The following is a 144,179-nucleotide window of genomic DNA, read 5'->3' as shown; positions in this document are numbered from 1 at the left end:
GAGGGTGATAGGTTATGATAAATTCAATTTTTGTACCCAAACTAGAGAAAAGAGTCTTCCAAAATGAAGATGTAAACTTTACATCCTCATTGGAGTTTACCACTTTGGGTATCCCATGTAGCCTGAATATTTATTTCATAAATATATAAGAAATTTGAATAGATTTATAGGTGGATTTCACTGGTATAAAATGAAAGGCCTTGCTTAATTTGTCAACTACAACCATAATAGGGTCATGTTTCTTTTTGGTTCTGGGCAGACCTATAATAAAGTCCAACGTGATTGTTTCCCACTTCAATTAACGAATAGGCAAGGGGTGGTAACCCAGTGTGATGTTGATATTCCTCTTTCACTTGTTGACTAACTACCATTACAAATCATATGAATTTACAGTGGAAGGATGCTCCAGTCTAGTTCCTAGTGATGGAGGTAGCCTAATGTCACAATGGACATGCTTATTCATATAGGCAGTATCCTTTCAAAGTGATCCAATTTATGTTATAAGAGACACGGTCCCATTTCAATGCTAGCCAATCAATCAAACATATGTGAATGGCTTCTTTCCAAATCATTAATGAAACTACTAGTTGTATTCTTGTCTTCATGTCAGTATTTGTTGAGTTTCTTGATAGGTTTGGTTATATGTCTCAATTGACTAATAAGGCTGTATTGGGAGGAACTAAGTCCTCAATTCTAAGGGTGTGGGCTAGAATTGGGTCCAGCATCTCACAATGCCCTGAATCTCCCACAAGTTGTATCTATTATTTAATCCTTTGTGGAATTCCACTTATAGATCTACATCATTGATGAAACATTCCACTCATTTATATATAACAATACTTCCTACAAACCAAAAAACTATTGCCATGAAAACAAACATCAATACACCTAGATAGAATACCTCCATAACCCAAATATGTACATCGTAGAAATATAGAGGGAGTCAGGACTAAAATTTTCAATATGAGAGTATAAGCACATCTAACCTCCATCAAAACACTAGAAACTTGAGGTCCTTCTAAAACAAGGACAATCCAATGTTGATGGATGAACCTGTGTATTTTAGTCCATCCACTAGCACAATTGGCCCCATCACCAAAAAATAAACCCTGGACTAATCTAAAAAATTGTAAAAAACCTTAATGTGGATCAAGAAAATGAAAGAGCAAATGTCCACAGTTAATTAAGAATAAATCCAAGACTGGTGAATTATGGTAGGTCCTAACCCACATAGAGACTAACACAATGTTTATGACATCAATATATAGATAGTTAACTTCGTGATGTATAAACGATTGACATATCACTCTATGTAGAAGATGTCCTAGCACATTTCATTGTTTCTCTAGTGTGTACCATTTGACCAAGAGCACTATTTTTTGTACCCCCTAGCATTGTAATAACACAAGGAAATTTCTTTTAAAAGAGTCAAAGGGGTGCTTTGACTTGACAAGATTGGAATGATCCTAGACTCACGTTATACCAGGGAAACTTGCCCATATTAGAACATCATATAAGTAATTATAAAAGGTATTATTTCCCATATTAATGGTCATTTTATCCCCATTTTGAGCATGCAAAGCCACGGGTGCCATTCTTGAACCAGCGTAGCTACTACTACCCCCATCATCTTGTTCCATGTAATAAAAAATATTTTCAAAAATTTGCATAAATTCACATGTTCTTGCATGGCTAAGGGGTGTTAGGCCACCCATCCTTAATTATAATTAAGGTTGAATTAGTGGCAGGCACCTCCCAGTGCCTCACTCCATGATGTTTCTTCAACCCCAATGGGTGTTGATAGATCTGTATAACTCCTATGTATATTTGTATCTTAATTATTGATTTCAATCTCTACCATATTAAGGGGAGCCCTACCGAGGTAATATGGAATTAGGAATGTGACATGTAAGCAGATGGTGGAGATTTAAAATTCATTTGACAATTTTTTCTATCTACATCGTATTTATTCAATTTTTATTCTTTACACATAATCTATTATTATGAAGTTATACTCTCGTCACTGATTAGATGTTAATTTTATTATTTTAATATATTTGGAAGAAAGAGGGATGCATTACATTTATACAATGAAAACAACATTGATTGGATGATGGTGGGATTGAATGATGGAAAAAATCAATTTATGGTAACTTACCATTGCATGGTGTGACTACATTGGTCAATGAGCATGAACAGGGTAGTGTGTCCACGCATACTATTTAAGTTTTTTTTTAAATTATATTTGATTTATTTGGTGATTTTTTTTTCTTGATTTTCATAAATTATAGGTACAATTATTTTTATCAATTGAGAATGAATTTTTTTACATGTGTGACATTATGCAATTAAAACACTACGAGGCTATGTGGTGTAGTGGCCACAAATTCCACATCAAAATGTTGTATTAAAAGATGAAAATTTCTAGTATTAGGATTTTCGAAGTATTTCAAGTTAATAATGTTTCCTCTAGAGGCAATAGACATCTAGAAGTCTCTAAAATTAGATACAACTATTTGCAAGATATATTTGAGTGTGAGTTTAAATCCTTCAAAACATTTTTTTTCGACATCAAATGGTAAAATTTACAAATGAATGAATGTGATCTTGACAAAATTGTTGTTGAACATGCTAATGTATTTACCATGCTTAATAAAATGAATATTAAGTTTCCATGTGATGTTGGAAGCTCATATGGCTTCTTCACGCCAACCCTCCCTCACATCACTCTCAATTTCCAAGTACCCAATCTGTCTACTATAAATTAGAAATTAGGTGTAATCCTAAGGAATACAGCACACAATTTTAGACAACAAGGGTACACTTCACATTACAACATAAATTAAGATACAATACAATGTCTTATATATTCTAACTTATTACAACATTTCTTTCTAGTGCACCCTAGCCAAGACGATGTAGGTCCCTCCAAGTCGTAGCTAGAGCATTTACCATTCACAATTTCTGGCCAACAATATTGTACGATGATAAGGAATCTTGCTTAGCTACCCGAAGTGAATCAAACGATCCATTACAATCTAGAACCATAGAAACAAATGCATGGTTGGAACATTTTATTTCATAAAATAAGTTCTAAAGGATATTTATCAAAACTTACATGACACAATCTCCATTAGCATCAAATGTTGTGGTTTTTTCTAAGGATTTATCTTAGAAACCTTAGGTCTTGCAAGATGTCAATGTTAGTGCTACAATACTTCTCTTAATTTTATCTCACACAAACCCTAGTGCCCATAGTCTAGACAATTTTTAACCGTTGCATCACAAAAGAAAATGACTACAATATGATTAAAAAAAGAATACATGGATTATCTATTGACTAAGTTGCAAGAATGAGGACACTCTCCTCATTTTGTAACATAAGTGAGTTATGCCAAAAATAATATAAAATTGAACAAGTGCACAAAAACGTAATATAATATATTAGGGTTTATCCACATCAATGGTAATTTGTTAAAGATGTACAAGCATCATGTGGTGGTTGGAAGCCAACTCCAAAGTGTTGGGGTCTCCAAGCTAAGGCTCACATTTTAATTACACCTCATTACATGGTTTTGTGCTCTATAAAAAAGGCTGCAATCTTTAATGCTCCTCAGCATGTTTTAATTTAAAATAAACTTGTTGTATTACACTCTCCAAGAAAGAATTCCTCAATATAGCCACTCAACATCTTAGAATCTGACATGTTCTTGTGTGGTCCTAGGGTAAGTGTGTTTATTCCTAGTGCATGTTAAGATCCGATCATCGACATAATGCACGTAATGTAGATGATAATTCAACATATGATATCTTCCCAAATCTGGATTATTTTAGGGCCAAAAGACACCTCTACACATATACCAAAAAAATCATCCATCTATGGTAAGATATCTAAATTTTGAGCAACCAAAATAGTCTAGGCTATAACAAAGGGATTAACATTTCATGATTCACTCAACATAACATGAATTTTACCACTAAAATTCGGAGAATGACACAGAGGGAGAGTCATAGATAGAGGGAGAGAGTAGGAGAGAGAGGGGGACTGACCGAGGAGGATGGGGTAAGAGACTTTGTTTGAGAAACACGATACTCTTGGTAGGGATATATGTTATTATATTTTTTTATATACTTTGGTTTAATGTCATTTGATCTAGTTTATGTAAATTTATATACCTAGGGTAAGTGTCTTTATTCCTAGTGCATGTTAAGATCGATCATTGACATAATGCACGTAATGCAGATGATAATTCAACATATGATATCTTCCCAAATCTAGATTATTTTAGGGCCAAAAGACACCTCTAGACATATACCAAGAAAAATCATCCATCTATGGTAAGATATCTAAATTTTGAGCAACCAAAATAGTCTAGGCTATAACAAAGGGATTAAAATTTCATGATTCACTCAACATAGCATGAATTTTACCACTAAAATTCCGAGAATGACAGAGAGGGAGAGTCACAAATAGAGGGAGAGAGTAGGAGAGAGAGGGAGATTGAGCGAGGAGGATGGGATATTGTTTAATGATATTGATTTGCTTTCAATGAGTACATTTTTCACATTTAACATTTGTTTTGGAAAACATTTTTTTGGGACTTTATTTCCACCAAAAGGTTAGGGAACATACATCGTAATTTATTGTGCAGTTTAACCAACCTATATCTATCTTAATTCCATATCTAGCAAGTGGTGAGAGGGATCAAATATTTTGAGGCCAAAACTGCTTTTGTGAGTGCAAAAATTGAGGAAAGGTTTACAACTTGTATATTTTATCCCTCTCTTCACTTGATAGATTTGGATTTATGATGTATCTATGGTAGTTTTTATAGAATATGTATTATAAGTGAAGTATGAATGTTTTAAAAAAATGAATTTGTGTCTCCTAGAATTTAAAATTAACTTATATAACATTGAATATAATTGTAAATAACATATTATCATATAAATAATATCAATAATGTTAATAAATCAAAACAAATATTCCTCCTATTTCTATTTCCTAGGGCATTAAATGGTGAGAAAAATGCGAAAACTGTTATGAAATTTTAGATAAAATTGTCTATTTTTAAATAACCATTATCTTTATTTTTTTCAAATTATATTTTGTACAATATTCTAGACATTCAAATAGAAAGTAAATCATAAAAATTATAACTCAAATAACAACTTAATTAACCAAAAATATTTTCTTTACCTAACCTTAATCAAGGCATTGAAAATGTGAGAATTCAATTGTTCTAGAGAGGAGGAAAAAAATAAATTTTTATCCTTCGTATTATATTATTATGTACTAATATAAATACGTTTGAACAAAAAATTAATCCTCTAAAGAGTTGGTACCAATTAAATTATGGCCATATTTTGATTAAACTAGATTTATGACCAGTTTGAAGTAAGGGAGTGAGGAATGTGTTTCATTACCTAAAATATTCTCTACTTTGCATAATATAGACCAATATGCATGGTTTACTATTGTCATTAGTCTACAATTTTATGTAGGGCACATACATATATACGGTATACTTCTGCCTTTTGCAACTTTTACTATTGGCAGATAGATATCTTATGTTAACACATAGTTCATTGACAATTAGTTCAAATATCCCGAGTTTTCCAAAAGTTTTACACCCCTCATATAATTGTGTTTTGTATTATTCTTTGTGCAATCAATGATTCTAGTATCCATGAAAGTACTAGTTAACTAGTTACTAGCTTTCCATACAATAATTAACAACTTTTCTATATCTTAACAAGGACATTCTACCTTTTTAATCATAGTATATATTATTTATGTCCATGGCTATATTAATATGAAACTATACACATCAATGTTACAATTCATTGACTGAAACCATCACATATGTAGCTAAAGGCTACACAAAATATGTTTCACACAGGGACAAAAAAGGCCCCGTTGAGAGAATACTTACATCTAACATCTAATAACTTATCATCTCCCTTATACTGGGATGTAGAGTGCTACTCGGTACAATATGTATAGTTTAATATCTAATTATATTTATTGATATTATCTTTTCGCATGCTTTATAAAGAACAATTGAAAGGTTGTTGATCTCCTCTACTCTTATTGTTGCATTTATCCATAGTTCAGTAATTAACAACCACATAAATGAAACTAAAAATTAGTCTGTTATTATTTATGATACATCTTTATTAGTATATATCTTGTTTTAATAAGAGTGCAAGGGTGATTTTTTCCTTGTGTCATATTTGTCTAACCTTCCAAAAAAATATGTTTACTCTCCAACACTTTTTAAATAATTTTTTATTAAAAACATATTTAATTTATGAATTTATTAAAACTTTGCTATAATATAATTGTAGAAATTATGTTTAAATTATCATGTTTCCATTATAATTTATTTAAAATTTTGAATCCAAATTTATAGATTACCTTTAAGAGAACTATATATGAAGCCAAAATTTGTTTGCAAATATAAATTATATATTGAGTATGCAACCTTTTCTAAAGTTCTTATACCAATCTAAGTCTCATTTATATTCGATCAATCAATCCATATATATATATATATATATATATATATATATATATATATATATATATATATATATATATAATACTTGTAAAAAACTTATTATACTACAAAAAATTTCATGTAAAATATAATAGAAAACTTGTCATCATTTATTTTCTAATCATTCTCTAATATGATGACTTTTTGTAACAAATTTACCCCCTTTTTTGTGTCTCTATTCAATTCTTTGGTCATTAAAATTTACCACATGTATCATTCTTTACATAACAATTAAACTCTGTTGCAGAATATATATGTTTTTTTTTTATGAATCTAAGAATTTCAATTATATAAAAACATTACATTGGTTTATAGATTTTCAAAAAATCCTACCATCCTTTCTCATACCATATTTGTTGTCCAATAGGTAATTACCAAAAAGAAACATTATAACATAGGACCTTCAAGATCGATATGTAGTTAGTATTTATTACACATCATATGAATTTAATCTCATAGGGTAGTCTAGTCTAGAGCCTGGTGATCGAGGAGGCCTAATTTCATAGTGAGTGCGCTTCTCCATATGGGTCAGTCTTCCTTAAAAGTGATACAATTTATGTTGTAGGCACCATTTTCCCCTCTGCATGCTTGCCAAAAAGTCAAGCATTGACCATAGCTTTCTTTCCAAATCATTCACGGAAATAATAATTTTGTCCATGTCATCATGTGGGTCTTTGTTAAGTTTCTCTAAAAGTTGGGTAATATGTATCAATTGACTAATAATGTTCTATCTGGAGGAATTGACTCCTCGATGCCAACATATTTGGGTCCATGACCTCAACATGGCTTGAATCTCCCAAAAATTATCTTTCGTTATGACTCCTCTCTCCGAATACTATTCTTTATCTTCCTCATTGATGCTACATTATGCTCCAATATACATGAAAATACTTCCTACAAATTGAACAACCACATCCTCAACAACAAAAATAAATACACCTAGGAAAATACCCCTAGAACACAAAACTGCACCTTCTAGACATAAACAGGGGGTCAAGGTTAACATTCACAAGATGAGGACTTAAAAATGCCCTCTATAACTCTAGAGACACACTCCATCAAACCACCAAAAATTTGAGGTCCTTCCAGAATGAGGACAATCCAATGTCAATAGACCAACATGTGTATTCTAGTCCACCCGCTAATATAGTTGGCCCCAACACTAGAAAATAAACCAAGGAATAAACCAAAACCCCATAAAGCACTAGAATTTAGATCAAGAAAATTAAAGAACCATCGGGCATGTTTAATTAAGAAGAATAAGAAGACTTATAAACTATGATAGTTCCCAGTCCCCATAGAGACTAACACTGTTATGAAACCAGCTCACAAAAATATAGAAAAGATAGATCAATGCCTTATAATTCAGCCTCTTCGAGGGGGAAACCTCCTTTACATTACACAAGTGAATGATTCTTAGATGATACAAATGAAAAGACCTCCTTTCTATTTATAGGAGTCTAAGGGGTCATAATATAATCAGAGTCGACATAACAATAATAATGTAAGGGTACAATAATAACAACAGTGGGCTACTATGGGGCACAATAGTAACAATATGGGGACTACATGGGTATAGAAATATAATAAGGGGGTTGTACTAATAGAAATAAGGGGTTACACTAGTAGTATAGGGGCCTAACAAACAAAAATTTGATGACAACAATTCATAGATAGTGAACTCATAATAGTGGTGTATAAAGAAGTGACATACACCATTGTTTGAACCTATTAAACCATAGACATAATATTTAACCACCAGTCCACTAAACCAAACAAAAATTGAAAACATCCTCAACTATACATAAAGAGCCAAAGGCTCCCAAATACACAAGTTGAATTTGGAGACGACATTATATTCACAGTGACAACATGTAGATAATCCAATTTTAAATAGCTGCATTTAGTGTAGAATATGTTGTAGCACATCTAGTTGTTTCTCTAGTCTTCAACAAGCCACCAAGAGTATTATTTGTTCTACCACCTGGCATTTTAAAACCACAAGGTAATTTCTTGTAAAAAGGATAAATCTATGATTTGATTGGACAAGCTTGGAATCATCCTAGACTGACCCTGTACCAAGATAATTTGGTTTCCATAAAACCTCCTTGAAGTTCTTATAACAAGTAATATTTCACAAATTAATGCTTAGTTCATACACAATTGGAGCCCACAAAGCCAAAAGGGCCATGCTTGAGTCAATGTCGATGCTATCATTCACATCATCCTATTGCAAGTAATAATAATCAATCTCATGAATTAGCATACATTCACATGTGCTTAGATGGTTGGGGGTGTCATGCCACCAAAACCTAATTCTCATTGAGGCCGATGTCATTGCAAGAACATCCTTGATCATTTCTTCATGATGGTCTGTCAACTCAGGTTGAAGGTTATAGATGCTTATTAATTGCATATCTAATTTGTATCATAATTACTTATTTAAATACCCACCACCTAAAGGGGAGCACATACTGGGGAAGGGTAGAATGAGGAAGGTGACATTTACGAAGATGGTAGATATTTATAACACATTTGATATTTAGTTTTTATATACATCGTATTTATTCAATTATTAGTCTTTCCACATAATCCACTATTACGAAAATATACTTTCATAACCAATTATATGTGAATTGTTTTATTTTAATATAGAAGAGAGTGGTATACAATACATTTATACACTTAAAAAAACATTAATTCGATGAAGGTACAGATTGAACGATGGAAAAAATCTATTTATGGTAACTTATAATGGTATGATGTGTTGGAAATAATACTGAGAGGGGGGGTGAATCAGTATTATCACATCAATAAAACTTTTTCATTTCCATACTCAGATTCATATATGCTACTTCCACAACTTCTTATGATTCAGTTAGTTGATCCTTAATGAGTGCATTAGAACATTATCAACCATATTAACAGTAAACAGGTGCAGTAAAATAGAACAGATCATCACACATAAGTCACACACATGAACACCATGATATAAGGTGGAAACCCAATGTGGGAGAAAACCACCTGCTGCAAGTCATCTCAATCTTCTTCTTAATAAGAAAATCCTTTTACAATATCTATGTACTGGTGCAGTCTTATACCAGTACGTAGGCTTCTACCTGCAGAGAGCTACAACCCTCTCTCGTTCTCCAGTCTCTCCTGGAAGGGAGCTACCACCCCCTTAGCTCTTGTACTAGCTAAGATACTAGTACGTAGGCGCCGGCCTACAATCTTCTCTCCTCCAGGTACCACATTTCATGCATTTTCAGACTGGATACTCCTGAAGCACAACACATAATCTGAAAGGCCACGTTTCATCCAATTTTCATACTGGACCCATTAATATCATTGAAGCACATAATCAATCAATCTTCTGAATCACCCAAACACCAGATCAATACATATACAAGGATAATATATGTGTTAGCACCCAGATCTAGTACATCAGATCACATAAATATGAGTCATTATGATCCTGATCCAATATTAGTTCTCATCCATCAATACTGAAGCTAAACACAATCAACCAAACAGGATATGCAGAATACTGACACCTTTAAACTGTCATCAAAACCCATCAACAACCAGAACCACCTGTGACTTCAAATATCATAGCTCAAATTGTATATGCTACTACAATGAACCAAACCTGCATATATACACGCTTACACCAAAGCCAACCCACATACACATCTATAAATATTCAAACATGACTTGCAGCGATTTCAAACTTAAGTTATACCCAGTTCAGATCATTTTTCAATATACAGATCTAGAATAAGCATAATCAAATATATAGAGATAGTTCATTTCAAACCATTTGATCCCGATCTATCCTTAGATCTTTTTCTCCATCAACTGGTGAGATCCCTCTTTAGCTCAGATCCAGATCTGCACCATAACCCAATCACAGTATTCCAGATCTAGCACTTTATCAGATATTCAATGATTCATATGATGCTTTGCCAAATGATCTCCTTCCTCTTTTATAGTCTTAGGCCTTTCACAATACCACGGGCCAAAACCATAATAACACAATACCATGGACCCAATACTTGGGATCAACACTTTTGGATGCAATACCACGGACCAAAACCATAAGATCAAAAACTGTCGGACTAATACCATGAACCAATCATGAAAGTGCGTGAGATCAACACTTTTGGATGCAATACCACGGACCAAAACCATAGGATCAAAAATTGTCGGACTAATACCATGAACCAATCATGAAAGTGCGTGAACTTTTCTCTTGCAAGAAGGGAACTTTTATCTGCACGAAAGTGCGTAAACTTTTCTCTACATGAAATAAACTTTTCTCCGCATAAAGTGCGTGAACATTTCTCTACATGAAATAAACTCTTCTCTGCATAAAAGTGCGTGAACTTTTCTTTACATGGAATAAACTTTTCTCTGCATAAAAGTGCGTGAACTTTTATCTACATGGAATAAAATTTTCTCTGCATAAAAGTGCGTGAACTTTTCTCTACATGTAATAAACTTTTCTCTGCATAAAAGTGCGTGAACTTTTCTCTACATGGAATAAACTTTTCTCTGCATAAAAGTGCGCAAACTTTTCTCTACATGGAATAAACTTTTCTCTGCATAAAAGTGCGTGAACTTTTCTCTACATGAAGGAAGCTTTATTGCACTATAATTTATCAAATAAATTTGCTGCACTATAATTTATCATTTGTGTGATTTGCCATCAAGGACAACACTTGTCTCATAATGCCAACAATCTCCCCCTTTGAAATTGTCATACTGAGAATTTTCATCTGATATCTCTTTCGTAGATTCATCTAGATATATATAAGTGAGTTGATCTTCTATGAGTTGTTTGCCATCAAGTACAACACATGCATCATAATGCCAACATGATGTGGCTAGATTGGTCAATGAAGTTGAACGTGGGAGAGATACCAATATTACAATGAGGGAAATTATTTTAGAAAATGGTTTAAAAGATAAACATGTAAGCATATCCACCCATACTATTTAGATTTATTAAATATTATATTGATTTATATGTTGTTTTTTTGACTAATTTGCATAATTTTCATGTACAAATAATTTTATCAATTGAGAATACATTTTTTACATTTCACATAACAGAGTTGAAACACTATGAGGCTTTGTGGTGTAATGTCCTCAAATTTCACATTAAAACTTTAGATGAAAATATGAAACATTCTAATGGGGGGGGGGGGGGGGGGGTTGTATCATAATATGTCAGGTTACCTATATTTTCTCTAAAATTGAAAGTCATCCAAAAATCTCTAAAAATTGATACTATGGGTATTTGCAAGATACACTTTAGTGTGACTTTAAATCCTTCAAAATACTTTTTTTGGATGTCAAATGGTAAAATGTACAATTTAATGAATGTCATCTTGATAAAGTTGTTGTTGACCATGCTAATGGATTTACCATGGTTGATACATGGAATATTTAGCTTCCATGTGAAGGTGTAAGTTCATATGGCAACTTCCCCCCCTCTAGCTCACATCACTCTCAATTACCCAATACCTAATTTGTATACTATAAATCAAAACATAGATGCAATTCTTAGAAATACAACACCCAATTTTGGAGAGCAAGGGTACACTTCATATAACAACATAAATGAAGATACAATACAATTCCTTATACATTCTAAGTTAGTACAACATTTATTTCTAGTTCGACCTAGCATGGAAAATATAGTTTCTTCCAAATCCTAATTAGAACATTTACTATCTACAATTTATGGTGAAAATTGTTGTAGCCTATCAAGGCATCTCACTAATCTCTACTAGGTGCATTAAATGCACCACCTCAAGCTAGAATCATACCAATAATTTGATAGTTGGAATAGTTTCTTTCATCAGGGAAGACCTCAAGGTTATTGACCTAAACTTTAATGACACAAGATCCATTAGCATCAAGTTCTCTAGGTGTCTTCTAGGGATTCTTGTCATGGGCTTTACTTATTGCAACACATTAATTCTAGTAGTATAATACTTTTCTAAATGTTATCTCACATAAACCCTAATTCCCATAGTCCACTGAAGATTTAACACTTGCATCACAAAACACAAGGAATACAATATGATTACGTCAATAAGATATGGATGATCTAGTGAATAAGTTGTGAGAATGAGGATGTTCTCCTACCTTTATAGGATAGGTGACACAAGAGAGAAATAGAAAATGCACGTGAAAAACAACATAATATAAACTATTAGGGTATATCTACATCAAGCCTAGTTTAATGAAAATGTACAAGTGTCATGTGGTGGTATGAATACACCACCAAAGTGGTGTGGTCTATAAGATAAGGCTCCACATTTAAAGCACTCATGGAATGGTTTTGTGTGCTCTAAGAGATGGTCCAAGATTTAATGCTCCTCACGAAGCCACAATTCAAAACAAACTCCAAGTCTTGTACTCTCCAAGTGACAATCCATAAATACAACCACTTAGCCTCTTATGTTATGCCATGTGCTGGTGGTGGTCCTAAGGGGAAGTTCCTTTACTCCTAGTGCATGTTAATATCTCATCATATAAATCATGCACGCAATGTTAGATGATAATTCAATATCTAATATCTTCCCAAATATACATGATTTTAACGTTGATCACACCTCCTATACAAATATCTCAAGGGCACTCTTCCACCTATAGTGAGATCTATAAATAATGATAAACCAAAATAGTCTATCATCAGACAATTTGACTAAGGTTTCACCATTCATTCCACATAACATGAAGTGCACCACTAACATGGGGTAAACACTTTCATAGGGACACAAAATCTAACACTTCTTCTCGACGAGGAAAATATTTTCATCAAAAAGAGTATTCTCCCTCTAAATATCCATTGCACTTGCTTTCAAAACTTTTTAGCCACCATAGTTTTGAACTAAATCCATAGTCTCTTAAAAGGAACCATATCCCAAACACCACTACACATTAAGGGATCAAAATATACCAACTTTTAATAATTTTAACTCTCATTGATTGAATACTTGAATGCAATATCGTTATCTTATATCCTAGGAGGAATACTTAGCCTCATTGCTAATTTGGGTGGTATTACATGCTCATTCACGTCTTCAATGTTTAAATCAACAATATCTTCTTCTTGTAGGATGAAAACAAAGGGTCGAGATGTAATTTTAACTCAAATTTGCTTCTATGTGCCAAGAACTAACCCATATTTTACATCTAGATAACATTTTAGGACAAAACACTTGTCACTCCCTTAAGTAACTAAATAACATTCTTGTGACTTTGAGGATTATGCATCGTCATCAAAATTCACACATTGGTTTATTACAATCCTTTACTTTTCTTGAATGTAGGTCTTGTAAGTTTTAGAATTCACACTATATGCATCAAAAATATCATTGATACTCAAGGATTTCTACTTATCCTCTTTTCTATTGGAACATGAATATAAATTGGACATTGAAATACATAGAAATGTGATACATTTGGTTTAATACCAATGAATTTATCCTTTAATGTATTTTGTTTCCAAATTTTTCATGGACATCTATTCAAAATATAAATTATAATATTATATTCTTATGCCTAAGACACTTCGGAAAACCCATGTCATCGATCCTCGACTTAGTAGCCTCATAAATAGACTTGGTCTTTGTTTATACAAGTCAATTTTGTAATGGATTGAAAGCCATTATTAAATTTCTCTTCATCCTTGGATCCATACAAAAGGAGTCAAAGTTCAAAGTGTTTATTTGCGTCCTTTTTTTAAAATGTAGACAATATTCTATGCTATCTAATCTTCAACAATGGATATAAAACTATGTGAACTTATGTAATGCTTCATCCATTATCTTCATAAAGATAAACATATGCTATTTTTTTTCAAATTATCAATGAAAGTACAATAATACATGTTATTGTTCAGAGAATGAAAGAGGCATAAGTCCATACATATTATAATGGATTAACTTACATATATCCCTTGATATTTCTTATTTTCTCATTAATTTCAAATGTAGTTTTGACGTGCTTGATAAGTAGACTTGGATTGCATACATTTTGCATTCTGTGAAGGAGCTTCATTAGTCCTAATTTGTTTGTGAGATGGAGTTTCACTAATTCCTAAAAATAGAATAAGTTTGCAAATTCTTCCAAGACTGCCATGAACCATCAATATTATATCTCTAGGAAAATTCTCTATAACACAAATCCCTTGTGTAAAAAATCAAATTAGTGCGTGATGGCCCTTAGATTTAACTAAAATGGCATACGTGTAAGGAAATGTGGATTGATGCAAGGTTATATTTTGTAGATAATTGAAATATAATTAGTTTTTATATTCTGATTATGGATTTAGAATAATTTTTTTTTTAGAATTTGTTTAAATTTATAAATACATACATAAAAAATTGGAAAAATTCAACACTTAGAGGAAACCTTTTTTCAATTGTTAATCTCTAATTATAATACTTCTTGGATCCAACTTATTTCAAACTCAGAGACAATGGTTGAGAGGATATTTCAATAATATCAAACAAATCCCAGCCAACTCTAAAGTAAACCTTAATTCTAAGACATGTGCCATTGCAATGGAGGATGTCCTTTTTGAAAAGGAATGAATACATGTTAATGCTCACCAATGTAACTGAAAGTGTTAAAGTAATGTTGTTGTTTCCATTGAATATCTAAGAAAATTTCCATTATTTATATACTAAAGGCATAGATACAAGTAGAACTGCTTTCATACATGTGAATTTTTTGGAACACAACAAACCATTCACTTTACACAGATTAACTTACCGTGTTTGATAATAATCAAGATTAATAATAATCAATCACAAACAACCATATATAAAATTTTCTTAGATAATACACATGTCTAAGATGGATCCTCTCATAATGGCATTTCATTTTACATTATTAGAGCCATATTGGGTTACTGGTCCAATTTCATGTTTTCCTAACTTATCCATGAAGAATTAATATGAAAATTGTAAGGGAAATTAAATTAAAGCTAAAAATAAATAAAATTATCATAGTCTTAAAATAAATTCTTCTGAATTACGTTAGAGTAAAAAAATACAATAGGAAATTCAAAGCTATAAATACTTTAAGTTCTAATCAAATCTACTAAATAATCATGAAATGTTACGTGCATAAAAGATATCTATGAGTAAGGAAAATTAACAAAATAAAATATGCCATAGAAAATCAGAAAAAATAATTCTAAAATTGTCATGTTCCAAGTGTTTAAATTCCAAATGTTGCAATGTATTGAGTTAGTTATGTAATTGGATAAGACCAATATAGACAACACTTGTTGTAAGTGAGACTTGTGAATACTTTCAAGTGGCATATTGTTAAAAAAAAAAAAACTAATAATATATATAAGTATATTCATGTGAAGAAGGAGCGTCTTACCACTAAATAGGGTAAATGATATAAAAACTAAGGGTGAGATGTACCTATGTTAGTATTTATAATGTTAATTAGTTGAATTATGCTTTAAATGAGTTAACTAAAAGCTTGAATGATGACCATGATGTGAGAGGACTACTAAAAGAAATGATTAAATACTAGCATTTGCACCAGATGTTGTAAAGGAAACGCCATAATTCAGTAGCACATATGGAAGAAGAGCATAGATGAAAAGAATGTGATATGTTAGGTGATCTAACTATAGCCAAATTTGAATGAAAAACTAAATCTTAATGTTAAATGTAATACAATCAAACAATATACTCAAAGTAGAGGCATGCATGACTTCCTTCCCAAGTGCTCAATCCAAGAGCTTACTTTCATTAAAAATTGCATCCTAGACTGGACCTTTGTCTTCCACCTTTGTCTTCCATTGCCTCATCAAGACTAGACCCTTCACCCTTATATGGTAATGGTTCCAGATCAATTTTTTGTGCAATTATTCTCTAGCGGAGTTTCAATTTATACACGTCTCCATTAGCATAATCAAAGGCCTAGCTATTTTGATAAGGATATGTGGTGGCCCAAACTTCTTGTTCTACAATCAATCTTTATCAAGATGCATCCACAAATTATTCCCAAGAAATATTTTTCCCTGGGTACTTGAAAGAAAACCTCTGATGTTTGCAGATGATAGTATAAACACACAATGTGCCTAAAACATTCATCAAGCTCCAAGGGGAGAAGCCAAATATGTGTGTCGAGGGTGAATGGACCAATTTAATCCTTATTTATTCTTTACATCATAAAATACAATATCCTTGAGAGTGTAGTAAAAATCTGGTATAGGTAGCATAGGAAGTTGTTCACAAGGGGACATGGTCTTCCTTTCTTCCGTTTTTGAAAAGAACACAGGCCACTTACTGATATTATGTCCTTAATGAAGGGAAGTCTGGACTGAAATGGATGATTTGACAAGGATAAAGGACTGTGTACAAGGTGGTTATGTTGAAGAGTGTTTTAAAAAGTGGTAGCAAAACTCAGATCTCAAAGACCTCAAAGGCCTTCCTATAATAGTATTATCGGGAATCTTTAAAGGTAGAAATGTTGAAATATTTTAAAACAGAAGTATAACTCGTTTTCAATGTGCCTTCCAAGGTTAGTCAATATTCTCAAACTTCAAATCTTTTTCATCAACCCCTACATAGAAAAAGTTGATTCGTGCTCCTATGGACAAATCTGCAACACGGGGATTACTTTGATGGATGTAGTTAAGGTAACCCCAAAAAAGGGGAGCCAAAGGTGTTCTTTATCTCAAATTCTCAATAACTCTAATTGTATCAGATTTAAAATATATTTAGGTGAGGATCAAATAACTACACCAAGCTTACTTCCCTAACAATACTCTTAAAACTAATAGCCCACAATGGCATTTAAAAAATACAAGTGTTTGGTGACATGTTGTTGTTATATAGTGTACCCTAGATCATGTTCTACTAGGTTAGGGAACACATGGTAGTTCTGGGCACCTTCTATTAAAGAAGCATTACACAAATCCATGCAGCATTAAATTCCAAACAACAATAAATAGAGAGTAAGGGCACATCAAAAATCTTAGTATTCTATGAGTAAGGGCACATGCATGCATGTATGCACTGGCCATAAATAGAATAGGATAATTTTATTACTAGATTTTGGGTTAAAGATAGGGTGCTAAAGTTCGATGAGGAAGTTCTGTTTTATTTTTGCAGTATTTATAAATTCATTTTTTATTCGTTAGATAGAGTGTAGATCCAAATATCTAAGCAATATATCTATTTTTATGAACCCTAGCAGTCACTTATAAGAGGGAGTGAGAGTATGGATTTGCAATAGGGTTGGTTTTAGTTCTTACAGAAAATACTTTCTAGAAAATTTTCTAGCAGAATTTTATTCAACAGTATTGGAATAGTCGTAACAAGGGCTTTTGACGTTGATCTATGTGTTCCAATGTATGTATTCCAACTCTGTTTATAGATTATAGTGAGATTCAGATTGCAGTTTCGATTAGCCTTTAAATTTAGACAGTGTTAGTTTCCATTAGAAGAAGAGTTTGTTTACAATATGTTAGACAAATTCATAATGGTATGAAGAGATGTTTGTTGAAACCTTCTAAAAATCCTTCAATATATAGTAGGATTTCTACCTATGAAAGGGAGTTTTCAGGAGGCTGCAGGGGTCAGATGTTGTGATCCATGCTTGAGAAAATCACAGTGAAGTTGTGATTAGGTTGTCAGGTTCTTTGTTAGGATGCTGATCTATTTTAACTTTTATTTAGGCAATATTCCAATGCAGCAGAATGGGTATAGTCAATCACACATACAACGATAAGAAATTGAGAGGAGGTGAAGGGTAAAGAGCTATTACCCATTTCATTAAATAGGTCATGTTGCTTTTGGAAACTTTTTGGCTGTGACATCTACGCCAAAAAATAGTTCCCATTTTTAGCAGGCTATAGTAGAAGGAGACATTACTGGTGACAGAGACTATTGCAGGTATTGAGGAGGAGCATAATTTATCTCCCTAACACCCAAATTCTAAACAAATATGATTAAACAAACATGTTATACAACCCTCAAAACATCTACCTAAAAATCACTAGATTGTCTAGAATTCAATGGAGTGACATTTACGGAAGAATCTTGTAGATTAAAGTATATGAGGATGATTATTAATGTTTACCTATAATGATATTATAAAATTAATATAAACCCTCTATATGAGGATTGTTGGATTGTATTAAATTCAAATGGAAGTATGTTATTCAATGGATATCAAAGAAATAATAAAAGAGGAACTAAGAAGAGTTAAAAAGGGAAGAAATAGAAGTCGGGTTCTTGTAAGCAGGGAAACAAGGACTTAAGCCACATCAAGTGCTTCACTTGTCAAAAGTGTTGGAACTTTGCTTCCAATGTCATCAAAATAAGGGGAAGGGTAAGCAACAACGCTAGAAGCAACTTGAAAGGAGTGCAAGAGAATCAGCTCAAGTGGATGAGATTTCATCCAATCTTGAGATGCACTTCTCAAAGGTCTCATGCCTGTCACCTGACATCATGTCTGATGTTGACTGGTATTGGGATTGTGGAGTCTACAAACATACAACCTCTAACAAGAGTACCTTTAGAAGAACTTGGTAATGATGCCATGTATCTAGTTGCAAGAGTGGGACATTCAGTTCCCCCTTCACTGATCTCTAGTTCAAGAAAGGTGCAATCAGGAGAGTAGTGCTAAGGAACACTCCTCCTCACATCCAAAGAAGTTACAATACTAGTCACATTCTGAATCCAGTCCAACAAATATTTCCTAGCCTTGTAGGCCTGAAACCACTCTTGTTTATGCATGAATTCCAAACTCATTTTGTCATTTCCTCTGCATGGGTTTTCTGGTTTCTATCAATCAGCCCAAAATGGTATGCAACACTGGCATATGTTTGCACTTGAATTTCTGGGCCTGTCAGCCCATTTCCAATCAGAAGCCCACCAAGAAGGAATGGAATTTTTGAGCCACCATAATCGTGTGAACCCAATTATGCATTCTCCATTGATTTATTTTTAGATTTCATTAAAATACAATGACAAAAAGCAAGAACATACTTACCTACATATCTCTCACCTGCCACAAACAAAAGGCGGTTACTGAATTCTGGAACTAAGCTGTAAAACTCCTCCAAAGTGGTATAGATATGCTCTGCAACCTAGTTATGGTCGGTAGGGATGTCCTCATCCAATTATCTATTATGTTGTAGCCTGAACCCACTGGATTATCAATGAATAAAACATTGAATTTACGGTTCCATGGTGAGTCATTTTGATATAGTTTGAGGTCTTACGAGATTCTCCAGGGCCCCAATTCATAGAAATTACCATTCATGCTTGGGCAACGTCACCCCCTTGCATTCATAGAATTATGGGTGTCTCTGCAATGGGCATATTTGGCTCTATTGCCTCATAAAATGAGTAGAACAATCTTGCTTCGAAGGATGCCTTCACATTTAAATACCCAGGTCTCCATGGAAATGCTTCCTCTGGCTTCTGTCATCTCCAGATACTCGACCACACAACGAAGCTCGCATATTTGTAAGTTCTTTGCATTTGGTAGCACTCGTCTGAATGTTCTTTGCATTTGGCAGAAGGGAATCGGTCCTGCCCCTGCAACATAAACACTATCCTTCAGGAGGTTGTATGCATTTTTTCCCTAGCTGTGTCAAGTAACTATTTTCCTTTCCTAACTATTAATCCAAGGGCCCACACAATTTTAATAATTTAACATTCATCGTATGCTCTAGACAGGGAAACAATGGCAATTTAGGAAAATGATTTTAGAGGGGGAAACAGTGGCAATTTAGGAAATTGATTTAAGAGGGGAACCCTTATGGTGTAATTATAATATAAATTGATTACCTATTCATATTGAAAAATAAGTCTATGATTATGATTAGGATGTCTTTTTACAAATAACCATTAATTTCAAATATTTTTGGTTTAATTAATTATAATTTTGTAATAATTTTTAATTTATTATTAATTTAATCTAATAAAATAAAGTAATAATGTGATTATCAAAAATAATATAATAGAGTAATATTTATTGTTAAACTAATAAAATAACTTACTCTAAAAATAAATTAATTTTATTTAATATATTAAATATTGTAATTTTTTAAATATTATGTTGACTGAAAAGTGTTTCTATTGAAAGTATTTTTTGGCCACTTAGAAGGAACTTTAATATATGGTAATTTTAAATATTTTATTATTAATTTAATTTAACATTTTTATTATAATAAAAATTATAATCAACAATAACAATGATATAAGCTTATTAGTATATTAATTACATTTATTAATGTGCTTGTGTTAAGTTATTATATTATTGGCCATATATATATATATATTATATAATTATATATACTTTAGTGTTATTGTTTTTTCCTAGATACTATTAAATTCACAAATCTAGATCAATAATTTGCATAATAAACCAAGATTTAATATCTACGGTTATTTATTGTAAGTATTTTTTTGGGTCACTTACAAGGAACATTAATATATGTTAATTTTAAATATTTTATTTTTCATTTAATTTAACATTTTTATTATAATAAAAATTATAAATAACAATAACAATGATATAAACTTAATAGTATATTAACTACATTTATTAATGTGCTTGTGTTAAGTTATTATATTATTGGTTCCAGTTTTTTTTAATCATATATATATATATATATATATTTTTAGTGTTATTGTTTTTTTCCTGGATACTATTAATAGTTCACAAATCTAGTTTAATAATTTGCAGAGTAAACCAACATTTATTATCTATGGTTATTTTAAATAAGTTATAACAGTTTTCTTTAACTTTAGCAACTTGAAAAGTATAATTTATATGGCTTCCGTAATTATATTTTGATGCTTAGATGCTTATTATAATTGATGCCATATAATATCTACTCTAATTTGTGGATTGATGCAACAATAATGTTGCCTAAAAAATTTCTTTAAAAAACTATAGTAAGGGATAAAATCTAAATATTTTTTATTTTTATTTTTTATTTAGTGACTAATTTATTTTTATTTATATTGTTTTGGGAATAAACTTGGTTAAATTTGCTATCAAATGGAAAAGAAATATAACTAAATTTTGACTAAAATTCATTTAAAAGAATATCTTAAAACATAGTATGTACATAAAAATTAAAGAAAAAGAACACACATTAAAGGACCACTTGGTTTTTCAAATAAAAGTAATAATATAGGCACATAAAGAGCAGAAGAGAGCCAACTTATAATGCTGATGTTGTCTTTAACACCATCCCATATTATGTAAAATATTAAAGGCCAATTCAACAATTGTAGAACAATAATAAAAAATTTAAACCAATAACAAAATTCAACAACTGTAGGCAGCAATCAATCTATTCTTGGAGCACTTCCCATAGCTCTAATTGCAGAAAAAAAAATTGAGTTTAAATATATCACATTTATAAAAAATAAAAATGAATAAAATACTAACCATTTATTTAGTTTTGATAAATTATATTCCACTATATTGTGATTTCGGAAAGTACGATTTTGTGAAATGTTATAGCAATACATCTCACAAACCATGTTTCAAACTTCAACATATTCAAACACATTCTCTATCGAAGGCATGCCCCACAAGAGTAGTAAAGTGCGAGGCATACCAACGTCAATAATTTCGAAAGAAAGAGATGGTATTCGTTATGAGATACACGTGTTGGGTTTCGGAAAACAAAGTGAAACAGATTGAAATAAAAACGAAACAGGTATACATTGTGTTGTATTTTATGTTTGTAAATTAAGAAAGCTAGACGAAAACCTGTTGCGTAGAGAAATAATTTATTGACATTTCCCTCTATTGGTACTGCGAACTCTAAAAACAATGACACAGTAAAAAAGCCACGCACTCCAACTTTTCTCCCCTGATCTTGTAGCTGACAGCCACGGTACTATACAATGTTGTATTGCGGCCATCAAAATCCACAGAAAGCGCTTCTCCAGGGATCGAACTTGGGCAGATCGCCTCCATAAATCCAAGAGCATAATTCAACAATACCTTGACAAAATATACTTGTCCAGTTCTCCTCAAGCAGAGGAATAAGATAGAGCTTTAATCACACCATAAATTTATGGACGGGAACCGCGACAAGAAACCCTCTTCTCCTGTCTCACAAGAAAGTTCTCGACGTTCTCAGTCCTGCATTCCTTCAGTAAATAATAATAGAAAATAATCCACGAGGCTAGATCCACCCTAATTTAAATAATAAAATTGTATATAACTCTATTCCTCTTGAATTTTATCTTACACATTTTACAATAATTTTCAATTTCTTCTTTCCTTTCATTTTCTTTTATTTTCCATGAAAGGCTCCCCACAATCAGTAACCACCTTTGGCATCATATCAATTCAATCTCAATCGCCTTTTCCATTCGCATACACATTAGTTTGAAGAATGGTGGGCTCTCCGGATTTATTCTCCAGAAACTTAAAATCCAGCTCATCGTGGTTTGAGCCCTGTGACGAGAGCTGCAAGATACTATCATTTGTATCTAAATCAAACCAAAATTTTCCAAAAAATTATTTCATAAAATAGAATATGCCATGCAGATAGTCCCTTGAAAATGAAATCATTAGGTCCAGCTTAAACTTACCAGCACGCCAATACCCTCACCCATGACAAATCCATCACGATCTTTGTCCCACGCTCTTATGACAAATGGCCATCATGATCCCTCTGTGAAAGAGCCCATAGGGCAATAAATACACCCAATCCTTCCGTCACAATCGCAGCATCTGTGCCACTGGAAAGCATCTGCTTCACCTTGCGAATATGGTTTGCAGCTGCATATAGCCAATAATTGTCCGTTGCACATTCTCTCCAAAATACCAATTGCCAGCAACGCATATCCCATGTTTGTAGTTGTACAGGAAACGAAAAATGGCGTAATCATCATAAGTCACAGTAACCCCATAATCACAGATGGTCCATTAGTTGTGGTACTCTGTATTGTGGAAGTTTGTATCCAGATGCGGGAACTATTCTGTACCAAGCACCAAGCTCAATGGCAGTTCGAGTTGTGTGATAGAGAGACCCAGAGTGGTTCCCGTTAAAAAAATGACCAACGTGTAATATTTCAATTTCTTTTTTTTACATTTATTCAGAAAGTTAAGATGTGACCATTTTTATGGAGTGTTATTTATTTTTAAATAAAATAATACAATTTATTTTACATTTTATTATTAAAGATATTCCTAAATATGTTTTATGCTAAATAAAATAAAAAATTAAAATATACCATGTTGATATTATTAATATATTAATAATATAAATTAATAATTAATTATTATTATTATTATATTACTAAAAAGTAATAAATTATTATTGTATTACTAAAATATAATATTTAATATGTCTTAATCTGTAGTTTTTTAAAAGTTTATATTATATATGTTAGTATCTTAACTTTTTATTTTATTTGATAATTTAAATTTAAATTAAGTTTATACTTTTGAAGAAAAACCATTGAAATATAAATCCAAAACACTAAATACATAATTGTGTATAAATAAACTTAATATTAATTAAATAGACATTTAATTAATTATATATTTATTTTTAAAATAAAAACTCAAAACTAAGTCCAAACAATTTTTTGTAGGAAGACAAAACAAAAATTAAAAATAAAACAACAAGAATGAGAAAACGAAGAATTCCCAAAATTAAAAATAATAGCACAAAAATGAGAAAATGAAGAATTGCCAAAATGCAATGGGGGAGTTGTTATAAAACCATTTTAAAAAATTCACGAAAAAAATAGAAAATTTTGAAAACCTTCTAAAAACCACAAATAAAAATATTTTCAAATATATAATTTGTTTATTTTCTTGATATTTAATAAATTGAAATTCAAATTAATTCTAAAATTTATGAGAAAAAACATAAAAAAAACTAAATAAAAAAATATTCAATTAATAAATGCAATTTTTATTTCTTATATTTAATTTAAAATAAATATATATTTAATTAAAAAATATATAATAAAATATAAAAAAATAAAATAATTAAAAAAAAATCCGGAAAACAAAAGCGGAAAACAAAAGATCGACGAGCCAAGGAAAACAACAACACTATTCAAAAATCAAGAAAGCAGAAAAGTAAATGCGTCGTTATGATAAAGCTTTAGAATAAAACCAACAACACTAAAAGATCAAGAAAGCCACATGATAATCTTACCGTTATAATAAAGCAAAAAACTCGGAAAAACCAAGGTGAAAGGATTCTAGAAATCCAAACGGTAACCATAAAATCAAGAAAGCAAAAAAGTTGATCAGCTTTATCTTATAACAAAGCTAAAAGGATTTTGGGAACCGAAACGATAAGCACAAAAGCTGACGAGCTTGCCCTTATAACAAATAGGGAAAGGATTCCGAAAACCGGAAAAGCTCGCAGAGCCATTACATTAGAATGTGCAGAGCTCATAAAGCTCCATTCTTTGCGGCGGTGTTTATTTGACATTAATTGAAAACAGCCGTACTACAAATCTCATAATTAGAATGTGCAGAGCTCGTACAGCCATTACAGATCTCATACAGTTATCTGCCAGAGCGTCTGCATGTGTGTTTACATATTGATAAATCCATTGTAATGGCATCTCTGTGCATCTGTGTGTTCAGTATGCTCCTTGTCCATTATGTGCGGCGGCGTTTATTCCGCAAATCAATCGAAGACTTGAAAGTTAATTTCCTCGATGTGTTTCGATGATCTGTTTCGATCATATGTTGCTCAAGCGAATTTCGATGGATTTTCAATTCGGACTCAACTCAATTCCTTCAACCATCTTGTTAACGCCCAAATATGACGTTCTGGTGTTCAAATCTATGGTTCTTCTGTTCTCCAATTACAGGTAGTTAAATTGTTTTTACAAATTCAATAGCCATTTTCTTTTATAGTATTGAATTAAGTGTGTACATTACTAGTTTCACTGTAGTTTTGTTTAACGCTATCTAATATCTAATTTTATTATATTGAAACTCAAGAGTTGTTTAACAATGAACCAAAAAGTCGTTGTTGCTAGTTAAAGAAATTCTCGGATGGGAAATTTCCATTTCAAAAACTCACGTTTTCTAACTCCACTGCTTTCCGTCCTTGAAAACGACTCTCGGTCCATTATCTTCTCATTGGGGAAGTCGGGCGTGATGTTACACCACGCTGTTACACCAAGGACGAATTGGGCAAGTATTACTTTTTCTTTTTAACAGATAGAGTATCTATTTGCGCCTTGTTATTGCATTCATTAGATAGTTTCTCCATTATTATTTTTTGTTTTTTACAAATAGAGTATCTATTTGCGCCTTGTTACTGCATTTATTAAATAGTTTTTCCGTTAATAGTTTCAGTTTAGTTTTGTATAAATTGCTTACATACATCTTTCCATGTGCTAGCTTCCAAAAAGAAAAACAAATTATCAGATCATTTTGTTCCATAACTAATTTCCTTAACTATTATTTGTAAATTGGTAATTGAATCTCACATCTAAGAACCTTCTTTAATTGTAATTTTTTTATATAATTTTTTATTTATAATTATCCCTTCTACTTTCTACGTATTAGTTTTTTATTTAAGAGAACCGGAAAAAAAACGTGTTGAATTATTGTTTTATTTATTTAATGAGAAGTTATGTAGAATAATTATTTCTCGCATAAATATGTTGGAGGCTAACATGAGAGATTAACCTCTAATTGTTAGGGAAAGCTAATTGAGTAGTTATGCCTAAGGAGGCACAAAAAAAATAGAATAAGAAAAGAACTCCATGTTGTCTTTTTGGATTAAAATGAAATACCTAAAGTTAAATATGAAAAGTAAAGAGAATATAAACCTTGATAATATAGGGTGAGAGATAAATACCTTGTCATGGAATATGAATAAGATAGTTGGGAGATAAATATAGCATTTGGTTAATCCTTTCTAGTGGGAGAGAAACACTCATAAACCTAGGAAATGGTTTCTAGGGCGCTGCATAGGGTGTGTAGGATAGAACTCCAGAGATCTTTGATTTAGCTTACAGTTAGAGGAAGAGCTCAGGAGTATTGCATGTACAAGATAATTCAAGACGAACATGGAAGCTTCTAGTCTATTTCTAAAATAATTTCACATAAATACTTTTTCTTGAGGTAAGCATAGTTTTGAGATTAAATAAATATTCAACACATCATACTAGAAAAATAAGTTGTTATTATACTAACAATATGAATGGAGGTTGTAAAGCAATAGGAACGGTTAAAAATTTACGAAAAAACCTATGTAACACATGAGAATGGAAGCAAAGAAGAATCAGGTTGCCTTAAATTTAAAGAAAAAAGCATTATGTAAAAGAAAATTTGGGAAACGAAAAATGACCATAGAATATTTGTGTTCTTAATGCAGATAGAATTAGTAGCAAGAAGTGAAGTTTTATTTCAATGATGAAGGGATGTTTTAAAGGAAAAGAGTGGTATTATGTCTTTGAATATATTATTCAATTATAGTGAATGAATTAGATATTGTAAAGTGAATTTATCATTTTGAACTCAAGGTTAATCCTCAAGTCCTTGAAAGGAAACATATCTTCCTTAAGGTTTCTATATTTTCCTATTACAGGTAACCATAGACACATTGACTAAATAAAATTACAAAGACATAAATAGGTATGGATAGACTTTCGTAAAGTATTATTAGAATGTATGTATATGTACATAATATTTTGTTTCTAAAGAAAGAAATATTATATCTGTAGGTTGTGTATAAAAAGAGTTAAATATCACTAAGGTAAAGTTGAGAAAGTCGACATCTAAATTCGAAGATAAAAAATTATAGGTAACTAATAGGAAAAGGCCCAAAACTTATATCATTTAAATCTGAAATACAAATATTTTCTTTGTATATTAAGTAAGAGAGAATATAATCTATTAACTACAAATGTTGATTTCATATGAAAGAACCAAAAAGAATACAAAAGGATAATTCTTGATGATTAAAGTTTTAGAGTTAATGTGTAAACATGGGTAACTGAGCATGCCCATATTCCAAAGGAAGAGTTATAAAAATTTATGTATATTCACAGATACAAGTTTTGAAGAGTGAAATAATGAATCCTAGTGATAAACCTAACCATATCAGAGAAAACAAAGAGAAACGAAAGCACTTAATTTGAAATGAGAACAACTATGGAGACTAGGGTTTGAGGTTTTAACTTACAACTCCATTGGAAACACTTAAATATTCCTCCCCCTAGTAATGGTTGGAGTAACTATCGAAAAAGAATGAATCATGAAAGCCTCCTTCCATAAAGGCTCATATCAGTGCATAGAAAATTGATTAGAAATGCAATCAAAGTACCCATTAAAAAAAATTAACCATGAAATTAAATAATACAAAAAAGTGATTACTAGAAATCAAATTTCGACACTAGGAATAAGGGTATCAAAATCTTAATGCAAACCCTATTAAAAGAACTCCTCAATAATTTAATGGTAGAATGATGGACATTTTCTAAGTTGAAACAAGAATTACAAAGGAGTGGAGGCAATGGAGCAGAGCTCTAGGTCATCATCAGAGAAAATTGAGAATGAGACAAAGACGGGTAAGGTTGGCTAGGGTAGTTACCCTAATCTCCTTGTCATAAAATATATACTATCCAATATGAAGAAATAATGTTGATATCCAAATCGTACAAGATCCTCAAAGGATGTAGATCCACTATCTCAATAACCCTCCTCCAAATTGAAAGCCTCAAATAGCTAGACTCAACATGATATTAACCATTAATCAATAGATCCAACAAGTGGGATGTAAATATGAAATGTAAATATGGAAGCTTCAAAACCCGTGACATATATATTTATATGTGTTGAGCTATAGATAGACCACACATAATAAGAAAAATTCCAGAACAAAGTGTTACATAAATCAACTTTATATTATGTATTCTCTCATCAAGATGCTATGTCATATATTCACTCAAACTTTGATTAGGTGCTTGGCTAATTTCTCAAGTGTTTAAATTTCAAAGGTTGCAATGTATTGACTTAGTTGTGTAATTGGATAAGACCAATATAGACAACACTTGTTGTAAGTGAGACATGTGAATACTTTCAAGTGAGGTATTGTTAAAATAAAAAAACTAATAATATATATAAGTATATTCATGTGAAGAAGGAACATATTAGGACTAAATAGGGTAAATGATATAAAAACTAAGGGTGAGATGTACCTGTGTTAGTATTTATAATGTCAATTAATTAAATTATGTTTTAAATGAGTTAACTAAAAGCGTGAATGATAACTACGATTTGAGAGGAATGTTAAAAGAAAATATTAAATAAAATAAACAAAATGACCAATGTGTAATATTTCAATCTCTTTATTTGCTACAATTATTCTATGAGGAAAGTTGAGATGTGACACTTTTTCTTGGGTGTTATTTATTTTTAAAATAAAATAATAAAATGTATTTTACATTTTTTTATTAAAGATATTCCTAAATATGTCTTATATTAAATAAAATAAAGAAATTATAATATACAATATATCAATATTAATATTATTAATATAATAATAATATAAATTAACAATTAATTATTTTTAGTATTGTACTACTAAAAGATAATATTTAATATGTTTTAATGTGTAGTTTTTTAAATGTTTATAATATATATTTTAATATCTTAATTTTTTATTTTATTTCATAAATTTAAATTTAAATTAAGTTTATACTTTTCAAAAAACTCTTCTGAAATATAAATCCAAAACCAAAGATATTTTTTACGAAAACAAAACAAGATTTTAAAAACACAAAAATTTTAGAAAAACCACACATTCATAGACATTTTTCAAACATATATGTTGTCTATTTTCCTGATATTTAAGAAATCAAAATTCAAATTAATTCTAAAATTTATAAGAAAAAACATAAAAAAAAAAAAAAAAAAACTAAATAAAAAATGGTTTAATTAATAAACACAATTTTTAATTGTTATATTTATATTTAAAAAATATATATATTTAATTAAAAAAACATAACAAAAAAATACTTAAAACGAGTACAAAGGCTCCGAAAATCCGGAAAGCAAAAAATCGACGAGGGAACAAAAACAACAACACTAAAAAAATCAAGAAAGCAAAAAAATATAGTAGATGAGCGCGTCGTTATAATAAAGCTTTAGAATAAAACCAACACTAAAAAAAATCAATCAAGAATGCACAAAATCTGATAATGTTGCCGCTGCCGTTGTGATAAGGCAAAAATGGTCAGAAAAAACAATGTGAAAGGCTTCTAGAAACTGACACCGTAACTACAGAATCAAGAAAACACAAAATCTAATCAGCTTTCTATTATAACAAAGCTAAAAGGAAACCGAAACGATAATCACAAAATCAAGAAAGCACAAAAGCTGCGGAGCTTGCCCTTATAACAACTAGGGAAAGGAGCCGTTACATTAGAATGTGCGCAGCTGCCAGATCGCGACCACAATGGGTTCAACACATTTATGAAGGCCTTAAAGCATATTCATCTCTGTTCAGGATGCACCCTTTGTCCATTCTGTGCGGCGGTGTTTATTTGACATAAATCGAAAACAGCCATACTACAGATCTCATAATGTACCGCTCGTACAACCATTACAATGAGTTAAACGCATATATGAAGGCCTTAAAGCGTATGCATGTGTGCTTATATATTGATAAATCCATTGTAATGGCATCTCTGTGCATCTGTGTGTTCAGGATGCTCCTTGTCCATTTTGTGTGGCCGTGTTTATTCAGCCGATCAATCAAAAACTTGAGTTAAATTCTTTGATCTGTTTCCATAATATGTTACTCAAGCAGAAATTGGCCCTTCAATAAATCCACCATTTCAAAAACACGGTTAAGCGATTTTCGATGGATTTTCAACTCTGACTCAACTCAATTCCTTCCACCATCTTGTTAACGCCCAAATATGATGTTTTGTTGTTCAAATCTATGGTTGTTCTGTTATCCAATTAAACGTAGTAAATTGTTTTTACAAATTCAATAGGCATTTTCTTTTACTGAATTAAATGAAGTTTGTACATTATTAGTTTCAGTGTAGTTTTGTTCAACGCATCTCTGTCATAACTAGATTTCTAATTTTAAATCGGTTTTCCTTATCCCCACAAACATTTCTTCATTTGAATTCGTTTTCATCTATGCTAATTGCATTTCATCCGGTCATTCTTGAATTCATCGAGTCATTATTGATTACATTTCTACAGCCTTTCGATCTCGGCCTCCTATGTCACAACAACAATGAACCAAAAAGTCGTTGTTGCTCGTTAAAGAAATCCTGGGATGGTAAATTTCCATTTCAAAAACTTACGTTTTCTAACTCCATTGCTTTCGGTCGATGAAAACATCGCTCGGTCCATTATCTTCTCATTGGGCAAGTATGGCGTGCCCATGACATATATATTTATATGTTGTTGAGTGATATACCACATGTAACAAGAAAAATTCCACAAAGTTTTATATAAAGAAAATTTATATTATGTATTCTACCATGTCATACCTTCATTCAAAATGTCATTAGGTGCTTGTTTCATATGTGTTTCAATTTTTCATTAGGTGCTTGTCAAATTTCATATGTGTTTCAATTTTTCAAAGGTTGTAAAGTATCATCTTAGTTATGTGGTTTGATAAGAAATATATAGACAACATTTTTTGTAAGTGAGATAGGTGAATACTTTCGAGTGGGATATTGTTAAAAAAACAAAATAATATATATAAGTATATTCATGTGAAGAAGGAAAGTCTTAGGACTAAATATGGTAAATGATATAAAATCTAAATGTGAGGTGTACTTGTGTGATTATTTAAAATGTAAATTACTTAAAGTGTATTTTAAATGAGTTAATTAAAAGGGCGAATGGTAACAATGATTTGAGAGGATTTAAAAAAAAAAGGATAAAATAAATAAAAGCAAAAAAATTGACTAGTGTGAGATTTCAATCTCTTTATTTTTTCACATTTATTCTATGCGAAATGTTAGGTTATGACATTTTTATTGGGTGTTTGTTTATTTTTAAGTAAAATAATAACATCTATTTGACATTTTATTGTTAAAGATATTAGTAAATATGCTTTATGTCAAATAAAATTAAAAATTAAGATATAGAATATATCAATATTAAGATTATTAATATAATAATAATATAAATTAACAAATAATGATTATTATTATATTACTAAAAAATTATTTAATATGTTCTAATGTATAGTTTTTAAATATTTATAACATATATTTTAATATATTACATTTTTATTTTATTTGATAAATGTTAAATTACAAAAACAAAAACATTAAATGCATAAATGCTAATAAATAAAATTAAGGTTAATTAAATGGACATTTAAATAATTATATATTTATTATAAAATAAAGAAAATCTCAAACTAAAAAAATTAAAACTAAAAACAATAGTGAGAAAATGAAGAATGCCTAAAAGCCAATGGCAAAGTTGTTATAAAACCACTTAAACACTTCAGAATAAGAAAAAGAAAAATGAGAGGATTTTGAAACATTTATGAAGATAAAATAAAAATTAAAACTAAAAACTAAAAACAATAGTTAGAAAATGAAGAATGCCCAAAAGTCAATGGACGAGCTGTTATAAAATCAGTTTAAAACATCCGAAAAAGGAAAAGCACAGGATTTTCAAATCCTTCTAAGTAGTTCGGCATACAACCATTACAATAGCTTATGTGGGTTGAACACTTTTTTAAATTTTAAATCCTATAACATGTATTCGTCTATGTACTTAGATTTAGATGAAGCGGTTGAACACTTTTTTGAGGCCTATAACATGTATTTGTCTGTGAATTTAGATTTACATGAAACCTTTCTCTTGGGCTTCGATAATGCCCTACGACTGAAGCCTTTCTCCATTATTTGTGTGTTTATTTGGCCAAGGTATGGATTTATAAATCCACAATAAAGATTTGAAAGTAAAATTCCTTGGAATTTGCATGTGATTTTTAGTTCTTTTTGGCTATATATTCTTTTATTTGTTCCAATTGTTTATTATTTTGAGTAGTATTATTATAGGTGTTTCCGATTTTTTTGTTATATATTGTCTAGAAAATTTCCACATAATATTGTTAGGTTATGTTATAGAATGAGATTTTTGAGGTAGCATATCTCATCTTTGGTAATGGATTTTTATGGCCTAACTCTCATGTGTAGAGAAGTCAATTTTTTGTCAGACCAATTTACTCTAAGATTAAAATTTTCTTGCATTTGTGGAAGCTTTCAAATTTTTGCCATTTTTCTTTTGTAATTTATGGGAAAGGAGAAATAGGAGTTATACTTTGTTTCAATGGATTATTAAAAATTTTAAATAATAATGAAAAAATATTTGGGTTCCATTTGATTCATTTTTTTTTAACTTCTCTATTTTATTTCCATTACCCATTATTATTTATGATTTTATTTTCATAGCATGGATGAGTATCCTGGGCATTGTTTAGACTTTGGTTTAGGGAATATGTGCCCATTTGTTGTATAAACTAATTTTCTTGAGGTATGGCGATAGTTTAAACTTTATATTATTCTCAACTCTATGATTCTAATCTCATAACAGAACTCTCTCCGAGCATATTTTAATGCATGTCAATGTCAACTCCCTAAGGAATACTAGTCAACATGTTGTGATATATGTCCTTGAACAACTCATATTCTGTTAAACCCTTTTTCGTTAAATGATTTTTTTTTTTTTCCCAATTTCGTTGATTATGAAAAAATACATGTATTTAGATAACTTTGTTCGAGTGTTTAATATTGATGATGTTCAGCTATGGGTGCCAACCAACCTGTAATTTATTACTTCTATCATTTAACTTGGAGTATCACCTTTTAGTGTCTTTAAAAAAAATTGAATTATTATATTGTTGTTTACTTCCTCGTTATGATACATATATTCATTATTTCATATTAAACAAAATGGGATTCTTCTATTGTTGTTTAATTCATCATTATCATACATGTATTTTTTATTTCAGTTTAAGACACCTGTAGATTTCTCTCAAAGCCTATAATTTGTACATCTGTAAATTCTAGTAGAGGAATAGGCTGTAAAAATAAAACAATACTTCAGATTCATGAATGACTTGTTAGATATAGTCTATCCAGAGTCATGTTCTAAATTTTTTCTTCTTTTTAAGAATAGAAGGAAAAACAATTCTCTCAGCTTGATCTTTATCCCATATTCACAACCTGCATAAACAAATTGCATAAATTCTAAAAAAATACTTAGATACTTATATGTTTCCTTTCGTTTTGTTAGTTTTCTTTTCCTTAGAAGATCTCTCCATCAAACCACGAGTTTGGCTATGACGTCTAGAGCCTCCCATGACCTCTTCTTCTCCAGACACTTCTATACACTGGGTGTATTGAGTAACTCTAAAACCTCATGATTGTAGTCCAGTTTCGAGTTTTTACCTTTCTCGAGTTGTGTCCGAGGATCCCATTGGTTTGTTTAACCTAGCTCAAGGAGGTTCATTGGATTACTTGGAAGCTCTTTCCTTCTCAATCCTCTTCCTTTTCTCTCCTGATTCCTTTAGTCCCCAAGGCCTTCTCGAATATCTCCTCTTGGGGGAAAGGGTCATTATGAGGCTGATGTAACAAATTTTTTGTTTCTAGAAATATACTTATTTATTTCACATATCATTTATAAAGTCACTAGGCCAACTCGGCCATGATTTCCTTAATGCTTATGTTGGAACATAATATGGCAATCAAATATAAAAGTAAATCAATAATCAGTACAATAACATGTCCATGTCATTCAGGATGTTAGATCTTCCCCCTCTTATGAGGAAAACTGTCCCCAGTGTTCATTATAACTCCTAAAAATGAAGCAGGATAACCCTTACAAATAATGGCCTCGTCTTCCCAGGTAGTCTCCTCTCGACCAAAGTGCTTCCATTGCACTTTAACATGGGTGATGACTCATCTACATAATTTTATTTCTCTCTGATCGAGAATACAAAGAGGATCTACTAGGAATTCTCCTTCCGGTTCGACTTGTGCACCATGATGCATTATTATCAATTTATTTTGAAACTTGATACATACATATATACATATTCGTATGCACAAAAATTTAATTCACTACTTAAATTACTTGTACATTCTCCCAATGAATTATATGCTTAGAATAGTACACATAATTTTTTAGTAGAGAGACATGAAAGACTTTGTGAATCGAGATATGGCTTGGTAGCAAACGTTTGTATGCTACTGGCCCAATTTGTTCCAATATTTGAAAGGAACTGTAGTACTGAGGTGCTAATTTAGCACATCTTCTCCACTGTAGAGTGCTTTTCCTTGTCTTGATTCGTAAATATAAATGATCTCCTTCCTTAAACTCTTTGTAGATTATTTTCTTATCTATATAAGATTTTTACCTAAACTAAGAAGCCTTCAAATTATGACCAACCTTTTTAGCTATTTGCTCCATTTAAGTTATCATGTCGAGACCTAATACCAATTTGTTGACATGGTTGTGCTAGTCCATGGGTATCCTGCATTTCCTCCTGCACAATTCCTCAAGGGGGTTGATTCGTGAGGACTCATGGTATCCATTGTTATAATAAAATTCAATCAGATGGAGGTAATCCTCCCATTTACTTGTCTCCTGCATCATAAACATTCTTAACATATCTTCCAACACCTGGTTGGATCCCTCAGTTTGCCCATCCTTTTGAGGGTGATAGGCTATGGTAAATTGAATTTGTGTACCGAAACTAGAAAAGAGAGGGTTCCAAAATGTAGATGTAAACTTTACATCTTGATTAGAGATTACCACTTTGGGTATCCCATGTAGCCTAAATATTTATTTCATAAATATATAAGCAATTTGAATAGATTGATAGGTGGATTTCACCAGTAGAAAATGAGCGGTCTTGCTTAATTTGTCAACTACAACCATAATAGAGTCATGTTTCCTTTTGGTTCTAGGCAAACCTATAATAGAGTCCAACATGATTTTTTCCCACTTCCATTCATGAATAGGTAAGGGGTGTGGTAACCCAATGGGATGTTGATGTTATGCTTTCACTCGCTGACTAACTACCATTACAAATCATATGAATTTATAGTGGTAGGATGCTCTAGTCTAGTTCCTAGTGGTGGAGGCAGCCTAATGTCACAATTGACATGCTTATTCATATAGGCAGTATCCCTTCAAAGTGATCCAATTTATGTTATAAGAGCCATTGTCCCATTTTCATGCTAGCCAACCAATCAAACATATGTAAATGATTTCTTTCCAAATCATTAATGAAACTAATAGTTATATTATTTTCTTCCTGAGTGTCTTTGGTGAGTTTCTCGATAGGTTTGGTGATATGTGTCAATTGACTAATAATGTTGTGTTGGAACGAACTAAGTCCTCAATTCCAAAAATGTAGGTTAGAATGGGGTCCATGGTCTCACGATGCCTTGAATCTCCCACAATTTGTATTTCTTATTGAATCGTTTATGGAATTCCACTTCTAGATCGACTTCATTGATGAAACATTGCACTCCAATCTATATAACAATACTTCCTACAAACAAAAAAACTATTTACACGAAAACAAACATCAATACACCTAGATAGAAACCCCCATAAATGAAACATGTACATTGTAGAAATATACAGGGGGTCAGTGCTAAAATTTGCAACTTGAGAGGATAAGTACACCCAACCGTCTATCAAAAAAGAAAAAACTTGAGGTCCTTCTAAAACAAGGACAACCAATGCTGTTGGATGAACTTGTGTATTTTAGTCCCCCCCACTAGTACAATTGGTCCCATCACCAAAAAAATAAACCCTGGACTAATACAAAACCTCATAAACAACCTTAATGTGGATCAAGAAAATGAAAGAGCCAATCTCCACAGTTAATTAAGAATAAGGCCAAGACTAGTGAATTATGGTAGGTCCTAACCCACATAGCGAGTAACCTAATGTTGATGACATCAATACATAGATAATTAACTTCATGATGTATAAACCATTGACATACTGCTCTGTCTAGAAGGTGTCGTAGTACATTTCATTGTTTCTCTAGTGTGTACCATTTGACCAAGAGTGCTATTTTTTCTAACACATAACATTGTAAGACGACAAGGAAATTTCTATTAAAAGAGTCAAAGGGTTCCTTTGAATGAACAAGCTGGGAATGATCCTAGACTCACGTTATACTAGGGCACCATTCCCATCTTAAAACCTCATTGAAGTCATTATAGAAGGTATTATTTCCCATATTAATGCTCAGTTTATTGCGAGTTCGAGAATGCAAAGCCATGGGTTCCATGCTTGAAACAATGTAGCTACTACTACCCCCATCATCTTGTTCCATGTAATAAAAACTCCTTTCAACAATTAGCATAAATTCACATGTTCCTGCATGGCTGAGGGGTGTTAGGCCACCCATAACTAATTATAATTAAGGTGGAAATAGTGCTAGGCACCTCCCTGAGCCTCACTTCATGAGGTTTTTTCAACCCCAATGGGTGTTTATAGATGTGTATAACTTCCATGTATATTTGTATATTAATTACTGATTTAAATCTATGCCATCTTAAGGGTTTCCACTACTGAGGAAAGATGGAATTAGGAATGTGACATGTAAGCAGATGGTGGAGATTTAAAACACATTTGACAAATTTTTTTTATCTACATCGTACTTATGTCATTCTTACTCTTTTTACATAATCCATTATTATGAAGCTATACTCTGGTAACTCATTATATGTTAATTTTCTTATTTTAATATATTTGTATGAGAGAGGGATGCATTAGATTTATACATTGAGAAAAACATTGATTGGATTATGGCATGGATTGAATGATGGAAAAAATCAATTTATGGTAACTTTCATGGCGTGGTGTGATTACATTGGTCAATGAACATAAATAGGGTAGCATGTCCACACATACTATTTAAGTTATTTTTTAATATTATATTGATTTATATGGTGATTTTTTTTCTTAATTTGCATAAATTATAGGTATAATTATTTTTATCAATTGACAATGCATATTTTTACATGTGACATTATACAATTAAAAGACTACAAGGCTATGTGGTGTAATGGCCACAAATTCCACATCAAAATGTTGTATTGAAAGAAGAAAACTTCTAATATTAGAATATTTGAAGTATTTCAGGTTAATAATGTTTCCTATAGAAGTGATAGAAATGCAGAAGTCTCTCAAAATAGATACTACTATTTGCAAGATATATTTGAGTGTGAATTGAATTCCTTCAAAACATTTTCTTTTGACGTCAAATGGTAAAATTTACAAATGAATGAATGTGATCTTGACAAAATTGTTATTGAACACGCTAATGGATTTGCCATACTTAATACAATTATTATTAAGTTTGCATGTGATTTTGGAATCTCATATGGCTTCTTCGCCACAACCCTTGTTCTCATCGCTCTCAATTTCCGAGTACCCAATTTGTCTAGTACAAATTAGAAATTAGGTGTAATCCTTAGGAATACAACACACTATTTTAGACAACAACTGTACACTTCACATTACAACATAAATTAAGATACAATACACTATCTTAGACATTCTTACTTATTACAACATTTCTTTCTAGTGCACCCTAGAAAAGATGATGTAGCTCCTTCCAAGTTCTATCTAGACCATTTACAATGCACAATTTCTAGCCAACGATATTGCACGATGTCAAGGAATCTTGCTTAGCTATCCTAAGTGCTTCAAACACTCCATTACAACCTAGAATAATAGAAATAAATGCATGGTTGGAACATTTTATTTCATAAAGTAAAACCTAAAGGATATTTATCGAAACTTACATGACACAATCTCCATTAGCATCAAATGTTGTGGTTGTTTTCTAAGGATTTATCCCACAATCCTTAGGTCTTGGAACATGTCAATGTTAGTGGTGCAATACTTCTCTTAATTTTATCTTAGGCAAACCCTAGTGCCCATAGTCCAAGCAATTTTTAACCCTTGCATCAGAAAAGAAAAGGGACTACAATATGATTACAAAAACAAGACATGGATTATCTATTGACTAAGTTGCAAGAATGAGGACACTCTCCTCATTTTATAACATAGGCGAGTTATGCCAAAAATAATATAAAATGGACCAAGTGCAAAAAAATGTAATATAATCTATTAGGGCTTATCCAAATCAATGGTAATTAAATAAAGTTGTACAAGCATCATGTGGTTTTTTGAAGCCAACTCTAAAGTGGTGGGGTCTCCAAGCTAAGGCTCCACATTTCAATTACCCCTCACTACATGGTGTTGTGCTCTCTAATAAAGGTTGCAATCTTTAATGCTCCTCAACATGTTTTAATTTAAAACAAACTTCATGTATTACACTCTCCAAGAAAGAATCCCTCAATATAGGCACTCAACATCTTAGAATCTGACACGTGCTTGTGGTGGTCCTAGGGGTAAGTGTCTTTATTCCTAGTGCACATTCAGATCCCATCATTGACATAATGCAAATAATGTAGATGATAATTCAACATATGATACCTTCCCAAATCTAGATGATTTCAGGGCCAAAAGGCACCTCCACACATATACCAAGAAAAATCATCCATCTATAGTAAGATATCTAAATTTTGAGCAACCAAAATAGTCTAGGCTATAACAAAGGGATTAAGGTTTCATGATTCACTCAACATAACATGAATTTTACCACTAAAATTATGAGAATGAGAGAGAGGGAGAGTCACAGACAGAGGGAGAGAGTAGGAGAAAGAGGGAGAGTGAGAGAGGAGGAGGGGGTAAGAGACTTTATTTGAGAAACACATTACTCTTGGTAGATATATATGTTTAGTATATTTTTTTAATAATTAGGTTCAATGTCATTTGATCTAGTTTATGTAAATTTATGTAGTTGAATAAATATAAGTATTTGGTAGAGGAATGGTGTGACTAAGTTAATGAAGCTCTATGCCATTGATATACCTATACACCACGAAATGCCTATAGTGTGTTTCTTTGCTGAAAATTTTGTTTTTTTTTTTAAATTATGATTTTATTTCATTTACTTTCTAAAAATTTATCTCTATCAACACTTGTGAGTCTATGGAGTAATTTGTGGAGGAATATTTTCTTATTATTTTTTTCATGCTCAATGATATTTGAACAAACATATTTAGGCCTTCTTCTGTAAACAATTATTGAATATTTGATTTTGAATTATATTTATTAAAATATTTTAAAATGAATATATTACAAATATTTTTTAATTATATTGATTTGTTTTCAATGAGTACATTTTTCACATCTAACATTGGTTTTTGAAAACGTTTTTTTTGCACATTATTTCCACCAAAAATTTAGAGAACATACAAGGTAATTTATTGTGCACTTGAACCAACCTATATCTATCTTAATTCCATATCTATCAAGAGGTAAGAGGGATCAAATATTTTGAGGCCCGGACTGTTTTTGTGAGTGACAAACTTGAAGAAATGTTTACAACTTGTATATTTGATTCCTCTCTTCAATTTTAGTAGTTTTTATAGAATATGTATTATAATTGAAGTATGAATGTTTATAAAAAATGAATTTGTGTCTCCTAAAATTTAAAATTATCTGATATAAATTTGAATATAATTGTAAATCACATATTATCATATAAATAATATCAATAATGCTAACAAATCAGAACAAATATTCCTCCTATTTCTATTTCCTAGGGCATTAAATGGTGAGAAAAATGTGAAAACTGTTATGAAATTTTAGATAAAATTGTCTACTTTTAAATAACCATTATATTTACTGTTTTCAAATGATATTTTCTACAATATTCCATATTTTTCGATAGAAAGTAAATTATAAAAATTATAACTCAAATAAGAACTTAATTAACCAAACTATTTGACCTTATGTAATGCTTCATCCATTATCTTCATAAAGATAAATCTGTGTTATTTTTATTCAAATTATCAATGAAATTATTATAATACATGTTACCATTTAGAGAATGAAAAAGACATAAGTACATACATATTATAATGGATTAACTTAGTTTCGACATGCTTGATAAGTACACTTGGATTGCATACATTTTTCATTCTACAAAGGACCTTCATTACTCCTAATTTGTTTATGAGATGGAGTTTCACTAATATGAAATCTCTGATGATAATATATTATTTAAAGTATAAAAATAGAATAAGTTTGGAAATTATTCGAAGACTTCCATGAACCATCAATATAATTTGCCTAGTAAAATCCTCTGTAACACAAATCCCTCGTGTAGCAAAACAAATTAGCATGTGATGGCCCTTAGATTTAACTAAAGTTGCATAGTTGTAAGGAAATGTTGATCGATGCAAGGTTATATTTTGTAGATAATTGAAATATAATTAGTTTTTACATTATAGGAAATTATTTTTTAATTTATTAATCTCTAGTTATAATACTTGTTTGATCCAACTTATTGCAAACTCAGAGACAATGGTTGAGAGGATATTTCAATAATATCAAACAAATCCCAACCAACTCTCAAGTAAGCCTTAATTATAACATATGTGCCATTGCAATGGAGGATGTGCTTACTGAAAAGGAATGAAGAAATGCTAATTCTCACAAATGTAACTGAAATTGTTAAAGTAATTTTGTTGTTTCCATTGAATATTTAAGAACATTTCCATTATTTATATACTAAAGGCATAGATACAAGTAGAACTGCTTGCTTACATGTGAATTTTTTGGAACACAAGAAATCATTCAATTTACATAGATTAACTTACTATGTTTGATAACAATCAACATGAACAATAATCAATCACAAACAACCATTTATAAAATTTTCTTAAATAATACACATGTTTAAGATAGATCCTCTCATAATGGCACTTCATTTTACATTATTAGAGCCATATTGGGTACATGTAGTTACCTATAATGGCAAGATTCCCATAAGTATTACTTGTCCAATTTCAAGTTTTCCTAACTTATCCATTAATAATTAATATGAAAATTGTAAGGGAAACTAAATTAAAGAAAAAAATAAATAAAATTATCATATTCTTAAAATAAATTGTTCTCAACTACTTTAGAATAACAAAATACAATAGGAAATTCAAAGCTATAAATACCTTAATCTTCAATAAAATCTACTAAATAATCATGAAATGTTATTTGCATAAAAGATGTCTATTAGTAAGGAAAGTTAATAAAATAAAATATTCCATAGAAAAACAGAAAAAGAATTGTAAAATTATCATGTTGATGTGTGTAGCTCCCCTTTAGTGAGTACATAGAGGCCAACCATTATTTCAACTTTAAAAGTATTAATTATTTATTAAAATAAAAAGCACAAAGTTTTTCCTACATATTTAAAAAAAAATTAAAGTTTTTTTTCAATTTAACGTTAAGCTTGGGGTAGCTCAATTGGCAATGACTATGGAAATGAAGTCTTAGTGAACTAGAAGTCTTGGGTTCAAATCTTATGTTATCACCCCAATCAGGGTGAGAAGTTGGACATGATGAATATGTAGTCCTACCAAGCTTTGAGAAGAAAAATGTCAATTGCATACCCATGTCAAATTAAAAAAAAATAGTAAAGAGGAATGAGCATATCATGTTAGTATAAATGTCTTACATTCATCTTCCCATGTGCTAGCTTCCACAAAAAAAAGAGATAAATTATAGGGCCATTTTGTTTCATAATTAATTTCCTTAACTATAATTTTTATATAGGTGATTAAATCTCACATATAAGAACCCTCCTTAATGGTAATTTTTTTGTTATTAAATTTTTTATATAATTTTTTTATTTGTAATTATCCCTTCTAATTTTTAGGTATTAGTTTTTTATTTAAGAGAAATGGAAAAAAACATGTGTTGAATTATTGTTTACGAGAAGTTATGTCAGAATAATTAATTCTCTCATAAATATGTTGGAGGCTAACATGAGAGATTAACCTATAATTGTTAGAGAAAACTAATTGAGTAGTTATGGCTAAGGAGGAGAAAAAAAAATACAATAAGAAAAGAACTCCATGTTGTCTTTTTGGATAAAAATGAAATACCTAAAGTTATATATGAAAAGGAAAGAGAAGGTACACCTTGATAATATAGGGTGAGAGATAAATACCTTGTCGTGGAATATGAATAAGATAATTGGGAAATAAATATAGTATTTGGTTAATGGTTTCTAGTGGGAGAGAAACACTAGTAAACCTAGGAAATGTTTTCTAGGATGTTGCATATGTTGTTGCAATGACCCTCGTAAAACTTGTAATTATGAAAGTTACCATGGTAAGAAATTAGTGTGAACTGCTAATTACTATTGTTAAAAGATATTATTTTATTTATGAAATGGAAGATATTTTGGATAAATGTTGGCAGTCTCCTAAGGGAGGAGGGGAAAAAAGAAAAAGAAACAGTTATAAAACTGAAAAGGAAACTAACCCCTCAGCCAGGAAAAGTCCTGGGAGGGAAAATCCCTGGTCTGTGGTGACAGAGAGGGAGAGGAAAATCTGAGAAAAAGAGGAAAAAGAAAAGAGAAAGGGTTAAGTCTGGTGAGGACCAGATAACCCAAGCACTGAGGTGTTGGAGTCTTGTTGAGGGCTGCAGGCCTGCAAGACAGCTCGGGGGGAGAATCCAGTGAACTGATGGATCTCGTGGCTGGGTGGTTAAGAGAAAACATGTAAGGTGCAGGTGAACTTCTGAAGCATTAACTCTTGCAGCTGGTAGACCAGGTACGAGTTATTCACCATTATTCACCATTATTCACCAGATTTATATCTATGTATCAGTTTACTGGGTGTTCAAGAGGAAAATACAGTAAATCTAAGTCTCTGTTGTTATTAGATGCAAGAATATATATCATGTTCGAACCAGTTCTTATTAACACCTGAACTGGTTATTTAAATAGAAAGAATAGAGATTATCTGTCGTATATATATATCGCTTGTTAAAAGAATGGAAAGTGCTGTATAGTATCTATATAGAACAGAGACAAATCATTTATATGCAAATTGTACAACCAATACATGTTGTCTATATAGAGAACGGAAATATATTTCTTTTCAAACTGATAACCAAAGCACGTTATCAATATAGAGATAAAGATTTGTTATTCAAATGCAAACCGTATAACTAGAGCATGTAGTCTATATAAAAGCATAGACACTTTGGTTATAATCAAACTGTATCCGAATCCGGAAATAGAGACCCTAGTGGTATGCGAGAAATGAAGTGTATATTAGAACAATACAGCACGTTGCATTTAGTAGAATAAGTTAAATGAAAAACAGAACTGCAAGACAGTATTGTGATGCGACGGAAGACAAAGCACACGGTGGAACAGTGTCATTGTCCTCAAGCATATTATAAGACTATAACAAGAACGTAACAGACCCTGCACTGAGGGTTAGATAACATTATGTTCAAACCTACTACAAAAGAAATCACAGCGGCATATTATTATGCTCGGAACTTATGTGAAAGAAAAACCATAGTGGTATCGTTAAACATTTCCAATTGGTATAAAGAACAGAGTAAGCCGTTAATGGTCCGAGGTTGACACGAGGTCACCGAGAAACCAAACCCTGTATAAGGGACGGCCAGGTACTGCCATGGAATAGTCGCATGTAACCAGTGAGTACGCGACTAAAACCCTCAACTAAATAAATCAAAAACTCTGTGGTCATTGAATAACAGTGAACCTGTACAAATTTCGAGCATTATACCTTCGTAAATCAACATTATATGTGGTAAAGTAAAACAGAATGCCAGAATAAACGAAATCCATTGATAAACATATGCAAGGTATTCCATAGCAATTTCTTAAAATTATTATAACAGAAAACCCGGTTGGGTATAAGAGCAGTATAAAAGTCCAAATGTCCAGAGTACTGAAGGAGTCTCGGCCGTCCTAAATTCATACAAAAACTTGGAAATTTAAATAGAAACCCTCATGTCAAATAACAACAGTAAACGTGCGGAGGTCTTAATACATTTGGGTATTATGGTTCTGACAGAGGGCCGTAAACTCTCAATCATGTAATACATGAAACCTGGCAGAATGCTGAATGGATAGTTATTCACAAACTATATAATCAAAGATGGAAAGGCCGTCCACGATTTGAGCCAGCGTTGATCGAATGATAGAACCCTGAGCCATTTAAATAGACCGCCATGAGGAACACCTCGGGCTGGAAGAAATCACCATAAGATAAGCCGTAACAATAAACCTTTCTATTAAGTTTAACCATGATTCCGGCTGGAAAAATGTAATGGGTAAATACCTGTGAGTGCAGTGGCTGCATAATGACCCTTCGCGCGGTATTGAACCCCGAATCAAATACCTTTAAGCAGAATAGCATGCAAGGTAAGCTCAGAACAATAAGAACTCCAGAGTATAAATAAGACACCGTAAGCATAAACATATATGAGTTTATCAGTGCAGAAGACCTGTATATGTCGCGTAATGGAGGTCAAAGCACTTGGAATGGCGTTGCAAGTTTGCTCACCGGTGCATGGAGGGCTGCCGAGCGGAGCAGAATGCGGCCCTCTTCCAAACAGATGTAAATGAACCCGAAAACCACGGCTCGGTGGTTTATAAAACCCTTAAAACCCTTGAACCATCGTGAGCCCTTGGATCCAGTTATGTGATCTGGGCCGTTCATCCAAATGAAGATCTGGCGCGCTAAACCCCGCGAAGTTACCGAGGCTTCACATGGCCTCTGCACGGTGCTAGCCACCTGGCAGAGGTAGGTGAAGATATTAACCACGCATTCACCACTTGGCACCAGGTTTGGTCGGGTAGTAAAGCCGAAATGTGTCACCTTTGACTTAGCTCATCGTATATTCACCAATGAATTTTAATCAACCAGGTTGATACGCTACGGAAGTAAAGATTATATTTGTATGAGTTAATATATAGCCATGGTTGCAGTAAATTAAGGAAAATTGTATTTACGCACATGGGTAATCCATGCTGATTATATATAGGTGGATGTTAGGCCTAGACTATACAATTAATTTTATTTTTTTTGGTATAATTGTCGTGGAGTCGTGACAATGTGGTATCAGAGCAGAGGTTCCAAAACTGTGGCCTCTGGAGCAGTAAGATCCAGCTACATGGAAATTATCATATAGTATATGTATGAGAAAGAATTAAATTCCGCTAATTGGTTTCTGTTTATTAATTAGGGAACAAATACAGAAACAACAAACCGATAACAACCAACAGTAAAGATGGAGGGAATGCAGGGAGCAGACGACGTTCCTCGGGAAAATCCAGAACTGTGGATACAGCTTGGTGCAGAGACACACAGTACCAATCTGGCGATACTGCAAACTGTTCAAGAACTGAAAGATGAAATGGCGCGTCTGCGAGAAGACAACGCGCGATTGACAGTGGAACAGGAAAGAATATTGAAGAGTCTGTCGGAAAGACAAAATCCACCATTAGCCAATCACAGTGCGGAATAGCAAAGGGCAACTGAAGAACGAAATTATGCACCTCAAATTTCAGAGGAGAAGGAAGATCATTCTGACAATGTAGTGGAATAGCAGACGCCAAAGAGACAGAGAATGGAATTACAGGGAGAATTCCAAAAAATTAAACCTCCACATTTTGACGGAGAGCAAGAGGAAGCGGCAGAGGCTTGGTTAATTAACATTAACAAGTATTTCCAGCTGTATGAGTATGATCAGAATCTGAAGGCGCGGCTGGCCATCTTCCAGCTACAGGGCAAAGCAACCCTGTGGTGGGAAGAAATCAAAATTGTAAAAGGAGTAAGTGAGCAGAACATAAACTGGGAAAAGTTTCAGAAGTACTTCAAGGAGAGATATCTAACTGAGCGTTTCTGCTATGAGAAGGCACGGGAGTTCCATGATTTACGACTGGGATAGCAGTCCATGGACGAGTTCATTAACCGCTTCACCTCCCTGCTTCGCTATGTACCATATATCAAGGAGGAGAAGGCCAAGGTGCACAGATTTGTGAGCAGTTTACCAGCCTATATAAGAGAACGTATTGAGTTTGATAATCCCAGGACAATGGATGAGGCGATTCGTAAGGCAAGAATCTGTTATCAGCAAAACAAGCAGAAAGGAGACACTTCAAATGAAAGGTGGAATGAAAGAAAAAGCAACAGAATTGCTGGTAATAGCAAGGGAAGTCGTGGTAATGGCAGCAAGGTTGCTGGTAAAGGACAGATTGGCAGAAATGTAGCAAAGAGTACCTTTCGGACTAAGCCAAGTGACAGCAGAATCAGTGAACCACCTGCCAGGTCTGACCTTGAGGGGATGACCAGACCTCCAGTCCAATGTTGGGGTTGTGGAGGCCCACACTACGTGGAGAATTGCCCTCAGCGTAAAGGAGTGGATCAAATATCTCAGATCCAAGAAGCATCAACTGTTGGAGAAGTGGCGTGCAGCATGCCAAGAATTAACGCAGCTCTGGAGGACCGTCAAGCGGAATACCAGCCGAGCATGGTGGAGTTTGAAGGTAAAATTTCTAATCTTTCTATAGCTGTTCTTATTGACCCAGGAGCTACTTTAAGTTATGTTAGCCCAAAAGTAGTAGAACAGTGTAAGCTATCTTCTGAAAAGTTCAGGAATCCATGGCTGGTACAGCTAGCCACAGGAGCTAAAAGAATAGTCTTAGCCAAAATTAATAACTGTTCTTTCAGCATAGCTGGACAGCCAATTACAGCAGACCTGAATGTGCTTCCATTGGGGTCCTATGACATCCTGATTGGTATGGATTGGCTGGAAAAGCATTGGTCGTTGGTGAACCGCAAGACCAAAACCATTTATTACAAGGATGACTTGGGAAGAATTAAATACCCTGTACAGATCCGGCCTATCACTGCCTCCCAGCTAGCTAAATGTCTCAGGAAGAAGTGTCAGATTTACGCTATTCAAGTTGGTTATGCAGACCAGAAGAACAAGACATCTGCATTGGATAATATTCCGGTAGTGCAAGAATTTGTGGATGTTTTTCCTGAAGAAGTACAAGGATTGCCCCCGAAATGAGATATAGATTTCACTATAGAATTGACACCAGGGGCAGCACCGGTGTCACGAGCACCGTAGCGGATGAGTGTACCTGAGTTGACAGAATTGAAAATGCAACTACAAGAGTTGCTGGATAAGAATTATATCCACCCCAGCGTGTCACCGTGGGGAGCTCCAGTGCTATTTGTCAAAAAGAAAGATGGGACTCTCCGTATGTGTATAGACTATCGTCAGTTGAACAAGCTCACGATCAAGAACAAGTACCCCCTGCCTCGGATTGACGAACTCTTCGATCAAGTGAAGGGAGCAAAGGTATTTTCTAAGTTCGATTTGCAATCTGGTTATCATCAGATCAGAATTAAAGAAGAAGACATTTCCAAAAACGCTTTCAGAACACGCTACGGGCATTACGAATTTGTGGTGCTGCCCTTTGGCTTGACCAATGCACCCGCCACCTTTATGTGTTTAATGAATAGCGTGTTTCACAGGTTTTTGGACAAATTTGTGCTGATATTTATATATGACATTCTGATATATTCTCGTTCCCATGAGGAACACAAAGAACATCTCCGGATGGTGCTGCAAACTCTTCGGGAACATCAGCTGTATGCCAAATTTAGTAAGTGTGACTTTTTCAAGGAGGAAATCCAATATTTGGGCCATGTGATTACTAAAGAAGGAATAGCAGTAGATTCGGAGAAGATAAGGACTATTATGGAATGGCCCATACCCAAGGATGTAGCTGATATCAGATCCTTTACGGGTCTAGCAGGCTACTATCGAAGATTTGTGGAAGGGTTCTCAAGGATAGCCTATCCTATCACGTCCTTGCAGAAAAAGGGAAAGGTATTTAAGTGGACACCAGAATGTCAGCAGAGCTTTGACCGGTTGAAGCATTTACTCACTACTGCACCCATCTTGAGTATAGCAGATCCTAATAAGGATTACGTGGTATGCACTGATGCAAGTAAAGAGGGGGTGGGAGGAGTATTAATGCAAGAAGGAAAAGTAATTGCGTATGAATCAAGGAAACTAAAGGATCATGAGCAGAAATACTCCGCTTACGATTTAGAGTTAACAGCAGTGATCCATGCTCTGAAAATGTGGTGACATTACCTCTTGGGGAGGAAATTTCTGTTGTTAACAGATCACCACAGTTTGACCAACTACTTCAGCCAACCTACCTTGAATGCAAGACAAGGACGTTGGGCAGATTTCCTAAGTGGTTTCGATTTCGAGATTAAGCATTTAAAGGGCAAAGAGAATCGGGTGGCTGATGCATTGAGTTGAAAGGTGCAGTGTTTGTGTGAACTTTCAGTCAGCAAGTGGCGGAACTCTCTGTTTGAGCAGATCAAATCAGCAGCAAATCAGGATGCTGAATACCAGCAGGTACAACAATCAGTTAATGAAAGATTGCAGCAAGGTTATACATTGGACAATGTTGGCATGTTGTACTTTAATAAGAAGTTATATGTACTTGATTCAGATGACCTTAAGAACCTGATTTTGGACGAGTTCCATACCAACCACTATACTGGCCATCTAGGGTACCAAAAGATGGTCACTGCATTAAGGAAGGAATACTTCTGGCCTAGAATGAAGAAGCAAGTGGTTGAGTACTTGGCAAAGTGCTTAGAGTGCCAGCAGATTAAGGCAGAACATCAGCATCCGGCCGGGCTGTTACAACCTTTGCCTATTCCGGAATGGAAATGGGAAACCATTTCCATGGATTTTATAACTGGGTTGCCTCGAACAAGGAAAAACCATGATTCCATCATGGTAGTGGTAGATAAGTTGAGTAAAGCGGCACACTTCATACCCGTGCAGTCCACCTATAAAGCGGTGCAAATTGCTCACCTTTTTATGCAAAATGTGTTCAGATTGCATGGACTACCAAAGGTAATCATTTCAGATCGGGATGTAAAGTTCACATCCACCTTTTGGAGGACGTTGTTCGCTGAGTTGGGAACACAGCTGAACTTTAGCACAACATATCACCCGCAGACCAATGGTAAAACCGAGGGAGTAAATCAAGTGTTGGAAGATATGTTGAGGGCGTATGTGATGATGAAACCAAACCAATGGGAAGAATATTTGCACCTGGTTGAATTCGCATATAACAATGGATATCATACCTCGACACAATTAAGCCCTTTTGAGGTTCTGTATGGGCAAAAATGCCGCACACCCTCAAGTTGGGGTGGGCCTAAGGATAAGTTGAGTTTGGGTTCGGAAATGCTTAAAGAGATGGAAGACATGGTGAAAAAAGTGCGTGCCAATTTGAAGGCTGCACAGGACCGGCAGAAAAGCTTTGCAGACAGAAAAAGAAGGTTTAAGAAATATGTATATGATCCCAAACATGTGATCCAATGGCAAGATCTTCGGGCAAGAATTAACCTCGTTGTTTGAACATGTGAATATACTTAATGGAAACTGATTAAGGATATTGATTGTCTGCAGGTCGAACTGGAAGGCGAGGTTCTGGTCGAACCACAGAGCATTCTCGACCGGAGAGAAGTGCGGCTGCGGAAACGGGTTATTACCCAAATTAAAGTGCTGTGGCAGCACTATGGGCCTGAGGAGGCTACTTGGGAAGACGAGGAGCTTATGAGGAAAGTGTACCCAGACTTATTTAAAGGGAATAGACATCGGGACGATGTCCAATCCCAGGGGGGGAAGATGTAATGACCCCGTAAAACTTGTAATTATGAAAGTTACCATGGTAAGAAATTAGTGTGAACTGCTAATTACTATTGTTAAAAGATATTATTTTATTTATGAAATGGAAGATATTTTGGATAAATGCTGGCAGTCTCCGAAGGGAGGAGGGGAAAAAAGAAAAAGAAACAGTTATAAAACTGAAAAGGAAACTAACCCCTCAGCCAGGAAAAGTCCTGGGAGGGAAAATCCCTGGTTTGTGGTGACAGAGAGGGGGAGGAAAATCTGAGAAAAAGAGGAAAAAGAAAAGAGAAAGGGTTAAGTCTGGTGAGGACCAGATAACCCAAGCACTGAGGTGCTGGAGTCTTGTTGAGGGCTGCAGGCCTGCAAGACAGCTCGAGGGGAGAATCCAGTGAACTGATGGATCTCATGGCTAGGTGGTTAAGAGGAAACATGTAAGGTGTAGGTGAACTTCTGGAGCATTAACTCTTGTAGCTGGTAGACCAGGTACGAGTTATTCACCATTATTCACCATTATTCACCAGATTTATATCTCTGTATCAGTTTACTGGGTGTTCAGGAGGAAAATACAGTAAATCTAAGTCTCTGTTGTTATTAGATGCAAGAATATATATCATGTTCGAACCAGTTCTTATTAACACCTGAACTGGTTATTTAAATAGAAAGAATAGAGATTATCTGTCGTATATATATATCGCTTGTTAACAGAATGGAAAGTGCTGTATAGTATCTATATAGAACAGAGACAAATCATTTATATGCAAATTGTACAACCAATACATGTTGTCTATATAGAGAACGGAAATATATTTCTTTGCAAACTGATAACCAAAGCACGTTATCGATATAGAGATAAAGATCTGTTATTCAAATGCAAACCGTATAACTAGAGCATGTAGTCTATATAAAAGCAGAGACACTTTGGTTATAATCAAACTGTATTCGAATCCGGAAATAGAGACCCTAGTGGTATGCGAGAAATGAATTGTATATAGAACAATACAGCACGCTGCATTTAGTAGAATAAGTTAAATGAAAAACAGAACTGCAAGACAGTATTGTGATGCGACGGAAGACAAAGCACACGGTGGAACAGTGTCATTGTCCTCAAGCATATTATAAGACTATAACAAGAATGTAACAGACCCTGCACTGAGGGTTAGATAACATTATGTTCAAACCTACTGCAAAAGAAATCACAGCGGCATATTATTATGCTCGGAACTTATGCGAAAGAAAAACCATAGTGGTATCGTTAAACATTTCCAACTGGTATAAAGAACAGAGTAAGCCGTTAATGGTGCGAGGTTGACACGAGGTCACCGAGAAACCAAACCCTGTATAAGGGACGGCCAGGTACTGCCATGGAATAGTCGCATGTAACCAGTGAGTACGCGACTAAAACCCTCAACTAAATAAATCAAAAACTCTGTGGTCATTGAATAACAGTGAACCTGTACAAATGTCGAGCATTATACCTTCGTAAATCAACATTATATGTGGTAAAGTAAAACAGAATGCCAGAATAAACAAAATCCATTGATAAACATATGCAAGGTATTCCATAGCAATTTCTTAAAATTATTATAATAGGAAACCCAGTTGGGTATAAGAGCAGTATAAAAGTCCAAATGTCCAGAGTACTGAAGGAGGTTCTCGGCCGTCCTAAATTCATACAAAAACTTGGAAATTGAAATAGAAACCCTCATGTCAAATAACAACAGTAAACGTGCGGAGGTCTTAATACATTTGGGTATTATGGTTCCGGCAGAGGGCCGTAAACTCTCAATCATGTAATACATGAAACCTGGCAGAATGCTGAATGGATAGTTATTCACAAACTGTATAATCAAAGATGGAAAGGCCGTCCACGATTTGAGCCAGGGTTGATCGAATGATAGAACCTGAGCCATTTAAATAGACCGCCATGAGGAACACCTCAGGCTGGAAGAAATCACCATAAGATAAGCCGTAACAATAAACCTTTCTATTAAGTTTAACCATGATTCCGGCTGGAAAAACGTAATGGGTAAATACCTGTGAGTGCAGTGGCTGCATAATGACCCTTCGCGCGGTACTGAACCCCGAATCAAATACCTGTAAGCAGAATAGCAAGCAAGGTAAGCTCAGAACAATAGGAACTCCAAAGTATAAATAAGACACTGTAAGCATAAACATATATGAGTTTATCAGTGCAGAAGACCTGTATATGGCATGTAATGGAGGTCAAAGCACCTGGAATGGCGTTGCAAGTTTGCTCACCGGTGCATGGAGGGCTGCCGAGCGGAGCAGAATGCGGCCCTCTTCCAAACAGATGCAAATGAACCCGAAAACCACGGCTCGGTGGTTTATAAAACCCTTAAAACCCTTGAACCATCGTGAGCCCTTGGATCCAGTTATGTGATATGGGCCGTTCATCCAAATGAAGATCTGGCGCGCTAAACCCCGCGAAGTTACCGAGGCTTCACATGGCCTCTGCACGGTGCTAGCCACCTGGTAGAGGTAGGTGAAGATATTAACCACGCATTCACCACTTGGGACCAGGTTTGGTCGGGTAGTAAAGCCGAAATGTGTCACCTTTGACTTAGCTCATCGTATATTCACCAATGAATTTTAGTCAACCAGGTTGATATGCTACGGAAGTAAAGATTATATTTGTATGAGTTAATATATAGCCATGGTTGCAGTAAATTAAGGAAAATTGTATTTACGCACATGGGTAATCCATGCTGATTATATATAGGCAGATGTTAGGCCTAGACTATACAATTTTTTTTTTTTTTTTTTTGTATAATTGTCGTGGAGTCGTGACAGTTGTCTAGGCTAGAACTCCATAGATCTTCTTTGATTTACCTTAGACTTAGAGGAAGAGCTCCGGAGTATTGCCTGTACAAGACCATTAAGATGAACGTGGATGCTTCTAGTATATTTCCAAAAGAATTTCATATAAATACTTTTGTTTAAGGTAATCAGAGTTTTGATATTAAATAAATATTGAACACATCATACTAGAAAAATATGTTATTATATTAACATTATGGATGGAGGTTGTAATGAAATAACACATCAGAGTAGAATCAAAGAAGAACCAATTTGCATTAAATTGAAACAAAAAAATCATTGCGTAAAAGAAAATTTGGGAAACTAAAAACAACCATGGAATATTTGTCTTCTTAATGCAGATAGAATTAGTAGCAAGAAGTGAAATTTTATTTGCATGATGAAGGGATGTTTTAGAGAAAAGGAGTGGTATTATGTCTTTGAATATATTATTCAATTATAGTGAATGAATTAGATATTGTAAAGTGAATTTATCATTTTGATCTCATGTTGGATCCTTAAGTCCTTGAAAGGAAACACATCTTCCTCAAGGTTTTTATGTTTTTCTGTTACAAGTACCCATAGAAAAAAATATATTCCTCAAAGGTTTCTATATTTTCCTATTACAGGTAACCATAGAAACACTGACTAAATAAATTTACGAAGAGATAAATAGGTATGGATAGGATTTCGTAAGTCTTATTAAAATGTATGTATATGTACATAATGTATCGCTCTAATTATTTTGTTGTTAAAGAAAGAAATATTATATCTGTATGTTACATAGAAAGAGAGTTAAATATAAGTAAATTAAATTTGACATAAAGAGAGTTGAATACAACTGTTTAAATTTCAAATGTTTCTATGTATTGACTTAGGTGTGTAATTGGATAAGACCAACATAGACAACACTTGTTGTAAGTTGGACATGTGAATACATTCAAATGGGGTATTGTTAAAAAAAAAGTAATAATATATATAAGTATATTCATGTGAAGAATGAAAAACTTAGGACTAAATAGGGTAAATGGTATAAAAACTAAGGGTGAGATGTACCTGTGTTAGTATTTATAATGTCAATTAGTTAAAGTATGTTTTAGATGAGTTAACTAAAAGCATGAATGATAACCATGATTTGAGAAGACTCTTAAAAGAAAAGATTAAATAAAATAAAAAAAATGACGAGTGAGTAATATTTCAATCTCTTTATTTTTTACATTTATTCTATTTGAAAAGTTAAGATGTAACAATTTTTATTGGGTATTATTTATTTTCAAATAAAATAATAAAATCCATTTTACATTTTATTATTAAAGATATTCCAAAATATGTCTTATGTTAAATAAAATAAAAATCTAAGATATACAATATATCATTATTAATATTATTAGTGTAGTAATAATATAAACTAACAATTAACTATTATTGTTATATTACTAAAAAATAATAAATTATTATTGTATTAGTAAAAGATAATATTTATATGTTTTAATGTGTAGTTCTTTAAATGTTTATAATATATATTTTAGTATCTTAATTTTTTACTTTCTTTGATAAATTTAAATTTAAATTAAGTTTATACTTTTGGAAAAAATTTTATTGAAATATAAATCCAAAATACTAAATACATAAATGTCAATAAATAAACTTAATATTAATTAAATAGATATTTAAATAATTATGAAAACAGAACAAAAATTAAAAATAAAAGAAGCAAGGATGAGCAAACAAGAATTCCCAAAATTAAAAATAAAAGCACAAAAATGAGAAAATGAAGAATTCCCAAAATTAAAAATAAAAACACAAAACTGAGAAAATGAAGAATTCCCAAAATCCAATAAGCCAGTTGTTATAAAACCACTTTAAAAAATTCAGAAGAAAAAAAATAAAAAATAAAAAAGATTTTGAAAACCTTCTAAAAAACCACAAATACAAACATTTTTCAAACATATATTTTCTTTATTTTCCTGATATTTGATAAATTAAAATTTAAATTAATTATAAAATTTATAAAAAAAAAAACATAAAAATCTAAATAAAGGAAAATATTTTATATTTTTATATATATATATATATATAATTAAAAATAATATAACCAAAGCAATAAAATACTTAAAAAAACGACTCCAAAAATCCGGAAAGGAAAAAATCGACGAGCCAACGAAAACAACAACAACAGTTAAAAATGAAGAAAGCAAAAACGCAGGTCAGATGAGCGCATCGTTATAATAAATATTTAGAATAAAACCAACAGAAAATAAAAGATCAAGAAAGCCCAAAAGTTTATAATATTGCCGTTGTAATAAAACAAAAAAAACTCGGAAAAAACAAGGGGAAAGGATTTTAGAAACCGAAAGGGTAACCACAAAATCAAGAAAGCACAAAAGTTCATCAACTTTCTCTTATAACAAAACTAAAAGGATTCCAGAAACCGAAACGATAAACACAAAATCAAGAAAGCACAAAAGCTGAGGAGCTTGCCCTTTTAAGAAATAGGGAAAAGATTCTGAACAGCGGAAAAGCTCGCAGAGCCATTGCATTAGAATGTGCAGAGCTCATACACCCAGATCGCGACTACAGTGGGTTCAACACATTTATGAAGGCCTTAAAGCATATGCATCTGTGTTTTAGGATGCGCTTTGTCCATTATGTGCGGAAAAGCTCGCAGAGCCATTGCATTCATTAGAATGTGCAGAGCTCATACACCCAGATCGCGACTACAGTGGGTTCAACACATTTATGAAGGCCTTAAAGCATATGCATCTGTGTTTAGGATGCTCTTTGTCCATTATGTGCGGCGGTGTTTATAGGACTACTACAGATCTCATAATTAAAATGTGCAGAGCTCGTACAACCATTACAGATCTCATACAGCCATTACAATGGGTTGAACACATATTCATGTGTGCTTAGATATTGATAAATCTATTGTAATAGAATATTTGTGCATCTGTGTGTTCATGATGCTCCTTGTCCATTGTGTGTGGCCGTGTTTATTCAGTCAATCAATCAAAAGCTTGAGAGTTAAATTCCTTTATCTGTTTCGATAATATGTTGCTCAAGGAGAAGTTGGCCCTTCAATAAATCCACCATTTCAAAAACACAGTTAAGCGAATTTCGATGGATTTTCAACTCTGACTCGACTCAATTCCTTCCACCATCTTGTTAACTCCCAAACATGACGTTCAGTTGTTCAAATCTATGGTTGTTCTCCAATTAAAGGTAGATAAATTATTTTTACAAATTCAAAAGGCAATTTCTTTTACAGAATTACATTTCATCGTGTCATTCTTGATTTCATCTAGTCATTCTTGATTATAATTCTAGAGCGTTTCGATGTCGGCCTTCTCTGTCACAACAGCAATGAACCAAAAAGTCGCTCTTTCTCATTAAAGAAATCCTGGGATGGGAAATTTCCATTTTAAAAACTCATGTTTTCTAACTCCATTGCTTTTCGTCCTTGAAAACCTCGCTCGGTCCATTATCTTCTCATATCTTCTCGTTGGGCAAGTATGGCGTGCTATTACACCACGGACGAATTGGGAAAGTATTACTTTTTTTTCACAAATGGAGTATCTATTTGCGCCTGTTACTGCATTCATTAAATAGTCTCTCCGTTATTAGTTTCAGTTTAGATTTGTTTAACCTGGGCATTTTTAATATGAAATATTTTAGTGAAACACATCTAAAATTCTCTTATCGTGGATTAAAAATGCATTTAATTGTGATTATGATTAAATTTAATTTTTAATAATATATATTTTTCTGTTAATTTCTTTTTTATTATAAAATTGCAGTCAATTGTGTTTATGTTGGTTATTATTTTTTTGGTGAATCCTTCCAATTTTAAGTATGGCAATGTATATTTATTTAACATGCATTTAAATATTGCATTATCTTACTTTATAAAAAATAATCATGTTACAATGTATATATATATTTTTAAATTGTTAGAATATATATCCTTATTTCTATTTTTTTAAATTGCACTTTAAATATCATAATGGGGTGTAATTATTTTATTAAATTTTAAAACAGATTTTAACTTTATAATGTCAATAAAATTGTATATTATGACCATATTTGTTGAAAAAATTAGTTTCACTTAGCGCTAAGTAATGTTAAGTGAAGTCAAGTTTATAAATTAGATTTAAGATTTAAGTTTTAGGCTTTTAGGATTATGGGAGGGAGGTAGGAAAGGAAGGAGTGATAGTGACATAGAGAGATAGAGGGAGAGGGGAGAATTGGAGAGAGAGTGATTCAGAGAATGTGAGAGACTAAGACAGATGTTAAGAGAGGGAGAGACAAGGAGAGAGTCACGACGAAGAGAGAATGAGAAAGAGGATGAAAGATAAAAATGGAGAGAGAGAGAGTAATAAAGTGAAAGAGGGAAGCAGTGAAAGAGACAGAGAAAGGGGGAGAGAAAGTGAGAAACACAGAGAGGGTGAGGGGGAGAGAAAGCGAGAAACACAGAGAGGGTGAGGGGGAGAGAGAGGGGGGCGTATTGAGAGAGGGGTGATATTGAGAGAGAGAGGAGAGAGAGAGAGAGAGAGAGAGAGAGAATGATAGAGGGGGAGAATGGGAGACAAAGGAGGAGAGTAGGAAAGAAAGGGAGAGTGAGTGAGGAGGGGGGAGAAAGAGAGGGAGAGGAGAGAGAGGGAAAGAAATAGTGAAAGTGGGAGAGGGGGGGAAGAGAGAGGCAGTGAGAGTGAGAAAAGGAGAGAGAGAGAGAGAAAGGAAGAGAGAGAGAGAGAGAGAAGAAGAGAATGAGGTAGAGAGATAAGGACAGAGGGAGGGAGAGAGGGAATGAGGGGGGGAGTGGGAATGAGGGGGGGGGGGGGGGGGAGAGGGAATGAGAGAGGGAGTTAGAAAGATAGAGTGGGAAAAGGAGAGAGGGGAAGGTTTTTACAGAGAGAGAGTGAGGAGGATATAATGTCAACGAGTGTATCTGAAAGAGCCATTTTGAGAGTGAGAAAGAGTAATATTGGGAGTTAATGGGAGAGGGAGGTACCAAGCATGAGGGAGAGAAAGTGAGAGCAAGAGAGAGAGAGAGAGAGATAGTGGGTGCAATTGCAAGAGAGAGAATGAGACACGGGGGAACGGAGGATGAAGTAGAAAGGGAGTGAGGGTGAGAGAGCGAGAGAGAGAGAGAGGGAGAGGAGGGAAGAGAGAGTAAGGGCAAGAATGAGAGGGTGATATATTGACAAGGAGAGAGATAAAGAATGATACAATATCAGAGAGAGTGGGAGAGACACATAGTAAGAGTGAGAGAGAATGATCGAGAAAGTGTGAGAGAGAGATAACAAGAGTGAGAGCTGAGAGAAAGGGTTATAGGGACTTAGCGAGAGAAAGAGAGAGGAACAAAGGGATGGAATGAAGGAGTGTCTACTTTGACCGTTAAACATTATTTAATAATATATTCATAAACATCTTTCATTTATTTATCATTTGAAGTAATATTCTTGTTGGAATTTATTTCTAAATCGATTTTTTGAACTAGCATCTCTCATATTTTCTCTTGGATGTCTATGGCCTAACTCCCATTCACAGAACCATCAATTTGTGCTAAAACCATTAGAGTGTTGACTCTTTAAAAATTTTCACAGATAAGGAGGAGGACAAGGGGTTTGTAGTTTTTATGAATGGATCATTGAAAATTTTAAGCGAGAAGAAAAATAAATATGGGGTTTCATTGGATTCATTTCATGCTAAGTCAAGTGTTTGCTGATTTTATTTTCATTTAGAATTACCTCGGATGATTTTATTTTTATAGCATGTATGAGTATGATAGGAAATTTTTCTATATATTATATTATTTTTACATAGTTTAAATAGAATTTTAATAATTTTAAAATAGAAAGGGAAAAAATAGGGCTTTATTTAATTTATTTTTTATAAATAGTGTTTTTTTTAATTTCACTGTGTATAAGGATCTGTTTCGTACATATATAGATTTTTGTTAAAAACAGTACTTCATGTCAATGTCATTTGATCTATTTTATGTAAATTTATGTTAGTAAATATGTATTCGGCAAACGAATGGTCTAACTTGGTTAATGATTCTGTAGGTCATATATATGATTATACAACAACAAATCCCTATTGCGTGGATCTTTTATTAGAAATTTATTTATTTTAAATCGGTTTTCATTTGTTTTAGCTTCTATATATTTATCTCATTGAACTTCTTTGACTCTATGGACGAATACTTTTTTGGTTATTTATTTTACCCACTTCTTTGACTCTATGGACGAATATTTTTTTGGTTATTTATTTTACCCTCAATGATATTTGGGTAAACATGTTTAGGCCACTTTTATAAAGAGCACTCGAAGTCTTGGGGTTGAGTAATATTTATTTAAATATTTTAAAATGAATATATTAAAATATTTCATAATGATAGGGATTCCCATTCAATGAAGAGTTTTTACATTTGTTTTCGAATTTGCATTTTCTTAACAATTTTTTCTTTTCTCCTTTCCACCAACACTTTATAGGAAACACAAGGTAATTTATTTTGTAGGTGCACAAACCTAGATCTATCCTAATTCCAAATCAAATATTTTGAGGTGCGACCCTCTTTTGTGGGTGCAAAAATTGAGTAAATTTTTGCAACTCGAAAGGTGTAATCAATTTATTAGCTTAATAGATTCAGATTCAGAGGATGAATTGATGTCTCCTAACATCTAATATTAATTTATATGACTATGATAATGTTAAGGGTGTTGAATATAATTTTTTTATCACATAAAATCATATTATACATCTAATATTAATTTGTATAACTATGATAATGTTAAGGGTGTTGAAAATAATTCCTTTATCACATAAAATCATATAAATAATATGATTAACATTGATACGTATAAATAAATATTCCTCATATCTGTTTTTCCCAGAACATTATATGGCGACCAAAAAAAAAAAAAAAACTATTACCAAATTTTAGATAATATTTTCTAGTTTTAAATAACCATGATAGATGTTTAAATTTATATATTATTATTTTAAAATTATAACTTCTATAATAGTCATGACTTTTGGATTGAAGTAAATGATCGAAAATATAATTCAAATAACAACATAAAAAACTAAAAAGATATTTTATTTTCCTGATCTTCATAAAAATGTTGAAAATGTAGATGTTAATTGTTTTAGAGAAGATATATAAAGTAAAAGGTTTTGTTGTGCATTCTATTATTTTATACTAATACTAATATATTTCAACACAAAATTCATCCTTTAAAGAGAGGGTAGAAATTTAATTAGTATTTCAACATTTCAACTGAACTAGATTTATGCTGAGTTTAAAAGAACAAAGCGACAATTAAATTTTATTACCTCAAACAATCCCTACATTGCACAATCTAGGCCAAGATGCATGTTTACCTCTCTATTCATCCCTCTATAGTTTTATCCATTACATATAGATATATGATTGGTATACTCTCTCCCTCTTTAACTTCTACTGTGAGTGTGCAGATATCTCGTGACAACACATAATTAGTGGCATTTGAGTTCAAAGATCTAGAGTCTCCGAGAAGTTTGACACCACTAACAAATTTGTCTTTTTTGTTATTCTTGATGGAATCAAGCATAGTAGTATACATGAAAGCACTAGTTAATAAGTTCCTAGCTTGCCAAACAATTTTTAAGAACTTATCTATATCTTAAGGAGGATCTTATATATTTTCAATGATGGTATATCTTCTTTCTATCCATAGCTCTACGAATATGAAACTATATGCATTAGTGTTACAATTCATGGATTGAAATAATCACATATGTAGCTAAAGGTTTGAAAAAAATATGTTTCAAGCAGAGACAAACAATACCCTTGACAAAATACTTAAATCTAGCATCAAGAACTTACACATCTCCCTTATACAGAGATGTAGAGCACCAATCATGCCGTCAATAAACTTTAATACTTAATTCTATTTATTGATTCCATCTTTTGGGATGTTTTTATAAAAAAGCACTTGAAATTTTGTTGATCCCATTTTCTCTTAATGTTGCATTTATCCATACTTCAATGATTAATAATGACATGAATGAAACTAGAAATTGGTTGGTTCCTATATATGAGAGATGATTGTTAGTATATATCTTGGTTTCATAAGATTTCAAGGGGATTTTTTTAATTTTAGTGCTATATTTTTATAATATTCGAAGAAAACATATTTAGACTCCAACATTATTTCTACAAAAATTATTAAAAACATAAATTTAATTTATAAATTTTATGAGAATGTTAATGTGATTTTAGAAATTATTTTTAAATTGTCCTTTTTTTCATTATAATTTATTTAAAATTTTGAATCCAATTGTATCCATTAACATTATAAAAGTATATATATACATCCAAAAATTGTTTGCAAATATAAATTATATATTGAGAATACATAATTCTTTAATTATGTTATACCAATCAAACTCTTAGTTGCATATAATCAGTCAATCCATATATGTATTTTTTTTTATAAGTTTGCAAATTTCTAGTAAAATATAATAGAAAAACTTTCATCATGTATTCTCTTATCATTCTCTAATCTAGGTAATGTTTGTAACCAAATTGAGCCCCCTATTTATGTCATTTCATTCAGTTGTTTGGTCATTAAATATTTCCACGTGTATCATTCTTTATAAACTATTTGGTTATAGATTTTTATTTCCTAATTTGTTAATCTAAGAACTTTCATTATATCAGAAGATTACATCGTTTATACAATTTTCTAAGATCCTACTTTTCTCACCCATACCATATTTCTTGGCTAGTAGGTAGTTATCAAAAAATATAGCCAATTTCCAAAAAAAATAACTAGAACCAAAAAGACATGTTATATTAGAAGACCTTCAAGATCAAGATGAAACAAGCTACCATTACAAATCATGTGAATTTGCAAGGGCATGATGCTCTAGTCTAAATCCTAGTGATGGAGGAGGCCTAATGTCATAGTGGACCTACTTCTCCATATAGGCAATATACCTTGAAAGTGATATAATACATGCTATAAGATCCATTGTCCCATTTGCATTCTAGCCTAACAATCAAGCATATGTGAATGGTTTCTTTCCAAATCATCCATGAAACTAGTTGTTGCATTATTGTCTTCATGTTGGTCTTTGTTGAGTGTCTCCATCGGTTGGTTGATATGTCTCAATTGACTAATAAGATTGTATTGGGAGGATCTAAGTCCTCGATTCCAAGGGAGTGGGCTAGAATGGGGTCCAGGATCTCACCATGCCCCAAATCTCCCACTTCTAGCTCTACCTCATTGATGAAGCATTGCACTCCAAGTTATATAACAATACTTCCTACAAACCAAAAATATATTTCCACAAAAGAAAACGTGAATACACCTAAAAGAAATACCCCCGTAACCCAAATATGTACATCAAAGACATATACAGGGTGTCAAGGCTAACATTCACAACTTTAGACGATAAACACACCCAACCCTCGATCAAAATACCAGAAACTCGAGGTACTTTTAAAACAAGGACAACCCAATGCTGCTAGATGAACATGTGTATTCTAGTTCACCCAATAACAAAATTGGCCACATCACCAAAAAATAAACCCTAGACTAATCCAAAACCCAGTAAACAACCATAACATTGATAAATAAAATGTCCATGGGTAATTAAGAATAAGGCCAAGACTAGTGAATTATGGTAGTTCCTAGCTCCCATAAAGACTAACACAGAGTTGATGACATAAATACATAGATAATTAACTGAGCTTAGTGATGTATAAACCGTTGACATTCCCCTCTCTACAGAAGACATCCTAGCACATCTCGTTGTTTCTCTAGTGTGTATCATTTTAGTAAGGGAATTATTTTTTCTATCACCGAGCATTATAAAACTCCAAGGAAATTTCCTTTAAAAGGGTTAAAGGGGTTCTTTGATTGGATAAGATTGGAATGATCCTAGACTCACCCTATAAAAAGGAAATTTGATCACCGTAAAAAATCATAGAAGTCATTATAGAAGGTAATATTTCCCATATTAATGCTCAGTTGATCCCTTGTTTGAGCACGAAAAGCCAGAGGTTCCATGCTTGTACCAACATAACTATTACCACCTCCATCATCCTATTGCAAGTAATAAAAATTCCTCTCATCAATTAGCATAAATTCACATGTTCTTGCATGGCTGGGGGGTGTCAAGCCACCCATCATTAATTATAGTTAAGGTCAACTTAATGGCATGGACCTCCCTAACCTCATTTCATGATGCTTTTCAACTCCAATGGGAGGCTATAGATGTGTATTACTTTCATGTCTATTTGTATATTAATTATTGATTTAACTATTCACTACATTAAGGGGAGCCCTTATTGGAGAGAGGCGGAATGAGGAATGTGACATGTAAGAAGATGGTGGAGAATTAAAACACATTTGACATTTTTTTTATCTACATCGTACTTATTTAGTTTTTAGTCTTTATACATAATCCATTATTATGAATGTATATTCTAGTAAATAATTATATGTCATTTTTTTATTGTAATATATTTGGATGAGAGTGGGATGCATTACATTTATATATTGAAAAGAACATTGATTGTAGGATGGTATGGATTGACTGATGGAAAAAAATAATTTATGGTAACTTATCATGGCATGGTGTGGCTACATTGGTCAATGAAGTTGAACGTGACAAAGATACCAATAATATTTATAAAATGGATTAAAACATAAATATGGTAGCATATCCACCCATACTATTTAGTTTTGTTAATATTATATTAATTTATTTGGTGCATTTTTTCTTAGTTTCCATAAATTATAGGTATAAATATTTTTATCAATTGAGAATGAAATTTTTACATCCACGATATTACACAATTAAAACATCAAAAGGTTGGATGAAAAGATGAAAACTTCTAATATTGGGATTTCCAAAGTATTTCAGATACTAATGTTTCCTTTAGAAGTGATATACATCCAAAAGTCTCTCAAAATAGGTATTAGTATTTGCAAGATATACTTGAGTGTGACTTAAAATCATTCAAAACATTTAACACATATTTCATTAAATTTGGAAGTTTTCTATTACAAGGCCTTCAACAACATTCATTCGTTTCTAAATCACCATATTAACTTAATTCAACATAAAATTAATTTTAGTAATTTCAAAACAAGTAGAGATAATGAATAGGTCAAACATGGAGTTGTTATGTACAATAGTATAAATACACAATAGGAGTGTGAAATAAAACTCTTAGAAGCAATTGATTTAAGCTAAATCATATTTGTATGTCTAACATCCAATGAAGATATTATAGTTATGGATAACGGACTAGATTCGTCGATGTTTGAATTTTGTGTCTGATGACTCTAACCCCCTTCCACACAACCTATGATGGATTTATTGATTGAACGATGGTGATGTGAGGATATTAGTGTAAATAGCAAGGGTGTGTGTCCCTTCCGTTGCATTGAAACTATTCTACTAAAAACTTAGTAAAATGTTTTTGCGCTCAATTTTCCTATGGTCCCTTCATGCCTTTACAAATCATTAATGAGCGAGTCATCATTCATCTTCATACCATCCAAGCTTCCATTATAAAAGTTAGGCATTGTTGATCTAGGTATTTAAAGAAGGTTAGGCACCATTGATGTATCTCCACTCAAAGCCAAGTACATTAAATGAGATTTCTTAAATGGGTATTCAAGTAGTTCCATTATGATGGACAGTGTCACAAATTGAGGTAAACAAGGATTAGTGGTCTTCTTGTAAGTAGTGGAGGAAAGGGTTTTCAAAGATTAGTATAGTTGATGGCAGTGTGGATATTGATTTCTCCTTGTAAACATTGTTAAAACCAATAATAGTCTATGTAAATACTAGTCTCAATTGTATGGAAAACCTAATTGACCATTACTTTCACTAAGAGGAGAAAATGAAAAGATTTTTTCATGGGGAAAAAATAACTGTGAAACATAACTCATGGATTTTAGTTGAAATTTATATAAGTCCTCGTGTTCTTTAATTATTAAATACTTAATGTAAATACAAATAAATTATCATCAAGATATTGATTTTGATGATTAAATATGTATTAAAAGGTATTCATCTATGACACTGGATTTTTCATATAGTTTGAATAAACCACTTAAGGCTCATTATCAATTAATTCTAATTAGTTTTGTAAAAGAGACATATTTACTTATGTTAAGAGCTTTATTTATGGCTCATCTATTGAATGAGCATAGATAGTCTACTTAATGCTCATTGTGAATTCATTAATCCATGTTTTATTAGAAAATGCCTTTTTTACATGGATTTTTATTCTAGAAATAACAATGTCACATTTATACATTCATATTAAATTACATGATAGTTGAATAAAAGTCAATTAATGGTTTCATGACTAATTGACTTATATGACATGATTACATATAGAAATAATTGATTTAAGAATGCATAGTTAGAAAAAGTTGTCAATTCAAAATAGAATAAACCAGTTAGAACTCATCAATAATTTGATTTTAAATTATTAATTTTCTAAAAAATATATTTTTACTTGCATTAAGAACTTTATCTCAAAAACAAATTTCATGTATACATACATACATACTAAATAGAATTTAATATGTACTTGTCTTGTTCGCTTCTATGAGATTACTTCAATTACAAATAATTTATTTAAGAATTGAAATTTATCGTATGTTAATAGGGGTGGGAAAATCAAATGTCGTATGTTGCAGAGAGTGACTGGTATCCTTAATGGACTTGAACAATCTACTTAAAATTCATTACCAATTAATTATTCCATGTATTGTTCAAAAAAACATTTAATTTTGCATGGAGTTTTATTTCAAAAAAAATGTCACATTTATACATTTTTATTAAACCTCATGATAGGAAAATAAAAGTCGATAAATGGTTTTATATAGATCACTTAGAACTCATTATCAATTACTTATATATATATATATATATATATATATATATATATATATTAAGATCTACATTTCAAAAATGCATCACATTTATAAACTTCTATCAATCCATATAACCAAATAGAATTCTTCAAGTCCTATTGGATTCTATGAAATTATTTAAACCACAAATAAACTATTTAAGAATTGAAAATGACAAAATGTTAATATGGATGGGAAAATCAATGTTTTATGGTGAAAAAAGTTTAAATACAATCATTTTTTACCCATCTCTTTAATGAGTCTAGATGGTCCACTTAACACATTGTTAATTAATTATTCCATGTTTTATTAACAAGATAATTTTGTTTTACATAGAGTTTTGTTTCAAAACAATACAATATGAAATTAATACTCTTAATAAATTAACTAATGGAATTATGGATTAAAAATCGAATGCCCTACAATTTAACTAGTATTCACCCATGTGCCATCAACCATTAACCTAAAGTGTCCACTTTAAATGATTTACAATAAACATACATTAAAAACATAAAAAGAACAAACATGGTGGAAAGGTTCTGAGCCTCACTATATTATATTCTTCATACTCTCAATGTGATGCAATGCGATGTACAAATAATGATAATAGTACAAATAAATACATGAGGAAGTTTGTCTCAAGATAGTACATCTATCTTGGACACTATGGTTGAGGAAATCTCTCAACCAAGCACTAATCTAGGAGTCTAACTAGTTGGAGAGAATCTATAAACCAACTAGGCTTAAATTGACTCCTAACCATGACGAACAAAACTCAATATAGAAAGGTAGGATTAAATCCAAATTTCTTGATTTTAATTAATTAAATTGTTTTGGACTTAGAATTGTGTTCATCACATGAGAGTGAGGCTAACATCCCCCCCCTCAATCATAAGTCCAAAATAATAATAAGGAACCATCTTCCACGTTCTCATGCTAAAATTGTTGATCCTCAAAAAACACTCCCTGAAACACTGCCAAAGTTGGATGCTGAAAAAACTCCAATCTGAAGAGAACATGAATCAGCTGCAAGTCTGATTCATCTTTGAAATTTGCTTGATGACTCCATCATGTGCCAAGCTGAAAAAGGATCCATATGTCCTTCAATCAACACCATTTTTCTACTAACAAAATGTTGATGACACCCACTAGCGAATTTGATTTGTCTACCGAAAAAATATAGAGAAAGCCCACTAGAAAATTTGTTGATGTCAAAACTACTCACCATTGCTTTTGTTGTTGAATGCCCACTGGTGAATTTGCTGATTTCAAAATTTCCCACTGTGGTTTGTTGAAAACTGCTCACTACTTCTTTTGTTGTTGAATACCCACTGGAAAATTTGTTAATGCGAAACTACCCACTGGCTACTTGATGTTGATGATGGAAAAAATTGTTGATTGCCCACTAGCAAATTTTTTAATGATTCCCATTGGATGTTGACGCCCACTGGCTTATTTGATGAAGACTTCCCACTGGATGCTTTTTCTAATGTTGTCGAGACTTTTAGTCTGGCAACCTACTTCAATTGCATTATCATTTCCCCCCTTTGTCAGCTAAAAGCAGAGAAAATTATTTGCAATTGATATCTGAACTCCCCCCCTTCCGGTGTAGGAGAGTTTTACCATCTTCAATTTACTACAAAACTAGTCCTCATGTGAAACTGAATCCTTTAGTAACAAATAGACAACTATTTGACTGTAGATGACCACTTCCAAGGAACAATCCATTCATAATTGATCTTCACTCTGGGTGGTTGATTTATCTTCCAACATCTTTCAGATGAATGATTTTTCTTGCCACAATGGTGACAAGGATGTAGGTCAAAGAATTTACTCTGCACATGTCCATTTCATTTACAATTGTTACACTTAAGCATATTCTGATCACTGTCTAGAAAATGAGCACTTACAAACTGAACTGGCTTTGACAAATCTGGAACAAGCAAAGTGTTTTCTTTGTTATATCCTAGGTCATGTCGATCTTTGTTGAAGGAGATTTCTTCCCAAGGTCTGATCACTTTCTTGGAAAGACTATCATGTTGTTGTTCTTCATACTTGTTGTTGCTACTAACATTATGTCCTTGATTTATTAAACCTTCTGTGTCACACTGGGCATCAATCATTAATGGTTCCTCTATTTGACATGCTATGTCAAAATGATCAATTTGATCTTTGGTACTACTTGTTGCATCATTTAGTAGTACAACTGATTGCATGAGATCACTTGTGTCACAACTTATATCAACTTGTTTTCTTAGATTATTTGTGTTGCAACCTTCATTAATATGCTGAATAAGATCACTTGTATCACAACTTTCATTTGTTGTTGTGATGAGGTCTTCTGTGTCACAACTTGCATATGAATTCTCTACACATTGTTCATCCAGTAAATCTTTCTTTTCACTTAACTTAATTTGAAGTGCATGGATGGGTTTTTCTTTGACTTCGAGCTCAATTTGAATGTCTTTTGTTTCTTCTAATGTATTATTCATTTGATTGATTAAGGTTTTATTCTGCTTCAACTTCCATTCCAGTATTTGAACTGTGTTCTATAACTCATGATTGCAATCTTTCAAATCTTTAATCTCCAGTTCTCCACTTTGAAGATGCTTTCCTCCTTTACCCATGTTGATCTTTGACACGTTCGCTTGAACATGCCTTAATCAATTTCATGTCACTTGATTTAGTTTAATTAACTTCACACTCGCTTGAATTTTGTACAAGGATGAGGCTGTCGAATACCAACAAAAATGCACCCAATGCTTACAATGACAAGTTCAAATGATATTGACTCACTTGAAGAGAATTGACTTACTTGATTCAATCAGTTGAGAATAATTGGCTCACTTTACCTCCAATAAATTCACAATTTCAGTATCGGTTTCAACCGAGAATGCACCTTTTCAATGTTATTTGAATTTGTTTACAAGTTAACTTACAAATTATGATTTTTCAACTTACACGATGACCAATTTTCATTGGAATGTTGATGTAGTATCTTGAAATGCATGAGTTTGTAGTTACATTAACTTGATTGCCTTGCATGAATTTGCTTGTTGATGTAGAATGTTGATGTTTCCAACTTTCACTACGTGTTTTAGTTGCGAAAATGCATGTGATTGTTTGTGCTTGATTGAATGCTCATTGTAGCTTCATAATTTTAGTTGATTTGATTAATGTGCTTGTTTCATTCACTTGCTTTAAACTCCTTGTGTGTGTTAGATACAATAATTGTAGTGTCAAAACTAGACACAAAAAATAAGCAACATAAAAAATAATGCACTACACAAGGTGTTCCTAAGATTCCCTTACTCAATTTTGGGTAGATCTAGGATACTGCAACACCACAAAAAATATGTCTTTATTAAGTATTTGAGTACATTAACCTTTCATCTTTACAACATCTTCATTGAAACGTCTCAAGCATGAAGTTTGAGAACTCCTTGGAGGAAAATTTTGTTCAAAAACCTAGATGTTCAATGACTCAATCTTTCTCAAAATAAAAAAAAAATTACTTTGAATTACAACAACGGCTTTTTCTTTTAAAAATATTCCCTGATCACTCCAAATTTACAATATATACATCCTATGACTCCACAAAATAACTTATTACTCCATTACATAAATAATTATAAATACTCCTTACCTCTCCAAAATATAAAAAATTCACTTCTCACTCCAAAATATTAGAACATACCCTTATTAGTCCATTAACTTTATCATGATTACAAATATTTAAAAAACTGGTTGCATAACCCTATCTCTCCAAAAGCTCCATAAAACACTTTATGATCATACTTTCCATTAAAATATTATTAAAACTTTATGAAGTCACTTAAAATCAAGTTCCTTTTTAAGCTTTCAAATCACTTTATAAAAAATGAGCGGATGTTTCAAATGTGAATGTAAAAATTACAATGCACGCCCCATGACATGCTTATGCATGTAATTAGTTGAGAAGTTGAGAGATCAATTATGTGCCATAAAATAACTCATTGAAGACACAAATACTCCACGCAAATTCTAGTTCCTTTTTTTTAAACGCAAGTGGGTTCCACACTTCTGAATTTAGAGCAACGTATATAGTGATAACAACTCTTCTAGCATTGCTTCAACTGTGTTTGGTTCTTTTGCTATCCTCCTCTTCTCCACCACTCTGACAATGTAGAAACTATTCCCTTCACTGTACCCTCTTTCGTCTAACACATAATCTACAATTCGCAACAATCTCACCAAGATTCTTTTCACCAGACATGAAAATAATTACCTTTAGAAATTAAAGAAAATGAAAACCTGATTTAAGATTTTTTCTTTTGTTTTTCCTTTTCCATGTCAATGGAAAATAGTTGTTATTGGGCTTCTCCATCATTTTGGGGATCAAAGTTTTGCACCAGATGTGACTCTCCCCCAATACTACCAATAATAATACACAATTCCATGTTAATTTAAGACTTTCTTAAAGTGCAAGCCTGATCCATAAGCCTTTAAAGTCATCCACCTTTTGAAGGCCTCTTAATTTACCCAAGACATATCAAGTCTCTTCCAGTGTTATGACCCATAAAATTCTAAAGTGCATCCTACAAGTTGAAGGGTGTCACCGCACTAAATACTAGTGCCCATTGATATCCCAATTGACTTAACTTAGCAACAAGCAAACATGGTAACACTAATTTCTTTTTCACTCCTCATGCTTTTGGCATCCTTTTCACAATTACTTTGAGCAACTGTAGGTAATACAAATCTTCAAATAGTATGTATGCATTGAACAGATCATAAAATTAACAACTTGGGATACGTCCTATATCCATAAATTAACAATTGTTGTGTGTAAAAAAGGATATCATCATTGAATACTGAGGGCAACCCTCAATGCGAAAGCCTTTCTTGTGAGTATTGTCATGATTCCTTCCTCATCATTGCTGCAAAATCTTCATTTCTCTTTCACTTTTCCGACAACGACTCTCGATGATTTTAGATCGCACATATATCAAATAATGCAACACATCATTTCATCTTCACACGAACACTTACAACGATCTATAGAAAATCTATTCTAAAGCACAAATATTTTCTACACTCTTATAAGAGAGAAAAAGTTGAGGCCCATATGTCTTTGATACCATAATAAAGTATTTACAATAAACATACATTAAAAACATAAAAAACTAGACATGGCAGAAAAGCCCTAAGCCTCACCATCTTATATTTTTCATACTCTCAATGTAATGCAATGCAATGTACAAATAATGATAATAGTACAAATAAATACATGAGTAATTTTGTCTCAAGATAGTACGTCTATCTTAGACACTATGGTTGATGAAACCTCTCAACCAAACACTAATCTAGGAGTCTAACTAGCTTGAGAGAACCTCTCAACCAACTAGGCCTAAACTGACTCCTAACCATGAGGAACAAACTCAATCTAGAAAGGTAGGGCTAAATCCATATTTCTTGAATTTAATTAATTAAATTGTTTTGGACTTAGAATTGTTTTCATCACATGAGAGTGAGGCTAACACACTTAATACTTATTATCTAGAAATTATAAGACTTATTTTTGGAAGAAATGCATCATACAATATGGATATTATATATCACATTTATACACTCATATTAATGGACATAAATAAGTACAAATCAATATAATTATAGCTCAAATGATATGATTTCAGTTTATTTAAAATAAAAATTTACAAAAAACTAACTTTAAGTAACAAAATTAGATGCCTTATAGTTCAAAGACATAATTCATCCATGATAGTGTCTAACCAAACCTTGATAGTCCACTTAGCAATCATTATCATTAATTATATGTTTTTTTAAGAAATGCAAAACTATTTACAATATATTTTTATCCCAAAAATTACAAATCATATTTATGCACTCATATTAATGCATTTTATATGTAAACAATGAATAACTAACTTTGTGCCTTGTTGATTTTCAATATGATATGATTGCAGCTACAACCATCAATTGATTTAAGCATATAAATTTATGAAAATTATGAATTGTTTGCAAGGAGTTCTATTTCAAAATCTATATTTCACATTTATATATGATTATTGATGCATATAAGTAAACATAAGTCATTAAAAATAACATGTCTCGATGGTTGATGTAAGATAATTTAAAAGGCAAACAATTCATTTAAGAACACACGAACACACACACACATTTTAGATTTCAAAAAAAAAAATCAATACAAAAAAATCGTTGCAAAAAAAATTATAAATAATAAGAAATATACATATTAATATAATTGGAAATTTCCATATATTTGAAAAATATAAAATCATACAAATTGATACAACAAAAACTATTTCGAAAATGTATCAAAAAACTGGAATGTAATTTTCAACAAATTTATAAAGGAAATTATCTCCATCCACTACAATGAAGTACATGCTCTATTGAACATTCAAATGTACTCATGTTTTTGTTTGATACAATTAAGTGTCTTAAGAAAGGGGAATAAAACTTGCATAAGTCAAGTATCTTGCTCTTTTCCTATAGAGGATTTTTATTTTGATGTGGTTTGATCGATATCCAATGAATTGAAAAGTATGCTTTGTTGTATCTATTAGCAATACATTTGATTCTTCAGAATTATCTCCATATTGGGACCACACATCAATCAATTTTTTTCTCATAAAATTGTCTTCTTCTCCCTGCTTCCAATTTTGTTTGCAAATGACAATGAGACCTATCCCGTGCAAATTTAAAGTCCTCTATATAAATATTTGATTTTTCAAGTACTTTTTGGATGTACTTGTCAGTGACATTTAATGTCCATATTGTGACATCATAATTTTTTAAGCAACATTTTAATACTTTTGAATGAAAAGGCATTAAAAAATAGGACCTATCAACAAACTATCAATCTAGTTCTCTTTGAATATGAAAATTTTGTTCATATTTGGTGTATGATCAGAAGAATAGTCATTCCAGTTCAAATATCAACAACTTTTGACTTGTAGTAATGCCCATTTGCATCTGCACTGCAACCACATGTATGATATTAAAATATCTACACTTCAACACTTCATTGCTTAAGGACATAAACACCTACCAATATAAAAATGATATTAATGTTTATTATTAATTATTTCCATTTGTATGCAAAGGGAATTTTATAACGAGTTAATATTAATCAAAAAATACAAATACAATGGCTTTGTTAAAATGAACAAACTAATGATATGTTTAATTTATACATACAACCTAATACCTTTATTTAAATTGTATGGAATAAAATTATTCTAACAACGCATTGACCCACCATTTAAATAATTGATTTTAATACTTATAATGATTTCTTTAATTGCAATTGAAAAGTATAATTACAATGGTCTAGTTCAAGTAAACAAACTAATTATATATTAATTTCAACATACAATATATTACAATTTTTAAATTTCAAACCTAGTTAATTATATGCTAATTTTTAGAGTCTCTACCTTAGCTTCTTTTGGTACTTCTTTTAGTACAAATTGTATGTTTATTGTTGGTGCTATGTAGAACCTAATATAGTTTTTCAACTTGTATGGAATAAAAAAGTTATAAGAATGCAATGGGCCATCCTTCACATTACTAATTTCTAAGAGGTATAATGATAAATTAAACCACAATTGAAACAAATAATAAAAATGATCTAAATCAAACAACTAGACCAATTATCTATCAATTTTTACATATCATGCAATCCATTGTAAAAATTTCTATAGCGTGGGAAATTTTGATATGAAAACATTAAATGACCATTCAAATCAATAATTGTTATCAACACATTATCTCACCAAAAATAAAGAACATAAAAATATTTTATTTTTAGTAATGACAAACCAAATCAACAATTATTTTATTAGTGTTGTAAAATAAAAGAAATAATTCAAAATTTCATACATATAATAGCATCAAATAGACATGTGTCATTTTAAGGTACTTCTAAATGTAATTGAACATCCTTCAAGGTAGCTCACACATCTGTATCCTTCTTGAGTATATGCAACATTCTCCATAGTTCATCGATCAACCAATTATCCTCTTGATTTGTCCCAATCAATGGAGGGGCAAGAATCACATTTTCTTTGAGATTATCTTTCTCCCTCAAGTGAACAATCAACTATAATAGTAATGGTTGCATCATATTGGGTATGCATTTCCCACATTTGTTTCAATGATTTAGTGTGTATAACTTTGGTTGGATTGTCAATGACCATATGTCTCATTTGTGGTTTACAATCTTAAGAAATCCACATAAACACAAGTATATCTTGTAATGTTTCTGAAACCAACTTTTTTAAAACTCTTGTTCTTTGTTTCAAAGTTGTCATCCAAATTGCAATGTCAAGAGATTCATTTTTGAAACACATTTCAAAAAATGTTTTTGTGTGTGAATGAACCCAAAATAACTTTTTTGTTTTGTGTAATTAGTATTAGTTCCAATTTTCTCAATATGACCTTTGTTTGTTGCTTCATCATCAATTCTATGATAAAAAATGTCCATTAGTTCAAAAATAACTAATTTCTTTTCAATTAAATTGGCTGCAACAGATTTACAAATAATCTAGTCAAATCGTTTTATTCATGTTACAAAAATTACGAAAAAATTGTTGAAACAATACACCTACCTTGAGTGGTTTTTTCACTATTTATAGATGAAATAATAATTTCTTTTATCATCTTGATAGAACCTGGAATAAACACATTAAACCTTCAATCAAATACCAATAGTACTTTTTATTAAACCTTCAATGAAATACCAATACCAAGAAAAACATTGGTAATGCAACCTTTCAAAAGAAATACACACACCCACACCTTTAACATTATTTTGATTGTTAATTTAATGATTTTTATTTGTTCCTATAATAAAAATGTACAATTATATGGTAGTTACAGGCATTAGAGTTCAAAGAATAATAAGATAAATAATAAGACAAGTTATAAGTATCTAATATGATATTATCTTCATATTTGTAGCTTTGCACCTCATCATCATCTTTGCTACCTTTATTTGTCTCTAAATTAAACTTATAAAATATTTTGAATTCCAAAAATGGAAAAAAATCATTAAATAATAAGGAAAACAAGTGGACAAATTATAAGTACGTGATATTATATTTTGTCCTTGATTAAAGGTTTTTTTCATATTCATTTGATTAATGTTTTTGTTCTCCTTTATTGTCGCTATAATAAACATAAAAAATGTTATAAATTGTGACAATGAACAAAACTCATTAAACAACTATACAAAAAAAGAATTATATTTAATCGTCCATATAATATTTTGGTCTTGATTGTAGTTTTGTGGGACATTCCATTGGTCACTATATTCATTCTCTTTATTTCCAACAATAATCAACATATGAAATGCTATGAATTAGAATAATAAAAATAAAAATTTAGATTTAAAAAAAAGTTACAATGATTAATACCCATTTCTATCTCCATCATTCCATGGTCATTGCCTTGATTAATTTTATTCTTCTCATAATTCTACAATAGACATCCAAAAATTATATAAATATGGAAATTAAATAAATTCAAAAAGTAACAAGAGCAACAACCAAATAAATTATGTGCCTGTTATGATAACTTTTTCTCCTCCTCCTGTTTCCATCTGTAAACTTTTTTGAACATCGTAAGCATTATATTGATTACTTTTTTTCTTACCACTTTCATTATTCTTTGTTTTAGAATATCCATCGTTAGTCATTATAGGAAACACTTTGACTATTGAAACCTAAACAAAATAGTATCCAAAGTATTATAAGGGAAACAACAAAGGAACTGTAGTACCTAAATTTTCCAAAAAGTTAATGGATCCTGGATTTGATATTTGAAGAGATTTATAATTATTGAACATTATTATCCTTTGTGACTCTGATTGCACAACACATGAAATTCTTCTTCCATATGTACAACAAGCCTTGATTATTTGTCCCTACATAAAGAGAAATAACCACTTTTGCGTCACTACATTGTTGGTGCTTTTCCAATAAATCCATTCAGAAATCATAATATCTCCCATTTTCATCAAATATGTCTTCAAATGTGTGAGAGTATTTTGAAGCCACCAAAATTTTTAATTTTGAAATATAGAAATATATAGTAAAAACTATATCATAACTATAATTGTTTTGAGACTTATATTCATAAATGCCACTAGTCATTTTATAGTTGAACTTGAAGTTCTTTATGACAATTTCCAAAGACTCGCGTACGTTATTACAAAACCAAAGTTATACTAAGAGAATTGTAGTAAAGTCATTCAACACATTTTTTTTTTATGAGAAGTCTAAAATATTCAGTATAATATCGCTTGTGGAATGGTCCCTTTTTCAAAGCCAGTGTATCAAGAACAACCAGGTCAGCATGTAAAATTGGTTGCAACTGACATTGGAAAAGAGTGAAAAAGTGTTGACAAAAGATTAGGGCCGCCAAAATGATTACTAAATTCAAAATTGTTGTCAACCTGTTCAACACTTGTTGATCCATTTATCATTTTGTCAAGGACTCCACATGCTTGCTGAGAAAGGAATTTATCTTTGTATTACGTGTTCCTTTTACATAAGTAGATCCCTATACCTTGTTGCAAAAATTAGAAAATATGATATCGTTAATTTCATAATGCTCAAGAATGTTGAAAGTGTAAGAGTCTTATCATTCAATTTCTCATCATTTTGACAATATGTAACCATTGCATCCAATATTGTTCTGTTGGTTTCAAATTTAGAACAATAATATTTTAATTTTATGGCATCTATTGGATGATTAAGTGGAATACAAAACCAAATGTTTCCATCCAATATCTTATGTACTACTGAAGCAATTTCTTCCATGGTCAATCCGTGAAGGGGCCAAAGAGTAGATGTTGTCAAATTGTGTAGACTATTTCTCTTGTAATTCTCAAAATCAAGTTGGCTTGGAGAAAACTTTAATGTGCCTAGTTGGTAACATTTAAAAATAGTGTCCCATTTACCCCAAATAGGTTGATGAAGTTATATATTAGTGGATTTTTGAGGTCTAAAATGGGCCTCCTAAGAAAAATGTACAACCAAAATAAACTTTATAAGAACCAATAAGATTCAATATGATGATGTCAACCATGGGGGATGATTCACCATTTTTGGAATAAAAAAGTAGAAATATTAAAAAATAATAAAATAATAAAACTATTTTTTCAACTTGTATTTTCAACTTATCTCCCTATGTTTTTATTCAAATTTCAAGTGAGAGTACTCATTGGATGCAAAATTTAGTTCTTCATCTAAGGCATACCCATGTTGCATATTTTCGACGGACTCTACTGCATGAAAAATAAGAAATACATGAAACGACGTGATTACAATCACGTTTTTCATGTATTTCTCATTTTTCGTGTAGAACAAAGTAATATTTAATTATAGAAAGATAAAAAGTCATTGGTGTTGGTTAGGAATTAATTATAGGGAATTGGAATTACAAAAAACTATTCAATTAATTATTGTTATTGTTAATATAGTTATTAATTTGTTTTTAAGATTAGGTAAAATTAATATTTAATATAAGAAAAAGAAATCCAAAAATTATTCTAATATTTTTATTAAATATTACACCATAAGGAAATAATTATTTAAGAAATCTAAAAATGATTAAAAGAATTTAGTTAAATAATTAAAAATAAAATAGAATAAAGTAAGATAAAATGAAATAGAAATAAAAATAAAAGTAATTAAAGGTCATTAAGAGGAGAGGGCAGGAATCCACCTCTTGCTTAATTTGGGAGTCTCTTGCGATGGCCTGAAATTGTGTCTAATTTTTTTCTTTTTTCTTTTAGTTTATTTTATTTTTTACTTAATTTAATATATAGTATTTATTTAGTTTTACATAAGATATATTTATGAGTATGTTTAATAATAAAATTTAAAACATATTTTACGATGTTATGCAAAAACAAAAAATACCGAAACAAAATTTTGTTTATATTTTTATAAATAAAAATGGAGAATATTAAACAAAACCCCATACTCACGCATGCTATAAAAATATAGATGTATTTCCTATCATACTCATCCTTGTTATGAAAATAAAATCATAAATAATAAATGGTAATGAAAGTAAAATAGAGAAGTCAAAAACAAATGAATCAGATGAAAACTAAACATTTTCCTTCTCATTTAAAATTTTCAATAATCGATTGAAACAAATTATAACTCCTATTTCTCCTTTTCCATTTTGTGAAAATTCCAAAAGAAAAATAGAAAAAAATGAAAACTTCCACAAATGCAAGGTAACTTTAATCATAGAGTAAATTGGTCTAACCAAAAAAATCATGTCTCTTTGCACTAGAGTCGGGCCATAAAAATACATTAGAAAAAATGAGAGATACTAGCTCAAATCCATTGGAAAATATGAGAGATACTAGATAAAAATATCATTCTATAAGCTCGTAATATTTTTAAAAACATCAATTAGTAGTACTACATGGAAATTTGCTAGAGTTAATATAATAAAAAAAGGAAAACACCTATGACAATATACTCTAAATAATAAAAGAATAGAAGAAATAGAAGAATATATTGCCAAAAAAAACTAAAAAAACATATGGAAATTCCAAGGAATTTTACTTTCAGATCATCATTTTAGATTTATAAATCCATCCCTTGACCAAATAAACACCTCTGCAAAAGATAGAGAGAGGCTTCAGACCTAAGGCATTATTGAGATCCAAAGGAGAAAGGCCTCATATAAAACTAAAGCAGACACGAAGATGCATACATGTTATAGCCTTTAAAAAAGTGTTCAAGCCACATAAGCTATTGTAATAGTTGTATCTGCGGCTACTTAGAAGGTTTCCAAAATCCTCGCCCATTAGATTATGTGCATTTTTCATTTTTTCACTGCTGAATTTTTATTTTTATTTTTTGTTTTCTTTTCATAACCTTTTTTTTATGTTTTATGTTTTTATTTTCTAAAAGTAAATATATACTTATTTGAATGTCTATTTATGTAATATTAATTTTATTTGTTGGAATTTATGTATTTAGTGTTTTGGTTTTTATAATTGAGTGGTTTTTTTCAAAAAGTGTAACTTCATTTTAAATTTAATTTATCAAATAAAATAAAAATTTAAGATGCTAAAGTATATATTATAAATATTTAAAAAATTACACATTGAAACATATTTAATATTAATTTTTACTAACAATAATTATTTGTTGAGTTATATTATTATTATTATATTAATAATCTTAATATTGATATATTGTATACATCTTAATTTTTATAATTATTTAACATAAAATATATTAGGAATATCCTTCTATAATAAAATGTAAAATAGGTTTTATTGTTTTACTTAAAAATAAAAAACACCCGATAAAAATTGTGACATCCAACCTTTCCTCATAGAGTAACTGTAAAAAAATAAAGATATTGAAATCTAATTTTTTTTTTTTCTTAAATTTAATATTTTCTTTTAACAACTCTCTCAAACCATGGTTATCATTAATCCTTATCTTTTATATCATTTATGCTATTTAGTAGTAAGACTTTCCTTCTTCACATGAATATACCTATATATATATATATATATATATATATATATATATATATATATATATATATATATATATTTATATATATATCTATATATCTATATATATATATATATATATATATATATATATATATATATATTATTTCTTTGTTTTTTTAACAATACCCCACTTGAAAGTATTCATCTCTCAATCACAAAAAGTGTTTTCTATATTGTTCTTATCCAACCAAACAATTAAGCTGATACTTTAGAACCTTTGAAGCTTATGCTTTAGAGCCTTTGAAATAGAAACACTTATGAAATTTTTCAAGCACCTAACCACATTTTGATTGAATATATGACACACCATTTCGATGGAAAAATACATAATATAAAGTTGACTTATATAACACATTGTTTTGGAATTTTTCTTGTTACATGTGGTCTATCTATCACTCAGCACATATAAATGTATATGTCACAGGTTTTTAAGCCCTTATACATGGATCTCACTTGTTGGCTCTCTTCATTAATGACAAATATCATGTTGAGTCTAGCTATGGTATGCCTTTAATTTTGAGGAGGGTTATTGAAATAGTGGATCTACCTCCTTCCAGGATCTCGTATCATTTGGCGATCAACATTATTTCTTCATATTGGATAGTATAGATTTTATGGCAAGGAGGTTGTGGTAACTACCCTACCCAACCGTACCATCTCTGCCTCATTTTCCATTTTCTCTAATGGCGATCATTAAATTCTTCAGGAGTTCTTGCAAGGGGGTTTTGCATTAAGATTCTGACATCCATTTTCTGCAATTCTATATTCCTAGTGTTGGAATTCAATTTCTGGTAATTAATTGTCCATGTTTTTTAATTTATTGGTTCATTTTTATTGAAGAGTACTTTTGTTACATTCCTAATCCCTTTTCTATGCAATGATATGAATGTCAAGTTCTCTTTGTGGAAGGAGGGTTGCGTGGTTCAATCTTTTTCCCCTCAAAACCTCAAAACCTTAGTTGTTATCATTACAAATTAAGTGTTTTGATTTCTCTTTCCTCTGTAACCTTATCTCTAATCCTCTATTAGGTGGTCACAAGGGTAGTGTGTCCTTCTTCTACATTCTTCTTATGGGTATAGCCAACATTCCTGAAAAAATATATGTTTTTCTTCATTCCTTTATGCGGTCACAAGAGAATGTGTTTACTAATTATGTTGCAATAATTTCTTATCGGTATATAGGCATTTCAAAATTCCATCTTGGTTCAAGGGTTTCATGTTCAACATCTTTAGCATCCTTCTGACAATGTAATATGGTTTATTTAGGTTCTAAGTGACATTATTTTGTTCTAGGTTAAATTTATAAAGGTGCCAGTATGGCATCCTTACTTCCATGACATAGAAAATCTCATGCACTGCATGTTTGGTTTAAAATAATTTTTACATCTTAGGGTTAGAGGGGATTTTTCCACAAAGTTGTAAAGTATACAAGCTTTGTAATTCAATTATATTTTGAAAAAAATATGAACATTTCATGAAGGTCATGTCATGACTACTTTCATGGTTCTTATTATAAAGAAATTCATATTGTACTTTATGGTTTCCCTTGAATTTTTTTGCACATAACCCTAGTTTCCCTTGAAATTTTTTGCACATAATCATGAAGAATTTAAAGGTAGAATGATGATTTTTTTCTAGGTTAAACGAGAATTATAAATTAGTGGAGGCAATGGAGCAGAGCTCTATATCACCATCAAAGAAAACAAAAAACAAGACAAAGATGTTAGGGTTGGGTAGGGTAGTTTCCCTAACGTCCTCGCCATAAAATCTATACTATCAAATATGAAGAAATAATATTGATCACTAAATTGTACAAGGTACTCAAAGGAGGTAGATCAAATATTTCAATAAACCTCGTTCGAATTAAATGCCTTACATAGCTAGAATCAACATGATATTAGTCATTAATGAACAGAGCCAACAAGTGGGATATATGTATAAGGACTTCGAAACCCGTGACATGTATCTTTATATCTGTTGAGTGATAAATAGACCACATGTAACAAAAAAAATCTAGAACAAAGTGTTATATAAATTAAATTTATATTGTGTATTCTACCGTGGAGATGGTATGTCATATATTCACTCAAAATGTCATTACGTGCTCGACAAATTTGATAAGTGTTTAAATTTCAAAGGTTGTAAAGTATCATCTTAGCTATTTGGTTTTATAAGAACTATATAGACAAAAAATTTTGTAAGTGAGACATGTGCATACTTTCAAGTGGGGCATTGTTAAGAAAACAAAGTAATAATATATATATGTATATTCATGTGAAGAAGGAAAGTCTTAAGACTAAATAGAGAAAATGATATAAAATATAAGGGTGAGGTGCACTTTTGTGAGTATTTAAAATGTAAATTAGTTAAAGTGTGTTTTAAATGAGTTAACTAAAAGGGTGAATGATAACCGTGATTTGAGAGGACTGTTAAAAGAAAATATTAAATAAATAAAAATAAAAAAAATTGACTAGTGTGTGAGATTTCAATCTCTTTATTTTTTTACATTTATTCTATGGGAAAAATTAGGTTATGACAATTTTTATTGGGTGTTTGTTTATTTTAAGTAAAATAATAACATCTATTTGACATTTTATTGTTAAATATATTAGTAAATATGCTTTATGTCAAATAAAATTAAAAATTAAGATATACAATATATCTATATTAAGATTATTAATATAATAATAAAATAAATTAACAACTAATAATTATTATTATATTACTAAAAAATAATATTAAATATGTTTTAATGTATAGTTTTTAAATATTTAAAGCATATATTTTAATATATTACTTTTTTATTTTATTTGATAAATATTAAATTACAAAAAACAAAACACTAAGTTCATAAATGCTAATAAATAATATTAAGGTTAATTAAATAGACATTTAAATAATTATATATTGATTTAAATATAAATAAAATCTCAAAAAAAAAATTACTATAACAAAACTAAAACTAAAACTAAAAACAATAGTGGGAAAATGAAGAATGCCTAAAAGCCAATGGACGAGTTGTTATAAAACCACTTAAAAACTTCAGAAAAAATAGTTAAAGGAGAGGATTTTGAAAAATTTATGAAAAGAAAACAAAAATTAAAACTACAAAAAATAGTGAGAAAATGAAGAATTTTGAAAAGTCAATGGGCAAGTTGTTATAAAACCACTTAAAAACATCAAAAAAAGAAAAAGGAGAGGATTTTCAAAGCCTTCTAAGTAGCCATGGATACAACCATTACAATAGCTTATGTGGGTTGAACACTTTTTTAAAGACTATAACATGTAGTCATTTGTGTATTTAGATTTAGACGAAGCCTTTCTCTTGCGCCTGAGTAATGCTCTACGACTGAAGCCTTTCTCTATTATTTTGTAGTGGTGTTTATTTGGCCAAGGTATGGATTCATATATCCACAATAAATATTTGAACGTAAAATTCCTTGGAATTTTCATGTGATTTTTAGTTCTTTTTGGAAATATATTATTTTATTTGTTCCATTTGTTTATTATTTAGAGTAGTATTGTTATAGGTGTTTCCGATTTTTTTATTATATTAAGTCTAGAAAATTTCAACACAATATTGTTAGTTGGTGTTATTGAATGAGATTTTTGAGCTAGAATCTCTCATCTTTCCCAATGGATTTTTATGGCCTGACTCTCTTGTGTAGAGCAGTCAATTTTTGGTCAGACCAATTTACTCCAAGATTAAAGTTTTCTTGCATTTGTGGAAGCTTTCAATGTTTTTGCCATTTTTATTTTGTAATTCTCACAAAGCGGGGAAGGAGAAATAGGAGTTATACTTTGTTTCAATGGATTGTTAAAAAATTTAAATAAGAAGGAAAAAATATTTGGGTTCCATTTGATTCATTTGTTTTTAACTTCTCTATTTTATTTTCATTACCCATTATTATTTATGATTTTATTTTCATAGCATGGATGAGTATTCTGGGCATTGTTTGGACTTTGGTTTAGGGAATACACGCACATATTTGTTGTATAAACTAATTTTGTTGAGTTATGGTGACAATTTAAACATTATATTATTCTCAACTGTTCTAGTCTCACAACAGAACTCTCTCTGAGCACATTTTAATGCATGTCAATGTCAACTCTCTAAGGAATACTAGTCGACATGCCGTGATATATTTCCTTGAAGAACTCATATTCTGTTAAACCATTTTTCCAGGTTAAATGAAATTGTTTTTATTTTCCCGATTTCCTTGATTATGACAAAAGACATGTATTTAGATTACTATGTTCCAGTGTTTAATATTGATGATGTTCAGATGTGGGTGTGGACCAACTTGTAATTTATTCCTTCTATCATTTAACTTGGAATGTCACCTTTTTGTGTCTTTTTTAAAAAATGGAACTACTATACTATTGTTTACTTCCTAGTTATGATACATATATTCATTATTTATGATTAAACAAAATGGGATTCTTCTATTGTTGTTTAATTCATCATTATCACACATTTATTTGTTATATCTATTTAAGACACTTGTAGATTTATCTCAAAGCCTATGATATGTACATCCTTAAATTCTAGTAGAGGAATAGGCTGTAAAAATAAAACAAAACTTTAGGTTCATGAATGACATGGTAGATAAGGTCTGTCCAGAGTCATGTTCTACAATTTTTCTTCTTTTTAAGAATAAAAGGCAAAACAATTCTCTCAGTTTGATGTTTATCCCATATTCACAAGCTGCATAAACAAATTGAATAAATTCTAAAAAAATACTTAGATACTTATATGTTTCATTTCATTTTGTTAGTTTTATGTTCCTTAAAAGATGTCTCCATCCAACCATGAGTCTAGCTATGATGTCCAGAGCCTCCCCTGATCTCTTATTCTCTTGACACTGGTATACACTCGGTGGATTGAGTAACTCTGAAACCTCACAACTATAGTCAAGTTTCGAGTTTTTACCCTTCTCGGGTTGTGTCCAAGGATCCCACTAGTTTGTTTCACCTAGCTCAAGGAGGCTCTTTGTATTACTTGGTAGTTATTTCCTTCTCAATCCCCTTCCTTTTCTCTCCTGATACCTTCAACCCCCAAGGCCTTCTCGAATCTCTCCTCTTGGGGGAAAGGGTGTGTAACCAACAATGGTTGTCCTAGGAGGCTTATGTAGCCAATTTTTTGTTTCTAGAAATATATTTATTTATTTCACATATCATATCATTTATAACCATTGCAATAAAATTTCCATGTCATTTAGGGTGTTAGATCTTCCCCATCTTATGAGGAACACCGTCCCCAGTGTCCATTATAACTCATAAAAATAAACCAGGATAAACCTTACAGATAACATCCTTGTCTTCCCAGGTAGCCTCCTCTCGGCGAAAGTGCTTCCCTTGCACTTTAACCTAGGTGATGACTCATCTACATAATTTTTTTTCTCTCTGATCGAGAATATAAAGAGGATCTACTAGCAATTCTCCTTCCAGTTCGACCTGTCCACCATGATGAATTATTATCAATTTATTTGAAACTTGATACATACATATATACATACTCGTATACACAAATATTTAATTCACTAATTAAATTACTTGTACATTCTCCCAGTGAATTATATGATAAGAATAGTACACATGCATTTTTATTATAGAGACATGAAATACTTTGTTAATCCAGAAATGGCTTGGTAGCAAAAGTTTGTATGCTACTAGCCCTATTCGTTCCAATATTTGAAAGTGACCATAGTACTGAGGTACTAATTTAGCACATCCACTCCACTATGGAGTGATTTTCCTTGTCTTGATTCGTAAGTATACATGATCTCCTTCATTAACTCTATGTATGTTATTTTCTTATCTGTATAAGATTTTTACCTATACTGAGAGGCCTCCAAATTATGACAAACCTTTTTAACTGTTTGCTCCTTTTAGGTTATCACGTTAGGACCTAATACCAATTTGTTGATAGGGTTGCCCTAGTCCATGGGTATCCTACACTTCCTCCTGTACAATACCTCAAAGGGACTAGTTCCTAAGGATTGATGGTATTCATTGTTATAAGAAAATTCAATCAGATGCAGGTAATCCTCCCATTTACTTGTCTACTGCATCAGAAAAATTCTTAACATATCTTCCAACACTTAGTTGGATCCCTCAGTCTGCCCATCCATTTAAGGTTGATAGGCTATGCTAAATTGAATTTGTGTACCCAAACTAGAGAAAAGAGTCTTCCAAAATGCAGATGTAAACTTTACGTCCTAATTAGAGATTACCACTTTGGGTATCCGATGTAGCCTGAATATTTATTTCATAAATATATAAGCAATTTGAATAGATTTATAGGTGGATTTCATCGGTATAAAATGTGCAGTCTTGCTTAATTTTTCCATTACAACCATAATAGAGTCATGTTTCTTTTTGGTTCTTGGAAGACCTATAATAAAGTCCAACACGATCATTTCCCACTTCCATTCAGGAATAGGAAACATGTGTGGTAACCCAATGGGATGTTGATGTTCCACTTTCACCTACTAACTAACTACCATTACAAATCGTATGAATTTACAGTGGCAGGATGCTCTATTTGAGTTCTTAGTGATGGAGGTAGCCTAATGTCATAGTGGACGTGCTTATTCATATAGCTAGTATCCCTTCAAAGTGATCTAATTTATGTTATAAGAGCCATTGTCCCATTTTCATGCTAACCAATCAACCAAACATATGTGAATCGTTTCATTCCAAATCATTAATGAAACTAATAGTTATATTCTTGTCTTCATATCAGTCTTTTTTTAGTTTCTCCATAGGTTTCATGATATGTCTCAAATGACTAATAATGTTTTATTGGGAGGAACTAAGTCCTCAATTCCAAGGGTGTGGGTTAGAATGGGGTCTAGGGTTTCACGATGCCCTGAATCTCCCACAAGTCGTATTTCTTATTGAATCCTTTGTCAACTTCCACTTCTAGATCTACATCATTGATGAAGCATTGCACTCCAATCTATATAACAGTACTTCTACAAACCAAAAAACTATTGCCATGAAAACAAACATCAATACACCTAGATAGAATACCCCCATAACCCAAATATGTACATCGTAGAAGTATACAGGGCGTCAGGGCTAAAATTTGCAACCTGAGAGGATAAGCACACCCAAAACTCCATCAAAACACCAAAAACTTGAGGTCCTTCTAAAACAAGGACAACCTAATGTTATTGGCTGAACTTGTGTATTTTAGTCCACCCACTAGCACAATTGACCCCATCAACAAAAAAATAAACCCTAGACTAATCCAAAACCTCATAAACAACCTTAATGTGGATCAAGAAAATGAAAGAGCCAATATCCATAGTTAATTAAGAACAAGGCCAAGACTGGTGAAATATGTTAGGTCCTAACCCACATAGAGATTAACACAATGTTGATGACATCAATACATAGATAGTTAACTTTGTGATGTATAAACCATTGACATACCACTCTATGTAGAAGATGTCCCAGCTCATTTCATTGTTTCTATAGTGTGTACCATTTGACCAAGAGTAATATTTTTTCTACCATCTAACATTGTAAAACCACAAGGAAATTTCTTTTAAAAGAGTTAAATGGTTGCTTTGAGTTGATAAGCTTGGAATGATCCTAGAATCACATTATACTAGGGCAACTCTGCCATCTTAAAACCTCATAGAGGTCATTATGGAAGGTATTATTTCCCATATTAATGCTCAGTTTATCCCTAGTTCGAGCATGCAAAGCCACGGGTCCCATGCTTGAACCAATGTAGCTACTACTACCTCCATCATCTTGTTCCATGTAATAAAAAATCCTTTCAACAATTAGCATAAATTCACATTCTCTTGCATGGCTAAGGGCTGCTAGGCCACTCATCCTTAATTATAATTAAGGTTAAATTAGTGGAAGGCAGCTCCTTGAGCCTCAATTGGTGATGTTTTTTCAACCCCAATGGGTGTGTATAGATGTGTATAACTTTCTTGTATATTTGTATCTTAATTACTGGTTTAAATCTATCTCATCTTAAGGGGAGCCACTATTGAGGAAAGATGGAATTAGGAATGTGACATGTAAGCAGATGGTGGAAATTTAAAACACATTTGACAATTTTTTTATCTATATCATATTATATAATTTTTATTCTTTCTACATAATCCATTATTATTAATCTATACTCTGGTAACTAATTATATGTTAATTTTATTATTTTAATATATTTGGATGAGAGAGGTATGCATTTCCTTTATACATTGAAAACAACATTGACGGGATGATGGTATGGATTGAATGATGAAAAAAATCAATTTATGGCAACTTACCATGGCATGGTGTGACTACATTGGTCAATGAACATAAACAGGGTAGCATGTCCACGCATATTATTTAAGTCTTTTTTAATATTGTATTGATTTATATCGTGATTTTTTTTCTTATTTTGCTTAAATTATAGGTATAATTATGTTTATCAATTCAGAATGCATATTTTTACATGTGCGACATTATGCAATTAAAACACTACGAGGCTATGTGGTGTAATGGCCACAAATTCCACATCAAAATGTTGTATTAAAAGTAGAAAACTTCTAATATTAGGATTTTCGAAGTATTTCAAGTTAATAATGTTCCCTATAGAAGTGATAGACATCTAGAAGTCTCTCAAAATAGATACTACTATTTGAAAGATATATTTGAGTGTGAATTTAAATCCTTCAAAACATTTCTTTTCGACATCAAATGGTAAAATTTACAAATGAATGAATGTGATGTTAACAAAATTGTTGTTGAATGCGCTAAAGGATTTACCATGCTTAATTCAATGAATATTGAGTTTCCATGTGATGTTGGAAGCTCATATGGCTTATTTGCCCCAACCCTCACTCACATCACTCTCAATTTCCAAGTACCCAATTTGTCTACTATAAATTAGAAATTAGGTGTAATCCTTAGGAATACAACACATAATTTTAGACAACAAGGGTACACTGCACATTACAACATAAATCAAGATACAATACAATGTCTTAGACATTATTACTTATTACAACATTTCTTTCTAGTGCACCCTAGCATAGATGACGTAGCTCGTTCCATGTCCTAGCTAGAGCATTTACCATGCACAATTTCTAGCCAGCAATATTGTACAATGTCTAGGAATCATACTTAGCTATCCAAGGTGCATAAAACGCTCCATTACAACCTAGAATCCTTGAAATAAATGCATGGTTGGAAAATTTTATTTCATAAAATAAGTCATAAGTGATATCTATTGAAACTTACATGAAACAATCTCCATTAGCATCAAATGTTTCAGTTGTTTTCTAAGGATTTATCCCACAAACCTTAGGTCTTGCAACATGTCAATGTTAGTGTTGCAACACTTCTCTTAATTTTATCTCACACAAGCCCTAGTGCCCATAGTCTAGACAATTTTTAATCCTTGAATCAAAAGGAAAAGGACTACAATATGATTAGAAAAAGAAGACATGGATTATCTATTGAATAAGTTGCAAGAACAAGGACACTCTCCTCATTTTATAACATAGTCGAGTTATGCCAAAAATAATATAAAATGGACCAAGTACACAAAAACATAATATAATCTATTTGTTGGGTTGTGTTATATTCTTTCAATGACTAGCCCACGTATTGAATCGGGGGGTTGGGGGGGGGGAGCCCCCCCTTCATTGTGCCTATTGCATAGTGGGGGGGTCGCAGGGGGTTTGAGGGGTCACATGGTTTTGGATGTGATTGTTTTTGATCCATGGTATTGGATGCTTCAGCATGTAGAAATATGCATTGTAACATTTAAAGGAACATAATGAAAAATCAAGCTGGTAGTCCCAGTTTTGGGATCTAGGGAAAATCTCTGTGTATATGTGTTTTATGTGTTATTCTCTCGCATTGTTTATTTTACGTGTTTTATAGTTCGTATGTACGTAATTTCTGTATGGGGTTAAAACCTACACTATTAGGTTTTATCCACATCAATGGTAATTTATTGAACATGTAAAGGAATCATGTGGTGGTTGGAAGTCAACTCCAAAGTGGTGGAGTCTCCAAGCTAAGGCTGCACATTTCAATTTCCCCTCATTACATGGTTTTGTGCTCTCTAAACAAGACTACAATCGTTAATGCTCCTTAGTTCATGTATTACACTCTCCAAGAAAGAATCCCTCAATATAGCCACTCAACATCTTAGAATCTAACATGTGCTTGTGGTGGTCCTAGGGGTAAGTGTCTTTATTCCAAGTGCATGTTAAGATCCCATCATCGACATAATGCATGTAATGTAGATCATAATTCAACATATGATATCTTCCCAAATCTAGATGATTTTAGTGCCAAAAGACACCTCTACACATATACCAATAAAAATCATCCATCTATAGTAAGATATCTAAATTTTGAGCAACCAAAATAGTCTAGGTTATAACAAAGGGATTATGGTTTCTTGTCTCACTCAACATAACATGAATTTTACCACTAAAATTCCAAGAATGAGAGAGAGGGAGATTCAAAGATGGAGGGAGAGAGTAGGAGAGAGAGGGAGATTGAGCGAGGAGTATGGGTTAAGAGACTTTGTTTGAGAAACATGATACTCTTGGTAGATATATATATGTTTATTATAATTTTTTTATATAGTTTGGTTCAATGTCATTTGATCTAGTTTATGTAAATTTATGTAGTTGAATAAGTCTAAGTATTTCGTAGACGAATGATGTGACTTTGTTAATGAATCTCTAGGCCATTGATATACCTATACACCACGAAATGCCTATAGTGTGTATCTTTTCCTAGAAATTTGTTTATTTTAAATCAGGATTTTATTTCATTTGCTTTCTAAAAAATTATCTTGGTCAACACTTGTGATTGTATGGAGGAATATGTGGAGGAATCTTTTTCTTGTTATTTATTTCACACTCAATGATATTTGAGAAAGCAATTTAGCTTTTTTCCGTAAACAATCATTGAAAATTTGATTTTGAATTATATTTATTTAAATATTTTAAAATGAATATATTACAAATATTTTTTAATGATATGGATTCATTTTCAATGAGTAAAATTTTCACATTTGACATTGGTTTTGGAGAACATTTTTTTTGGACTTTATTTCCAAAAAATATTTAGGCAATATACAAGGTAATTTATTGCACACTTGAACCAACCTATATCTATCTTAATTCCATATCTATCAAGCAGTAAGAGGGATCAAATATTTTGAGGCCCAAACTATTTTTGTGAGTGGAAAACTTGAGGAAAGGTTTACAACTTGGTAGATTTGATCCCTCTCTTCACTTGATAGATTTGGATTTAGAATGTTTCGATGATAATTTTTATAAAGGATGTGTTTTAAGTGAAGTATGAATGTTTATAAAAAATTAATTTGTGTCTCCTAAAATTTAAAATTAACTGATATAACATTGAATATAATTGTAAGTCACATATTATCATGTAAACAATATCAATAATTCTAATAAATCAGAACAAATATTCCTCCTATTTCTATTTCCTAGGGCATTAAATGGTGAGAAAAATGTCAAAGCTTTTACGAAATTTTAGATAAAATTGTCTACTTTTAAATAAACTTTATATTTATTGTTTTCAAATTATATTTTCTACAATATTCTAGACTTTTGGATAGAAAGTAAACTATAAAAATTATAACTCAAATAAGAACTTAATTAACCAAAAATATTTTCTTTACCTAACCTTAATCATGGCATTGAAAATGTGAGAATTCAATGATTCTAGAGAAGAGTAAAAAAATAAAAATTGATACTTGGTATTATATTATTATGTACTAATATAAATAAATTTGAACACAACTAAATTATCTGAACACAACTAAATTATCTCCATATTTTAATTAAACTAGATTTATGACAGGTTTCAAGTAAGGGAGTGAGAATTATGTTTCGTTACCTAAAATATTCTCTACTTTTCATAATCTAGACCAATATGCACGGTTTCCTCTTGTCATTAATCTACAGTTTTATGTAGTGCACATACATATATATGGTATACTTTAGCCTTCTACAACTTTTACTATTGGAAAAAAGATATCTTATGTTAACTAATAGTTCATTGACACTTAGTTCAAATATCCCGAGTTTTCCAAAATTTTGACACCCCTTATATAATTGTGTTTTTTATTATTCTTTGTGCAATCAACTATGGTAGTATCCATGAAAGTACTAGTTAACTAGTTACTAGCTTTCCATACAATAATTAAAAGCTTTTCTATATCTTAACAAGGATATTCTACCTTTTTAATCATATTATATATTACTTATGCCCATGGTTATATTAATATGAAACTGTACACATCAATGTTACAATTCATTGAGTGAAACCATCACATATGTAGCTAAAATCTACACAAAATATGTTTCAAACAAGGACAAAAAGGCCCCATTTAGAGAATACTTACATCTAACATCTAATAACTTATTGTCTCCCTTATAATGGGTTGTAGAGCGCCACTCGGTACAATATGTACAGTTTAATATCTAATTATATTTATTCATATTATCTTTTGGCATGTTTTATAAAGAACAATTGAAAGCTCATTGATCTCCTCTGCTCTTATTGTTGCATTTATCCATAGTTCAGTAAATAACAACCACATAAATGAAACTAAAATTTGGTCTTTTCTTATTTATGATACATGTTTATTAGTAGATATCTTGGCTTAATAAGAGTGCAAGGGTGATATTTTCCTTGTGTCATATTTTTCTAACCTTCCAAAAAAATATGTTTACTCTCCAACACTTTTTAAATAATTTTTTTATTAAAAACATATTTAATTTATGAATTTATTATAAGTTTACTATAATCTAATTGTAGAAATTATGTTTAAATTATCAAGTTTCCATTATAATTTATTTATATTTTTACATGCAAATTTATAAATTACCTTCGAGAGAATTATATATGAAGCAAAAATTTGTTTGAAAATGTAGATCATATATTGAGTATGCAACCTTTTCGAAAGTTCTTATACCAATATAAGTCTCATATATATATATATATATATATATATATATATATATATATATATATATTTTTAAACACGTGTAGAAAACTTATTATATTACTCAAAATTTCAAGTAAAATATAATAGGAAAATTTTCATCATTTATTTTCTTATCATTCTCTAATATGATGAATTTTTGTAACAAATTTAGCCCTCCTTTTTGGTCTCTTTATTCAATTCTTTGGTCTTCAAAATTTATCACATGTGTCATTCTTTAAAAAACAATTAAACTCTCTTGCGTCAATATATATGTTTTTTCTTATGAATCTAAGAATTTCAATTATATAAAAACATTACATTTGTTTATACATTTTCAAAAAATCCTACCATCCTTGCTCATGCCATATTTGTTGGCGAATAGGTAATTACCAAAAAGAAACATTATAAAATAGGACCTTAAAGATCGATATGTAGTTAGTTACTATTATAGATCATATGAATTTATTGTGACAGGGTAGTCTAATATAGAGCCTGGCTATGGAGGAGGCCTAATTTCATAGTGAGTGTCCTTCTTTGTATGGGTCAGTCTTCCTTAAAAGTGATACAATTAATAAATACAATTCTTATTTATTATATTTATATTTAAAATAAATATATATTTAATTAAAAAATATAACAAAAAATAAAATACTTAAAACGAAAACAAAGGCTCCAAAAATCCGGAAAGCAAAAAATTGACGAGGCAACGAGAACAACAACCAAGCTCAAACAAAATCAGGAAAGAAAAAAAAATAGTAGATGAGTGTGTCGCTATAATGAAGCTTTAGAATAAAACCAACACTAGAAAAATCAAGAGAGCGCATCGTTATAATAAAGCTTTAGAATAAAACCAACCCTAGAAAAATCAAGAAAGCCCAAAAGCTGATAATCTTGCCGTTGTCGTTTTAATAAAGAAAAAAAGCTCGAAAAAAAAGGTGAAAGGCTTCTAGAAACCCAAACGATAAGCACAAAATCAAGAAAGCGCAAAAGCTAATGAGCTTGCCCTTATAACAAATAGGGAAAGGATTCCAAAAACCAGAAAAGCTCACAGAGCCATTACATTAGAATGTGCAGAGCTCATACAGCTAGATCACGACTACAATGGGTTCAACACATTTATGGAGGCCTTAAATCATATTCATCTCTGTGTTCAAGATGCCCTTTTTCCATTTTGTGTGGCAGTGTTTATTTGACATAAATCGAAAATAGCCATACTACAGATCTCATAATGCATAGCTCGTACAGCCATTACAAATCTCATGCAGCCATTAAAATGTGTTCAACACATATATGAAGGCCTTAAAGCATATCCATGTGTGCTTATATATTGATAAATCCATTGTAATGGCATATCTATGCATCTGTGTGTTCAGGATGCTCCTTGTCCATTCTGTGGCGGTGTTTATTCAGCCAATCAATCAAAAACTTGAGAGTTCAATTCCTTGATCTGTTTTGATAATATGTTGCTCAAGAAGAAATTGGCCCTTCAATAAATCCACCATTTCAAAAACATGGTTAAGCGATTTTCGATGGATTTTCAACTCGGACTCAACTTGATTCCTTCCATCATCTTGTTAACACCCAAATATGATGTTTTGTTGTTCAAATCTATGGTTGTTCTGTTATCCAATTAAAGGTAGGTAAATTGTTTTCACAAATTCAATAGGCATTTTATTGTACAGCTATTGAATTTTATTATACAGAATTAAATGAAGTTTGTACATTATTAGTTTCAGTGTAGATTTGTTTAACGCATCTCTTTCATAACTAGATTTCTAAGTTTAGGTCGACTTTGCTTATCCCCACAAACATTTCTTCACTTGAATTTGTTTTTATCTATGAAGATTACATTTCATCCAGTCATTCTTAATTTCATTGATTCATTTTTTATTACATTTATACAATGTTTCGATCTCGGCCTCCTATGTCACAACAATAATGAACCAAAAAGTTGTTGTTGCTCGTTAAAGAAATCTAGGATGGGAAATTTCCATTTCAAAAACTCATGTTTTCTAACTCCATTGCTTTCCCTCCTTGAAAACATCGCTCGGTCCATTATCTTCTCATTGGGAAAGTGTGGTGTGCTGTTACATTATTAGTTTCAGTTTAGTTTTTTTTAACCCCGACATTTTTAAAATGAAATATTTTAGCGAAACAAATCTAAAATTCTCTTATCGCTTCTTCTGCATTTAATTGTGATTATGATTAAATTTTTATTTTTTATAAACATATATTTTTTTATTTCTCTTTCTTTGCATTCAATTGAGTTTATGATCAAATATATATTTTTGGTGTAAATTAATATTAATTTATTATTGTATTTACGTTGGTTATTATTTTTTTTTGAATCCTTCTCTTTTCGAGTATGGAAATGTATATTTATTTAACATCCATTTAAATATTGCATTATTATTACTTTATCAAAAAGAATCATGTTACAATGTATATATATATATATATATATATATATATATATATATATATATATATCTATCTATATATATATATATATATTAAATTGCTAGAATGTATATCCTTATTTTTAGTTTCTTAAATTACACTTTAAGAGAGTAGGATCTAAGAAAAATTTATAAACTGGTGTAATCTTCTGATATAATGAAACTTCTTAAATTAGCAAATTAGAAAAAAAAACGTCTATAACCAACTAGTTTATAAAGAATGATACATGTGGAAAATTTTAATGACCAAACAACTGAATGAAATGGCATAAATAGGGGGGCTAGGACGAGAGAGGAAGAGAGAGAGGGAGAGGGGGGAAGAGAGAGTAAGGGAGAGAATGAGAGGGTGATATATTGACAAAGAGAGAGATAGAGAAGGATACGATATCAAAGAGAGAGTGAGAAACACATAGTAACAGTGAGAGAGTGTGAGACAAGGGGGAATGCAAGAGGAAGTATAAAGGGAGTGAGAAAGAGATAGGAAGAGAGAGAGGGAGAGGGGAAAGAGAGATTAAGGGAGAGAATGAGAGGGTGATATATTGACAAAGAGAGAGATAGAGAAGGATAGAATATGAAAGAGATAATGAGAGAGAAACATAGTAAGAGTGAGAGAGAGTGATTGAGAAACAGTGTGAGAGAGAGGTAACAAGAGTGAGAATTGAGGGCAAGACTTATTGGGACTGACAGAGAGAAAGACAGAGGGAGAAAGGGATGGAATGAGGGAGGGTTTGTTTTGACCCTTAAACATTGTTTAACAATATATTCATACACATTTTTCATTTATTTATCATTTGAAGTAATATTCTCATTGGAATTTATTTAAAAATCGATTGTTTGAACTAGCATCTCTCATATTTTCTCCCGAATATCTATGGCTTAACTTCCATTGAGAGAACCATGAATTTATGCTAAAACCTTTAGAGCGTTAAATATTTAAATTTTTTCATAGATAAGGAAGAGGACAAGGGATTTTTATGAATGGATCATTTAAAATTTTAAACGAGAAGAAAAATAAATATGGTGTTTCATTTGATTCATTTGATGCTAAGTTGATTGTTTGTGGATTTTATCTTCATTTAGAATTACTTCCGAAGATTTTATTTTCATAGCATGTATGAGTACCATAGGAAATTTTTCTATATATTATATTATTGTTTTAATTGTTTAAATAGATTTTTAATAATTTTAAATTAGAAATGGAAACATTAGGGTTTTATTTAATTTATTTGTTTATAAATAATGTTGTTTTTAACTTCACTGTGTATAAGAATCCTTTTCATACATATATAGATTTTTGTAAAAAAAAGTATTTCGTGTCAATGCCATTTGATATATTTTATGTAAATTTATGTGGGTAAATATGTCTTTGGAAAAGGAATGATCTAACTTGGTTAATGATTTTGTAGGTAATATATATGATTATACACCATGAAATGCCTATTGTGTGGATCTTTTATTAGAAATTTATTTATTTTAAATTGGATTTTCATTTGGTTTAATTTTTATAAATTTATCTGACTCTCTGACTCTATGGATGGATATTTTTTTGGTTATTTATTTTACCCTTAATGATATTGTGTAAACACATTTACACCATTTTTTTAAAGAACACTCCAAGACTTGATGTAGAGTAATATTTATTTAAATATTTTAAAATGAATATATTACAAATATTTCATAATAATATGGATTCTGTTTCAATGAAGAGTTTTTACATTTGTTTTTCAAATTTGCTTTTTTTAACAACTTTATTTTTTCTCCTTTCCACCAACACTTTATAGGAAACACAAGGTAATTTATTGTGTAGGTGCACAAACCTAGATCTATCCCAAATCCAAATCAAATATTTTGAGGCGCAACCCTATTTTGTGGGTGCAATAATTGAGTAAATTTTTGCAACTCGAAAAGGTGTAATCAATTTTTTAGCTTAATAGATTCAGATTCAGAGAATTAGTTGACGTCTCCTAACATCTCATATTAATTTATATAACTATGGTAATGCTAATGGTGTTGAATATAATTTTTTTATCCCATAAAATCATATTATGTATCTAATATTAATTTATATAACTATGTTAATGTTAAGGGTGTTGAATATAATTTTTTTATCACATAAAATAATATAAATAATATGATTAACACTGATACATAGAAATAAATATTCCTCATATTTGTTTTCCACACAACATTAGATGGTGACCAAAATTAAAAAACTATTACAAAATTTTAGATAATATTTTATAGTTTTAGATAACCTTGATAAATGTTTAAATTTATATTTTATTATTTTAAAATTATAACTTCTATAATACTCATGACTTTTGGATTGAAGTAAATGATCAAAATTATAATTCAAATGACAACATAAATATCTAAAAATATATTTTATTTACCTCATCTTCATAAAAAATGTTAGTTTTAGAGAAGATGTATAAAATAAAATTTTTTGTAAGTATTGTATTATTTTATACTAATACAAATATATTTCAACACAAAATTCACCCTTTAAAGATAGGTTAGCAATTCGATTTGTATGTCGGAATTTCAACTAAACTAGATTTCTGATGAGTTTAAAACAACAGAGTAACAATTAAATTTTATTACCTCAAACAATCCCTACATTGCACAATCTAGGCCATGATGCATGTTTACCTCTCTATTCATCCTCTACAGTTTTGTCCATTACAGATAGATATATGATTGATATACTCTCTCCCTCTTTAACTTCTATTGTTGGTGCGCAGATATCTCGTGACAACACATAATTAGTGGCCTTTGAGTTCAAAGATCCAGAGTTTTCTAGAAGTTTGACACCGCTCATAAATTTGTCTTTTTTGTTATTCTTGATGGAATCAAGCATAGCAGTATAAATGAAAGCACTTGTTAATAAGTTGCTAGCTCACCAAACAATTTTTAATAACTTCTCTATATCTTCACTAGGATCTTATATATTTTCAATGATGTTATATCTTCTTTCTATCCATAGCTCTATGAATATGAAACTATACACATTAGTGTTATAATTCATGGATTGAAATCATCACATATGTAGCTAAAGGTTTGAAAAAATATGTTTCAGGCGGAGATAAACAATACCTTTGAGAGAATACTTAAATATAACATCAAGTACTTACACATCTCCCTTATACATGGATGTAAAGCACCAATCATGCAGTCAGTAGACTTTAATATTTAATTCCATTTATTGATTCTATATTTTGGGATGTTTTTATAGAAAAATAGTTGAAATATTGTTGATCTCATTTTCCCTTAATGTTGCATTTATCCATACTTCAATGATTAATAACGACATAAATGAAACTAGAAATTGGTCGGTTCCTAGATATGAGAGATGCTTGTTAGTCTATATCTTGGTGAAATAAATGAAACTAGAAATTGGTCGGTTCCTATATATGATAGATGCGTGTTAGTCTATATGTTGGTTTCATAAGAGTGCAAGGGAATTTTTTTATTTTAGTGCCATATTTTTATAAGATTCCAAAAAAACATATTTAGACTCCAAAATTATTTCCTTTAAAAATTCTTAAAAACATAAATTTAATTTATAAATTTTATGAGAATGTTAATGTGATTTTAGAAATTATTTTTAAATTATCCTTTTTTTCATTATAATTCATTTAAAATTTTGAATCCAATTGTATCCATTAACATTATAAAAGTATATATATGAATCAAAAAATTGTTTGCAAATATAAATAATATATTGAGAATACATAATTCTTTAATTATGTTATACCAATCAAACTCTTAGTTGCATATAATTAGCCAATCCATATATGTATATTTTTTTTTAAATAATTATGGTTTTTTTTATAAGTTTGCAAATTTCTAGTAAAATATAATGGAAAACCTTTCACCCTTTATTATCTTATCATTCTCTAACCCAATTAATGTTTGTAACCAAATTGAGCCCCCCTATTTATGCCATTTCATTCAGTTGTTTGGTCATTAAAATTTTCCACATGTATCATTCTTTATAAACTAGTTGGTTATAGATGTTTTTTTTTCTAATTTGCTAATTTAAGAAGTTTCATTATATCAGAAGATTACACCGGTTTATAAATTTTTCTTAGATCCTACTCTACTCACCCGTACCATATTTGTTTGTGAGTAGATTATTATAAAAAAATATAGCCAACTACCAAAAAAAATTTACTAGAACCAAAAAGACACATTATATTAGAAGACCTTTAAGATCAAGATGCAAGAAACTACCATTGCAAATTATATGAATTTACAGGGCGTGATGCTCCAGTTTAGGTCCTAGTGATGGAGGAGGCCTAATGTCTCAGTGGACCTGTTTCTCCATATAGATAGTATCCCTTCAAAGTGATAAAATTTATGTTATAAGAGTCATTGTCCCCTATGCATGCTAGTCAAACAATCAAGTATATGTGAATGGTTTCTTTCCAAATCATCCATGAAACTAATAGTTGTATTATTGTCTTCATGTTGATATTTGTTGAGTTTCTCCATAGGTAGGGTGATATGTCTCAATTCACTAATAAGATTGTATTTGGAGGAACTAAGTCCTCAATTCCAAGGGAGTGGGATACCTCCATCAAAACACCTGAAACTCGAGGTAATTTTAACAAAATTGGCTGCATCACAAAAAAATAAACCCTAGAATAATCCAGAACCTAGTATACAACCATAACGTCGATTAAGAAAATGAAAGAGTGAATGTCCATGGGTAGTTAAGAGTAAGGCCAAGACTAGTGAATTATTGTACTTCCTAGCCCCCACAGAGACTATCACAAAGTTGATGACATCAATACATAGATAATGAACTTAGCTTAGTGATATATAAACCATTGACATATCCCTCTTTACAGAAGATGTCCTAGCACATCTCATTGTTTCTGTAGCGTGTACCATTTCACTAAGAGCATTATTTTTTTTACAACCTATCATTATAAAGCCATAAGGAAATTTCTTTTAAAAGAGTTAAAGGGCTTGTTTGATTGGACAAGATTAGAATGATCCTAGACTCACCCTATACCAAGGAAAATTGGTCATTGTAAAAACTCATATAAGTCATTATAGAAGGTAATATTTCCCATATTAATGCTAAGTTGATCCCCAGCTCAAGCATGAAAATACAGAGATGCCATGCTTGAATGAACATAGCTATTACCACCTCCATCATTTTTTTGCAAGTAATGGAAATTACTATCATGAAATAGCATAAATTCACATGTTCTTGCATAGCTGGTGGGTGTTAGGCCACCCACCCTTAATTATAGTTAAGGTCAAATTAATGGCATGGACCTCCCTGAGCCTAACTTCATGATGTTTTTTCAACCCCAATGGGAGGCTTTAGATGTGTATTACTTGCATGTTTATTTGTACATTAATTATTGATTTTGAATATCCACTATATTAAGGGGAGCCCCTATTGGGGAAAGGTGGAATGAGGAATGTGACATGTAAGAAGATATTGGAGATTTAAAACACATTTGACATTTTTTTTATCTACATTGTACTTATTTAATTTTTAGTCTTTCTACATAATCCATTATTATGAAGGTATACTCCAGTAAATAATTATATCTTGTTTTTTTTATTTTTATATATTTGTATGAGAGTGGGATGCATTACATTTATATATTGAAAAGAACATTGATTATAGGATAATCCATTATTATGAAGGTATACTTCGGTAAATAGTTATATGTTTTTTTTTTTTAATATATTTGGATGAGAGTGGGATGCATTACATTTATATATTGAAAATAACATTGATTGTAGGATGGTATGGATTGAATGATGGAAAAAAATAATTTATGGCAACTTATCATGGCATGGCGTGGCTACATTGGTCAATGAACTTGAATGTGATAGAGATACCAATAAGATTTATAAAATGGATTAAAACATAAATAGGGTAGCATATCCACCCATACTATTTAGTTTTTTCAATATTATATTGATTTATTTGGTGCATTTTTTCTTAATTTTCATAAATTCTAAGTATAAATATTTTTATCAATTGAGAATGCACTTTTTACGTTTGTGACATTACGCAATTAAAACACTACAAGTATATGTGGTGTAGTGGCTATAAATTCCACATCAAAAGGTTAGATGAAAAGAAGAAAACTTCTAATATTGGGATTTTCAAAGTATTTCAGATTACTAATGTTTCCTTTAGAAGTGATATCCATCCAAAACTCTCTAAAAATGGATACTAGTATTTGCAAGATATACTTGAGTGTGACTTAATATCCTTCAAAATATTTGTTTTCGATGCAAATGGTAAAAGCTTCAAATGAATGAATTTCGTCTTGACAAAATTGTTGTTGAACATGCTAGTGGATTTACCATGGTTAATACAATCAATATTAATATTCCATGTGATGTTCGAAGCTCATATGGTGGCTTCACCCCATCCCCCACTCACATCACTCTCAATTTCTAAATATCGAGTTTATCTACTATAAGTCAAAAAGTGGGTGCAATCCTTAGAAATACAACAGACAATTTTAGACCACAAGGGTATAATTCAAATTACAACATAAATTAAGATACAATAAAATGTCTTAGACATTCTATGTTATTACACCATTTCTTTCTAGTGCACCCAGCAAAGACAATATATCTCATTCGAAATCCTAGCTAGATCATTCACCGTGTACAATATAGAATCACACAAAATTTCATAGTTGGAACATTTTCTTTCATAAAATTAGTCCTAAAAAATGTTTATCTAAAATTTCATGAAACAATCTCCATTAGCCTCTAATGTTGCATTTATTTTCTAAGGATTTGTCTCGCAAACCTTAGTTCTTGCAACATGTCAATGCTAGTACTCCAATACTTCTCTAAATTTTATCTCACACAAACCCTAGTGCCCATAGTCTACTCAATAACCAGATTTATTGCATTTTAATTTATAAGTTTATATTATTTGCAAAAAATTGTACACCTTTTTCATGATTTCATAAGGATGCAAAGAAAACCTTATACATTTTCAAGATTTTTATTTGTTATTATTATAAATATGTTATTGTTCTATTATAAATATGGTATTATTCCTTGTAGAAATGTCAAGTGAAGTCACAATTAAGAATATGAGAAAACATCCTTCCATGGAAATAAGAATAATTGACACGTACTAATTAGAAGCTAGTACATGGAAGGAATAAGAATAATTGACTTACAAAGTTAAATTTAATGTTTAAATTAAAAATAAATTTATTAATTTTCCTTTTAGATATCTAGGAAATACTTCTATGATTTTTATACTCTAATAAATATTTATACTTTTGAAGTTCAAAAAATTGTTGGCCTCCATGTACTCACTAGAGGGGAACAAAAGAATCCATCAACACGATAATTATCTTGCCTTTTCTAGTATTCCAGGGAATATTTTTATCTTATTAATTTTCCCTACTCATAGATATATTTTATGCACATAATATTTCATGATTCTTTAGTAGATTTATTGTAACTTATGGGACATATAATTTTGTCTTTCGTTATTATATCTTGTTCTTCTAATGTAAAGAAAATCTGTTTTTAGATTATGAATTGATCAATAATTTGAATTTGACCGGTAATACTTATGCGCATACAACCATTAACAACACTTGACCCAATATGGCTCTAATCATGTTAAGGCTAGTGCCATTATGAGAGGATCATGCTTAGACATGTGTCTTATCTGAGGAAATTTTATCTATGGTTCTTTATGATTCACTATTATTAATCATGATTGTTATGAAACATGGTAAGTTAATCTTTACAAGTGAATAGTTTTTTGTGTGCAAAATGGCACATGTGTTATAATTAATGCTTACTTTGGAGTTGGTTGGGATTTGTTTGATATTATAGAATATCCTCTCTACAATTATTTCTGAGTTTCGAACAAGTTGGATCCAACAAGTATTATAACTAGAAAGTAATAAATGAAAAATATTTTTCTCTAAGTGTTAAATTTTTCCAATTTGTTATGTCTCTATGTATAAAATTGTTAGTCTCTATGGGTACTAGGAACTACCATAGTTTGTCATTTTCTTGATCAATATTCTAGTGGTTTATGGGGTTTTTGTATGCTCATAGGTTTATTTCTAGTGTTAGGGCCAATTTTATTAGTGGGTGGACTAGAATACACATGTTTTTAAAGCAGCATTTGGGTGTCCTCATTCTGGAGGGTTTATAATTAATTCACACTATTACTAGTGAGTGTGGGTTTATTTCTATTTTTGGGGCCAATTTTATTAGTGGGTGGACTAGAATACACATGTTGGTCTAGCGGCATTAGTCTGTCCTCATTCTAGAAGGTTGATAATTAATCCACACTATCACTAGTGAGTGTCCAATTTTGTTGATAAATGCAACATAGGTTTGATTGTATTTTATCCACATAAAGATTCAAATGTCATGAGCATAGTTTTAGAGTAAATATTGTTACTTTCTATTTTTCAATGCGGTTATTAAGATCATCATGCATCTATTGCCAATGCATCTATTTCCAATTGTCCATTGCATAAATCATTATGTAGTTCATTATAATTATATATGAGTTGATCATCACTAGTATCATACCTCTACTTATTTTCTATTTCATGATTCCCAAAAGCCACCAGTGTCATAACCTTCAGGTCTAATACCACTTGTCACATCCCTTGGTAACCTCAAATCATAAAGTAGTATTATAAAAAATTTATAGGATTTATGCACATCTGACTTTCAAAATTACTATTCCATGTCTGTTCATTAACCATTAGATAGAATCTTGAACATTACATATAGTAAATTTAGTAAAGGAATAGTAATTTACATAACAATTAACAACCATTTGTGTAGCATATTAAAATAAATTGACCGTTGTAATCTTACATCTATTCCATGATTCTTTTAAGTCAATTAGTACTCTCATGAGGGTGTTCACCCATACTCAATGGCTTGTAAGGGAGTCCCTCCTGACTAATTTTATAAAGTATTACAAAGAAATATAATCTTAAATACAACATCTATATATATATATATATATATATATATATATATATATATATATATATATATATATATATATATATATATATATATATAATCTATTGTAAACACAATGATATCATTTACCCACAAATCCTCAGTCTATGTCTTAGTGGTTTGGTTATTCCCATTAGTGGATTGTCCTGAAAGTGACATCTCTCAATCAACACAGATCATTATTTTTTACCTTCCACAATGTTAAACATAATCTATCCTTTGAATAAGTCACCATCCTTCCTTACCATCATTGTCATCAACAAAATTTGATATCAAGGTTAGATAAAGTATTAATCAAGAAATAACCAACATATGCTTGAAAATCTATTTGTGTGCATATATAAAATATAAAGCAAATGTCATGAAATTCCTTCTTTTCCTATCAATAGATAGATACCACACTAACTATATTCCCCTCACATAAGTCCACATTTTTCTATAGAAAAGAACTACAATAGTCCTTATTCTTTTAAAGGTAACTATCACAATAGATATTGTTCTCCCATGCAAATACACAAACTTTTCTCAATTGTATGGTTATGCATAATATTTTCTCAAAGGAAGCTAATCTAATATTTATTCCAAATGGATAATCTTTCCATACAAGAGCTAACCTAAACTTTTATGCAAATGCATAATCTTTCTAGAAGAAGTCTATCCACAATAGATATTGTACATGTATATACATGCTCGTTTCCAAAATAAAGCTAACATGATAGTTGTTTTTCTTGAATTCCGCTACTTGTTATATCCAAAAACAATTTCCTGATAGCTATTTTTTTTTGCACGTGAAACACGTCCTCATTTTCGAATGAAGTTAACTAAATATTGCACGTAGACAAACATTCTTTTGAAGGGGTACAATGCATAGTGGACACATATTTCATGCATGCAAATACACCTTCATCATTTAAACATTGTGGCAAAATAGACAAGTATTCTCTCTAAAAGAAATTTATTCATGATGGTTATTTCCTTGTCTATCTCACATACATTCCTTTCTTAGCAATATAACTATTATTTACCTACATATAAGCACATCTTATTCTTTCAAGAATCCTATATAATAACTATTCTTTCCCTGCATGAAAAATTATTTTCAAGAAATCTTACTTGATAACTATCATTTCCATGTATGTCATACTTACTTTATTTTCAAGAAAATATATCTCAATTGTTTTTCTTTCTATTATTGCATTGAAAACGTATCTCCTTTTCAAAAAATTATCAAAATAAGCTATTCTCATTCTATAAACAAATGCATACTTCTTTTACCGAAAGGAGTTAATAGAATAGATATATTTCTAGGCATAAAATTATTATTCCTTTTTACAAAAGCTATAGTTTTTTTAGTATTAAGAGAATTACAATAATTAGATATTCTTTTACGCAAGTAATGAAACATCTATTTAAAAGAAATCATACAAAATACTTCAAATTTTCGGGCATGTGAAGAACATATTTTTGCATGCACATATTGGAAAGTGTACTACTATAAATAGTCTAACTACGACACAGAAATCCCTGCAATCCTTCACTAAGATAACACGGGATTAGATGCGAGGTTTCCTCCATAATTTATATTTTGAATAGTTTTCCATGAAATATCTTGAAAGAAAAAAATCTAGAGCAAGAATTCATTGGTATGAATCCAAATGTATCACATTTCTGTGTATCTCAATGTCTAGTATATATTCATGTTCCTATGGAAAAGTGTTATGAAACTAGCTCACAGAAAGATAGAAAAGATAGATCAACACTTTAGAATTCAGCCTCTTCGAGGGGGCAACCTCCTTTACATTATACAAATGAATGATTCTTTGATGCTACAAAATGAAAATACCTCCTTTCTATATATAGGAGTCTAAGGGTCATAATATAATCAGAGTCGACATAACAATAATAATGTAAGGGCATAATAATAACAATAGTGGGCTTCTATGGGGCACAATAGTAACAATATAAGGACTACATGGGTACAACAATTTAATAAGGGGGTTGTACTAATAACAATAAGGGATTACACTAGTAGTATAGGGGCCTAACATGCCCCTCTCCTTCAAAAAGTGTTGTCCTCAATGTTTGAGTAGTTTATTATGCTTCTGTATAAAAATTTTGTCCTCCCATGTGGAATCTTCAACAGGTAAGCTCTTCCACTTGATGAGATACCCTGAAATTGATCGATTTCCTAGCTGTTGGGTTCTTGTTTCTGTCACTGCCCTAGGTTCCAATATGATTTTTCCTTCCTCTTCATGTTTTGGCAATATTGTTTGAATTGGGATATTCTGCAACTTTTGAATGAGTGGCCAGACTTCTTTGTCCTTCTTCCATTCATCCCTTGCTTCGTTTATCCAATTTGGTTGGATAATAGAAATAGCACAAAATAATGCTTCCACATCCTCATCCTTTCTTGAGAGTGCATCTGCAACAAAAATTTTCTTCCCTTTTGTGTAGATGATGTCAAAGTCATAACCCAACATATTTGTGACCCATTTTTTATGTTCTTCTAATGATAATGTTTGTTCTAAAATGTATTTACGACTATAATGATCGATTTTTACCTTGAAATGTCTTCCCATTGGGTAAGGTTGTCATTTCTTAAGTGCATGTAGTATTGCCAACATTTCCTTCTCATAAATAGCTTTCTTGAGATGTAACTGTAAAAATACCCAATCACCTACATCAAAACATTTTTCACTGCGATGTTGATCTACCTATTTTTTCATTTGATTCCGCACAAAAGTGGCGCTATACTTTAAAAGTTGGAGAACTTGTTGTTGATGCTCAATGTGATCTTTCACTGCTTGAACCTTTTTCTTCTTGATATTTCCTTCTATCTTGAGAGTTTGAGGAGTGGTAATTTCTTCCAATGCTTTACAAGATATAGTCAGATTCATTTCTTGATGCTCGATGTGATCTTTCACTTCTTGATATGTCCTTCTATCTTGATAGTCTGAGGAGTAGTAATTCCGACCAATGCATTACAAGATATGGTTGGATTAATTTCTTATTTCTCGATGTGATTATTCACTTCTTGAACCTTTTTCTTCTTGATATGTCCTTCTATCTTGAGAGTTTGAGTGGTAATTCTTGCCAATGCTTTATAACATATCGTCAGATTTATTTCTTCTTTCTCTGGGGTTGGGTCGTAGCGTATATCCTCTTCTTTTGATGTTTCTTGATCATTTTCTTCCTCCTCTTCATACTCTATGTAAAATAATTTCTTCTTAGCACACTTGTGACTTTTACTGCATTTTCTATCATAATTGTAGCAAAGCCCTTTTTCTCTTTTTTCTTCCAATTGTTGTGGTGTAAGCCTTGTAGGTTGTGGAAGTCTAGGAGAAGAAACACTTCTATAATTATATTCATAAGTGGTGGGATTCCTTGTTTTGATAATTTCACTTTCAATTTTCCTTGCCAAATCAAATGCCTCCTCCAATGAACCGGGTTCCCAAAAAAAACAACATGTTGAACTTTATCCTTTAAAGTCCCTATGAAGACATCAATCCTTTGCTTCTCCAGAATATAATTTACCCTTATATTCAATTTTTGAAAGTCTTCAATGTGCTCTTCCATTGAACCCTTTTGTTTGAGATTTATCAATTGGCTAAAGAAGGAGTTTCTCTTCGTATCCTCATAATGTGCTATCATTTCCTCCATGAAAATTGACCACCTCACAAGTGGTTTAGGAGAAAAAAGCCCTTTATACCATAAAAATTGATTCAGTTCCAAATAATTAGATGCAATACATAACTTTTATAACAGTGGTACACCATGTAGATCAATATATTTCTCCATTTGTAGTATACAATTTACTAGATCCTTGCCATCAAACATCCTCATCTCGCTTTTTCTTGATTTTAGGAGCTCGATAACTCTGTAATTTTAGATCTTCCAGTTCTGAAATTGCGACTTGTAGTATCCCTTTGTGTCCTCTTTCCAATGCAACTAGTCTGATACAAAATGGATTCTCCAAGAAAAAGTTATGCTAAATCTCCCACGGTGACCTTATTTTAGATTAGTTCAGTAGAGCGAACTTGTACGATGTGACATGTGTCACTATTTTGACCTTTGTATCTAAAAAATGTACACAAGAAACTACATTCCGTCCTCTTTCTGTAACTTACGAATTTTCATTTTGATGCTCAAAACAATAGTAATGACTATTTTCCCCAGGTCACCCATTTGGAATGTAATTTGGGAGTCTTTAAAAATGCCAACTTCCTCAGCTCATATCTCTGCAAATATAGTGCAAAAAACTCTGAAATTTAGACCTACGTTTCAGAATGATTTCAGGCCAAATGGGTTTTTTTTTAGCATCTAAAACGTCGCAGGAAAAGTTTTTTAGCCCAAATTCGACGATGACCTGTTTGGAGCAGCAAAAGCCTAGAATTCAAAGCTCTTATACCAAATGTTATGAAACCAGCTCACAAAAAGATAGAAAAGTAGATCAATGCCTTAGAATTCAGCCTCTTTGAGGGGGAAACCTCCTTTAAATTACACAAATGAATGATTCTTTGATCCTACAAATGAAAGTACCTCCTTTCTATATATTGGAGTCTAAGGGGTCATAATATAATCAGGGCCGACATAACAGTAATAATGTAAGGGCATAATAATAACAATAGTGGGCTTCTATGGGGCACAATAGTAACAATATGGGGAGTACATGGGTATAAAATTATAATAAGGGGGTTGTACTAATAGCACTAAGGGGTTACACTAGTAGTATAGGGCCCTAACAAAAAGAGGATAAGTAGGAATCCTCAAGTATCAACAATCATTTTGTTGCATATATTATGAATTCTAAAACTTACAAGATACACATTCAAGAAAAATAAAGGATTGTAGTGAATGAATATGTGATTTTGATTAGGATGTATGATCTTCAAGATCACAAGAAATTCCTTTTGTTACTTAGGGGAGTGAGAAAGTGGTTGTGCAAAAATGTGATATGGATGTAAAATATGGGTTAGATCTATACCCACAAAAGGAAAGTTGAGTAAAGGTTACATCTTCACCATTTCCTTTCATTGTAGAAGATACAAATATGGAAGATTTAAACATTAAATATTTTAATGAACATCTAAGAGCATCTAAATTATTTATGAAGCTAAGTATGCCTCCTACGATATATGCTAACCATATTTCATGGAATTATTCCATCAGTGAGCATTCAAATTTTGTAGAGGTGGTCTATTGTGGTCCCTTAATGTGGAGCAATGTTTAGGATATGGCTCTTTTCAGGCGATTACATATTTATTTCAAAAGTATTGCGGATAAAATTTTTCAAAAGATAGTGCAATATATATTTAGATGGAGAATACTCTTCTTCCTAAAAGTATTTTCCTCATTGAGAAGAAGTATTAGCTTTTGTGTTTCTATGAAAGTGTTTAAACTATGTTAATGGTAAACTTCATGTTATGTGGAGTGAATCATGAAACCTTAATCCCTTTGTTATATGCTAGATTATTTTGGTTGCTCAATATTTAGTTATCTTAATGTAGCTTAATATTTTCATTGATATATGTGTATAGGTGTCTTTTGGCCCTAAACTCATTTAGATTTGGGAAGATATCACATGTTTCATTGTCATGTACGTTATATTAACATGCACTAGGAGAAAAGGAACTTCCCCCTACAAGCACATGTCATAGTCTAAGATGTTGAGTGGCTATATTGAGGATTCTTGCATGTAGAGTGTAATACATGGACTCTGTTTAAAATTAGGACATGCGAAGGAGTGTTAAATGTTGGAGCCTTTTTAGAGAGCACAAAACCATGTAATGAGGAGGCATTGAAATGTGGAGCTTTATTTGGGAGACCCCACCACTTTGGAGGTGGCTTCCAATCACCACATGATGCATGTACATCTTCAATAAATTACCATTGATGTGGATATACCCTAATAAATTATATTAGGTTTTTGTGCACTTGGTCCATTTCATATTGTCGACATAACTCACATACCTTATAAAATTAAGAGAATTATTAGAGCACTAGAATTGATATGTTGTAAGAACTAAGGTTCGTGAGACAAATCCTTATAAAATAACTGCAACATTTGAGGCTAATGGAGATTATGTCATAAAATTTTAGATAAATATCCTTTATGACTTATTTTATCAAATAAAATGTTCCAACTATGAAATTTTTTATGTTATTCTAGCTTCTAGTGGAGCCTTTGATACACCTAGGATAGCTTAGCGAGATTCCTTGATCACCTACAATATTGTTTCACATAAATTTAACATGATAAATGATCTAGCTAGGATTTGGAATGATGTTATGAAACCAGCTCAAGAAAAGATAGAAAAGATAGATCAATGCCTTAGAATTCAGCCTCTTCGAGGGGGCAACCTCCTTTACATTACATAAATGAACAATTATTTGATGATTCAAATGACAAAACCTCCTTTCTATATATAGGAGTCTAAAGAGTCACAATATAATCCAGCTGACCTAACAATAATAATATAAAGCCACAAAAATAACAATAGAGGGATTCTATGGGGCACATAAATAACAATATGGGGGTGATAGGGGCACAACAACATAAATAAGGGGTATAAATATAATAGTAATGGGGTAATCACTAGTATTATAGGGACCCAACATGCCCCTCTCCTTAAAAAAAGTGTTGTCCTCAACACTTGAGTAATTCTGGATACTTATGCATAAAATTCTCATCCTCCCATGTGGAATCTTCAGCGGATAAGATCTTCCACTTGATAAGATACTCTGAAATTGATCGATTTCGTAGCTGTCAAGTTCTTTTTCTGTGACTGCTTCCTGTTACACAGTAATTTGTCACCAATGGTCACCGTCCCTGTTACCCCTTTCCTATACTTTGGAGGACTCATTCCGGGACCTGTGAGCAGTGACATAACTTAAAAACACTTGCATTATGTTCCCATAAGTATGGAATTCATGTGCCCTGAAGACACCTACTGCAAAATATCCCTGAAAAGTGCCCTGTTTCCATTAGCGCAGGTCCACAGTGTACTACCCGCGCCAATGAGGGAGATCCTCAAAATAAGGCGCGCCCATTGGCGCTCTGTGTTATGAAACCAGCTCACAAAAAGATAGAAAAGAGAGATCCACGCCTTAGAATTCAGCCTCTTCGAGGGGGCAACCTCCTTTACATTACATAAATGAACAATTCTTGGATGATACAAATGAAAATACCTCCTTTCTATATATAGGAGTCTAAGTGGTCCCAATATAATCCAAGCCTACATAACAATAATATTGTAGGGCACAAAAATAACAATAGAGGGATTCTATGTGGCACAATAGTAACAATATGGGCACTAATGGGTACAACAATATAAATAAGGGGTATAACTACAATAGTAATGGGGTAATCACTAGTATTATAGGGACCCAACATGCCCCTCTCCTTCAAAAAAGTGTTGTCCTCAACGCTTGAGTAGTTCTGGATACTTCTGCATAAAATTCTCATCCTCCCATGTGGAATCTTCAGCGGATAAGTTCTTCCACTTGATAAGATACTCTGAAATTGATCGATTTCGTAGCTGTCGAGTTCTTGTTTCTGTGACTGCTTCCGGTTCCAATATAATTTTTCCTTCCTCGTCAAGTTCTGGCAATATTGTTTGAACTGGGAGCTTGTCGCCTATAACCTTCTTTAAACATGAAACATGGAAAACTGGGTGCAATCGAGAAGCTGCAGGAAGCTCCAATTTGTATGCCATAGTACCAATCTTTTGCAACACCTTGTACGGACCATAATACTTTGGTGATAATTTATTATCCTTCTTAGCTTGCTTGAGGGACATTTGCTTATATGGTTGTAGCCGTAGGAATACCCAATCACCTACATCAAAACTTCTTTCACTGCGATGTTGATCTGCCTGTTGTTTCATTCTATTCTGTGCCAACACGAGGTTATCCTTTAAGAGTTGGAGGACTTGTTGTTGATGTTCGATGTGATGTTCCACTGCCTGAACCTTAGAATTTTCTCTTAAATATGATGTGATGGATGGTGGTTGATACCCATAAAGTGCCATAAATGGGGTCATTTTTGTTGCTGTATGGAAGGAAGTGTTATACCACCATTCAGCCAGAGGCAACCATTTGACCCATTGTGTCTGTTTATCAGATACAAAGCAACGAAGATATCCTTCCAAACATTTGTTTACTATCTCAGTTTGCCCATCAGATTGAGGATGATAAGATGAGCTATGAGCTAACTGAGTACCAAGACAAGAAAATAATTCTGTCCAAAAATTTCCAGTGAAAATGGGATCTCTGTCACTTACAATAATCTTTGGGTTTCCATGTAGCTTTTGAACTGTTTCCATAAATGCAGTAGAAACTGTACTGGCTTTAAATGGATGTGATAATGCACAAAAGTGTGCATACTTGGTAAGTCTGTCAACTACCACCATGATGACACTCTTTCCCTCAGACTTGGGTAAACCTGTGATAAAATCCATTGAAACCTCCTCCCAACGTTGGCTTGGAATGGATAAAGGTTGTAATAGACCCGGTGTCTTAATTGTTTCAACTTTATTTTGTTGGCAAACCAAACATTCCGCCACAAACTTTTGAATATCTGATTTAAGGCCATCCCAAAAAAATTCCTTCTTAACCCTGTGGTAAGTTTTTAAAAATCCTGAGTGCCCTCCTAAGGGAGAAGTGTGCAATTCCATAAGAATCTTTTGTTTTAGCTGGGAATTCTTACAGAGGTATAAGCGATCTTTGTACCATAACGAATCATTTTTCCAGCTAAATGTATCAGAAGTACTGGAATCTTGTTGTAGCTTTCGAATAAGTGCCCACACTTCTTCGTCATTCTTCCATTCCTCCCTTGCTTCGTTTATCCAATCTGGTTGGATAATAGAAATGGCACACAACAATGCTTCCACATCCTCATCCTTTCTTGAGAGTGCATCTGCCACCACATTTTGCTTCCCTTTTTTGTAGATGATTTCAAAGTCATAACCCAACATCTTTGTGACCCACTTTTGTTGCTCTTCAGAGGATAATCTTTGTTCTAAAAAGTATTTAAGGCTATCATGATCCGTTTTTACCTTGAAGTGTCTTCCCATTAGGTAGGGTCGCCATTTCTTAAGTGCATGGAGTATTGCCAACATTTCCTTCTCATAAATAGCTTTGCTTAAAAACTTTCCCTTGATTGGACGACTTTCAAAAGCAATGGGTCTTTCATCTTGCATTAGAACAGCACCAATTCCATTTCCTGAAGCATCACATTCCACAATAAAGGTTTTTGTGAAGTCCGGTGTAGCTAAGACCGGTGCTTGGCACATTGCCTCTTTAAGATGTTCAAAGGCCTTTGTTGCTTCCGAAGTCCATGAAAATGAATCTTTCTTCAATAATGTTGTTAGAGGTGCTGCTATTCTCCCATAATTCTTAACAAACTTGCGATAATACCCTGTCAACCCAAGAAATCCTCGCAGATGCTTTATGGATGTGGGGATTTTCCATTCCTTAATGGCTTTAATTTTGCTAGGGTCTACCTTAACTCCTTCATGAGATACAATATGACCCAAATATTCCACCTCCTGGACTCCAAAGAAACATTTGGATCTTTTTGCATATAATTGTTTCTCCTCCAATAGTTGTAGCACCCTGTCAACATGTTCAACATGATCCTTCCAAGACTTGCTGTAGATTAGTATATCATCAAAAAATACTAACACAAATTTTCTAAGGAATGGTTTGAAAATTGAATTCATCAAACCTTGAAATGTTGAAGGTGCATTGGTAAGGCCAAAAGGCATGACCAAAAATTCATAATGACCCTCATGAGTTCTAAATGCTGTTTTCGGAATGTCTTCAATCTTCATTCTGATTTGATGATATCCCGAACGAAGATCCAACTTGGTGAAGTAAATTGATCCATGCAATTCATCCAGTAATTCATCAATAACAGGAATGGGGAACTTATCTTTAATAGTGAGCTTGTTGAGCTCCCTATAATCTGGACACATGCGCCATGATCCATCCTTCTTGTGCACCAATACTACTGGAGCTGAGAAAGAACTTTGACTCGGTTGAATTATACCAGCCTCTAGCATTTCTGCAACCATACGTTCAATTTCACTTTTTTGGACATAGGGATATCTGTACGGCCTGATGTTTGGAGGAACACTTCCTGGAATCAGATGAATAGCATGATCATGATCACGCATAGGTGGGAGACCTTTGGGAGTCTCAAATACCTTGGAATGATTGTCCAGGACTTTTTGGAGATCTGGAGAAATAGATGATTCCAATGTGGAAACATCTAGCGAACATAATTGTGCAATTACACCTCTTTGCTCCTTTTTTAGAAGCTTTGTCATGCCATTAGAGCTGATTATCTTTCCTGGTTTCCCTGCAATACCCCTTAATTCAACTTCCTTTCCTTCCACAGAAAATTTCATGAAAAGTTCTTGAAAATTAAAAGCTATTGTACCCAAGGATTGTAGCCATTGGACTCCTAGTACAACATCAGCACCTCCCATTGGAATGGAAAGCATTGGGCTAGTCAATACATATTCTCCCATGGATAGCTTGATATTATGGCACTTTCCAGAACAATTTATTGTTCCTCCATTTGCAATCATCACTTGACACTCTGGTGCTGGATATAGGAAGCAATTCAATTCTTTTGCTACCCTACAATGAATAAAATTGTGGGTGCTTCCTGAATCAATCAACACTATTACCTTTTTCTTCTTGATTTGTCCTTCTATCTTGATGGTTTGAGGAGTGGTAATTCCCGCCAATGCATTACAAGATATGGTCGGATTTATTTGTTCTTCATCTAGGCTTTGTTCCTGGAATATATCCTCTTCTTTTGACCTTTCTTGCTCCTTTTCTTCTTCCTCTTCACAATCTATGTAGAATAATTTCTTCTCAGCACACTTATGACCTTTTGTGTATTTGCTATCACAATTGTAACAAAGCCCTTTTGCTCTTTTTTCTTCCAATTGTTGTGGTGTCAACCTTGTAGGTTGTGGAAGACTATGGGCAACAACACTTCCGTCTTTATAGTTGTGAATGGTATGCTTCCTAGTTGCCATAATTTTGCTTTCCATTTTTCTTGCTAACCTGAATGCCTTCTCTAATGAATCAGGTTCCCAAAGGCACACATCATGTTGGATATTATCCTTTAAAGACCCTATGAACACATCAATCCTATGCTCCTCTGGAATATCTTTTACCCTTATGTTCAATTTTTGGAACTCCTCAATGTGCTCCATTATTGAACCCTTTTGTTTGAGACTTATCAATTGGCTAAAAAAAGTGTTGCTTTTTGTATCCTCATAATGTGCTATCAATTCTTCCGTAAAAATTGCCCAAGTGATAAATTGTTTACGAGAAAAAGCCATTGATACCATACAAACTGATTTGGTTCCAAATATAAAGTTGCCATACGTACCTTTTGTGTGTTTTGCACATTATTGAGATCGAAGAATTGCTCCATCTGTAATATCCATGTGGCGGGATCCTTGCCATCAAACTTCCTCATATCGATTTTTGGAACATGGTGAGTCTTCGATCCAACATTAGAGTCTATGGAATCATGATTAACATTTCTTTTGTTCTCATCATGAGTTTCCTTTACTACCTTTTCACCATTAGTGACCCTTTCTTGTAGCAACTTCTTCAATTCATCCATCTTATCATCCATGCCATCAATTTTAGCGTCCATGCCATTCACCTTAGCTTCCATGCCATCCATCTTAGCTTCCATGCCATCCATCTTAGCTTCCATGCCCTTTATCTTAGATTCCACGCCATTTACCTTAGATTCCACGCCATTTATCTTAGATTCCACGCCACTTATCTTAGCTTCTGTTAGCTTTTGTGAGCGTGACATTTGTTGCACTTGTTCTTGTAATTTTGATATATCATGTAGCATTTCTTCCTCTTCTTCATGAGTCATGCTAGAGCTTTCAGGTTCCTTACTAGGTGTTTGCATTTTCTTTCCTCGGGGCATCAGTTACCGATAATAATGCTTTACTATGCCCTTTGAATTCCGTTAAACCAAGCTTACACAAAAATAAAAAAAAAAACTACACACCTTTTTTCACTTTATAGAAGCCTGATATTGAATCTGATGTATCTCTGTAATTTCGGATCATCCAATTCTAAAATTGCTACCTGTAGTAGCCTTCTATGTCCTCTTTCCAATGCCACAAGTCTGAGCCAAATTGGATTCTCCAAGGAAGAGTTATGTGAAATCTCCCACAGTGACTTGCTTTTAGACTGGTTCAGTAGAGCGAACTTGTACGACGTGCCACGAGTCACTGTTTCAACCTTTGAATCTGAAACACACATAAAAAAAAACTACAGTCCGTCCTCTTTCTGTACCTTCTTACGAAATTTCAATCCGATCCCCAGAGAGAAAGTTATGACGATTTTCCCCAGGTCACCTGTTTTGAATGTAATTCAGGAGTCTGCAAAAAGACCAACTTCCTCAGATCATATCTCCGCAAATATCGCGCAAAAAGCTCTGAAATTCGGACCCAAGGTTCAGCGCGATTTCTTCTCAAATGGGTTTTTTTTTGCGACTTCTGAAACGTCACAGAAAAAAAGTTATAGCGAAAATGCCACGATGACCTGTTTGGAGCAGCGAAACCCTAGAATCCAAAGCTCTGATACCAAATGTTATGAAACCAGCTCACAAAAAGATAGAAAAGAGAGATCCACGCCTTAGAATTCAGCCTCTTCGAGGGGGCAACCTCCTTTACATTACATAAATGAACAATTCTTGGATGATACAAATGAAAATACCTCCTTTCTATATATAGGAGTCTAAGGGTCCAATATAATCAAGCCTACCTAACAATAATATTATAGGCCACAAAAATAACAATAGTGGGATTCTATGGGCACAATAGTAACAATATGGGCACTAAATGGGTACAACAATATAAATAAGGGGTATAACTACAATAGTAATGGGGTAATCACTAGTATTACAGGGACCCAACACTCTGTCCTAGAGTAACACCTGCGCCAACTGAGTTTGGAAAAGATTTTTAACAAACGCGTGCCCGGATGTTTTTTCCCTTCAAGTTATGAAGTCTTTTGAGGATAAAGCTAATCTTCTAGATGTCGAGATTCATCATCTATCCCTTAAATCTATCCACAACGACTTTTTGGAAATAATGCCAATCCATAATGGGTGTCTTGGTGCATTGTATCTTCCTCCCCTTCTCCTTCTATAAAAGTCTATCCTCATGCATTTGCCAAGCTAGTTTTTGAGTAGTAGTGATAATGCTTGTCTTGAGTGATAGTAAGAGTCTTGGAGCATAGGGAGGTTATTCTGTCGGAAGTCTAAGAGAGAAAGGTCTATTGCAAGACATATATAGCTGCTCGCCCAACCAGAGGAGAGATTCAACGTCAGAACTTTGGTTGTATCTTTCTCTATTGATTATTCATTAATGAACGACTATCATTATGGTTCTGATCTTATTGTTCGCTATGATAATGTTTGATCTACATCCTTTTTGACTGATATATAGTTGTATTTAGTGGATTTTATGCTTGTATTCGCTTCATTCTTTGCATGTGCACGTATCCATTCGCGGAGATCGTGAGGATCGTGATCTGCCGGAGCAAGGGAACAGGAGTATCAACTCTTCTACGACATTAGCGTTGGACTCTAGGTTGGTTCTTATAATCCACTTTCAGTTTGCAACTAGGAACTTGCATGGTAGCGTTAATTGATTGTTGCTAGACCCATTTTGGGCTAGTGGGATCGCCTTTGTCCGCAGAGGGGATTTACCTCTCCAACAATTTGGCGACTTCATAAACCTTGGACGTAGTCTGAAGCACGGCCAGGCAGCCTTCAAAACGCTATTGCTTTGCATTAGCGGAGTAGATCAATGCCACTTCGGTCAATCTCCGGTTTGGTTTACGAACCGAACAACTTGGAGTTGGTCTTGCACTTTGGTTTTCTCTTGTTTGATTGCGTAAATAAGCTTTCTGGCTCAGTTTTTAAGTTATTTCTTGCTTCCTAGTCTGTCTGGATACTGTTGATCAGACCCTGAACTGCTTGTTTTTTTTTTTAAGCTAGCAAATTTGATTAGCGCGACTTTTTCCCTGACAGTCGCACCAATTGGCGCCATTTTCCAGTGTACAGCTCGCGCCAATGCTCAATTAGCGCATTTTTCTTCCCGACAGTCGCGCCAACCCTGTGAACTTGTTCATTTTGCTTGTTTACAACCTTCCAAGCTTGGGTTTCCTGTTTTGTTCAATCATCTGAATGTATCAGAGTCTTTTTTGACTGGTTTTGAGTCTTCTTCTGGCAAATTATTAATTTGATTTCCTTTGATCATTACTTGGAGGTTTGTCTCGATCTTTTCACAATTTTGCATCGATCGCCTTTGAGTGTTTTTAGTTTATGATCTTTGGAACTCTCACCCGTTTTTCTTGGTTTGCACTTGATTGGTTCTTAGATTACATTAGAATCATCATGTGTTTGAGAATTCTCTTGCATAGATCACACTTGCATAATTAGAATTCTCATTTTCAGGATATGAATTAAAAGTGTGCATATATTACATTTGCATACTTTGGGTGTTTGCCAGTTTTTGTTTTGGTCTTCTCTTGACCCAGTCAACTTTTTGGATACTCTTTTGCATCTGTTTGGTGGTTGTTGAAGCTTGTTTTTGGGTTATTCGAGCAATTTAGTTCTTTTTTCTTGATTTCCATATGGCTTCGTTTTGAGCCTAGATCACATGGCTCATTGAGATTTTGGAGTTTTTCTTGGTTTGAAGGATTGCCTTTCTTTTCAAAGACTTGATTGTGTCCATTGAGTGAAATTTGTTTTTTTGCTCTCTGTTATTGTTTCTCAAAATTTACTTAGTGCATTTTGCCAATAAAAGAAAAACGAACAATCTCTTTTGCGTTATATTAGTTAATGGAAATTAAAGTTTTTCGTTGTTGTTAGTGATTAATTAATTTAAAGAAAAGTTTCTTTTATTGCCATTAGCTGCATTAGAGTTATCATTGTTTGTTTGATGATCATTTTGTTTGTTTGAAAGATCTCAACTCTTCTGTAGTTAGCATTCATCGAATGAAATGATATATTTTGGCATATAGTTTGCCTCTAGGAAATTTTGAGATATTACATATGGTAAGGCCTGAAAATCGAAACCTAATCAAAGGTCAACTGTAAAATGAACTGAATGAATCTAACAACGCATTGGAACTTAACGCATACATTCTAGAGGCCTAGGCTAGAGACGTGTTCCAGCGTCATTAAACCTAGCCACTCTTGTTCCACATTACAGTTGGGTGATTCCTCCTTTTGTGACTTGGTAGTGGTCTAGCACGGATTTGTGCTCCCACGTACCGTTGAGTATATGTGGAGACCCAACTAGGTTATCATCCTTTATCCATAGGAATCTGTGTTTGCCGCATTACAAGCTGTAATGCACTGAACACAACATTCGGTAAGATTGACTACCGTACGGGAAGTCCTTGGTTTTCATCTGATTGCCAAGGTGTATAAGCCGTTTTACGGATTGTTTGGTAAACCCTTTGCCTAGAGTCTCCAGAGTAGTCACTTTTGATCCTTTTCGGACTCCTTAAAAGAAAAGGTGCCAGTGAGCGTCTTGTCACTTCGTGCTCATTAAACATTTGAAGGAGACTAGAGTCACCTTTTTGTCCTTTTCTCGACTCTTAAAACATGAAAAGGTCAAGTTCAGTTCCTTTATCTTAAAATCTATTCGGCCACGATAAACATTACCTGGTTAGATCTTGTGTGCGTTAGCTTGAGAAGGCTTCTTTTCGTTTGCCATGGCAACTTTTCCGCGGTTCACCAACCCAAGTTCCCCTCCTGACGGGAATCCTGGTCAATTACCTCCTCTCGGGAATGTTGGCGCTCCTTATATGGCAACGTTATCCCTTCCGGGGTTAACTGTTGGGTTGCCTGTTTGGTTGTTCTCACCTCTTTGGTCCCTACCGTATCAACTATTGGTCAATCAATCCCTCCACCTAAACAACATCATGTTCATTCTAAGGTGGACCTCTCCCCTTCTACACCTACTTCTACGTCCTCATCTTCTACTTCGCCTGGTGAAAGTCTCGATTCAAGTAACCCGGTGACTAAGAAGAAGAAGAAGAAGAAGACAAAGAAGAAGAAGGCTCCCAAAGGAGAAGTTACAAGTGTAGCTACTCCCTCGAGTACCCCTGAAGTTGGGCCCCCTTCCGCTCCTCCGCGGAAGGTCAAGTTTCCTTGTCGATTATGCAAGGAGGACCATCTTCTTCGCGATTGTCCTAGCATCCCTAGGGTCTTAGAAGTGTGGTCTCGCGATCCGGCCTGCCCCTCATCGTTCTCTGAAGCTCACGATGATGCTACCTTCTTAGTTGGAAATGGTAAGGAAAAAGGGAAGATTCGAATCCCCTGTAGACTTTGTGAAGGCAATCATCCCCTTCACCTTTGTCCTCTCATGGATAAAGCCTCCATTGTCTTGGAAAGTCTTACAACTCCTTCACCCCAACTACCCATTGGCTATCCACGTCTCTCTGGAACTGCAGATCGTCCCCCTGCTGACAAAGAGTATGTTTAAAATTCTTCTCTTGTCCAGGCCCCTCTTCCCAAACCCGGCTGTTCCCAGCCGGTTCCAGACCAACCATTGGTTGGAAAGAGTGTTGACTCGAGTCCGCCACTCGCTCACTCTGTTTCTGAAGAGCATCACACCCATGTTCTTCTTGTCTCTTCAGATTCTCCTGGGTCCCAAAATGACTCTCCTAACCCAGCTGCTCCAGAAGGTTCTCCTTCGGTTCCTTTACCACATGGGGGCAATCATACGATTCCCCCACCAAGTAGTCTGGTCGCTTCCTTTGATTGGAATCGATTGATCGCCGGTCGCCTTCCATCCCATATGCCTTTCCAGATCGCAGTACATGCCTGTGCTAAGGCAGTACCTGGCACTGTTTTTTATGAAGGGGCGTATGTCAGTCTTACGCCTGCCACTACTTGGCAAGTTTTGGGTTCCCCACAGCTTCAACCAGTCGCACCGAATCTGACATCTTTTGACGGAGGAACTACTCAACCATTAGGGATCCTTCCAAAGTTCCCTATTACTTTGGGAGGCAAAACCGTCTATATAGACGTATCGGTTACCCAAGGTGCTTTAGATTTCAGTCTTCTCCTTGGCCGTGACTATGTATATGCCATGGGGGCCCTGGTCTCTTTACTTTTCTGTGTGGTTTGCTATCCACATGATGGAAGAATCATGACTATAGATCAACTATCGTTCGTTTCTCCCTGGGTGCCTCTTGCGCAATCGTCATCCCCTCCTAGATTTCGTCCACCAGTTGCATCTACCCCACTGCAGATCAACTACGTGGCCACCTATCCCGTGCCTGTATCCAGCGATGCCGCTGTCGTGCATAGTGTCCTGGGGGCATTAGGTCCTAACTTCCAAGAGGTGGTCCTTCCACCGAGAGTGGCACTCTTGGAAGCCCCGACTTCCTATTCATTATGATGAAGTTCAGGCGGAGCATAGTTCATTTTCCTATGTCAAGCTCCTTAAAAAAATGAAACTAGGTCTGGTGGAGCATAGTTCCTTTCCTGTGTCAAGCTCCTTAAAAAATGAAACTTGGTTTGGTCGGAGCATAGTTCATTGTCCTATGTCAAGCTCCTTAAAAAAGGAAACAACTCCCTTTCCAAATTGAGTCTTTTGATTAAGATCTCGTAAAATACAAGTCGAGTCTTTCACAGATCTCGAGAGTGAACCTTCTTTCCATCCACCTCGTTGAATTCAATGAATCTTGGGGGGCATGTACCTCGATTTGCATTATCATGCTGGGGGCACGCGAACTTATAACAAGCATAGTTTTTCATTTCAAGCTTGTGTAAAAATGAACCCATACCCATTGCCGTTTGTCTGCTAGGTTCTGCTAGATGAGTCTTGGTTGTTTCATTCCATCGCCACCATCTCTTTGGCCGATCATATGCTCTCATTTGGTTGTTTATCTTTTCCTGAGGAATCGTAGCGATGAGTGGTTTTATTAGCCAGCCTCTCGACCATCATATGTTTTGAGCAGTTCTGCCATTACCGGAACCAGTTGCTATCCGTTATACCACTCGTTCCTCTAGGATGAGTCTCCTTTAAGCTCTTTTCTGACTCGTAAAATATGAAAAGATTGCAGAGTACTTCTTCCCTTTTGACTCGTTAAAAATAATAAAATGGAGGTCTACTTTCAGCTCTTTTCCGACCGTTTAAAGATGAAAAGATTGCTGAGTTATTCCTCTTGACTCGCTAAACGTAAATAAGGGGCGGTCGTCTTTAAACTCTTTTCTGACTATGTAAAAACGAAAAGATCTTCAGACCTTTGTCATTTCAGGTTCGTTAAAGGTTACGAAACGATGTGGTTTTGATCGCTTTTTTACTTTTTCAGGTTGAAATCACTATTTATGAAAAGTACTCCGCGATCGTAATGGTCGGGCGGTTCTTTCAAGCATTGTTTTACACTTTTTCGGGCTCGAGAGACACAACTTTACGAAAAAGGACACCCTTGGAGTTTCCTTTTTTGCTGTCTTTTCAAACTCTCTAAACATGAAAAGACGTCGAGTTCTTCCTTTGTCAGACTCGTTAAAACCTGATGACATCGGATTTTGTCGAAATGACGCACCACAAGCATATGCTATCCCCATCAAGCTTGTTAAAAATAATTCGGGTACTCGCCAAATGGCGGGGGAAAATGGAACCATAATTATTGTCGTGTCGGCAGTATGTCGCTCTTGAACATGGAACTTATCTGCTTTCGTGTATGGGTGGGGATATCTCATCTCATTTTTCACTTGCCTCCGTGGATTTGGATAATCCTGTTTGACCTCTCATCTGCTCATTGCCTCATCACCATGACCTCTGATCCATTGATGTCAAATATTGCCAATTCCACTGTCGTGCCCCCGATATGTTCAAGAGAAGTTGACCTCTACAGAAAAACAACCTCCCTCTGATAGCTCACATAATCCCGATTCACAACATTATCTCTCTGTATCGTGTCGATGATGTGGGAAACATCATGGCCCACCTTTGATCAAGGTCACTTCCTGTCGACTTCAGCTCATTATCCAGGAAGCTGATCTAGAGACTCCCTTCCGGTGCCTTAGAGCCTGCAAGCCTCAATGGCAGGTTCTTCGTGTTTGACGTGAGGTTTTCATCATTGGCCTCCGATCGAATGATTCTACAGGTGTTCGATGCCAGATCACTAATTCGCACGCTGTAGATTGTACCTATAGTACCTTGAGGGCCATTGTCATTATTGGTGGTACCTCTTGCGTCTGTTAACAGTTTCCATTATTGACTGGTAATCAGACGATGTTCATGCATGTTCGACTTCAGCTCATATATTCGCATGCTTGAACTTCTACTTTTGTTCGGGTCGAGATGGAGCGCAAGACCTTGGATTTTGTCTGTTGTAATCCAAGCATGATTTTTGTTACATGACTCATTCACTGGATGGCTGCGACCATACCTGAGTCTATTCATTGATCCTAACCAGATGGTTGCGCCCATACTATGGATCTAGATTATTATGAACTCTCTTATGGATGGATGCGACCATACCACATATATCATGTACTTGAGCTATCAGTTGTATCTCTCGATGCAAATTCTCGGCGGTAGCTACATGTGCTCTTGTAAAGCATTTCACCCCTCTCTCTCTTGGGCCTCATGCTTTAGGGGGCATCTATCACACAGTAATTTGTCACCATTGGTCACCATCCCTGTTACCCCTTTCCCGTACTTTGGAGGACTCATTCCAGGACCTGTGAGCAGTGACATAACTTAAAAACACTTGCATTATGTTCCCCTAAGTATGGACTTCATGTGCCCTGAAGACACCTCCTACAAAATATCCCTAAAAAGTGCACTTTTTCCATTAGTGCAGGTCCACAGTGTACTACCCGCGCCAATGAGGGAGATCCTCAAAAGAAGGCATGCCCATTGGTGCCCTGTCTTAGAGTAACACCCGCGCCAACTGAGTTTGGAAAAGATTTTTAACAAACGCACGCTCGAATGTTTTTTCCCTTCAATTCATGAAGTCTTTTGAGGATAAAGCTAATCTTCTAGATGTCGAGATTCATCATCTATCCCTTACATCTATCCACAGTGGCTTTTTGGAGATAATGCCAATCCATAATGGGTGTATTGGTGCATTGTATCTTCCTCCCCTTCTCCATCTATAAAAGTCTGTCCTCATGCATTTGACAAGCTAGTTTTTGAGTAGTAGTGATAATGCTTGTCTTGAGTGATAGTAAGAGTCTTGAAGCATAGGGAGGTTATGCTGCCGGAAGTCTGAGAGAGAAAGGTTTATTGCAAGACATATATAGCTGCTCGCCCAGCCAGACGAGAGATTCAACGTCAGAACTTTGGTTGTATCTTTCTCTGTGGATTATTCATTAATGAACGAATATCATTATCGTTCCGATCATATTTTTCTCTATGATAATGTTTGATCTATATCCTTTCTAACTGATATATAGTTGTATTTAGTGTATTTTATGCTTGTATTCGCTTCGTTCTTTGCATGTGCAGGTATCCATTCACGGAGATCGTGAGGATCGTGATCTGGCAGAGCAAGGGAACGGGAGTATCAACTCTTCTACGACATTAGTTGGACTCCAGGTTGGTTCTTATAATCCACTTTCAGTTTGCAACTAGGAACTTGCATGGTAGCGTTAATTGATTGTTGCTAAACCCATTTTGGGCTAGTGGGATCGCCTCTGTCTGCAGAGGGGATTTACCTCTCCAACACTTCTGGTTCCAATATAATTTTTCCTTCCTCGTCAAGTTCTGGCAATATTGTTTGAATTGGGAGCTTGTCGCCTATAAACTTCTTTAAACATGAAACATGGAACATTGGGTACAATCGAGAGGCTACAGGAAGCTCCAATTTGTATGCCACAGTACCAATCTTTTGCAACACCTTGTACAGACCATAATACTTTGGTGACAGTTTATTATCCTTCTTAGCTTGCTTTAGGGACATTTTTTTATATGGTTGTAGCCGTAGGAATACCCAATCACCTACATCAAAACTTCTTTCACTGCGATGTTGATCTGCCTGTTGTTTTATTCTATTTTGTGCCAACACGAGGTTATCCTTTAAGAGTTGGAGGACTTGTTGTTGATGTTCGATGTGATGTTCCACTGCCTAAACCTTAGAATTTTCTCTTAAATATGATGTGATGGATGGTGGTTGATACCCATAAAGTGCCATAAATGGGGTCATTTTTGTTGCTGTATTGAAGGAAGTGTTATACCACCATTCAGCCAGAGGAAACCATTTGACCCATTGTGTCTGTTTATCAGAAACAAAGCAACGAAGATATCCTTCCAAATATTTGTTTACTATCTCAGTTTTCCCATCAGATTGAGGATGATAAGATGAGCTATGAGCTAACTGAGTACCAAGACAAGAAAATAATTATGTCCAAAAATTTCCAGTGAAAATGGGATCTTGGTCACTTACAATAATCTTTGGGTTTCCATGTAGTTTTTGAACTGTTTCCATAAATGCAGTAGAAACTGTACTAGCTTTAAATGGGTGTGATAATGCACAAAAGTGTGCATACTTGGTAAGTCTATCAACTACCACCATGATGACACTCTTTCCCTCAGACTTGGGTAAACCTATGATAAAATCCATTGAAACCTCCTCCCAACGTTGGCTTGGAATGGATAAAGGTTGTAATAGACCCGTGTCTTAATTGTTTCAACTTTATTTTGTTGGCAAACCAAACATTCCACCACAAACTTTTGAATATCTGATTTAAGGCCATCCCAAAAAAATTCCTTCTTAACCCTGTGGTAAGTTTTTAAAAATCCTGAGTGCCCTCCTAACGGAGAAGTGTGCAATTCCATAAGAATATTTTGTTTTAGCTGGGAATTCTTACAGAGGTATAAGTGATCTTTGTACCATAACGAATCATTTTTCCACCTAAATGTATCAGAAGTATTGGAATCTTGTTGTAGCTTTCGAATAAGTGCCCACACTTCTTCGTCATTCTTCCATTCCTCCCTTGCTTCGTTTATCAAATCTGGTTGGATAATAGAAATGGCACACAACAATGCTTCCACATCCTCATCCTTTCTTGAGAGTCCATCTACCACCACATTTTTCTTCCCTTTTTTGTAGATGATTTCAAAGTCATAACCCAACATCTTTGTGACCCACTTTTGTTTCTCTTCAGAGGATAATCTTTGTTCTAAAAAGTATTTAAGGCTATCATGATCTATTTTTACCTTGAAGTGTCTTCCCATTAGGTAGGGTCGCCATTTCTTAAGTGCATGGAGTATTGCCAACATTTCCTTCTCATAAATAGCTTTGCTTAAAAACTTTCCCTTGATTGGACGACTTTCAAAAGAAATGGGTCTTTGATCTTGCATTAGAACAACACCAATTCCATTTCCTGAAGCATCACATTCCACAATAAAGGTTTTTGTGAAGTCCGGTGTAGCTAAGACTGGTGCTTGGCACATTGCCCTTTAAGATTTTCAAAGGCCTTTGTTGCTTCCGGAGTCCATGAAAATGAATCTTTCTTCAATAATGTTGTAGAGGTGCTGCTATACTCCCATAATTCTTAACAAACTTGCGATAATACCCTGTCAACCCAAGAAATCCTCGTAGATGCTTTATGGATGTGGGGATTTTCCATTCCTTAATGGCTTTAATTTTGCTATGGTCTACCTTAACTCCTTCATGAGATACAATATGACCCAAATATTCCACCTCCTGGACTCCAAAGAAACATTTGGATCTTTTTGCATATAATTGTTTCTCCTCCAATAGTTGTAGCACCCTGTCAACATGTTCAACATGATCCTTCCAAGACTTGCTGTAGATTAGTATATCATCAAAAAATACTAACACAAAGTTTCTAAGGAATGGTTTGAAAGTTGAATTCATCAAACCTTGAGATGTTGAAGGTGCATTGGTAAGGCCAAAGGCATGACCAAAAATTCATAATGACCCTCATGAGTTCTAAATGCTGTTTTCGGAATGTCTTCAATCTTCATTCTGATTTGATGATATCCCGAACGAAAATCCAACTTGGTGAAGTAAATTGATCCATGCAATTCATCCAGTAATTCATCAACGACAGGAATGGGGAACTTATCTTTAATAGTGAGCTTGTTGAGCTCCCTATAATCCGCACACATTTGGCATGATCCATCCTTCTTGTGTACCAATACTACTGGAGCTGAGAAAGAACTTTGACTCGGTTGAATTATACTAGCCTCTAGCATTTCTGCAACCATATGTTCAATTTCACTTTTTTGGACATAGGGATATTTGTACGGCCTGATGTTTGGAGGAACACTTCCTGGAATCAGATGAATAGCATGATCATGATCACGCATAGGTGGGAGACCTTTGGGAGTCTCAAATACCTTGGAATGATTGGCCAGGACCTTTTGGAGATCTAGAGAAATAGATGATTCCAATGTGGAAACATCTAGCGAACATAATTGTGCAATTACACCTCTTTGCTCCTTTTTTAGAAGCTTAGTCATGCCATTAGAGCTGATTATCTTTCATAGTTTCCCTGCAATACCCCTTAATTCAACTTGCTTTCCTTCCGTAGAAAATTTGATGAAAAGTTCTTGAAAATTAAAAGCTATTGTACCCAAGGATTGTAGCCATTGGACTCCTAGTACAACATCGACACCTCCCATTGGAATGGAAAGCATTGAGCTAGTCAATACATATTCTCCCATGGATAGCTTGATATTATGGCACTTTCTAGAGAATTTTATTGTTCCTCCATTTGCAATGATCACTTGACACTCTAGTGCTAGATATAGGAAGCAATTCAATTCTTTTGCTACCCTACAATGAACAAAATTTTGGGTGCTTCCTGAATCAATCAACACTATTACCTTTTTCTTCTTGATTTGTCCTTCTATCTTGATGGTTTGAGGAGTGGTAATTCCTGCCAATGCATTACAAGGTATGGTCGGATTTATTTGTTCTTCATCTAGGCTTTGTTCCTGGAATATATCCTCTTCTTTTGACCTTTCTTTCTCCTTTTCCTCTTCCTCTTCACAATCTATGTAGAATAATTTCTTCTCAGCACACTTATGACCTTCTGTGTATTTTCTATCACAATTGTAACAAAGCCCTTTTGCTCTTTTTTCGTCCAATTGTTGTGGTGTCAACCTTGTAGGTTGTGGAAGACTAGGGGCCACAACACTTCCGTCTTTATAGTTGTGAATGTTATGCTTCCTAGTTGCCATAATTTTGCTTTCCATTTTTCTTGCTAACCTGAATGCCTTCTCTAATGAATCAACTTCCCAAAGGCGAACATCATGTTGGATATTATCCTTTAAAGACCCTATGAACACATCAATCCTATGCTCCTCTGGAATATCTTTTACCCTTGTGTTCAATTTTTGGAACTCCTCAATGTGCTCCATTATTGAACCCTTCTGTTTGAGACTTATCAATTGGCTAAAAAAAGTGTTGTTTTTTGTATCCTCGCAATGTGCTATCAATTCTTCCGTAAAAATTGCCCAAGTGATAAACTGTTTACGAGAACAAAGCCATTGATACCATACAAACTGATTTGGTTCCAAATATACAATTGCCATACGTACCTTTTGTGCGTTTTTCACATTATTGAGATCGAAGAATTGCTCCATCTGTAATATTCATGTGGCGGGATCCTTGCCATCAAACTTCCTCATATCGATTTTTTGGAATATGGTGATTCTTCGATCCAACATTAGCGTCTATGGAATCATGATTAACATTTATTTTGTTCTCATCATGAGTTTCCTTTACTACCTTTTCACCATTAGTAAGTATTTCTTGTAGAAAATTTGTCAAATCTGTCTTCAAATCTGCCATGCCTGTCTTCAAATTTCTGTTCAAATCTATTTTTAAATTGTCCATCTTAGCTTCCATGCCATTCATCTTAGCTTCCACGCCATTTATCTTAGCTTCCACGCCATTTATCTTAGCATCTATTAATTTTTGTGAGCGTGACATTTGTTGCACTTGTTCTTGTAATTTTGATATATCATGTAGCATTTCTTCCTCTTCTTCATGAGTCATGCTAGAGCTTTCAGGTTCCTTACTAGGTGTTTGCATTTTCTTTCCTCGGGGCATCAGTTGCCGATAATAATGCTCTACTATGCCCTTTGAATTCCTTCAAAATAAATTTTCAAACCAAGCTTAAGCAAAAATTTAAAAAAATCTACACACCTTTTTTCACTTTGTAGGAGCTCGATATTGCCTCTGATGTATCTCTTTATTTTCCCATTATCTAGTTCTAAATTTGTGACCTATAGTAGATCTCTGTGTCCTCTTTCCAATCCCACCAATCTGATCCACATTGGATTCTCCAAGAAATATTTATGCACAATCTCCCAAGATGACCTGATTATAGACCTTTCCAAAAGAGTGAAGTTGTATGAAGTGCCACGTGCACAATTTTGGTATTTGGTTCTGAAAAAGATATATAATAAACTAAAATCCGTCCAATTTTTTTACCTTCTTACGAAATTTCAATCTGATTCCCAGAGAGAAAGTTATGACAATTTTCCCCAGGTCACCTGTTTTGAATGTAATTCAGGAGTCTGCAAAAAGACCAACTTCCTCAGATCATACCTCCGAAAATATCGCGCGAACAGTTTTGAAATTTGGACCCAAGGTTCAGCGCGATTTCTTCTCAAATGGGTTTTTTTGCGACTTCTGAAACGTCACAGAAAAAAAGTTATAGCGAAAATGCCATGATGACCTGTTTGGAGCAGCGAAACCCTAGAATCCAAAGCTCTGATACCAAATGTTATGAAACCAACTCAAGAAAAGATAGAAAAGATAGATCAACGCCTTAGAATTCAGTCTCTTTGAGGGGGAAACCTCCTTTACATTACATAAATGAACAATTATTTGATTATTCAAATGACAAAACCTCCTTTCTATATATAGGAGTCTAAGGAGTCACAATATAATCCAGCCGACCTAACAATAATAATATAAAGCCACAAAAATAACAATAGAGGGACCCTATGGGGTACAGAAATAACAATATGGGGGTAATAGGGGCACAAAAATATAAATAAGGGGTATAACTATAATAGTAATGAGGTAATCACTACTATTATAGGGACCCAACAAATGAGCTATATCATCTTTGCTATGGTGCACTAGAAATAAATATTTTAATAACATAGAATGTATAAGGCATTTTATTTTATATTAATTTATGTTGTAATTTGAAGTGTACCCTTGTTGTCTAAAATTGTGTGTTGCATTTCTAAGGATTGCACCTAATTTGTGATTTACAGTAGACAAATCGGATATTTGGAAATTGAGAGTGATGTGAGTGGGGGTTGGGGCGAAACAATGATATGAGCTTCCAACATCACATGGAATATTAATATTCATTATATTAACCCTGGTAAGTCCATTATCATCTTCAATAACAAATCTATCCAGATCACATTCATTCATTCGTAACTTTTACCATTTGACATCGAATGAAAATGTTTTGAAGGATTTTAAGTCATAGTCAAGTATAACTTGCAAATACTAGTATGCATTTTGAGAGACTTCACATTCATTCAGTTGTAACTTGTACCATCTGACATCAAATAAATATTTTTGAAGGATTTTAAGTCACTCTCAGGTATATCTTTCAAATACTAGTAGCTATTTTGAGATACTTTTGGATGTATATGACTTCTAAAGGAAACATTAGTAATATGAAATACTTTGAAAGTACCAATATAGGAATCTTTCATCTTTGCATCATGTAACCAATGTTTTTTTTCAACATATAAATGTAATGAATCCCACTGTCATCCAAATATATTAAAATAAAAATTTATCATCTAATTAGTTACTAGAATATACGTTCATAATAATGGATTACGTAGAAAGACTAGAAATTAAATAAGTACAATGTAGATGAAAAATGTCAAATGTGTTTTAAATCTCCACCATCTACTATGTCACCTTCCTCATTCCACCTTTCCCCAATAGGTGCTCCGCTTAATATGGTGTATCTTTAAATCAATAATTAAGATACAAATAAACATTCAAGTAATACAAATATATAGCCTCCCATTGGGGTTGAAAAAACATCATGATGTGAGGATCAAGGAGGTCCATGCCATTAATTTGACCTTAATTATAATTAATTATTAATGGCTTGACACCCCCCATCCATCCAAGAACATGTAAATTTATGCTAATTGATGAGAGGAATTTTTATTAATTACAATAGTATGATGGAGGTGGTAGTAGCTATGTTGGTTCAAGCATGGCACCTTTGGATTTGCGTGCTTGAATTGGGCATCAACTGAGAATTAATATGGGAAATATTACCTTCTATAATGAATTCTATGAGGTTTTACACTAGTCAAGTTGCCCTGGTATAGGATGAATCTAGGATTATTCTAATCTTGTGTAATCAAAGCACCCCTTTAGCCCTTTAAAAGAAATTTCCTTGCGGTTTTACAATTCTAAGTGGTAGAGAATACAATGCTCTTAGTTAAATGCTACACACTATAGAAACAATGAGATGTGCTAGAACGTATTCGACATAGAGGAGTATGTAAATTGTTTATGCATCACTAAGCTAGGTTCACTATCTATGTAATGATGTCATCAAATCTATGTCAGTCTCTATGGGGTGTAGGAACTAACATAATTCACTAGTCTTAGCCTTAATCTTAATTATCCATGAACATTCACTCTTTAATTTTCTTGACCAACATTATGGTTGTTTACAAGGTTTTGGATTAGTTCAAGGTTTATTTTTTTGTGATGGGGCCAATTCTATTAGTTGGTGAACTAGAATACATAGGGTAATCCTTATTTTAAAATTACATCAAGTTTCTAGAGTTTTTATGGAGGGTTAGGTGTGGTTATCCTCTCAGGTTGCGAATCTTAGCCCTGACACCCTGTATATGCCTATGATGTACACATTTAGGTTATGGGGGTATTCTATCGAGGTGTATTCATGTTTGTTTTTGTGGCAATAGTTTTTTGGTTTGTAGGAAGTATTGTTATATTGTTTGGAGTGCAATGCTTCGACAATGAGGTAGATATAGAAGTGGAATTCTAGAGAGAGTTCAAAAATAAATATTCCTTGTGGGATATTCGCGGCATCATGAGACGCTGGACCCCATTCTAGCCCACACCCGTGGAATAAAGACCAACATGAAGACCAAAATACAACTACTATTTTGATGAATGATTTGGGAAGAAACCATTCACATATGCTTGATTGTTTTCCTAGCATGCAAAGGGGACAATGGTTCTTATAAGATAAATTGGATCACTTTGAAGAACATCTATTGTAACATTAGAACTCCTCGATCACTACAATCTAGAATGTAGCATCCTGCCCCTGTAAATCTATATTATTTGTAATGGTAGTTAGTTACATCATGATCTTGAAGGAATTCTAATATAATGTGTCTTTTTGGTTCTAGTTAATTTTTTTTGGTAACTTGCTATATTTTTTTATAATTACCTACTGACCAAAAATATGGTATGGGTGAGCACAATAGGATATTAGAAAATTGTATAAACTGAAGTAATCTTTTGATATAATGAAAGTTATTAAATTAATAAAAAAGGAAAAGAAACATCTATATCCATGCAAGAAACATCGCTAGTTTATAAAGAATTATACCTGTGGAAAAAAGAATGACACCTATGGAGAAATTTAATGACTGAACAACTAAATGGAATGACATAAATAGGGCGCTAAATTTGTTACAAACACTAACTGGATTAGAGAATGATAAGTAAATAAATGATAAAAAGTTTTCTATTATATTTTACTAGAAATTTGCAAACTTATGAAAAAAATCATAAGTATTTAAGAAAAAATAATATATGTATATGGATTGACAGATTATATGAAACTCTTAGTTAGATTGCTATAAAATAGTTAAAGAATCATGCATTCTTAATATATAATTTATAGTTGTAAACAATTTTTGGATTCATGTATATACTTTTATAAAGTTAATGGATACAATTGGATTGAAAATTTTAAATAAATTATAGTGAAAACAAGATAATTTGAAAATAGTTTCTACAATCACATTAACATTCTCATAAAATTTATAAATTTAATTTATGTTTTTAATAATTTTTTATAGAAATAATGTTGGAGACTAAACATTTTTTGTTTGAAGATTATAAAAATATGGCACTAAAATAAAAATAAAAATTCCCTTTAAATCTTATGAAACCAAGACATAGACTAACAAGAATCTATCATATATAGGAACTAACCAATTTCTAGTTTCATTTATGTTGTTATTAATCATTGAAGTATGGATAAATGTAACATTAAGAGCAAAATTGAGATCAACAATATTTCAACTATTTTTTTATAAAAACATCCCAAAAGATAATATCAATAAATGGAATTAAATATTAAAGTCTATTGATTGCATGATCGGTGCTCTACAACCCCTATATAAGGGAGAAGTGTAAGTACTAGATGCTAAACTTAAGTATTCTCTCAAGGATATTGTTTGTCTCTGTCTAAAACATGTTTTTTCCAACCTTTATTTACATGTGACGATTTGAACCTGGCATGAATTGTAACACTATTTTCTATAGTTTCATATTCATAGAGCTATGGATAGAGAAAAGGATATACCGTGATTGAAGATATATAAGATCCTTGTTGAGATATAGAAAAGTTCTTCAAAATTGTTTGGCAAGCTAGCAACTTAGTTAGTAGTGCTTTCACGTATACTACTATGCTTGATTTCATAAAAGTGAAAAACACACAAATTTATGAGTGACGTCAAAATTATAGGAAACTTTGGATCTTTGAAACCAAATGCCATTAATTATGTGTTGACATGAGATATCTGCTTGCTAGCAATAAAAGTTGAAGGGGGGGAGATAGTACCAATCATATATCTATCTGTAATGGATAAAAATGTATAGGGATGAATAGAGAGCTAAACATGGATCTTGGTCTAGATTGTGAAACATAGGGATTGTTTGAGGTAATGAAGGTAATTTTCACTCTGTTGTTTTAAACTAGTCGTAAGTATAGTTCAGTTAAAATGTCAACATACAAATTAAATTTATAGCCGCTTTAAAGGATATTTTTTTTGTTGAAATATATTTATATTAGTAAAAAATAATATAATACCAAACAAAACCTTTTATTTTATGGCTCTTCTCTAAAACAATTAACATCTACATTTTTAATGTTTTTTATGAATATCAGGTAAAGAAAATATCTTCTTAGTTATTTATGTCGTTATTTGAATTATAATTTTGATCATTTAGTTCAATTGAAAAGTCACCATCTAATGTTGTGGGGAAAACAAATATAAGGAATATTTATTTCTATGTATCAATATTGATCATATTATTGGTATGATTTTATGTCATAAAAAAAATATACTCAACACCCTTAACTTTTTCATAGTTATATAAATTAATATTAGATGTTAGGAGAAATCAATTCATTCTCTGAAGCTAATAAATTGATTACACCTTTTGACTTGCAAAAATTTGTTAACTTTTGTAGCCAAAAAAGAGGCTTGCACGTCAAACATTTCATTTGCATTTAAGATAGACCTAGGTTTGTTCACCTACACAATAAATTATCTTGTGTTACCTATAATTTTTTGGTGGAAAGGAATAAAAACAAAGTTGTTAAAAAAAGACAATTTCCAAAACAAATGTAAAATGCCAACAACAAAGACTTCATTAAAATGGAATCCATATAATTATGAAATATTTGAAATAGATCCATTTTAAAATATTTAATAAATATTACTCCACGTCAAGTCTTTTGTTGTTTAAAAGAATGGCCTAAAACCTCTTTACACAAATATGATTCAAGATAAAAAAAATAACGAGAAAAATATTGACCAAATGAAAACCTGATTTAAAATAAATAAATTTCTAATAAAAGATTCATATAATAAGCATTTCATGGTGTATAGTCATATATATGACCTACATTATCATTAACCAAGTTAGGCCATTCCTTTGCCAAAGATATATTTACCCAAATAAATTTACATAAAATAGATCAAATAACATTGACACAATATTTTTGTAAATAAAAATCTATATATTTCGTAAAAGGAAAATGTTTCCTATACATAGTGAAATTAAAAACAACATTATTTATAAACAAATAAATTAAATAAAACCCTAATTTTTCCCTTTCTAATTTCAAATTATTAAGAATCTATTTAAACAATGTAAAACAATACTATAATATGTAGAAAAATAATTTCCTATCGTACTCATACATGCTATGAAAGTAAAATCATGGGAATTAATTCTCAATGAAAATAAAATCCAAAAACACTCGAATTAGCACCAAATGAATAAATGAAACCCTATATTTGTTTTCCTTCTCATTTAATGTTTTCAATGATTGATTCAAGCAAAGTACAACCCCCTTGTCCTCTTCATTACCTGTGAAAAATCTATATGGAAAACAACAAAATTTGTAAAGATTTAACACTCTAAAGGTTTTAGCATAAATTCATGGTTCTCTCGATGGGAGTTAGGCCATAGATATCCATGAGCAAAGAGGAGACATGCTAGTTCAAAAAATCCATTTTGAAATAAATGCCAATGAGAATATTTATTCAGATGATAAATAAATTAAAAATGTGTATGAATATATTGTGAAAGAATGTTTAGGGGTCAAAATAGGCCCTCCCTCATTCCATCCGTTCATCCCTCTCTCTCTCACTCCCTGTAACTCTTGCTATCTCTCTCTCTCTCACTATTTCTCAATCATTCTCTCTCACTCTTATTATGTCTCTCTCTCATACTCTTTGACATTGTATCCATCTCTATCTCTATCTCTGTTAATATATCACTATCCCATTCTCTCTCTTACACTCTTTTCCCCCCTCCCCTCTCTTTCTACTTCCTCCTCCCTTCCACCTTGTCTCATTCTCTCTTGCCATCCCCCCCTCTCTCTCTCTCTGTCTTTCTCTCTTTTTCTTACTTTGTCTCCCTCACTCTTCGTATCTCCCTTTCTCATTATCTCCCAATATTTCTCTTTCTCTCTCTCAAAATGGCTCTTTCACATACACTCTCTGACATTATATCCTCCTCACTCTCTCTCTATAAAACTCTTCCCCTCTCTCTTGATCACTCCCTCTCTCATTCCTCCCCCCCTCTCATTCCCTCTCTCCCTCCCTCTCTCTTTTTCTCTCTTTCCCTCGCTCTATCTCTCTACCTCACTCTCTTTTTTCTCTCTCCCACTCTATCTCTCTCACATTCTCTCTCCCTTTCTCTCTCTCTCTCCTTGTCTCACTCTCACTTCCTCTCTCTTCCCCCCTTCTCCGACCTTAGCTATTTCTTTCCCTCTCTTTCCCCCTCCTCCTCCCTCACTATCCCTCTATTTCCTACTCTCTCCCTTTGTCTCTCATTCTCCCCCCTCTCATTCTCACTATCTCTCCCTCTCTCTCGATATCCACCCCATCTCTCTCTCCCCCTCCCCCTCTATTTTTGTTTCCCACTTTCTCTACCCCTTTCTCTATCCTCTCTCACTCTCTTTTCATCTCTCATCCTCTTTCTCATTCTCTCTCCCCCCTAACTCTCTCCCTTTTTTCTCATTCTCTCTTCCATGACTTAACATTAACATCTATCTCAGTCTATCACATTCTCGTCACTCTCTCTCCAATTATCCCCTCTCCCTCTATCTCTCTATGTCACTATCCATTTATCCCCTCTCCCTCTATCTCTCTATGTCAGCATCCATCCCCCATCCTTCCCTCCCTCTCTCCCATAATCCTAAAATGCTAAAAACTTAAATCTTAAATCTAATTTGTAAACTTGACTTGACTTAACATTACTTAGCATTAAGTGAAACTAATTCTTTTAACAAACATATATGGTCATAATATACAACTTTATAAACATTATAAACTTGAAATCTGTTTTAAGATATTAATAAAATAATTACACCCCATTATGATATTTAAAGTGCAAATAAAAAAATAGAGGTATACATTCTAGTAATTTAAAAAAAATACATTCTAACATGAGTATTTTTGATAAAGTAATAATAATACAATATTTAAATACATATTAAATAAATATACATTTCCATGCTTAAAAAGCAAGAAATTCATAAGAAAACAATAACTAACATAAATACTGTAACATCCCTTGTGAAAAGTTAATGTTAGTAAATAGTGAAAGTAATTGTTGAACAAAGACTTTATTTGAAAAATATGTATAATCATGTTATTAATTTTATGTTAATGGAAGACAATTGTGTTGGTATTACTTGAACTGAGTTATGATTAATCATGGTTAGTAATGAGGAATCAGTTACATTGGAACCCTAACTACCTTGAGGTAGTTGAGACCCCAGAGGAAAAAGGGGGAAAAAATGCCAAGTCTGGTTAGGATCAGATGGCAGGAAGGAAAGAAAAGATGGATGCTATGTCTGGTTAGGATCAGATGGCATAAGAGGAAAAGAATTTTCCTGTGCATGCTATGTCTGGTTAGGATCAGATAGCATTTACTGGCGAGACCAGTGTAATTGCGGTCGAGTAGGACCTGCAAGTGCTTGGGGGTGGAAGGACAAAGAAGAATTCTTCCTACGGATGGGTGGATTGACAAGCATTACAAGTAGGTTCGTAAAGAAAACAGGTATGGCCTACTATGCGTATATGCACTTATTGAGATGTCTCTTGTATGATTATGTGTTAAAAGATAACTGTTCTACATTAAGAAGGTTGATACAGTGGAAACCCTTGATTGTCATTCATAATCGAACAAAGAAAAGAATACTAACTACTGTATTTGTAGACATAAACTGAGACACTTGCATTCTGAAGAATTAAATATTAAACCCTTGCATGTCTCAGTTGAAAATAACAGTAGAAAAGCTAAATATAAATCAATCTTGTTACTACAGGGTCAGCGAGTAATATGAATCGAAGTCATACTGTATAAACCCTTATCTATATTTACATATCGCAGAAAAGAATTCGAGTTATTTATTTACAGTCAAAATCAAAAAGGAAAGAACAGACTTCTTGCAAAGAAATGTATTGCGCATAACAAATATGGAAAACTATCTTACAAGACGGGACAGAAAAGTCTCGCAACCGTATATATGTATACCGTTTGCTTTATTCGAACAGAATAAAAGATCAAATATAAACATTGACTCCGGCCAGGAGGACCGCAAGCACTTTGGAAACAAAGAATCCAGACTACTATATTAACAATATTCATATGCGCAGATTAAAAACAGCACAGGGATTACACATTCCAGATTTATAATAGTTAAAAGAAAATATGTATGCGGAGGACAGTCTCAGCCGAGACTTTTAGTAAAACCCTCATCTCAGAATAAGTTTAGTGAGTCGTGTTGAAGCTTATTCAGGACGGCCGGAGTGCCATAGTCACGAAATAATGAATAAACTTGGGTATAGGATAGTATACCCAGAAAACAATATTAATGCAGAACTTAGAATATGATTAAGCATGCAACTCATTAACAGGCTGAACGCCAATAAGGGAAAAGAAAACATCGCTATTATACCAAGATCAGTAATGCCAAACTTAATACCTGTATTATATGCACAAGACTGAGACGAGCATAACCAAAGAATAATATGACATAGTCAGAATAGTATTTGTATAACAGTTATGCCGAGAGTCAGGCATTTAGATAAAAGTTAAACTGTGCATAGACATATTACTTAGTGAGCCATCTTAGATAGAGGCTGTCATACCATGAATCCTTATACAAAGTCTAAATACAGTAAACTAACAGATGAGGAAATAATCCTTAAAGATTCATAATAAGTGAAACTACAAGGGGAGTTTCGGAAAATTAAACCACCTCATTTCGACGGGGAATCAGAGGAAGCTGCAGAGGCATGGCTAATTAATATGAATAAGTATTTTCAAGTGTATGAATATGATCATCATCTTAAGGCAAGGCTAGCTATATTCCAGCTGCAGGCCAAAGCCACGCTATGGTGGGAGGAGGTCAAAATGGTACGGGGAGTGAGTGAACAAGATGTGACATGGGAAATGTTTCAAAGATATTTCAAGGAGAAGTATTTGACATAACACTTTTATGATGAAAAAGCGCGAGAATTTCACGATCTGCGGCTTGGACAGCAGACCATTGATGAGTTCGTAACTAAGTTCACATCCCTGCTTCGTTACGTACCCTATATTCGTGAAGAGAAGGCTAAGGTACAAAGATTCGTTAGTAGTCTACCTCTGACAATGCGAGAAAGGATAGAGTTCGATAATCCAAAAACCATGGATGAAGCAATTCGAAAAGCAAGACTGTGTTATCAGCAGAACAAATCCAAAGGAGAAATTTCAGGAAAGCGTTGGACAGATAAGCGGGGCAGTAAAATGCCTAAGGGTAGCAAGGGAGCACGCAGCAGTTTTCAGAAAGGATTTTCGAAGGGAGCCAATACTAAAAATCCAGCTAAAACTCAAAGCAGATTCAAGCCTCCTGCAGAATCCAAATACAGTGAACAACAAGTTAGACTGGACAATGAAGGCTCAGCTCGGCCACCTGTTCAGTGTTGGGGTTGTGGCGGACCCCATTATATTAGAAACTGCCCTCATCGGAAGGACAACGATCAGCTGTCCCAGATCTATGAAGCTTCAACAGTAGGGGATGTGGCTCGATCTATGCCCAGAATAAATGCAACACTGGAGGATCGACAAGCTGATTACCAGCCAACAATGATAGAGTTTGAAGGTAAGATCTTTGATCGAACTGTTTCTATTTTAGTAGATCCAGGAGCTACTTTAAGCTATATAAGTCCCAAAATTGTGGAAAGCTGTGGTTTGCAAACCACTAAGTTTAAAAGCCCTTGACTAGTACAGCTGGCCACTGGGACCAAAGGACGAGTACTAACTAAAGTCAGCAACTGTCCATTAAGGTTAGATGGCCAAACAATAACAACTGAATTGAATGTACTCCCTCTTGGTTCCTATGACGTGCTGATAGGAATGGACTGGTTGGAACGACGGTGGTCTGTAATTAATTGAAAACAAAAACAGTCTCTTACCGAGATGAGCTGGGTGTGGGAAAAAGAGATTCAAGGCATCCAGAAACCAGTGCAGATTCGGCCAATCACAGCCTCACAGCTGGTTAAGTGTATCCGGAATAAGTGCCAGATTTATGCAGTACAAGTGGGGTTTGCAGATTCTGTGGATAACGTTGCAACTGTTAAAGATATACCAATAGTGCAAGATTTTGCAGATGTATTTCCCGAAGAAATTCCAGGGCTGCCACCGAAAAGGGATTTGGACTTCACCATTGAGCTGATACCCGGAGCAGCCCCAGTGTCCCGAGCACCCTATCGGATGAGTGTGCCGGAGTTAACTGAGTTAAAAATGCAACTGCAAGAGTTGCTGGAAAAGAAGTACATCCGCCCCAGTGTCTCTCCTTGGGGAGCTCCTGTGCTATTTGTGAGGAAAAAGGATGGAACTCTGCGAATGTGCATAGACTATAGACAGCTGAATAAACTGACAGTTAAAAACAAATATCCACTACCCCGCATTGACGAGTTGTTTGATCAAGTGAAGGGGGCGACCATCTTCTCAAAGATCGATTTAAGATCAGGTTACCATCAAATCAGAATCAAAGATGAGGACATAGCCAAGACAGCTTTTCGTACTCGTTACGGACATTACGAGTTTGTGGTACTGCCTTTTGGATTAACTAATGCACCTGCAACATTCATGTGTTTGATGAATAGTGTATTTCATCAATACTTAGACAGATTTGTATTGATCTTCATTGATGATATACTTATTTACTCCCGGAATAAGAAAGAACATGAAGAACATTTAAGGATAGTGTTACAGACTTTACGGGAGCATCAGTTATATGGAAAATTCAGCAAATGTGATTTTTATAAAGAACAGATCCAGTATTTGGGTCACATTATTACAAAGGAAGGTATAGTTGTAGATCCCGAAAAGATTAAAACTATAATGGAATGGCCTACACCCAAGGATGTAGCAGATATTCGATCTTTCATGGGGCTGGCTGGATATTACCGGCGGTTTGTAGAAGGTTTTTCTAGAGTTGCCTATCCCATTACCTCCTTGCAAAAGAAGGGAAAAGTGTTTAAATGGACAGTAGACTGTCAGCGGAGCTTCGAACAGCTCAAGCATTTACTTACCATAGCACCTGTGTTATGTGTGGCAGATCCCGAAAAGGAGTATGTAGTTTGTACAGATGCCAGTAAGGAGGGCGTGGGTGGAGTGCTAATGCAGGAAGGTAAAGTGATTGCTTATGAATCCAGGAAGTTGAAAGAGCATGAGCAGAAATATTCTGCCTATGATCTGGAATTAACCGCTGTGATCCATGCTTTGAAGATGTGGCGCCATTATTTAGTAGGGAGGAAATTTTTGCTAATGACGGATCACCACAGCTTGACTAGTTACTTTAGTCAACCCACTCTAAACGCAAGACAAGCAAGATGGGTGAACTTTTTGGGAAATTTCGATTTCGAAATTAAACACCTAAAGGGAAAGGAGAACAGAGTGGCTGATGCACTAAGCCGAAAAGTGCATTGCATTTATGAGATTGGTATCAGTCAAGGATGGTCCACTCTTGACAAGGAGATTGAGGAGGCTGCGGCGCAAGATCAGATTTATTTGCAAAAGAAGCATTTAGTGCAGAATTCAGATACCTGTTCCATACAACAAGGTTACACCTTGAATACAGCCGGCATTTTGTGCTATCAAAAGAAGATTTATATACCCAATCGGAGCAGTATTAAAGAAAAGATTCTGGATGAAAATCATAGAAGTCCTTATGCAGGACATCCTGGTTACCAGAAATTAATCACCTCACTAAGGAAGGAGTACTACTGGCCAGGCATGAAGAAGGATGTTGTGGAATACCTGGCACGCTGTTTGGAGTGCCAACAGGTGAAGGCTGAACACCAGCATCCTGCAGGACTACTACAGCCAATGCCCATACCAGAATGGAAATGGGAGACCATAACCATGGACTTTATTACCGGTTTGCCGAGATCCAAAAAGAATAATGATTCTATAATGGTGGTAGTGGATAAACTCAGCAAGTCAGCTCACTTTATATCGGTCCAATCCACTTATCGTGCAGCTCAAATCGCAAACATTTTTATGCAAAATATATTTAAACTTCATGGGCTGCCGAAGGTAATAATATCTGATCGTGATGTTAAATTTACTTCAACTTTTTGGAGGACCTTATTTGAAGGTCTAGGAACACAATTGAGCTTCAGCACTGCATATCATCCGCAAACTGACAGACAGGCTGAGCGAGTGAATCAAGTGTTGGAGGACATGTTGTGGTCTTATGTGATGCAGCAACCTACGCGATGGGAGGAGTATCTACATCTAGTGGAATTCGCCTATAACAATGGCTATCATTCATCCTTCAAGATGAGCCCATTCGAAGTACTCTACGGTCGGAAATGCCGCACACCCTCCAGTTGGCGTGGGCCGGAGGACAAATTCTTGCTGGGTCCTGAGATGTTGGAAGAGATGGAGGTCATGGTGAAAAAAGTTTCGAGCTAATCTAAAGATGGCACAGGACAGGCAGAAGAATTTTGCAGATCGGAAGAGAACATTTAAAGAGTACCAAGTGGGTGAACATGTGTACATCAGAATTCGAGCTAGGAAAAGTACCCTCCAATGGAATGCCTGTGCCAAATTGGCACCACGTTTTTGTGGACCATTCCAAATTCTGGCACGAGTAGGGCCGGTAGCTTATCAGCTCGCCCTACCCAGCCATATTCGGGTCCATAATGTCTTCCATGTATCAGTCTTAAAGAGATATGTGTATGACCCTAGGCATATAATAAGTTGGCAGGACATTCAGGTAAGGGAAGACTGTTATATAATGTAAACTGAAATAGAATACTAGTAAGCAACTGATTTAATTGTTATGTGTTTCAGGTGGAACCGGAAAGAGAGTTCCTGGTCGAACCAGTGAACATATTAGATCGGAGAAGAGTCGAGCTGCGGAAAAGGGTCATCAGCCAGGTTAAAGTGTAGTGGCAGCACTTTGGGCCTGAAGAGGCCACCTGGGAAGATGAACAAATGATGAGGGATACTTATCCCAGACTGTTTTTGGACGAACAGCAACATCGGGACGGTGTAGACTTTCAGGAGGGGGAGATGTAACATCCCTTGTGAAAAGTTAATGTTAGTAAATAGTGAAAGTAATTGTTGAACAAAGACTTTATTTGAAAAATATGTATAATCCTCTTATTAATTTTATGTTAATGGAAGACAATTGTGTTGGTATTACTTGAACTGAGTTATGATTAATCATGGTTAGTAACTGAGGAATCAGTTACATTGGAACCCTAACTACCTTGAGGTAGTTGAGACCCCAGAGGAAAAAGGGGGAAAAAATGCCAAGTCTGGTTAGGATCAGATGGCAGGAAGGAAAGAAAAGATGGATGCTATGTCTGGTTAGGATCAGATGGCATAAGAGGAAAAGAATTTTCCTGTGCACGCTATGTCTGGTTAGGATCAGATAGCGTTTATTGGCGAGACCAGTGTAATTGCGATCGAGTAGGACCTGCAAGTGCTTGGGGGTGGAAGGACAAAGAAGAATTCTTCCTACGGACGGGTGGATTGACAAGCATTACAAGTAGGTTCGTAAAGAAAACAGGTATGGCCTACTATGCGTATATGCACTTATTGAGATGTCTCTTGTATGATTATGTGTTAAAAGATACATTGTTCTACGTTAAGAAGGTTGATACAGTGGAAACCCTTGACTGTCATTCATAATCGAACAAAGAAAAGAATACTAACTGCTGTATTTGTAGACAGAAACTGAGACACTTGCATTCTGAAGAATTAAATATTAAACCCTTGCATGTCTCAGTTGAAAATAACAGTAGAAAAGCTAAATATAAATCAGTCTTGTTACTACAGGGTCAGCGAGTAATATGAATCGAAGTCATACTGTATAAACCCTTATCTATATTTACATATCGCAGAAAAGAATTCGAGTTATTTATTTACAGTCAAAATCAAAAAGGAAAGAACAGACTTCTTGCAAAGAAATGTATTGCGCATAACAAATATGGAAAACTATCTTACAAGACGGGACAGACAA

This window comes from Pinus tabuliformis, chromosome 7, assembly GCF_031772625.1.
Source record: "Pinus tabuliformis cultivar Carrire ecotype Pingquan chromosome 7, CPIR1, whole genome shotgun sequence".
NCBI lineage: Eukaryota > Viridiplantae > Streptophyta > Pinopsida > Pinales > Pinaceae > Pinus > Pinus tabuliformis.
The sequence above is the reverse complement of the archived record's forward strand: the minus strand, read 5'-3'. Positions refer to the sequence as shown.